This window comes from Strongylocentrotus purpuratus, unplaced genomic scaffold (genome assembly GCF_000002235.5).
Source record: "Strongylocentrotus purpuratus isolate Spur 01 unplaced genomic scaffold, Spur_5.0 spur5_scaffold_9, whole genome shotgun sequence".
NCBI classification, from domain to species: Eukaryota; Metazoa; Echinodermata; class Echinoidea; order Camarodonta; family Strongylocentrotidae; genus Strongylocentrotus; species Strongylocentrotus purpuratus.
In genome coordinates, this window is record NW_022145615.1 from 17,657,012 (window position 1) to 17,798,820 (window position 141,809).

The window sequence follows — 141,809 nt, forward strand, 5'->3', positions numbered from 1 at the left end:
CAGCGGAAGGTAAGCCTCGATTGTTTGGTGCCAAGCGTGACTCCTTGAGCTAGATCAGACCTGCCTACTTAATGCCGCCGTCACATCAGTGACGCCATCACGAATCCAACTAGAGACAGATTAACAAACAATGTGATGACTCGAAAGGCCAGGGTGGAGGATATCTTACTAAGCGGCGAATGCTTGCGAACGTAGCGAATATGGGGTTTCGCCAGGGTAGTAAAAGGTTGCAAAAGGTACGTAAAAGGTTGCAAAAAAGTTCGCCAACAGTTTTTCTCGTCGCAAAGAAATTTTGATACCCCACCTCACTAAGCGGCGAATGCTTACGAACGTTGGATTCGCCAACTTTGGCGAAAATCATGGGTTCGCCTTTGTGATATTTAACAACTTTAAGCGATGTTTAGTGACAATTAGCAGCATTAGTTTGAGCGAAAGTTTGTGAAAGTGTTTGCGAAAGGCAGTTAGCGAATAAAAAAAAGTTAGCGACCGTTTTTGCGAAGATTATTTGCTAATCCTTTGCAACTATTGTGAATGTTTGGACCTTTTGCTTATTCTGGTACTCAATGGGTGGTTGCTAGCATTGGCGAATCAAAAAGAACTTCAGCGACACCGTCTTACAACCGTCTGCAAAGGCTTACGACTGTTTTGCAAACGCTTGCAACTGTTTGCGGAAAATAAATTCGCAAAGAAATTTTGAACATGTTCAATGTTCAAAGTTTTTTTGCGACAAGATAAACAGTGTTCGACAATGAAAACCGTTCGCGAAATTTCTTGCAACCCTTTACGAACCTTTTGCAACCTTTTAAGAGCCCTGGCGAAACCCCAAATTTGCTACTTTCGCAAGCATTCACCGCTCAGTGAGATTCGCCCTTTATTGTTCGGTTTAGAGTCGGATCGGCGGTGTGACTGAGGTCCCTTATTCGAGGTGCAAATGTATGCCGACACTTGACAGGTTTATTCATAATACTGGAAGATGTTTGGTCGCTCTCTCGTGAAAGAAATGCCCATCAACTTGACTTGCTCTTCACGCAAAGAAATACAAACGGACGGGTAGAGGGTGGGCGGTAAATTGTGAAATTCAATCATCTCGATGCCAAGGATCGCTAGTCTCTCAAATAATCCAAGATCTAAGCCGAGGTGTATGCCGACACTCGACGAGGGACTTGATTGAAGGGGGTTGGGGCGCTCTCGAAGGAAAGGAAAGACCATCAACATGACAAACCAACAAGTTCAACTTCTCTTCGTGACATAATACGAACCGATACGGATGGGTGGGTGTGAGTAAAATGCCAAAACGCAATCTTGTTGATACTAAGGGATTTTCAGTCCTGCAACAACTCGAGAAACCTAAAAAATAAGCCCTGTTCTGTCTACCGAACTTTGCATACCCCTTCAACCAAGGTTTTGACCTGTCGGAGCTTTTTTGAATGTTGGTGAACATTTGCGTATTTTTGTTTTAATCATGCCCCTTCACATGTACACCTTAACACTGTGTTGTTTGATAGATCACGTGTTTCTTTATTGATGGTAAACGTGATCACATGTGCACGATGATAAGACAACCGCAGTTCTCGATTTCATCCTCTAAGGCTCTACACGCAACTATGAGCATTAAAGATAATACATAGCTTACAAATGATGCATGGCTGAAGATTTGACATGTATTCTTTTAACCTCAGGAGTAGTTTAATCAGCAACAGCGTTTTTAGTCATTATGTTAATGGGTTTCCAAATGCCTATATCATTGTCCAAACGCTTAACCACGGGGTCGTAGGCCCTTTTTGACAAAATGAGCACTATAATGAGCATTGATGTGATGTCATGACACTTCCTGACCACGATTGCCGCCGTTTTTTTCTTCTTCAGGTTTTTGGCAAATTTTGGACAGACCCATTTCAGTTTAATGTGTAGGCTTGCGCGCGAGGTTCTTCCGAAAAAAAATGGCGGCCACATGTTCTTCGTGATATAAATGGTGCCGTTACTGACAAACGTACGTCGGATTTATCACACAACACATCTCGCCTCTCCCACCCCACATTTTCAACGCATTCTAGAAGTGTCTATGTTTCCAAAGGTGTAATAAAGAGATGAGCAATACTACAAAATCCGAGAATGATAGCTTTTAAAGAAGTTATTTTGACGGAATTAGGTTTTAGGTCGTCGGAAAAGTCGTTTCGGTTCATTGTCGCGATAAATTCACTCACATTTTAATTCACTCACATTTTAATCGCAAGTCATAATTGATTGAAGATAAATCATTTTTCAATTATTTACAGATTTGATTCTGATAGAAATAGTCACCGGGGATTTTTCCAAGATATGTTTGCTTGCTTCTCAAATCATTTTTAACTCATTTATTTCATTAACCCTTTTACGATTTGCAAATGTCAGCACCTCTAACTTGAATAGTCATCTTCCAACATAACAAACGCAGATCGTTATAGCCTCCAAAAGAAACGCCAGTGACATCATCTGTGCCATAAAACATCCTTTGTGATGTTTTCAAGTCATACCGAATTAGGAATAATGTCAGTAAATTCATCAGTGATGAGCCTATCCGAAGTAATGACAATAAAATATGAAAATCTATTAGAACGAAATGCTATTATTACGAGAAAAAACATGATCTTTTGATTCATCAAGATACACTAGCACTTGTCAACATGATCATTGGCAAAGTACATTTGTAACATTTGCATTACTTGCAGTGGATGATCCCATGGCTACCCATGCGATCTTCAACTATTTAAACAAAAACGTCGTGAATAAGTCTTGAACTTGCCCTATTCAATAGTACAAGCATACTAAAAGCATGTATTGTCCATGTTAAAAGGGGAGTATAGGGAATAGAGACTTAGAGAGAGAGAGAGAGAGAGAGAGAGAGAGAGAGGAAAGTGAACAGAGAGAGAGAGGAGATGGAGGTGAGAACGAGAGAAAGAGGAAAACAGAAACGAAAAAAGAACATGGAAAAGAAGAAGAATGGATGTGGCAGAATTAGCAAAACAAAATATAATTTAGGAGTAACTATGCAGGACAAAATGTAAATCGTGTACAGTTTTTTAGACCAAAATTAATGTTACGAATGGAATGCAATATTTCTATTGAAAATAAATAGTGCACATTCATAACGAAATGACGCTTACTGCGAGTTATTAATCAGGTATAGGACTAATAAATATTTTGCGGTAGACTTTCAAATGCAATATACCTTGAGGAGGTAATAGCGGCATTGTTAATGAGTCTAAGCAAGATACTATCTTTCTATCCCGTTATAACCGGCCGAGTTTTGAAGCTCTGTTTGATTACTACGTATCAATTAAAGCGAAGCAGCTGAGGGATCCCACATTGGTTTACCAAGCTGTTCGACGTGATCGTTCTAGCGTCTCGTGTTAGCATGAAGTCAACAACGAGACGGTAGATGATAATTACCATCTCATTCAAGTCAACAACCTTCTGTTGAACGAACGTGGACTGCACGAATCAAGATGAATCTGAGAATCACGGGATATCGCTGTCCTGCGCACCAATGTTGTATATACCACACAAAACACACACAAGCAACACACACTCACACACACACAACCGCACACGCGCCCACAATACATGCTAACACACGCCTTTGCGCCCACACAGTATGTATTTTCAATGTTCTTCATCAGTACTTTTGATCCATATTAACATAAATATGAGTATTTTTCATATGGACAAAAATAAATTTATATCCAATGATCTAGAAATAAACTTCATCAAACATCTTAAATGCTCAGGGAATAGTTAAAAGAGCAGTGAATATAAATATCTTACTTCGCTTGATTTAGATTCTTCGACAAAGTGAAGCAAGTAGCAAAAATTCAGTTGCATTTCATAATTTATGCTGCTGTATTAATAAGTCGTACTACATATACACAGCTGTTGTTATTCGTTCATACTTTCGGCATCTGAAATGAAGGTTCTTGTTTTTTTAAATTATATTTTAGTACCCAAATATATACACGGATCAGCATTAATATAGGGAACTTGGTTTGAATGGCGTACAACTAGCCCAAAGCACAACATATATTTGGCAATATTAACATTTCTACCTGATATATTCCTGAACGACACATGTTTCGATTAATTGATTTCTTTATTAAATTTGTAGTGTTTTTCCCGGAAACAAGGGGATACAATGAACACTGGCCAACAAAATGTACTTATTCTTTAATAGCATGATATAAAGTATATTAATATCTCGAGCATAGAACATAGATGAAATCACACGAATAGCCCTCCACTGGACACCAGAAGGCAACAGAAAGAGGGAACGTTCTAAAACCACTTGACGAAGAACTATGGAAGGGGAGATTAAAGAGAAGGTTGAGTTCTGGGAAGAGGTGAAAAATAATTTGTGAGCGTTACTCATTCTTATTATGCAAGTGTGGAAGAACATCAGATAAGACATGTTCCCTGAAAAGCATGGCTCTTCAAATGCCTTCATATTCTAAATATGCATGTAACATCGTAAAAATCGGGGGCCGGCTTTTTACGCCACGTGTTCGTGTAATCCCATATACATCTTTCTGTGTACAGTGTTTGTAACTTTACCAAGACTTGGCCAAATTTCTTATCATTTTGATGATTCCAGAACCTTGCAATACACACAAATTCTTATATGCTAGATGATCAACCTGTTCTGGTCGGTTCCACACCGTTTCTTTCACAATGCAATCGCATGACCAGAACTCAACTTCAGCTTTAAAGACCTGAACCACACATGGGATACCATCCATAGACTGGCCCAGGATCGGAAGGAGTGGAAGACTTTTGTTGCTGCCCTATATGCCAGGAGGCATAATGGGCAGTAAGAAATGAAGTAATATCGCTAGTAAGAAACATAAAGTTGGTAACTGCAAAAGTACAGTCATTATCAGATTTGTGTTTTTATGATGGAACGTTGTAATGGTATAATTCCATGATAAAGCTGTAGTTGGGAGCTAGGTAGCTAATTTTCTTTAATTCAAAATAAAAATTAAACAATTTAACGGGGGATATACAAAAATACAAAATGAAATCACTCAGTGAATTCCAATTGTTTCCCTCCACACAGGTATATCAAAGAAAACTATGGAATTGCATTTCTGTGATGGTCGTGAACAAAGGCAAAACATTAAATTGACGAGAAATCTGGTTTTCGTTGCAATCCTGACCACCCCCTCTCTCTGATAGGCACATAAACAATTTGTATAGTTAATCATCGTGAAATCATTCTTCGTTGACTGAGAAATGACAGCCATGCCAGAAGCAACATGTAACAGTGTAATTCTAAATTATTCGCGCATAGGAAGGTGAGTGACAAAAGTTTGTTTTTTCAGAAACCTCTTGTGGTAGAATGTATTAGGAATAGAATTAATAAAACATAATATGCAGCTAGGTCAATCGGTACATGCATACTTACATGCGCACAAAGTTAAACATTTACGATCAATATTGGCACAACTATTATAGCGCGTTTAGGAATGAATATTTATGCAAAAAGTCGCATCGGGGTTCTTGAAGCTTGTAACTTTTGTCCCTTTCCCTGTTATTCATGAGAATAGATTCGTCTCTTGAGCATGAAGCTAATATCTCCAGCTGGAACCGTTATTCTCGATTAGCATACACAATGTTGATGGGTTTTCGCCAATCTTTTATACCCATTTGCTCAGAAAGAGAGAAAGAGAGAGAGAGAGATAGAGAGAGAGTGCAGGGATACTGTTCTAGCATGTCCCTGGATGAAGTGAGTGCATGCGTAAGAGTGTTTATGTGTGGGTGAGAAAGAAATAGAGAGAGAGAGAGAGAGAGAGAGAGAGAGAGAGGGAAGGAGAGTAAGTTATCTAGGTGAGATTGACAAGAGTGTTCTCTGTGAACGATCAGCAATTTTGATTGAAAAGGACATTTGCAAATAAATTCTACCAAAATGGTTGCAAGAGGAAGAATTGATAACAATCAGGATTTGGTGAATATACAAAAAGATCGATTTGGAAACCATCATCTGCAGTGATTTGAGTCCTAAGCTCGTCTATGACCAATTCCATAGAGACAGTGCAGCCAGCTCCTTAGAATCTGGGCACATCGATCCAGAATTCTACCAAAGTAGTTTTTTTACGTTGAGGTCAAATAAAAGGCGAAGATGAACAAGTTGTTGCAAGAAATTATGTAATTCGAGAGTGAATAGCATGCTATCAGGTTGCCACGCTTTCAGAACGACCGTTTTGTACTAAGTAGTTGTGATTCACACCCAAGAGTTTACGCGATATTATGAACGGATTCATTTTCTTCATTTCCTTCGTTAATCCACTGTATAAGATGATGACGTAGTCCTAATCAAATGATTGGTTAAAAGCGTACACGTGACCAGGCATTTATTTCGCCTAATGCATAATTTGGATAATGGTCTGTCATCATCCAATTCTAATGACCGGTCATTAGTAAAATCATGTTATAAATCATCATTTTATAAAACAAAATAAAACACAATTTTATAAAAAAAAATAATGCACATCATTTTGTTCAGGCATTAAATTACCCACACTCGGTACCTTCAAAACAGTCCAAACACCCTCGGGTGTGTTAGACTGTTCCAAAGGTATCTTGTGTGGGTAATTCTTAATAATGCCCTCACTGCTGTGTATTATTTGTATACTTGTCTTCATATTACAGTGGTGCGTGCGTGTGTGTATTTCTCTTTTTTCAATGTTTGAAGCCATTCGGCTTTGATTTAGATTTATCTAAAATATATGGATATAATCCAATCGAAAAATCTATCTTCGTAATTATTTACAAGCTATGAGATATCCTAAGAAATAATTATAATACCTCCGTTAATCCTCTATACAAAAGTTCATATGACAGGACTGCGTGCATATGTGTGTATTTTTTCTTTTCAATATTTGAGGCCATTCGGCTTTGATTTAGGTTTATCTTAATTAAATGGATAGAAACCAACTGAAATTCAGTCTTAATGGATAGAAACCAACTGAAATTCAGTCTTCGTAATCGTTTACATGCGATATAAGATATCATCAGAAATAATTCTAATAATGCCTCCGGAGTGCACGCAGTGGATGAATTAATACTCATAGGAAGATAGTCGATCAATTGACCTTAGCCTGTATTCCTTCGTCCATGTAATTGGATTAAATCGCAGAATAAATACGAGCAGTCTTTGAGAAGTATGCCTCGATCAATTCAAGCATCGGTTTATGAAGACTCTATATACGACCCGGTTAATAGACTGAAATGGTCAACGAGGACAACAGATCTGATAACACAATCGAATTGAAGATGGAAGGGCAGGGCGAGGAGGAGAGAGAGAGAGAGAGAGAGAGAACTACGATAAGTGTAAGAAAGAGGTAGACAGATAAAGGGTCATTGGAAAATGGTAGTAATGGGGGGGGGGGGGGGGGTGAGAGATGGGAGAGAGAGAGAGAGAGAGAGAGAGAGAGAGAGAGACGGGGGAAGAGAGACATGGATGGATAAGAATAGAGAAAGAAGACGAGCGAGAAATATACATTTTTTTTTATTGCGTGCAACGCACCTATTTTTCTTCATGGCATTCTTTCTCTCATGGAATGAAAGTATATTCACAATTTCACAAATTTGATACGGAATGTGACAGTAAAATTGTGTTTCATTCAATCATAACCACACGAAGGTGAAAGATGAATACACGAAGCAGCCCTCCTGTGGACAAAACATCTAGGCCAACATTTTAGATAACGTAACAGCTCCAATCAAATACCTCATAACGCAAAAATTGTGATTTCTATAGTTTACTTTTTGCATTTTGCTTTGGCATTTACATTGAATGTATTGATATTCGTACATGACAAAGCTACGATAAGATTTACAAAATAATTCGTTGCTAACAACCTCATGAGGATAATGCTGAATTATTTATTTAAAGAAAAAGTAGGGCAGAAGTACGGACGAAATAAAGATACAGAGGGGAGCGAGAGGAAGAAAGAAAGAAAGATACATTTTATACATATATATTGCAGAGAGAGAGAGAGAGGTGCTGATTTGGACAATTTTGGACAGGAAGTGTGGGTGTGTGCGTGTGTGTGTGTGTGTGTGTATGTGTGGGAGATATAGGTTCACGTTCTTGACTCCTATATCGTATTGAGTCGACAGCCAGACGATGGTGTAAATAACTAGGTGTGCCCTGTCCAAGCACTTACTTCAAAGTTCACAATTACGAATTACGCCACTAAAATCTTTCATCAATATATTTTTTATCTAGTCTGTGTAAGAGAATCATGCACTTTAACAGGTCTATAATGTATCTTATTATCGACATGCGATGTCAAATTACAGTCATCTACTTCGACATCTCGATCAATTAGCTTTAATTTTCAGTTCTTGGATGTTCAGTGAATGAGAAGTAACATGTTTGAAGGTTCTTTCCACTTAGTATATTTTGCTGATTGTTACCTTTCTAATATTGACTTTACGCCATCTCCCCAGCATCTTATCTTATAAGTTCTAAACAGTGACGTCCTCTGTTACTAAGGTAACATAGTTATCACATCTTAATCCTTCAAGATGCAAATATCATACTTGATTGGCCAGGAAAGTCTCAAAATGATAATGATAGATCAATTTTCCTGTTGATTTTAGGAATTGTACTAGGTATGACCTATATAATTTCGTTAAGAAAAACGCACTAGTTTTTGACGTAAAACAGCGTTGAAAAAAAAATATGTTAAGGTTCTATTCTTCAATGCTGAAAAGATTTTTTTTTGCCGGTATTTATGTTCACGCACTAATAATTCATTCTTTAAATTCTTATAATGTAATCAGAGTTTAAGGCCTACGAACTATTGAATTAACTTGTCATTAATGATAAATTTATTTACAAGCAATACTAACTGCTTATGACGGTTAAGTGTATTTTTTTCAATTCGTAACAGTCACTCGAGCGCTGTCTTGAGTAATAATAATAATAATAATAATATTCGGTTCTTGTATTTCGCATATCACATTAATATGTTAAACTTCCCTATGCGCTTTCAAAGAGCCTTGTAAATTAGTACCCTAGTCCCTAGCTTATTAGCTCCAGCAGCTATTATCAGCGTACTGCATTTCATGGAATAATCCTACCAGGTACCTAATAACCTCACCTAGGTTGAGTGTGACTATTAAGTTCATGTGCGTATTAATAATCACGTGATTTTAAACGATACGGATGAGAGGTGAGAGGACGTGTGCAAGTGTAGATTAATGTCTTGCCAAAGGGTGGGAAAAGGGATTATCTATACCCCTATAGGCCCTTCCTCCATACCTTGAAATTTAGTCAGGAAATAGCTTTGTTTTCTTCTGAAATACTTAGGTTGGAAATGCCTAGGATATTCTACCCTTCTCCCCAAACCCCTCCACCTCGAAGCCAATGTCCAGATACGCCTGTATTTTCTGAGAACAGAAAGACAAACAGGTTACACAAAAGAGACAAACTTCTATTGTACCTTTCATTACACAACAATGGTTCGATATATTCCCTATGAAGCATCCTTTTTTCATAGCTTAAATTAAAACACATTATGAATTCTATTTGTTCACTCAAGAAGAAAACCTTTAACAGATGGGCGTTGAAGTGCTTACGTCAGGCCGCTCCGGAAAGAGAGAGTTGATGAGCAGTCAAGAGTACGCCATTTGTTGAAGAAGAACACTTATTGTGTGGTTTGAGGCATGGCGAGATATAGACAAGAAACCACTTCAATTATACGACTCAAGATGTGACCAATACATTTTATCTCTCTTCTCCTTCTCCCTGGTTTAATATTAGACAATTAACACTTTCTTTTTCGTATATAGGTTAGGTAACATTTCTTCAACTGAGTAATAAGATTATCATAGCAAAGTCCAAAATAATACAAGAAAGTTTCATTTTTCTTTTATGAAATAGCTTTTCTTCTTGTCGTTTATGCATCTCGTTTTCGTTTTTTCCTGTATATATTTGTGTCGTTCTCTTAGTTATATTTTCCCTTTGCGGCCCTTTGCATCACACACTGTAGTTCTACATTATTTTGAGTAGTTTCCTCCCTCATTCTCCTCTTCATGGTCTCTTAAACGTTATCTCAACATATTTTGAACTTTGGATTCATTCATATTGTTAATAAAGTTTGTGTAAAACTAAAAATCAAATTGTAATCCTATTTTCTCTTCATAAATTATTGTACCTTATTTTATCTGTTTATATTGCTGTAATATATATTTCTTACAATTTAGTCTCTTTCACAATGATTTGGTATTTCTAATGTGACCGTCCTCCCACTCACTTTCCCTTCAAATTTTCTCCTTGCTTGAGCCTCACCGCTCACCTGAAGAAAATAGTTAGCAATATGGGGGAAAACAAACAAATATACATCTGTTGAAAGCAGACACGGTGAATGTCAAAGCCCGTAACCTATAATTAATGGAACTATTACTCGGAAAAAGTACCGAGATGACGTGAAAATAAAAAGAAGTCTCAATCTCAATCAAGAGCCCTTTTGAGCCCCATCTATTTCTAGCTGTCTTGCTTATGGCAGGTAATCAATATTTGGAATATTCCTTACATGAGTGGGTAAAATTCCGGTACGTGCGTGACATGTATTACATACATGCAAACTAAAAACAGGGCTGTAATTGAATGGTGATTGTATAAGAGGCTTCCGTTCCTATTCATCTTTTCACACGTAATACCCTCTGTTATATACAGAAAGCGTTATTCCGGTTGCGTTATTGCTTGCGTTAATCCGCCTTATGAACTATATCGAAGCACCAGCTTTTCAACACAATGTTGGCCATGTTCATTTCGCATCCACGTTTGTGCGATGCCATTCTCACGTGGCGCATCGAAGATCACGCCATTCTGTGACGTCAGCAGAATGACGCCTCATGTGTTACGGGAATTGAGTCATTCAGGTAATACACATGGTCTGTATAGCACAAATGAGGCGTCATTTCGATTGCGTCAGTAACTACGGTAATGGAGCCTACGAATGCAAAAAAGTGAATAGGCCAGTAATTCAACGCAACGCTTACTGTTTGCGTTAATTTGTGTCACCCTCACATTAGGTGTCAAACAACAGACGCAAACACAAGTCAGCAAATTATGATTCCTGTTGCGCAACGGATAACATTTTGATTGGTAGATGCTTTCTGCGACATGAAATGAATTATTTTATTTTTGGTTCATTGGTGCAGAGTAATGATATACTTTGGGCAGCCGACATCACATAATACAACACCTTGCATGCGTTATGGAACAAAGATACGTTATAGGCGCATTACTGCACATGCATTAAGCCCATGTTATAATAGTTTTTACAGACATAAGAGCATGCACGAGATTTTTTTTCTCACTTTGGGTACTGATAGGCAAAATAGAAGCATAAACATCTAGCTAGCAAAATAAAAATTGTATTTAGGATCGAAGGGTTATAGTGCCATTTTTATATCAATAGCACTGTTTGATGTTGGGGCTGTTTGGGAAGTCCAGAAATTGATTTCTTAGAGAAATAAATTTGCACAGGTTCGTTCGAACAATTTAAGATTTGCTAGATCATAATTTTCTACGATACTCTCATGTTTTATCAATCGATCGGGTTTCAAAAAAATAGTGTAATGTGATTTGTATATTTATGTTTTAAAATATTTTTTTTTTTACCCAGAATTGATTCTCGAAACCGGCACTCCACGCCAAAAACACCAATAATGAGGAAGGTTGAATAAACCCGGTAACTAAATATAAAATCACTTTCTTTCAATGAAAGTACGTTCAATGAATCTTAAACAGATAAGATCTCCCTGCAAAGCATCGTAACAAGATGCTCGATGATGTCTCTATTCCCTGCTTGGAGCTTACACGCAATCTAATCTAACATTATGGTTGTGCAATAAGCACGTCCAAGTAACACGTACTATGAAATAAATCATGCTCGAATCCAATAACTTGATTGGAATTCTGATTTGAGCAGTCTAGTGTAAATGAAGCAAGAATGCAAGAAGGGTAATAACATTGTTATTGGCAACACTCGAATCTCGGATTCTCGGTGACTAACAAAAAAGGTTGTCGTCGACATATTTTGTAAAATGACTTCCTGTTATCTTTTCTGATGATTGTCCCTGTTAGGTCTGCCAGGAACGGCTCGAGACAGTTTTTAAGGGGAGATTGCCAGCATAAATTATTGGCTCATCTCTGCTTACAACATCTTCTCCATGAGTATTATCCAATTAGGCAGCTTCGTTTTAGTTCAAGACAGGTGCTTGTACCTCGTAGTACGGGTATCTACAATATCATATGGACATAAAGCATTTCAACATGCAGTCCCTCAACTATGGAACAAACTACCTAGTAATATCATAGAATGTTCTTCCCTTGATCTATTTAAGCCTCTGTTAAAGTCTTAACTTTTTTTCAAACGTAATTTCGTACCAATCCTTATACAATACAATAGATACTTTCCAGTTTGGATATTTATCATCCTCATTATTTGTTCTTATTATTCCATTTCTTCTGTACTAGCTTCTCGATTTCCTTCTATTTCCATAGCGCTTAGAGACTTAAAGGGATAGTTGAGTTCTTGTTTAAGATCGCAAATGCCTTCAAAGTGCATGGTTATTGCTCTTATTCTTATTTATGACATTTCTAGTGCACTTTTAGAACCTAAAATTGCTATGAAGGTAATTTTAGACCCCAAAATGTGTAAATTTAGATTGAATACGATCATACCAATTCAGCTCCACTTAAAAAAAATACAGTGACCGTTAATTAATTAATTAATTAATAATAACAATAAACGGGTCGGCTGGTTGTGCGTATTATAAACAACACGAAAAAGTCAACAGAAATCCAATATCGGCATTGGCTAGAATAAAACGTACAAGGTGCTATCTCGTTTTTCAACGGTTGGTTCAAAATTACCAAATATTTTTGTGCACCACAAATATTAGAAAGTGTTATATTCATGGATTTTCAGCCGTCTCTGAACCAATTTGGATCAAACAAAGATAATTTGGCATATAATTTGTAAATTCTTTCAAATTTGACACTCAGTTTTTTATTATCTCACAACAAAATTATTTTGTGTAGCACCCTATGCAACAAAACTCAATTATCCCTTTAATTGTAATTTGCGTTGTATACAAACTAAATATTATTATTATCATTATTATCAAATATCTGGTAAGAATAATGATTAAAAACAAGGATACCGTGCATATTTATGCTTACATGCGTCCAAAACTTCTCGCAAGCAAGTTTGGCAAATAATAGATTATTGATTGAATCAAATTGACAAAGAGGGAATTGAAACTTGGTTCCATATACAGAGAGATATACTGACAAGAACTGCCCCAGGCCTTATTTTAGTATCACCCCCCCCCCACGGACAGCTGCTTTAGTGTATTGTCTGAAACATGTACACAGCAAGCTGGGAGGGGAGCAAGATTATCAATAATAGGTCATGTGGGGGATACCTCACTTGATCTAGAATTCGCGAGACCGTAGGCCCTGACGGCCTCAGACATACGAAAATGAAATCACACATCATGCGCATAATGTAATATCATGTATAATCTAATAGGAAGACAGGGGATGATCATATTATTAAACATGTTGGATGCGTCAGATTACAATCCTTATTTCCCCCATATTGATATCGATTTGACTGCTCTACGTTGCAATAAAAATGGATCAATTCTTAGCTTGAATCCTGTGCCTTTTAAACATACTTATGATACAGAAAAGAAAAAAAATCATAAGAAAGGCAAGAAGGCGTAGTCTCACGGTTAAATGTCAATGTCATAGAGGATACCAATGTTATTCATCGTTAGTACTTTCTACTCGCTCGTCTATTGATCAGGGTCTCAAAAGGGCTTTTGACCCATTAATCCTCGCTATCGCTCTTGATAGATACATGCACAGAAATCTTATTCATACGAGCACTTAAGAATGAATAATAATGTGGAAACCTGTAGATTCATTCTGGCTTCTTAAAGGTAAAGACCAGTTATGGTCATGCGATTGCATTGTGAAAGAAACGTTGTGGAATCGATCAGAAAAGGTTGATCATCTAGCATCTAGCATCTGCAAGGTTCTGGAATCATCAAAATGATAATAAATTTGGCCCATTCTTCGTAAAGTTACAAGCACTATACACAGAAAGATGTATATGGGACTACCCTATATCTCTCACAGACCAAGAGAGAAACAAATTTACCAAATATATGAATTAGTAGGCGGTTTCCCGGCAAATTTTTTATCATCATGTATTAGTCAAAACATATTCTTTCACATGATTGGTAATGAGAGCTTCCATTTCATTTTTTGAAATTAGGGCGTTTCCAATACTGGTCTTTACCTTTAAACGCTAGAATAAAACTTCACCCGCCGTGCATCGTCTGATTCCAGTCGCATAACATGTTAGTATCCGTCGAGTATCATTTCAAGTTCATGTGCGAATTAACATTTCAGGGAGGTGTTTCACAAAGCCTTTTTTCAATGACAAATGACAAAAATCAGTGACAAATCTGCTGATGACCAATCAGAAGCAAGGATTTCAGTAGCTTATAACAAAAAATGTCATTTGTCACTGGTGACAAGTTTTGTGAAACAACCCCCCCCCCCCAGCATGTGATTTTAGACGATACAGATGAGAGGTGAGAGGACGTATGCAATCGGTAAAATAATATTATTAAATTAAGAAAGATATTTATCTAAAATATGATGTCAAAGGAGATAGATCGCAATGAGATGTAAATAAATACCGACCTACACGAACCATTTTGAATGGCATGTTCGGCACTTTCATGGTCATTTATCCGTAGATTTTATCTCACGGTCGTGATCACGCTGACAGGCTAATGGATGCGGGGAACCTCAACTATATGCTCGGGAAGCGCTGATCGGTTTTATTTCTAAGAAGCAAGAACTTTCGTGGGGGTAATTGTGGTAAATAGAAAAGCACCTATGAATGAGTGGATACGAGAGCTCTTTTGCGTAGTACCTTTACCCAGGGTGCTATAGATATGATATAGAATCATCTGCTAAAAACGCAGCGATTATTTCTAGTTGTCTTAGCTTTCCCTTATCCAGCAGCGATCAGGAGAGCACAGGGAAGGATATTTCTGATTTATTTGGAGGGAGAGAATGGAATTGAGATTCGGATTGATACGTAAATTATTCATGAGTATGAAACTTGAATATTAGGTCACAAATAGGAAAAAACTGTTAATGCGTTTTTTTCCCCGAGAGATACTTAAATATAATATGTCTGATTAATAAAACAACCTTTCTTTCATCCCCAAAGGAAGCGATAATCGCCTAGAAACACTTTTTTCCCTTCGGTATTCGTATCATGAAATCCAGACTTTGACCTTTGTTTGGTATAGTATCGAAGAAGAGTAGAGATGCGATGGAACGATTCTGTGACGTAAAGTGATATGAGCCTTTGGGCTCGTTCTACTTTAAACGCACTATCTCACTATGCTCACCACGAGAAGTATTGTAACTCATCTACAATTCGATTTTGGAAGAATTCTTTTTATAGCACTCGATAGAAACATGAATAATCTTAACCAACGAGGTTCTGAACAGACACGTAGATGATAACATCAATATTTCTGGAAATTGCAAGCTTTGTTGTTAGAGTAAAGGCCAGATCGGCTGCGAATCGTAGTGATGTCAAGTCGGTCGCGCGATTGTCTACGATTTGAAGCCGATTTGCCATTTTCTTCTTCTAGCAGGCTTCCAATGCACTGAATTTTGATGTTGTGTATTTATATCATAATACTGAAACTCACTACGAAAGATTGTATTTATTTAATAACTATATCTAATACAATTGCCATTTCTTTTTAAATCAGATCGCTGTGTGACCGTGTAGTATGCGGTCGGCTTAATTCACCCTAGTCTTACTTTACTAAAAACATTACGGTCAAGTTATAGGTTCTGGTAGCCTCCAGGTGATAAATAATTTCTAATCTTTCTTACTTTTTGTCTCTGGTATGATGGAATATGACAATGTCAAACATAAATGATTGATGTTCAAACGCCAGTATATTCCAGGAATAACTGAACAATGTCATATTTAATGAGATTTGCATGCGTAATTAAATATTATTGCTTTCTATGCATGCTTTACCTTGATCTCAACACAATTTTCGCCGCCAGCTGTAACCGGGTAATAATATTGAAGCGCCAGGAGCGTCAACACGTGATGAACATGTGCGTTATATAAGAAGCCCCGTTATAACTGTACATTGTACGTGTAATTACCATATGCCCTATAAGTTAAATGTAGATCATAATAATCATAAGGAATGTTTGAAAGAAAGAAAAAATGTGTTTGGATTGTGCCATATAGATCTTCAACCATGACAATTGTTTGAAAAACATTATTTTAAAGATTGAGCCCCCAAGAAATTACCGTTTATTTACAGTGCTCAAGTACCAGCCTTTCTCTTGAACCTTTTTAATAGATCCGTAAACGTACTTTTTAAAATACAACGAATATATTTCTTTTTAAAAACAAATGTATAGCTACAACGATGTGTGATTTTATCGGTTGTTTAGAATCCCAAACGCTGAGAAGATATTTCGTAATAGAGAAACAACTTTAGACTGTTGTTTCCTTTTCCTTTGCCTTAAGGGATAGCTATCAGTATCAGTGAGATGAGACCCAACCTTCATTATGGATTAACGAATATAAGATTTCATCTAAGTAGATCGCAACTTCCGCTCACGATAAATTTTAGGAAGAAAGAAAACCCGTCCAACCACGCACCGATAATGCGCTTATGCATGCTGGATCAATGTAACAGACACGTGACCATATGTTTTTCCCCATGTAATCCGTGTGTATGCCAAACACTTCATAACCTCAGTTTCAAAAGAAGAAAATGATATTGTAGCGGCTGAAACAAATGGTAAAATTCAAAGGCAAATAACGAAAAATGGCAAAGCAAAGATTTGTTGATCAATCTAATAGACACTTGACCGGATTTCATGTAATCCGTGTATATGCAAAATACTCCAACCCCTCAGCTTTACAAAATAAAATGACATAGTAAGAGGCGGAAACGAATGGTAAAATTCGAAGTAAAAAACACACAATGACACAGCACAGATTTTAGATTGCAGTCAGAAGAATTTACGTTTAAATTTAATCACCCCCTTTGATATCTATGTCAGCGATTCCGGCCACGGTTGCTGCACAATTGATTTATTTATGGTCCGACTAGAGATTCGTGTTTTATTCGTACATCAAAACAAATTACCACGCGATATGGGTATCTGTCATTTTTAATGGAATATTCATACTATCAAACGTGCAAATAACAAAGAAATAGGTCACTAAATTCATTTATTCTGCTTTAAACAAGTCAATTCAGTATTACTTTTTAACTACACTTAATCCTCTCTTAAAGTACTGGCCTACACTCTATCAACAACAGACTAACAGATCACCAGCAATCTAAAATGGTTTTATCCATTATCCGTATAATTATCATATCTGTTTCGGTACTCCAACTCCTACTTTATGCAGGGATTAATTCGGAATATCAGAAGGAAAAAATGGGTCATTAATCTATAAATAGAGTTCTGTGCATAAATAAAAAAAATAAGTGATAAAAATAAACTATATTCGGAAACAAAGCCGCTTTAAGTCCACGTCTCTAAATAGCTTTTAATCGTCATCCTTGCAGACGAATATATAATTATGCACAAAATAATAAAATTAATGCTACCTGTATAATTCACAAACAAAGACTTTAAGCATCACATCAGGTTCAAATTGTTGTTTATTGATGTAAAGGGATTATGTCGAAATTGGATATCTACTTTAGATATCAAAATAGAACTTATAGAATACGGGCCTAAGATGTTTTTATGACAGAATTGCATAAAGGATAAAGGAATATTACTTTTCCTGAAATTATGAAATTCAAAGAAACAGAAAGACCGAGATAACTCACAGTCATCATATTTAAAGGTGTGTTTGTAGGTTATTTTGAGGATATTGCTTTCGAGAGCAAGAAGTAGAATAACTCCCATGGTTGGAAAGGAACAATTTTGTTTTGTAGAGGATGCAGGCACAAAAAACGCAATATATGTGGTTAGAAATATAATGGAGAGAGCAGTCGAAATGTAAAAGGATGTGTACATGTGTTTTATCGTTTATTCAAAGGCTTTCGATAGAGTAAAACATTCAGAGCTTTTTGAAGAGCTGAAAAAGCTTGATATCCAGGAAAGACATAAGACTATATTGCAATCAGCTTAAATGCATCAGGGTAGAAGGAGAGTGCAGTGAATATATTAACATCAGGCGGGGAGTCAGACAGGGTTGTGTTATGTCGCCGGACCAGTTCAATATGTATAGTGAAAACGTTCTAAGAGAATTGGAGAATGAAATGGGATACGAGTGGGTGGTCATTCAATCACAAGTATTAGATGCTGCTGACACTGTTTTATTATCTGAATCAGAGAAAGATCTCTAGAGACTCCTGAATGTAATTGTAAAAGAAAGTGAGAGAATGGGACTAGAGATCAACTATACCAAGACCAAGTGCCTGGTAGTCTCCAAGAAGAGCAGTTCAAATTGTAACCTGAAACTGAAAGAACAGGTTATTAAACACGTTTCCTCTTTTAACTACTTCAACAGCATGATCACCGATCAATTTAGCCTCTGATACTAAAAGGCGTTTAAAAATTTGCAAAATATGTTTTTAAGAAGAACAAGGAAATCCCTTGGGCTGACAAAGTTAGGAATGAGGAAGTTCTTAGAAGAGCTGGAGTGCAAAGGCAAATGATACGTGAGATGTTGATTAAGCCGTTGAAGTTCATTGGTCACATTACACGTAAAGAAGGGCTAGAGAGTCTTCCTTTGGCAGGGAAAATTGTTTGAAGGAGGATACTTTGGATGAACAGTCTGCATAAATTGTTAAAAGAGAGAGGAGTGAAAGAACTGGGAGTGGTGCTAATAGAGAAGGCTTGGAGCCGAGGGTCGGTGAACAGCATGATCACCAAAGTCAATCGATATGGTACTTAGAGAGAGAGAGATTTGTAGGTCATCGAAAACCCTTGATTTGGCATACAAGGGAATTAATTGCCTCAACAACTTGTGGGGAGTAAATGGGATTCAAACTATTCTCCTTCTTTTGGGTATTTTAAGTAGGTCCGACCATTCCTACACCCCCTCCCCGAAAGAGAGAAATATATATTTTTTTATCAGGAGAAGTGTTTCTTGAACACCCGCAATCAAAAAATTAAACTACACTCATATGCTTCTATAAATATTTTATTTAAAAAACAAATCAGAATTCTGGTACAAAAAGTACAAGTTAGTGTTTGCCTGATCATTCCTTGTTACTTAGATAAGAAGAAAACATGAGAAGTTGAATCTGATCGGAAAAGCCAGTAATCAGGCTACAAAAACAAGTCTCAGAGAACATTGTCCAATGCCCCGCAGACTTTAATCATGTAATTACTGCACAACGAAGCAATCACATCCATGTTAGTGCCTGGCCCTACACGCTACATAATGTGGATTGTGCATCGCATATGTTTCCAAACGCAGAAATATAAACGAGATTGAAAACTTGTTTTTATGTTTTATGTTTTTCTAAGATGAAATGTATTCATACAAGGGTTTTTAACCTTTATAGTTTCTTCGTATGGTTAACATCGTTGCGTTTGACGAAACATCAATTTTGATTATTCTCTTACCATAATTATATGGAACAGTAGTCACTAATGTATCACTATGAGTGTCCTCACGGTGCGCTATATAGCAGAGATGAGTAGGTGAATGCTATCTTCTAAGCTTATATGATCGGACGTGCTGTGACATGTACATCTTAAACGAATGCAGTGATTGGCATATTATAAATCCGAGAGGTTAAACTAAACTGCTGAAGCTACTTTTGGTATATATTTTTACTAAGAAGGACGTATGTGTGATTTCATTCTTTAAAATGTTGTAAAATAATAAGTAGACACTGACATCGTGGAGTCGGCTATGATGAAATGCGTTTATTTATCATATTGAAAATAATTGGCAGCATGAAAAAATACGGCAGAGTATTGTCGAGTGTGAAATAGTCATGACAATAAAGAAGGATTTAATCATTAAAATGCTACCAATCCATTTTAATTTTTCAAGTGAAAAGTGTTTTTGAAAATCTGAGATATACAGAAAAAAAAATACCAAGAAAGGAAATACGACTTAAACATAGTCGATATTAATAAAAGGAAACCTAACACCAATGAATAAATGCAGGTACGTTGAAAGATGAAATGTATTTGCGCTTTTTGATGTGGAATAATCCCTTACGAAATCGTATAAGAGATATGTAAAAGAAGATATTCTTCGCATGATGTAATGGCTTTTAGCAGTACAAAGGCTCAGCCATAACTTGATAATGGGACGTACATGTATATACTGGCGAACTTGTACATGAATCATGCACGAAGCTCTTGTTGGAAAGCCTTATTTATTTCAATAACAAAACCTTTACTCTTTAATGATGTAAATCATAGCTGAGAAGGTAAAAACATTAGATTTAATTAAAAAATTATAACAGGGGAACAATTGTAACTAATTTAATCAAAAATACTAAAATATAGCAGTTGACAATTTTCTTTCATTTATGAGAATCCTACGCTCCAGAAGAGCACCAAGTTATTTATGCAATTTGCGTTCTGACAATATTGTAGTACAAAGGATGATAGCAGGTGAATGAAATGCTTCATCACCACACACATCTGGGAATCAAGGACAAATCCGTAAATTTGAATACATTTACTTGATAAATGGCTTCGCATATTACGTCATGTTAGCAAGAAAATAGCAATGCCCATTTAGTCCCGAGAAGCTGTACATTATGCTAAGAATATCTTGCTTTACACCTCTCGCATACACTTTGGTGGGGAATCCTTTAGATTAATGGGCAAGAATACAACAAATCTCTAAAAATAACTGAAGTTATTTTCCGGGGTGAGGTTTGTCTTTGAAACGCATTCTAATATCTGTTTTTACCATTTTGTGAGAGCATTTTTTTTCATTGGTTTCTGGTCACATCAAATCTAAAATAGATTTGAGAAGCGTTGGATGGTATATTCACATTTGCTCTTAATTACATATTGATACGAAATAGCAGAGGTAGTGTGTGAATGGAATATCTTTTAAAATTGTCATTAACAAGATTACAACATGACATTGGAGCGTGAAATTGTTTGGTATATTCCTCATTTTATCGCTTCTCTTTTCCCTCTCATTTTTGTATAGTGATGTGCGGCTAATACTCGATTTGATCTCTTTTACAAAATGAACCTGCTTGAATTCTCTTTCCCTGAAATATATATCTTAACAAGACTTGATGCTCGTTCCTTTAAAAGTCATTGTCAGCATTTATTAACAAACACGACAAAATAAAAGCACCGAGTATGTTTCACGGCGAAACGCTGCATTAATATATGAGCTGTGCTTGATATTAGCTGTGGCTTTTTATGAGCTTTTGAAAACGATTTCGAGATTCAAAATAAAAGGCATGGGTTGGATGTGGTCAAATTATTAGCGGTAAAAGATACGATTGAGTTAAATGCCTGAAGAATATCGATATGCATTGAAATTGACTGCACGTATCCAACCGCTAAATAAGAATGAGAGAGAGAGAGAGAGAGAGAGAGGGACATAAAATGGGGTGGGGGGGGGGGGGGTCGTTGGGTGAAGAAGAAGAAGAAAGATGAGACAGCGGAAAACGTGCATTTATTTTACCATCGATGTCATATATTTTTTTGGATGTACAATACGCAAAAACAGTCGTAAATACCATATTTCATGTTCAACCCACGGCAGACCTACAACGACTACAGAAACTATTTTAGGAAAACAACTCTGTGTCAACTCAATTATTTGTTCGAACGATTGTAGTTTTACGAATTCTGCAAAATGACATCGTACTTAAATAAGGTCCACTTAATCGACTACAACAGCGTAGAACGTGATTACTTTCTAGCTTTGAATAAATCATAAAACAATCATCGTGATTTAATCCAATCATAGGTACAAATCGATAGACACAGTCCATACAAATAATGCTCGAATCACTATTTGATATTTGATGATATTCATTAGATTATAAGGGAGTCACCTGCCTTTAATACATATGCATGTCAATTTCTATAGTATCTAACTGGCCATAAGTCACGTCCATACAGTTCACAATGTAATCATAAAACGGTCACGTCTAGTTTTGAAGAGCGCTTGAATCGCTCGACTTCTATACGTGACCTTAATATTTAGCATCATGTGACGAAAGACTGCCTCTGTGTGATTGATTCAGTCTGTCTTCTCCAGCCATTATCTCGCGATTTTCTTGCTAAAATCGATTCTTAAATTCAATTTAATAATTTCTTGGAGAAAATCCGTTTGCGCCCTGCAGATAGGCGCTAAGAAATGCGCTGCCAATAAAAGAACGCTCAGAAGATAAGATGCTCTCCAAAGGTTGACTAGTCTGTGATCAGATCTTTGCATCCTATTTTGACCAGTCCATGGTCACATTTATACAACATGTTCGTTGTTGATTTTTTTTAGACACGGTAAAAACACTTTCAGCCAAAAAGGCTGGTTTTCAGTATGTCCGTGTGTTTGGTAATACACAACTGATTTTGACAATAGACTAGTCTATGATCAGATCTATGTCACGTGCTTTGACCAGTCTATGATCAGATCTATGTCACGTCTTTTGACCAGTCTGTGATCATATCTATGCAACGTGTTTGACCAGTCTATGATCAGATCTACGCAACGTATTTCGACCAGTCTATGATCAGATCTATGCAACATACTTTGACCAGTCTATGAACAGATCTATGCAACATACTTTGACCAGTCTGTGATCATATCTATGCAACGTGTTTGACCAGTCTATGATCAGATCTACGCAACGTATTTCGACCAATCTATGATCAGATCTACAGTATGCAACATACTTTGACCAGTCTATGAACAGATCTATGCAACATACTTTGACCAGTCTTTGATAAGTTCTATGCAACGTGTTTTGAAAAATCTATGCATTCCTCTTAATAATTCTTAAAGATATCATTTTAATTCATTATTCGTTACAATTGTAATGTGATTGGTTAAAAATATAGTGTTGGCTTAATTGCTATGATCATATGTTAAAATGATCTATATATTGCTGTGATAAATATTATGGCTGATAAATCGTTAAGATGTTATTGTGTCTGCTTATAGGTTTAGATGTCAACGCGAATGATTTTTCCTTTAGATTTTAGTTGGATTAATCTTAAGATGTATATATTTCCCAACTTCTTATTGTTTAGTTTTTCTTGTAAAATACGTTCAATTGCTCCATATACTATATTTAGAAATGTTTCGTTGTTGCTGATGTTGCTGTCAATTTTTAAAATATTCCTTGTTTTTGTTTTATTCTGTTGTTTGTATTTGTTATTATGACAGGGTTTCATGGAAGACCAATTTTAATGAATGACATTTCCCTTCATTGTTATATATGTGAAATGAATAATTTAATAAATACAGTGATTCTTCTTTAATTATCTGATTAAAATGAAGCCGTCTTTTTGCAGCGTGGTGGAAGATAAAGCTGGATAATTAAATGAAAGAAAATAGCTCTGAAATCGAGGATTCATGACGGGCTGTGAGGTGTTGTATTAAAGAGAGGGTGAGGAAGGAAGTAGAGAAAGAAAGAGAGATTTAGGAGAGAGAGAGAGAGAGAGAGAGAGAGAGAGAGAGAGATACACGGCCAAACAGACAGATAAACGTGATAAAACTAAAAACTAAAAAACAAGAAAATAATGATGATTACGAACACTGAGAAGTTTAATGTATGCGCCATTTGAAAGATTCATAAATAGGTCTGATGTTGTTTTTACAGCTACGGGATAATTGAGACATTAAGAGGTCACCATTAATGGCTGCGTCTACTGAACAACCTCTGACTAGCCAGAGAATCCATAAAAGCTGAACAGAGCAAACGGAAAGAGGACAGGGAGAAACACTTAAATTGCTAGAGTTCAAGAATTCAAGAAAATATAATGTGAATCTTAAAGAAGCTAAGTGAAAAGTTGCATTTTACCAATATTTTAAGGTGTTGGTCTGTCTTTCATTTCCATCCACTTTTCCTCTCTATCCGTCCATCCTACTGATATCATTACCTCTCCCTCCATTTCCTTTCACAGCTCTTCTCCTTCTCTCTCTCTCTCTCTCTCTCTCTCTCTCTCACTTCCCCTCATTCCCTCTCTCCCTCTCTCACTCTCTCAACCTCTCTCTGGAAAAAAAATGATGATATATATTGTATTCTTGGAAATTCGGTGTCAAAATGTCAGACATGATATCAATCTATTGAAATGATTGAACTTATGATAATTTGAAATGTTGGTGTATTCATTAATTTTTATATATTTGTTATCCCTTATCTGGGCGAAACATGACATTCTATGGGGAAAATAGCTACATTTCACTTTGCCCTACATCACATTTTCTGCCTTTAATACTTTGTTCTGTAAGACATCTTCGATGAAATGAAAGAAGATAAAACCACAAATAGGTACTAATTGCAATACTCCTGTATGTTTCCTCATGTTTAAAGGGATCCGGTAACTTTGTCTCAGATTCTAAAACAAAATCATGGATTTAGCTCATGATGCAATATAAATAAATATGACCATTATGAACCTTTAGGTCAGTCAGGAAGCCCATGACTTTGACAAGCCGATCGCCTGTCTGATTATCAAGATGTTTGCGTTTTCCTAACGGTTTTCATAAAACTACAGTCTATTGGGGCACATGAGTATGGCAAAACCGGTCACTCAAAGATTTTTTACTTTTTTGAGGCACTTCATGATTCATTTTCAAGCGCAATTTTGTTAGGGCTTCAATATTACACCATGTCACAGATCGGATACCATGTTGGGCCATGCATCTCAGATTTAACATTTGTTGAACGACGCCTTTAACTAAGACACCTTTTGACTCACCTGTCATAGCTAATGAGACCCAGTGTGGAGACTGATACTGCAGTAAAGAGGATCTCTAGAAATCCGGAGACCTGGCACCAGGTATCCCCGAACCTCCACCAACCTACGAGAGCCGCATCGATGATGAAGGGTAATGTCCACATGGCAACACACAGATCAGCTACAGCTAGATTCACCAGGAACACACCTATAGAAGAGGGGGACCAATGCTGGGAATAAGGTACCACCGAACAAAGGGGTACAGACTTATAAAATGAGTTTAAGAACCACCAAAGTATGTTTACTTTATATGGCAACACGATCGGGAAGACTTTCGACAACAATTAACGAAAGCGATTTCATTAGCTTTATCCATCATCCCCTGAAAATTTGAGGACATTACATCGACGTATTATGTAATCTGAACATGGTTTGTATGAGGTATTTTTCTTCCGTGTTAAAATTGTTACCTGGTTAAATTGCTTATGTCATAGAATGTTATGTTTTGGAAGAAGAATTCATTTATTACTTGAGTATTTTTTTTTTTGATGAAAAAAAAATGAAAGAAAAGAGTAATTTGGAATTGAATTGAATTTAGAAGGATATTGAAATTGCCAATGGGTAGATTTCTTGAAAGTTTTTTTGCGATCGTCTTATAAATATGCTTTACAACACGGCTATTCCAAAATGTCAGTATTTTACAGGAACAATAACGATGTTAATTAAATTAAATTTCCGTGTCATAAGGAAAACGCAAAATTATAAAAACATTCCTATTTAAGATTATTCATAGAGGAAGAAGTAACAAGAAATTTAAAAAGATGTCGAAGGAGGCTTTACCTATCAATCTGTTTCCTCTATCACAACTTTTTGGACAACGTGAATCTTGTCACGAAGCTTTACCCCACTTGTGTTACTACAGATTACCGGGGTCTTTAACATAAATTCCAAATGACCTGAATAAGTACGCCCTTTGCTTGTCAGCATTTCCGCGGGTGAATAATTTGATCACGTGTGAACATCCATCAGAAAAAAACAATCAACAGTAGTATCTATTGAGTACAAATTGTAATGCCAAAGCCGTTAATATTCAAGAAATAAGCTTAAACATTACAGCACACATTGTTCTGTACACTGTGAAAAGGTTGGGCAATATTTTCCAACACTTTGCCAATAGTCAACCCAACCATCTATTGGGCAACATTTTCGTATTTTGCCCAACAGTTGGTCAAAATTTTTCCCAACAAGTGGGCTACCGTAGTCGGGCAGTTGAAGGGTCATATCTTTGCCCACATTTTGGTCAAAATTCGAAACAATTATGCACGTGTGAAGTAGGGTACTTACGTTTACCAATACCACTGGGCAAAATATTGCCCAATAGATGGTTGGGTTGACTATTGGCACAACGTTGGGCAAAGTGTTGAAAAAATATTGCCCAACCTTTTCACAGTGTAATGTCCTAAAGAAATCATTATAATTTGATGAAGCGTGAAGATATTTAAATATTTAGATAAAGAGAGAAAAAATGTTTATGACAAAAAAAGAAGAAAAAACTTTGTGCAACCTGCTAAATTGAGTAACGCAAGAAACATCTGCCTGTGACAAATTGGTTGGAAGGATAGTATCTGATCAGTTTCAAAACCCCCAGTGACCACAATCTTCTTCATGTTTTGATATATACATGTGTATTTACTTTGTCATGTTATACAGCGGGAAGACTTAGGTAGGTGACTGAGTGTTATTCAGTAATTAAAGTCAGAGACATACTTCTGTTTGTATGGAAAGCGCCTTAGTGCTAAATCTTTTCGGTGTCTTTGTTCATGTATTGTCCAAGGGAATTGTAATAACGGCTAAAAGCACTTATCCAGTAAAATGAAAGGAGAGTAAGAAAAGGAAAGGGAGAGAGATTGAGAGAGGGGATAAGATGGAATCAGGGTAACGAGGGGGCGATTGAGAGAGGGGATGAGAGAAAAGCGGGTTGTGGGGGCGAGAGACGCGGGAAAAGAAAAGAAGAAGAAAGGGATGAGGTAGAAGTGTTTGGATATAGTGAGATGGGAAGCAAAAAATCATAATACCTGTGATGTTGCGAAGTGAACGCGTTCTCACTATAACAGCGATAATAGTCCCATTGCCCATCACGCCAAGCACCATGATCAGAATGGCTGCGGCGGCTCGTATTACAGCCGCCCCAATCGGCCCCGAGGAGGAAGAAGGCGAAGGAGTAGTAGTCACATTAAAGAGGTCGCCTCCGTTTGGGGAGTACATGGCCGCTTGCCCAGCGACGATCAATACACTGAGAAGATCTGTGGCTCACATGATAACATATTCACGGCGCAGGTGCGGGTCATGATGGAGAACCTGTACAAATTCATGAGATTCAGAAAGAGGCAAGGGATTTAGATGTTAATAAAGATGTGGCTTTCCTTGATCATTCTATCATTCGTAATGTACCTGCCCTGGATGATGTTAGCCCTCATCTTCAGAAGCGTGTTGCTACAGGCATACTCGAATACACAGCATAATAAAATGATAACATGCCAATGATGGATGGTTGAAGAAAAAAAAAATCACGGTAGATTTATATTAGATCTTAAAGGCATCGTTTAACAAGTTAAATCTGTGATGCACAGCCCTACGTGTTATCTGTGCCTGTGATATGGTTTGAAATTGCAGCCCGAAAAAAATTGCGCTTAAAAATAATCAAGAAGTGCCTCAAAAATGTAAACATCTTTGAGTGACCGATTTAACCATACTCGTTTTCCCCGATAGACTGTAGTGTTATGAAAACCATTAGGAAAACGCAAAATTTGGTTTCAATTTCCAATCATAAATATCTTGATATTCAGGCAGGCGATCAGCTTGTAAAAGTCGTGGGGTTCCTGACTGACCTAAATGTTTAAAATTATCATTGCAGCAAGAGCTTAAACCATGATTTTGTTTCAGAATCTGAGACAAAGTTACCCAATCTCTTTAACAAAAGACGTCGTGATATGTTCACATCTTCTAAAGATTTGAAAGTCATTAATGCTTTCATTTAAGTTTCATCGGCTAGTTATCATAAAGGTTAACTAATTTCAAACTGGTTTAACTTTATCAATGATTGACAGAGTGTTACAAAAATAATTGAAATTAATTCAGCCAACAAATAAAAAATTAAAATTTGATTTCATTTTGACATGACATTCAGGTACTTATTTAGTTAAATATGTACGGAAATTTCGACGGGATGAGGAGGTTGACATTTGACGCGTCAAACATTATTGGACTAAATAATAATAATGATATCAATCATTTGGGAGTGCTTCAAGGGCAGGTCCGATCCATTTGAAGTAGAATTGAATAAAAAGAGAAAAGATAAAATAAACAAAACGATGAATGTTTCATCAAAATCGTTATGAAATGTTTGGGTTTTCTTCTTATGTATTGGACACACATATTTAAATGTCTACCTTTACATTACAATAAGATACATTTATGGTGATTTTGCACATAATTATGTAATAAGGATTCAAGCCCAGAGCAGAAAAGTGATATCTTTGTAAATTTATGTACAAAACGGATAGCGAAAGTGACGGGATGACATCATCAACTCGCTTATCTGCATACAGCTAAGTATAAGATACATACTGTTTCATGAAATTATGCGAAACTTGAAATTCCGTAACTTTCTTATTTTTCATCCGATTATTTATGAAACTCTCACTGTTTTTTATGTTTAAGTTTTCTTTATTCAATGCAACTTGCAAACGGGCCGGACTTGCCCTTTAAAATATAAAGGTTCAATAGCGCTTAAATCTACCCACTCTATCCTAGAACGAAGTTGGCATGCATTATTGTATTAAGATGTGTAACTGGGATCAGATGAAACAGGTACATGGTGGTCACATAATCCTGATCAACTCAGAGTGAAGCAGGGTTTAGATTTCCCCCTCTATTCCAAAGGTTAAATAAAATGAGTTTTGTCTGGAGAATTAATTTCCTAGAAATAAATAATGAGAATTAACGAGGGTAAACAAACCATACGCAGCGTAAACGGATTGAAACTAATAAAGGATTGTTTGAAAATCTGTATTCATTTTGGCATTTTTATAGCGCTAAGGCTTTGGGAACAGAGTTAAAACGAACGTGAATGAAGGTCTTACTTGGGTAAAAAAAACATTTAAACATTTTTTTTAAAGGGTGAGATTATACGTCGACAATGCTCCGCATTATACCTTAGTCTCAAGCACATCACTCTTAAATCCACATCAAAAAAGTTATATAAAGAGGAGATAAGGAGACAATATGCATAAAAGTGTACTAAACTTTTGATGCAAACTTTGAATTACCGGTTCCCTATACTCAGTTTATCCCTGTTTTAAACATGATTAAAGCGATGTATACAATCATACATTAACCTCTAACAACCAAAAAAAAGTCACCAAAGGAAATACTCAAATTTTAGCAAAAATGTATTTGTACAAGAGAAAGACATTAAAAACAAAGTTCAATCGTTATTTTGTCATGAATTTGTTCCAAATTATATACTTATATTCAAATTGGTCTAAACTTGGAAAATTCAGTTATTTTCATTCAATGTATTGTATATTTCATATATTCCATTTTCATATATTTACAAATACTTTTAAAACTTTAGGTTTGCATAATTTATGTTGTACATTGAATTGTGAATATTGTATTTTGCACATTGTATGTTTTATGTTGTATATTTTGTATTGTATATTATATATCGTATGTGATATATCATAAACTGAATATGGATTTCATAGTATATAGAGTATTGTATAGATGTACATTGTACATCTTGTACGATCTTTAATGTATATATTTCAAATAAAAAAAATTATCTGGAAAGCCCATGTTATGTAGTCCTATGTTTACAGAAAGTGTCTAAAGCAAGCTCTAGAAACATTGCAAAGGAAACTAGGTTTATCGATCGGAACTACATGTACATGCTCTCAATCTAATTTATGCACTTTGAGAAGAAATTAGGTCGTTATTTTTAGACAAACAAACACCAAAACACGGCCAAAGTAAATTATAAAAAAGGTAGTGGTTGATATCCCGATGAAGTATGCATAAAGGGATCGATTAACGGTCATTTAGTATTTGCAATGTGTAAATATTGATGACAGAATTATTTTACTTTCATTTAGAAATCATGGGAAATTCGCAGCGATAAACAGGTGTGGAGTAATGAAAGTATAATTTGTCATGATCCGATATAGGAAACATGCTTTTGACGTTTGAAAGAAAGGAGTCGAGCTGTACTTAAATATCGCTAAATCAATATTCACCCTTTTCTCTGTTCAGGCATGTGCACTTTTTATGGTCCATCTAAAAATTGAATTTTACAGCTTATTAACTGCCCCTATCGATAGTTGAATAAAGGGAAAGGAGAGAAGAGAGTAAAATAAGGTGAACATAGGATAATGAGGAAATACCAAATTCTATTTGTTGCCAGGAAACCAAAATGTTTCAATATTTGATTGAAATGTCTTGAAATTTATCATATAACTTAATTAGTATCAGCTGTCTGTTCTTAATGCAAATGTTCATGAGGATTGAGTAAGGACAATTCTTTTTGCTTTTTCACGTAAGTTATGACACCATTTCTGCATCCCAGTTCTCAAATAATTACTCCAGGTAATATCATGTGACTTCTTAGAAAAAATTACAATTGCAATAAAGAGTTTGTAAGATGGTCAACGGTGTGAATGTGCTTATTGAACTTCATGATACATATTTTTACTAGAGCATACAACAAAAAATTACATTTCATGTGCGAATTGGATACTAAGATATTCCCCAAAACTATGAGATGAATTATTTGTTCTCAAATTTGAAATCGTAGGCACAAATATAAAATAGTAATGATATGGATTATATGATGCACTGAAATATAATATGTTTGAGTTGAGATGAGTTGAGTTTGAGTTTGAAGATATGTATCCATTATAATATCGGGAGAGTTAACTTTTAATTAACCAAACCTAATATGTTGAGATTTAACCACCCTCCCCCCAAAAAAAAAGTTGAAACGGATTTTCAGCTTATCTTAGCCCATACCTGGACTGTTTTTTGTTGTTTAGTGACTTGTGCAGTCAACTTTAAAGTGAACCAGTAACATTGTTGAAGGTTGATGAAAAAACGGCGTAATTTTTTAATGAAATGTTACTTATTATAATTCGTCTACTGTACTAACCCTCTTACATGAGAAAAAAATCCTGAAAACATTCTCAAACTACAAAGATATTAATGGCTTTCCTTGAAGGCGATACTGTGCGACACCCTCTAAAAGTAAAATTTTCCAACCAATTTTCTTGAATTTCCCCAACCGTTTTCCCATAAAAATAAGATATAAAACATAAAAAAAGATATAAAAATCTTTCAACACCTTATTTGGAATGGTATATAGAGCCAATGCATTGCTTTATGATAATTTACATTCACATAAAATTAAATCAAGTCATAATAATGTAGTTGGAAGAAGTAAGGAATCGATCAGATCAGTTTTTCCCAATTTTTATCATTTTAGCATTGAAGTCACTACCTTAGTATCCATTTCTTTCTTCTGAACGATGTTAACAAGTTCCTTTAAGGTTTTTGTTTAAAAAAAACCTGGTAAAATGGATTCGCGTATTCGACCCTGTACGAGGTACATGTAGCAATGAAAAGAGCTGACCAATATCTTGATTTGAAAACTTGTTTCTAACCTCTTTTATGATAGCTTTAAGGACGGACAAGACAAAGACAGAGAGTGAGGGGGTGGAGAGATAGAGATTGAGAGGGAGAGAGAGAAAAGGAAAGAGAGGGAGGGAGGGAAAGAAAAGGGAGATACTGAGAGAAAGAAAATGAAAACGAGGTAGAGGTAAGAAGGTAGAGCTAATTTCAAACCTCAAACTAGAAACGAAATCGGAATATCGAATTACTTTAATTAAAGAAGAGATGCATGTTACGAAGGAGTAATAAAACGCCACACCCAGACACTTGAAAGAAAGTGATGCTGAATGAAAAAGAAGCCACTTTTTTCTGATATTGCCATATCTGAATTTCCTTCTTTTTTGGTGGGGGAGGGGGCGGGGTGGGGTGAGTTCGATTACTTACAGCACCATTTTTTAAACCAATTTAGAATTCTCCAATTTTAAAACTTGTGTAGGTGACATTCGTCTGAATAAACGCTAACAATGTGCAATACAGTAGTATATCATCATAATCGAAAGGAAAAGTTATCACTACTTGTTCTCATTGTTCCTATACTTGTTTGTTGTTATATAAATATATTTAATGACAAAACATGTACAAACAAACAGTTTAACATTGTTTAATTTAGTCAAGTACCAAAAAACGTGCTGTGCGGGCAATCCTTTTAGAATAATTTACTGAAAAACGGAGAAAGTGAGAAATAAACCAATTTTTTTATTAGCTAACAGTATTATAAAAAGGATGCTTATGTACTTTTTACTGAATCCAGGTGAAATAATCTGAGGAAATGTGAAGGAAAATCCATGCCTCCATATTTATCGACATCCAATTAAGTGAATATTATTTGACTACATCTTTAATCACGGGACATAAGTACAAAAGATTGTAGGACGAGTCATTTCGCGTTTCTTGTATCTTTCGTTTCGAAAACAATTGTCGTTTAATAGTTATTTGATATCAGCTTATTTTCTCAATTTCTTCGAGTTTGCAAAATTAACCCAGCACAGAAATTTACCACAGAACATGGCAATATCGTGAATATCTGATATAAAGAACATCTCAAAGCTAAATTTTAAAAAAGGTACATATATGTATGCATTACATGGCTTTAAAAATGTAAATACATCAAGCAATGTCTTGGAAAATAAACCAAATATGCAATATAGTCTATTTAACATTTATAACAAATTTAAAACAAACAGTGTTCGTAGGCAAACAATTTTACGAAGTTACTGCAACTGCTACTGATACACATAATACAACTTTCTCCTGAATTTGCCCCTACTTTTATGTTAAGAAAACTTACCTATTTGTTTGAAAAGAGAATGAAATGCTGTTCATTTATTTCCTAATTTCTGTGATAATAATTCCCAGCTGAATGTTCCAGATTGAGCTCAGCTCTATAACGGTTTTCATCATCTCGTGCATAATCCAACTTGTTGAAAGTCAATCGGCAAGAACCGGCCTGCATCTTCTGCTTTCTGCGCATAGTGCTAAGAGTAACTGTCATCGTTCATCGTATTGAGCATGCATGCACGATGTTTCTCATCTCTCTCGTCAGTCCTATGCGCTTCGGTCTGCGTGATACACACACTCACACACACAGTCGCGCACACTCGTCTAGATGTACAATACCGACCTATCGCACACACGCACACACACAGTGAGCTTCGGGGCGTACGTGTGTGTGAGTGTTCAAGTGACTACCGCTCCCCGAGCCAGAAACCCATATTCTGTGTTGTTTTTTAACGATTCTAAAAGAGAAGCAGAAGCTAGGCGCCACGAAACAACATTGCCCTTCAATACGAACGCGTTTAGTAGGGATTTACCTTTAACCATATTGATTGTAGCCAAGATTGTTTACAAATTCAGAATGAGGACTTGTTTATTCCATATAATTGGCAAACCAATGTTTTAACCAACATTTGGGTGAGGAATGGTTTTCTGATCTTCAGAAGTTTTCAGTCAAAAAGCGCTAACCTGATTTTTCCACCAACACTGACAGACTGGCAATAAATAATTTACGACTTTTCACCGAACGCAGAAGGTTTTTATCACTGAATAATAATCAATGGAGGATAATTCAATTAAATCTGGTTCCCCTACTTAATATCACGGTTTGGGGATTTCCCCTTTGACTGGAGAGAAATACCAAGATGCGAGATGATTATTACGATCGCGATGCATTCATTCAATTGGTATGGTATAAATGATAAATAAGATTAACAAAGAAAATATTTGCAATGAATAGCTGTAGATGCTTTAATACGAAAGAAATGTATTGATCTTCTTACAATCCATACAAATTGATATACTTTTGTTTGGAATTGTTATTTTTATCAAGTGACTTGGCCTTTTCTGTCTGAGAAATAAAAAGTTAGAGATTTTACGTTTAGAACAATGAGAGTTAATCAGAATAAGGGTACAAATGAGATATATGAATGTAATATCGAATGGAACATGCATCCATCTTTATCATGGCATTTATCGTTATCTCTTAAAAGTAGTACACGAAAGAATAATTGTGAAATTCTGGCATTTTAGTTAGTAATAGCGTGTCAATTGTCATGGCACAGATTTCCGCGGGTTAGCACATTGAAGAGGAGAGCTCTTTTATTGTCGGCTTTTAATATTCACATAATCAACATGATGCTCTACTGAACAACAGGTTTTAGGCGTGAAAAATACCCAGTTTTTGTTTCTGTCTTGAGGTCTTTCCTACATACCATCCAACACCACAATTCTTTTCCTTCCCCTCGGCTCATTTCCTTCAATCATTCCCTCAATGTTATCTCTGAGAAATCGATGATGCCGTAGCATATGCCCAATCCATTTATTCTGTCTCTCCTTCCATGTTAACTTCCGCTTCTCCTCCACTCTCTGTAAAACTTCATCATTTGTCACTCTATCCATCCAACTTTTCTTTGCCATCTTCCCTCACAACCAACATTTTGATGTAAATTTTTTTTTCATAGTCCATGCCTCTGCATCATAGGTCAGCACACTCCGACCCATATTTTTTATGATTCTTTACCTTAGATACAGTTTGAGTTTCACACATAAATATATTCCCATGTAATTTGAAAAATGGTAAGAGACCGTTTTGTGATGAACTAGTTACACTCTTATATCTTTTATCATGGTCATCAACGTTGCAAAAAAAGTTCATCTGACTGATCTGAGCAATGGGCCCGACCAAATACACTTTAAAAAAGTACAATATGACGCTGTAATCATATCTGTAAATAATACAACAAGTTGATTTCCTTTAATTTCATGCTAACCAAAGATCGAGCAGTCACTGGATTGAGAAGGAAAAATGTCTTTTGTCTGTGATTCCCGATCAAGGATCTGTCTTAAATGTATCACCATGAAAATGCAGTTTAGCTAATTATATCTCAAGGCATATAAAAAAAACTATGTCATACCTGTGTGTTTGGTTTGTATTTATTTGGAAAACTTCATTCTCATGGTACATGAATATTTTGTTGTTCGAAAATTAAGTCTAATACCAATATGAAAAGTCACGTGAAGGATACGTGGAAACAATGAAAATAATTGAATTTGTACGTGACATACATGTATTATTTCAAAGAACGTGAATGAGAAGCCATTGCATAATAACCCGCTGCTTATCATAAAGAGGTAATTATGTATAGTGCAAATATTACTACAATAACATATTCTACGCTTTGGTGCAAATGCCATAGAAAATGTGTGCATTTTGGGCATATCAAACAATCTAGGCTTAATATGTTAAAATTAATACTTTGAATACACCCTTCAATATCTTCATCAATGTTCGTCTTTAATGAACGTATGTTAGATACAACGCCTAAGGCGTCAAAATATGCTTTACCTTTGAGTGTACTTTACCTATAGTGGGAGTCTACGGTATAATAGAAATATGTTACTTTCACTGCTATGATGACTCTTTCATAATAATCAATAATACTAATAAAACGGTGCTTATAAAGCGCTTTCAACCGAAGTCTCTAAGCGCTGTAACAGAAAATATACAACGACAAACAATGATATATTAAACCAAGAAATACAAATAAACCTACAAATTACAATACATTTGAACTATACATCGATGTGAACAAAGTAAGTTATTCATCAAAAGCAATTTTGAATAAATGTGTCTATAAAAGACAAGTTTTGATTTGGTTGACAGCCTGACAGTTTGTGACATGCGAAGGGGGTTTGTTCAGCAGAAGCTTTGCAAAAAGAGCGATGACTGTAAAGAAGATTTGACAACAAGTAGACACGAAATGTAATGAGGCTTGTATTCCTGGATTATATCTAAGCTTGTATTGTGTAGGTCCCAGTTAATAGGTTTTTATATAAATTAGGGTATGTGAATTAACATATTTACAAAAGCATATGACTACAAGGCATATGAAGCTGAGCGACAATTTAAAAAAAAAATAATCATCGATCATGGAGATACGAGGGGCCCTGATTCATTTGAAATCGTGAGCAATGCTTTAAGCCGACCCCGCCGGACTCTCATTACTTTCATATGGAAATGTGTCTCAAGTGGATGTAATGCCCCCCAGCTATCTATCCCGAATGGACTACGTTAATTCAAGAGTGGAATGAATAATCAAACTTCCATCAAATTGTCAGAAAGTCAATTTTAAACGTTGTCATCTCCCCTGGCCCCCCAGCATACTGTACTACCATCTTCAGGTTGTCTCTCAATGCATTTGTCCACGTGATGTACGTGTACCTAGCTTTCCTTGGGATTTGAATCATTTATCATGTTTGTGAAAGTGAAAGGTCAAGTTCGACTAATAATTATAATACTGAACAGAGAGAAGAAAAGAGAGTGAGAGAGATGAAGATTGAGAGAGAGAGAGAGAAAGAGAGGATGGAGGAGAAGGAGAGAGAGAGAGAGAGAGAGAGAGAGAGGTGAGGGTGGATGGGAATAATTTTGATTCTCCCGGATGAAAGACGATTAACGGATCATAGCATGGAGCAAGCGTGAATACTAACATAAGATAAACATAGAAATGGAAATATAGTATTAATTACAATAAAATATCATTTTCACGTCCCGGCTTTTATTTCGTGTAAGGACATTGCTTCAGATTCACTTTTTTTTCTGTTTGTTTTAATAATCCGTTCATCATAACTCACAAGTTTGCTATTTAAATATTTCGTCAGTTGTTCGAATACATGACAGGCACAAAATAATGGTTGAAGATTTTCTCTTGCAAGACTTATATTTCTTTAACAATGACAACAAAGAAAAATTGTATATATTATCAATGCATTTGCCTGCTTAATAAGATTAAGGAGATTATCCAAAGGTTCAGAGAAGAAACCTTGTGTAGACTTGACGACGTTGACCGACTATACCCCGCTGCTTTTCCTCCCTTCCTTGGGTCTGAGTAAGCTGCTATTCCATCAGATGTTCGTAAAATCCCCTGAACAACCCCGGAGCGAGACGAGTTTGCCACCACATGGCCCCGGTCCTGAAGGGCCGTCACTATGTTCTATCACATGGGAGAAATGGATCAAATGAATCAGTGGTATTCTAAATAGAATTAGGAAGTTACAAAAATGGTCTAATAGTTTATGACGTCATTCTGCTTTAGATTTGGTATCAAAGGGCAGTCAAGTTTTTGTTTGAAGATAAACTTGAGTTCTGGTAAAAAAAAGAAAATGAATTCTCACAGAATCTAACGAAACTTACACTGACTGTTCAAGATTACAAATAAATGTCATGTGCCAAACAATTTTGGAAGAAAATGTATACTGGCTGAGTAATGAGCATAGAAAGATAAGGAAATCAGGGTAGTACTAGCCCCGACACCATTTGTGTTGTCCCATATACATCTTTCTGTGTAAGTGATTGTTACTTTACCAAGACTCTGCCAAATTTATGATGATTTTGATGACTCCAGAACCTTGCATTACACACCATTACTTACATGCTATATGATCAACTTTTCTGATCCATTCCACACCTTTTCTTTCACAATGCAATCGCATTACCAGAACTCAAGTTTATCTTTAAATCCCTTATTTCCTTCATCTCTGAAAGCCCTTTTAAATCACCAGCTATTACAATACACATCGGTCTAAACGTCTCTAAAAAAAAGTTAGATTCCAGTATCATTTGTAAAAAGCAATATTACGTTTTCTGTGTTTTTGTTGTTAAAAGAGGTTAAGATTGGTTTTGCAATAATGTCCTCTTTTATTGATTTCTCTATGATTTTTTCTTGTACACTAACCTGAGAGAAACCACTTTCGATGAAGGCTTTGTTTGTTAGAAGATGATTGTGAATACGTGGCTCATCGATGGCTTCGTCCAGAGAGACATTCATTATCAAAGTTCGAAGGATGACCTGCAAGAAAAAAAGCGACATTGATTACCCTCTGCCTAAAAAGCAAAAGTGGTTCGGGTTATGGGAGTTTCATAACAATTTTCTTCCCTAACACATTTAGCCGTGCTTTCACACTGAACTTTATACCATTAAGTAGGATGATCGCTCTCATTTTGCTTGAAAATTAATGTATGGTCTAGTCGTGCTGAGCGCTTTGCTCATCTCGATATGTTCATGCGATCAGTACTCCGTAACCTACGATTAGTGTTAGACAACTTCATGAATCAGTACTGTATACTTTGGAAATCCATGACGATATGACGACTCTTATCAAACTAACCGCTGCATCCGAATAACTTAAAGCTTTATTTTAGCAAAAAAATATGAAAACTCCCCGACCGTGTTTAACTTTAGGTTTACATGTTCATGGTTTTTATTTCAGTTATTATAAAGCGGGAGGGTCTTACCCATGCGACGGAGGTTGCAATACGATAACCTCCCGACGCGCCGATGACCATCTTTACATCCCCTTCGGTACCGATGACGATGGTTGGTCCCATGGTCGATAGAGGGCGTTTGCCAGGTGATAACTGGTTAGCTGGTAGGGTCCAGGTTCGATACTTGGTGTCGAAGTAGAAGTTTCGTAGATGATTGTTGAGAATGATACCTGTCGACATAGATGCATCTTTGCATCCGAAACTGAAATAAAACCCGCATACCATACATTAACTTTCAAGCAAAATGAGAGCGATCATCATACTTAATGTTATAAAGTTCAGTGTGAAAGCACGGCTAAATGTGTTATGGAAGAACAATGAAACTCCCATAACCCGAACCACTTTTGCTTTTTAGGCGAAGCTTAGCCCGAAATGAACGTCTCGCAAGGGCAATTTTTTTTATTAGAAACAATATAAACATCATCTTTATCAGTCTTCCCCTTAAATGGAGGTGACCATCACAACCAACGTAGTCTACGTGGAACATATGTAGACATTATTATCCTGTAGAGACAAATCTTTTGGTTATTAAGACGGACTCCGACAATTTTCATTCGTTTACTTCATAATAATTTAAAATGTTGTGCTGTTTGTGCTATACTTACTAATAACCAATCGATGTCGTCACAGCTACCGCGTCACCATTGGATGCTAGAACACTGATGTGACTAGTATCACCTACATCCGGGTCTGTACCTATGCTGTTACCCCGTTGCACTGCTACATCCTGGTCAATGACGTAATCATATGATGATGTAGAGTACACGTACGGGAGGGCTTCTGTGATCAGTTCTCGGACGTATCTACTGAACTCAGGTGAGCGTATATCCTGCAGAGTCTAACAGATACACACACAACTCATTTTCATTCAATGCAGATTTTAAAGTATAAAGCTTGTCTGCCATAGTTTACAGGAGGGATTGGACTGCCCTGCAAGGTCACTGGACAGGTGGTTATCTCATCAACTCAGCTCTCAGTTAACATAAGAAAAAGAGGATCATCACCGATTAGGCATTGTTTTTTAGATAGAGGGTGCAAAAAGCTACAAGTAGTGCAGTTGGCCTTTAAAGAAGTTCTTCAGTGATAAAACGATTTTGATTATTATAAAGACTAGCAGGACCCGCGGAAATCCGCGGGATTCTAGAGGGGGGGGGGGGGGTGTAAATAGATATAGGTCTAGAGACTCTCTAAATTAGAACCACCAAGAACTTTATTTGCCATTTATATAAAAATAAAAAAACGATCCAACTGTACCGGTAGTTATTCTTTAAGCCACTGGAACTGCGTAGAGTTCCGTAGTGTGGCGTACCGACTACGCATAAATTAGGCTGCGTATTAATGGGAAAATAGTCCCTGCGTAGGTTATGCGTAAGCTGGCGTACAGGTTTGCTTATGGTTGCTTACTGTGTGGAAAGCTTTTACTGCTTTGTCGATCTGGCGTAGGGTAGCGTACTGTTGCGTAGGCATGTAGCGTAGTGTTGCGTAAAAAAGGCGTACTTTCTGCGTCAAGTTTCTACGCCGAAAGTACGCGAAAAAAATTAAACATGTTGAATTGTTTTCGTTCATCTTGCGTACCAGTTCCGTAGTGTGGCGTACCGACTACGCAGAAATTAGGCTGCGTATTAATGGGAAAATAGTCCCTGCGTAGGTTATGCGTAAGCTGGTGTACAGGTTTGCTTATGGTTGCTTACTGTGTGGAAAGCTTTTACTGCTTTGTCGATCTGGCGTAGGGTAGCGTACTGTTGCGTAAAAAGGCGTAAAAACAATAGAATACAAAGGCTGGCGGAGACGTCATGCCCCCCCCCCCCCCCGCGGAGCCTTAGCGTATTATTATTATAGAAACTGTTTTTTTGACAATTATCAAACTTTTGACAACCAATACAACCATTTGTCCTATATTTGAACTATTCTTTTCCCCATTTTATTTTCCTTTAAGATAGACAGAAGTCTTAAAGATGAATATTTACGGTTTATTACCCTTTATGTTTTGTGGACAAGTCTTACGAAACAGCATGGAATAGTTTTGTCGTGATGACAACGCTATTGTTAGCGGAAGGTCCTACAATCAGTGATTCCAAACTGTCTAAATTCAAAGTTATATACTCTATATCAATTTTATCTCAGACACTCTCTGAAACGTCCATTGTGCTTTTGCTTTTATCTAATGGTTTTTTAATGTATGAACGATTACATGCTAAGTGTGTCCTACCTTTGCAATTTCTTCAAACCACGTACCACCCAGCTTTATCCTGATATAAACATATTTAAACCAATACTATTTGTTCTCTATTCAAACTATCCCTATTCCCTATTTCCATTTTCTTTTCTTTCATGATAGACAAAAGTCTTAAAGATGGATACGTAAAGTTTGTCACCCTTAATGGTTTGTGGACAATTCTTACGAAACAGAATGGGATAGGATAACTACGACGCTATTGTTAGTAGAAGATCCTACAATGAGTGATGATCCCAAACTGTCTAAATTCAAACTCTCTTACTCTAGGCCTAAATCAATTTTATCTCCAACTTCCTCGAAAACGTTCATCATGCTTTTGTTTGTATCCAATGTGTTTTTCTTAAAAAAGATATGACGGAACGATTCCATGTTAAGTGTGTCTTACCTTTTCAACCTCTTCAGACGACGTATCACCCAGCTTTGTCCTGAGACCAAAGGCTACTTTACATACTTCAATAAACTGATGATACAAGAGGATCCTCTGGTCTGATGTCATATCATCGGAGGTAGGCAGACCGAAACCTGATAACCAAACAAAGCAAATACTAGTATTACCTTAACGACATGCCGTTAGCGGTTCTTTAGAGGGGCTTGGAGGGGGGAGGGGGTAGTGGCGGATACAGGGGGGGGGGGAAGCCGGGAAACACGTTGATGTTACTTTTATTTAGAGACGGGCCCCCTCCCCAGTCTGGTGCTCAAGGGGGGGGGGGGGGGGTGCGATTTTTAAATTTTCGAGGGAAAAAAATTAGTGCTCACTACCCCCCTGTGTGCTTGTAAAGCATGCGTACACTAGCACTATAAGCAACCATAGTACCGACCCATTAGGTCCTCTCCGAGGGACTTGGTAATGAGAATAAATGCCTTACCATAGGACACTAGCGCATCGCATTTGCTTCAAACCCGGGACCTCTTGATTTGAAATTAATGAATTGAGCTGAAATCACAGAACTGTAAATATGGTTAAAGCATTGCCCGTTACCAAAATGAATAACCATCCTTAACCTATGGGAAATTGAGAGGGCGCCCTTTATTTGGTCGTAAAAAGACACCACCAAAATAAAAGTTTGACCATTTGATGCTTACTTAAGATTTCCAAGACTTGGAAATCTATTCCCTTAGAGGTTTCTATTTAAGCTTAAAAGAACTCCGTAGGCCTATTCAGACAACGGGAAGCAAGAATGAAATAGCAAACTAGAGCTTGGTAAGAGAGGGGTCGAAACCTTGAAAGATTTCAACGTACCTAGCGAACATCTTTCGCCGAATATTAGCCGATGTGTCATGTGTGTTCGAGTCGGGTCATACAAAAAAGTTAATACCATAGCTAAATGAAATGGGGGAAGGGGTTGGTGGGAGATGGAGCACCGAAAGTAGAAATTGTTAAAAGTAGCATCAGATCTCGATTGAAAACAGCATCGCTTGGGCTTATCTTTAATTATAAGCTCTATCCATCGCATCACTCTGTGAATTATAATGTTGTCTATTATGGTTATATTTATTACATAATAATGTCAATGATCACAGTACTTTGGAATTGCTAATCGAGATCAACTATGAACGTAACATGTACCTTCCAGGGCCCTCAGGATAAACTGAAAATACGGGCCGCCCGATGTGAGCTCGGAGGAATAGATCGTGTAGTCTAGAGACTGAAAATCTTGTAGGGTTTCTACCCCTTTCCAGATAGCGGTGTAGTCTGCAAGATCGCCCAGGGTCACATTACCACCTGGATAGAGAAATAAGCGAGGAGTGCCATTAACCCCTTCCGTGTTACCTGGTTTGGGATTAATTTTAATGAACCTTTACATTATATTTTCCGCGTCTTTGGAAATGTTTTATTCCATGGGAAATTTGGGCATAGAGCGCCTTTTATTGATACGAACTTCACCATGAAGCATGGGCGTAGATCTGTAATTGATACCTATTGTTCAGGGGGATGATCTATTCATTCATCCCCCCTGAACAATAGGTATTACGTAAGGAAAAACATAAACCTTCTGACAGTGTCCTAGTCCGAACATGCTTTCAAAAATTACATTATTAGGCAAGAATTGCCGCGCGCGGCATTGATTCGGTTAATAGGTCATGCTACAAAACGTTTAGAGGCGTAGCAGTCGAGTGAAAAATACTTAAATCTCGCAGTAAAAAAATATGATTTACAAACCTGCAAAATTAAAAAAGAACAAAAATCGTAAAGAAATAAATCGAATCGAATGAAATCAATGTATAATGGATAATGAATCTTGGTTCATCACAAATTGTCGATGATAATGATTAGTCTTAAATAATAGAAAAACAAAACATCTTCACTCTTAATACCTACCGCCATCCTGTATGTCTTGGACGAGCTTAGAACCAGTAGGCCCTTTGTAGAATTCCTCCACCCCGTTTTCAGCAATCGCTTGAAGAGTGTCGGCTAGCTTAGGATTAGTGATGACGTCACCCTCGACAGCGACACGGTCCTCCTCCGTGTTGTAATATAATTCTCTGGGAAATAAATAGAATAAAAAGAGAAGGGAGGAATGTGTTGTTAGGTGATGAAACGACGTCATACCTGTCCTAGGTATCAGCAATTAATGCACGGAATTCGCATTCTGACTATTGAAATACAATTATACATAACGGGTAAATGAAATAATTTGTAACATGACACTTACAAAGATATGGTATATTGAATATATCCGAATATATGGGTATTCATCCCCTTGGTCTTTGATACTCCAAGAGCACGCTAAAGATGAGCTCTTATTGTAAATCCATTCCTTCATATGCCAAATTAAATCGAAACGAGAATTGAACTGGACTAAATTGATTTGAATTGAATTGAACTAAATTGGATCGATATGAGCAAACCTAATTATGTGGGTATTCAGCCCATTGGTCTTCCAATACTCCGTAGAGCATTATAAAGATGACAGGGACGGCGATTTCTTGTCATGACCGGGGGGGGGGGAAACAAAATGCGAGGAACGAGAGAGGAGTGACGTAAAGAGCAAAAACGTTTTTTTGGGGGGATAAAAAAAAAATCCGCATCCTCACCGCTCTTACATGTTACATGCAGGCCCCGCGGAACGTTTTTCAAAGTGGGAGTGGGGGGGGGGGGGGCTACAGTATTTGCGATCAGATAGAGCAAAGCAAGTGGGGCGTAAATTGGCCTGGGGTCCAGGGGGTAAAGCTCCGGCGGGGGTCAAGGGGCGGAGCCCCATGAAGCTCAGAGTTTTTAGGCATTAACTTACGATCAGATGAGCATCCAGGGGCCGCCTTAGGGCCCTTGATGGTGTCTAGGGGCGGAGCCCCCGTAAACTCAGTGTTTTATGCTTTTGAATATGGTCAGATGAGCATGCAGTGGCCCGCTTAGGGTCCTGGTGGGGTGCAGGGGCGGAGCCCCCGGAAGCTCATGTGTTTTAGGCATTTAATTATGGTCAGCTGAGCAACCAGGGGCTCGCCTTAGGGCCCTTGCTTGGGTACAGGGGGCAGAGCCCCCGGAAGCTCAGGTGTTTTAGGCATTTAATTATGGTCAGCTTAGCAACCATGGGCCCGCCTTAGGGCCTTTGGTTGGGTACAGGGGGCAGAGCCCCCGGAAGCTCAGGGAAATCATGCCATTTCAGCAATATTTGTAAATTAGTCACTGGTATCGAGTTAGAAATAAACCACGTTTGAATTTTATCGGGAGGGGGGGGGGGGGGGGAACTGCCCCAAGCCTGAGTGAGTGAGCATAGTGAATGAGAGGGGTAAAGGTGACGAAAGTGACTACCCCCTCACAGGTTTTGAAGTTTTGTTGTATTACAAAATTATATTCCTTAGCAAAACTATAGTATGAAAACCAACAATGTACTTTTTCACACTTCAGTTTTCTACAATATTTATTTGTACATTTAGAAGGATATTATGCGAGGGAGCATAGCTCCCGAGCAAGAAAATTTTTGCATTTTTATTTGTTTAAACGCTGCACTTTTGGGCCCTCCAAAGCCTAATAGTGTGTTGCAGTCTTTGGTCAGTATCTGCTGTACATTGTTTTATTGCACTTTTTCAAATTTTCCGGGGGGGGGACGATCCCTCCCCTAAAAAAACCGGGATCGCCGCCCCTGGAGGATGAGCTCCTACTATATATCAACTTCTTTTTATATGTTAAATTGAATTGAATCGAAATGAATGAACTAGACCGAATCGAACTGAATCGAATCTAATTGAACCGAGTTGAACTGAATTGAAATGAACAAACCTTATCTGAGGGAGTTCATCGTCGTCGATACTCCGTAGAGCACGATGGAGATGAGCTCCTACTGTAAATCAATTCTTTCATATCTTTAAATGAATCGAATTGAAATGAATTGAATTGAACTGGACTGAGTCGAAATTAATCGAATTTAATTGAACCGAGTAGAACTGAATTGAAATGAACAAACCTAACATTGAATTGAAATGAAATGAATTGAACTGGACTGAATCCAACTAAATAGAATTTAATTGAACCGAGTCGAACTGAATCGAAATGAACAAACCTGATATGAGGGTATTCATCCCATTGGTCATCGATACTCCGTTGAGCATTATGAAGATGAGCTCCTATACTGTAAATCAATTTCTTTTTGTTTAAATGGAGTGAATTGATTTGGACTGAATCAAAAAAGTTCATTTGAACTAAGTTGACCTAAGTTGAAATCAACAAACCTGATATGAGGGTATACATCCCATTGGTCGTCGATACTCCCTAGAGCTTTATGAAGATGAGCTCCTACTGTGAATCAATTCTGAATTGAATTAATTAAATTGAATACATATTCGTCATTATGTATTGTATTTTGTTGGAAATGAATAAAATAAATTGAACTGCGTTGAATTGAACAAACCTAATATGAGGGTATTCATCCCATTGGTCGTCGATATTCCGTAGAGCATTATGAAGATGAGCTCCTACTGTGAATCCATTCCTTGATATACTGATGACAGGTTGGAAGAGCTCAGACCAAGGCAGCTTACCGTATCTCTGATGAGCCTCCCACATACCCCTCACTTCACCCGGGATAGCAACACTCTCCATCCCTACGGGCAATACAAAAATGAAGGTACATTAAAGCGGCTGTAGTGCGCCAAATACTGGTTAACGCCATCTACGACTTCTTTTGGACAACTGCACGTAAACGAATAGGCTTGATTAACTGGTTCAGCGCGCTAGCGTTCGCGAAACAGACCGGAGTTCTCCTCTTTTTAATTTTTTAAATTTTAATTTAATTGAACTGAAATTGAACTTTCCGTTGTGCATGATAGAAAACAATATACTTTGCGCCAAACAAAAATCCGGTTTTAAAGGAAAGCATTCGACTATAACATATTTATTGAAAGTCACTGATTATTGACTGAAAACAATGGAAGACGGCCTTTATACTTGAGCTGTGTTTATTTGACCTGAAAAAGGCTTTCCACACTGTGGACGTTTATGTACTTGTAACTAAACTACCCAGAGTTGGTATTTCTTAATATCTTTTACCGTTGTTTGAGAGTTATTTATATAACCGACGGATGTGTACCTGTATTAATTTTGCTACATCAAGAATTGTAAATATATATTATGGAATTCCTCAAGGCTAAACACTTGGCCCAATATCATTTACTTAATGTATCTATTTCAACAATCATGTGAGAGGAGTTTAAAAAAACAGTAAATTGCATCAATATGCAGATGTACGGAAGCCCATTAGTGCCACCTACGAAATAAATTTAAGAGAAATTATCTGGCGGCCGCCAGATAATTATCTGGCGGCCGCCAGTTAATTATCTGGCGGCCGCCACTTAATTATCTGGCGGCCGCCAGTTAATTATCTGGCGGCCGCCAGATAATTATCCGTGTCTTCACGGTTGTTTCATCGCAAAGCATGCCGGGACATAATTCTAGTACATTTTTACCTTCGCCGTGATCAGCTGTCCCGTTGCAAACAACGGGATTCTTATCGAAGCAACATCTTAATCTTGTACATAATCCGCTATTCTGCAGTGATTTTCTTTCACTCCAGTATCGTTTGTACGGTAAGAAACCAAAGTTTGTGTTTATTCATTTTTATGACGAATAAAGCTGATAATACGACGTAATGCATGAGAGTGGGCCGGGTCAAGCTTTACTAAATGTAGGCCTAGACCTCTAGATCTAGTCCCGTATGTTTAAATGTGTGTGCATTTTAAGTAGACTGATTGCCTTGTGTCTATCTTGATCTGAATATAATAGTCTATGTATTGATGAGCTCTACTTGAGGATCTACATGACAGGGGCGTATGAAGGAATTTTTCGAGGGGGGGGGGTTAAAATTTGAAAATCGTGCCGAAAATTTCACATCGACTCAGCCAGCCGGAGAATGAGAGGGGGGGGGGGGGGGGGGGGGGGGTCGGTTAGAACATCTATTTTTTCCCGAAAATATGAATTTGGCAGACCGATATTTTGTTCAGTTGATGGTAAGGTCACCTTTTTGGGTCACCCTTTAGCACAAAAATATTTCCCCATGATCTAGTGTGATAAGGGTTCTTTTGTTACCGTTATTCTTCAGGTTACAAACTTAAATTTGATTGCCTTTTTCCTTTTATCTATCAGTTGCAGCATCATCAAACACTATATGGCCGATGAATCAGAAGATGACGTAGATGCTACGAGAGAGCTCATTTCACAATGGACAACAGAAGTGATACGTGACTTTCTACAAGGAGGGGACTCAAGCTTGGAGAAGTCATTATTTTATGGGTGTTCTCTGCCCTGACGCTGGGGGTACTGTTCAGCCATTCGAGGTAGAGAGGTAGAGAGGAACTGGACGATGGATGGATGGGGGGGGGGGGGGAAGAAAGGCATGTAGAGATGGCCGTCTACTATGTATAGAGACATTTGTGTGCTACTGGATAAGGACCCTCCATCACTAGAGGGAAGAATAATGAGAGACTACAAAGAGGGGAAGGCATTTAGTTATTTTGTCAGTTTCTGGTTAGGGAGACATTTGTTTCATCTCCTGGGAGAAAGCTGTCTGAAATTCAAAATGTATTTGATACTTGAATAAATTTAGTTCATTTTCTAGACTGGTTCATGTCAAACCATTGATTCTACTTTCTTGTGAGTATACACTGTAGTCAGAAAGAGAAGTAACACGAGTAAAGAATGAAAATTGAAAAAGAAGCCAATATTTGATCGAGGAGGAGAAAATGGAGATTACGTTGTTGCCCATCAAGTTGGAATAATTGTTCTTACTGTTTGTACATAATGGTCATATATTATAAGAACTGTATTGATCAATTTCAGGAGTCTTATACATGTAGATTGATTAATACAGTTTTGAGATGATGATGATGATCGTGATGATGAACGAGAAGGAGAAGAGGAGGAATATATCAAGAGTTGATGAAGAAAAGATTGATAGAGGGGTTATCATTACAGAGAGAGAGAAAGAGAGATAGACTAACATGAGGAAGGGAGAGCAAGAACAAGGCTATGACATAGGGGAAGAGATAGAAATCAAAATTATATTTATACAAACATTTACTAAATTAAAATAATAAATTAGAATACAAGGCGAGAGGAAAGAATGCAAACTAAAATTAAGCAAAGACCATCACTATATCGTTCCCATTATAATATAAATTAAGAAAAGGTACATGGAAACATGTACATTTGTAAAATTCAATCTTTCATTCTCTTGATCTTCCTCTTCACACCTAATTCTTGCTCTCCCTGTCTATCTCTCCCACCCCTCTCCGTCTCTCTCTCTCTCTCTCTCTCTCTCTTTCTCTCCCCTCTCTCTCTCCTCCTTATTATCACTCTTTCTCTTTCATTAAGTGTCGACATCTCTCTCAATGCCTCTCTCTGTTTCTATGTTTCTCTTGTTAAATATTTTAAACATCAGGTCTGTCTGACCTTCCTCTCTTGAATAAATCATGAATAACTTCAACTCAGTGTCCTACATACAGTAATGATTGCTTAGTAGTCATCTACAACCCTCGCTGTGTTGTTTGATTTTATTTATAAAATAAATATAACCATGAGATCAATATCAACAGGTTTAATGCAATGCATATAAGTTGACATCCTATGAAGAAGTAGTACCAATCTCTACCAATCTCTGGTTCGTAACAAAATTTTAAAAATTAAAATATAAAAAAAACGCTACTTTTAAAGAGCTTACCACCAAAATCTCTAAGCGCTATAACAAACAAAAATAGACTGATAAACAATTACATATTAAACAAAACAAAAAAGTGTGAATAAACCTACAAATTACAATACATATACTGTACATGTACATCAAAGTGAACAGAGCCTGGCAGCAGAGTTTTGGATTCTCTGGACTTTTGCAATGAAAAAGATCTGCCCGTATTGACTTAACACAGGGGACTTATGCTAAAAAAAAGGGAAGGGGGGGGGGTGCTGGGAACACGCATGTGCTTACCCTAAATAAAAACTGAGTTGGGGGGGGGGGGGGGTACCACCTTTAATGCAAACGCATTTAAAGGGATCCGGTAACTTTATCTCAGATTCTGAAACAAAATCCTGGATTTAGCTCATGCTGCAATGATAATTTTAGGTCAGTCAAGAACTCAATGACTTTTACAATCCAATCGCCTGTCTGATTATCAAGATATTTACGATTGGAAATCGAAATCAAATTTTGGGTTTGTCAAACGCTTTTCATAACACTACAAGGGTCATCCATGTCAAATCACCCAAAAAATCTGAAAATCTTAACCCGACCATTTTTGATTTTGATGAAACTTAGTGTACTTGTTGAGTGTGATCTCACAGCACCAAATCCAAAATTTTAGGTCAATTGGGTCAGGGGTTTGGGAGATACGGCCAACCACATTTTAAGATTTTTTCAAAAATGGGGGTGGCGGGCCTACCTTTGAACCCTTGTATCTCGGGATCTAATGGGTCAATCTTCACAAAATTTGTAGTGCTGGAAAGGGTATTCAATAAGGATTCCAAATCTGCCGCCATTTTGAAAATTTGTACATGTTGGGGTACTTTGACCTCTTGACCTAAGATTTGACCTTGAAATTGACCTTGTGGATCACGTGACCTTCAAAACATTTTTCATGAAATGTAATCTCTGACATGTTCACTTAAACATATAAAAGTTTCAGAGATATAATAATTTTTGTTTAGGAGCAATAAGGATTGAAAGTATCCATACTTACAGATATTCACAATAAACCCTATTATAATGTATACAATACATGCAATACGCACAGTACAACATACATCTTTCACATGCTTCTTTGTTCTAGTCATATCCATTCTAAATGTCAGCAGTACTTGAATAGAAATAAAATGACAAGTTCATATAGGCCTAAAGGGTTAACAGGATGTATGGATTTAGGCCTCTGAGTCGGTCTGGGATAATTACCCCCCTGGAAAAATAACCCCCAGGAAATGTTCACAAGTCTATTAGGGAAAACGAGTATGGTAAAAGGGGTCAATCAAAGATTTTTACTTTTTTGAGGCACTTCTTGATCATTTTGAAGCGCAGTTTTTTTAGGGCTTCAGTATTAATACACCATATCGCAGACACTGGTAGCACGTAGGGCCATACGTCAATCTCGAATTAAACATTGTTAAACCCCGGCCCCCCCCCCCCACTCAGTGTTATTTAGGGTACGCATATGCTTGTTCCCTCTTTTTGAAAGCACCCCCTATCTGAGGACTGCCAACATTTCCGAACCCCCCTTTCGCGGGCTTTTCCTGCCTTGGAGACTCCCCTAAATCATGAAAAATGCTCAATGTACCCCCCTAAATTCGGAATAATTTCTCAGGAGTCCAAAGAGATAAGAGAAATAAAGAAAAAATACCCCCTTTTTAAAGAAATCTCCGGGTGAAAAGTTAATACACCCCTTTTTGTACAATTCTCGGGCCGGACATTTTGGTAACACGCATGGGGTCCATCTGTTCTCGGAGTGGGGGGGGGGGCCTGGTGTTAAACAATGCCTTTTACAATACCTTTACAACATACACCATTGGCTGTCACATGGTTTGGAAATCACATTACAGATAATAATTCTACAATTGTAAGGTTTCACCTGTCATCATTTGATACCCGAAGGAATGCTTTTTTAGGGGCTAAATCTAATTTTTTTCACAAGGCAAAATTAACTATATGCCTTCCCCTCTTTGAAGTCTCTCATTATTTTTCCCTCTAGTGATGGAGGGTCCTTATCCAGTAGGTACATACATAGTAGGCCAGTTCTGCATTCCTACCCCCCCCCCCCCCCATCCTCCCTATCCATCCATTGTCCAGTTCCTCTCAGTCTTAAAGGGGAAGTCCACCCTGAAATTAAGTTAGTTTTAATAGGAGTAGAAAAATGAGAGAAACAAGTCAGTGAAAGTTTGAGCAAATTCCAATTAAAAATAAGGAAGTTAGGATTTTTGAAGTTGTGATCAATCAAACACAAATTGGCAACTCTATGACGTATCATGCGAGCTCAACTTCCATTTGCTCAGTACTAAAAAAATCTAAAATTTTCATTTTCCCTTAAGAAATATTTCAACCATACATGCACCCTAAATATAATAATTGCAAATATGTTTCTATACTCCCCCTGCAAGGAACAAATATATATTCCGTCATCAATAACGAAGAAAACATGATTTTATGGAATATTATGCACAAAGCAAATGAAGGAGAGCTCGTATAATAAGTCACAGAGTTGCCAATTTGTATTTGATTGATCACAACTTCAATAATTCATAACTTTCTTATTTTCATTCAGAATTTGCTCAAACTTTCACTCACCTGATTTTCTTATTATTCTGCCTCTATCGAAACAAACTTATTTTGGGGGTGGACTTCCCCTTTAACCTCGGATGGCTAAAAAGCTACCCCAGCGTCAAGGCAGCCGGCAGAGAACACCCATAAAATAATGACTCCTCGGTTTGCAAGCTTGAGTCTCCTCCTTGTAGAAAGTCACGTAGCACTTCTGTTGTCCATTGTGAAATGAGCTCTTTAGTAACATCTACGTCATCTTCTGATTCATTGGTCATCGTGTTCGATGATGCTGCAACTGATAAATAAAAGGAGAAAGGCATGTCAAATTTAAGTTTGTGACCACAAGAATAATTGTAACAAAAGAATCCTTATCACTTCTTTAACACAAGTTCATGTAGACCCATGTAGATGCTCAAGTTGAGGTCATCGATATCAGACTATTATATCCAGCAGGGGCGTACGCAGGATTTTTTCAAGGGGGGTTTTAAACAAAATAAAGTGGGGTTTTAGGGGGGTTTTCTTAAAAATACACACGTAAAAAATGCCAAAGGGGGGTTTAACCCCCAAAACACCCCCCCCCCCCTGCGTACGCGCCTGATATCCAGATCCAGATCGACAAATCTATCGTTTTTATGGCCTCTTTTTTACTTTTTTTTACATTTAGGGCCTAGAGTCTAGACTAATTCATTTGCCATCACCATCACTATCTAACTGTCGGCCATTCTAGTAGATCCTATTCCAATATCAATTATGTATAGTTTATAGGATCTAGACCTATTCATATTTCCTGAGACATAAGTCTCATTTTACTGTAAATTTGGTTAACTTCTACCTAAAACAAAAGGCAATCAGTCTACTTAAAATGCACACACATTTAAACATACGGGACTAAAGTTAGATCTAGGCCTACATTTACTTAAGTTGGACCCCTGCCCACTCTCATTACGTCGTATTATCAGCTTTATTCGTCATAAAAATGAATAAACACAAACTTTGGTTTCTTACCGTACAAATGATACTGGAGTGAAAGAAAATCACCGCAGAATAGCGGATTATGTACAAGATAAAGATGTTGCTTCGATAAGAATCTCGTTGTTTGCAACGGGACAGCTGATCACGGCGAAGTTAAAAATGTACTAGAATTATGTCCCGGCATGCTTTGCGATGAAACAACCGTGAAGACACGGATAATTATCTGGCGGCCGCCAGATAATTAACTGGCGGCCGCCAGATAAATAACTGGCGGCCGCCAGATAAATAACTGGCGGCCGCCAGATAATTAACTGGCGGCCGCCAGATAATTAACTGGCGGCCGCCAGATAATTAACTGGCGGCCGCCAGATAAATAACTGGCGGCCGCCAGATAATTAACTGGCGGCCGCCAGATAATTAACTGGCGGCCGCCAGATAATTATCCGTGTCTTCACGGTTGTTTCGTCGCAAAGCATGCCGGGACATAATTCTAGTACATTTTTTTTCCAATCGTAAATATCTTGATAATCAGACAGGCGATTGGATTGTAAAAGTCATTGAGTTCTTGACTGACCTAAAATTATCATTGCAGCATGAGCTAAATCCAGGATTTTGTTTCAGAATCTGAGATAAAGTTACCGGATCCCTTTAAATGCGTTTGCATTAAAGGTGGTACCCCCCCCCCCCAACTCAGTGTTATTTAGGGTAAGCACATGCGTGTTCCCAGCACCCCCCCCCCTTTTTTTTAGCATAAGTCCCCTGTGTTAAGTCAATACGGGCAGATCTTTTTCATTGCAAAACTCCAGAGAATCCAAAACTCTGCTGCCAGGCTGTGTTCACTTTGATGTACATGTACGGTATATGTATTGTAATTTGTAGGTTTATTCACACTTTTTTTGTTTTGTTTAATATGTAATTGTTTATCAGTCTATTTTTGTTTGTTATAGCGCTTAGAGATTTTGGTGGTAAGCGCTTTAAAAGTAGCGTTTTTTTTTATATTTTAATTTTTTAAATTTTGTTACGAGCCAGAGAATTTGGGAACACGCATGCGGTACCTCCGTTCCCGGAGTGGTGGGGGGGGGGGGGGGGGGGGGGGGGGGGTACTACTTCTTCATAGGATGTCAACTTATATGCATTGCATTAAACCTGTTGATATTGATCTCATGGTTATATTTATTTTATAAATAAAATCAAACAACACAGCGAGGGTTGTAGATGACTACTAAGCAATCATTACTGTATGTAGGACACTGAGTTGAAGTTATTCATGATTTATTCAAGAGAGGAAGGTCAGACAGACCTGATGTTTAAAATATTTAACAAGAGAAACATAGAAACAGAGAGAGGCATTGAGAGAGATGTCGACACTTAATGAAAGAGAAAGAGTGATAATAAGGAGAGAGAGAGGGGGAGAGAAAGAGAGAGAGAGAGAGAGACGGAGAGGGGTGGGAGAGATAGACAGGGAGAGCAAGAATTAGGTGTGAAGAGGAAGATCAAGAGAATGAAAGATTGAATTTTACAAATGTACATGTTTCCATGTACCTTTTCTTAATTTATATTATAATGTGAACGATATAGTGATGGTCTTTGCTTAATTTTAGTTTGCATTCTTTCCTCTCGCCTTGTATTCTAATTTATTATTTTAATTTAGTAAATGTTTGTATAAATATAATTTTGATTTCTATCTCTTCCCCTATGTCATAGCCTTGTTCTTGCTCTCCCTTCCTCATGTTAGTCTATCTCTCTTTCTCTCTCTCTGTAATGATAACCCCTCTATCAATCTTTTCTTCATCAACTCTTGATATATTCCTCCTCTTCTCCTTCTCGTTCATCATCACGATCATCATCATCATCTCAAAACTGTATTAATCAATCTACATGTATAAGACTCCTGAGATTGATCAATACAGTTCTTATAATATATGACCATTATGTACAAACAGTAAGAACAATTATTCCAACTTGATGGGCAACAACGTAATCTCCATTTTCTCCTCCTCGATCAAATATTGGCTTCTTTTTCAATTTTCATTCTTTACTCGTGTTACTTCTCTTTCTCTCTGACTACAGTGTATACTCACAAGAAAGTAGAATCAATGGTTTGACATGAACCAGTCTAGAAAATGAACTAAATTTATTCAAGTATCAAATACATTTTGAATTTCAGACAGCTTTCTCCCAGGAGATGAAACAAATGTCTCCCTAACCAGAAACTGACAAAATAACTAAATGCCTTCCCCTCTTTGTAGTCTCTCATTATTCTTCCCTCTAGTGATGGAGGGTCCTTATCCAGTAGCACACAAATGTCTCTATACATAGTAGACGGCCATCTCTACATGCCTTTCTTCCCCCCCCCCCCATCCATCCATCGTCCAGTTCCTCTCTACCTCTCTACCTCGAATGGCTGAACAGTACCCCCAGCGTCAGGGCAGAGAACACCCATAAAATAATGACTTCTCCAAGCTTGAGTCCCCTCCTTGTAGAAAGTCACGTATCACTTCTGTTGTCCATTGTGAAATGAGCTCTCTCGTAGCATCTACGTCATCTTCTGATTCATCGGCCATATAGTGTTTGATGATGCTGCAACTGATAAATAAAAGGAAAAAGACAATAAAATTTAAGTTTGTAACCTGAAGAATAACGGTAACAAAAGAACCCTTATCACACTAGATCATGGGGAAATATTTTTGTGCTAAAGGGTGGCCCCAAAAGGGTGACCCAAAAAGGTGACCTTACCATCAACTGAACAAAATATCGGTCTGCCAAATTCATATTTTCGGGAAAAAATAGATGCTCTAACAGTAACCGACCCCCCCCCCCCCCCCCCTCTCATTCTCTGGCTGGCTGAGTCGATGTGAAATTTTCGGCACGATTTTCAAATTTTAACCCCCCCCCCTCGAAAAATTCCTTCATACGCCCCTGTCATGTAGATCCTCAAGTAGAGCTCATCAATACATAGACTATTATATTCAGATCAAGATAGACACAAGGCAATCAGTCTACTTAAAATGCACACACATTTAAACATACGGGACTAGATCTAGAGGTCTAGGCCTACATTTACTAAAGCTTGACCCGGCCCACTCTCATGCATTACGTCGTATTATCAGCTTTATTCGTCATAAAAATGAATAAACACAAACTTTGGTTTCTTACCGTACAAACGATACTGGAGTGAAAGAAAATCACTGCAGAATAGCGGATTATGTACAAGATTAAGATGTTGCTTCGATAAGAATCCCGTTGTTTGCAACGGGACAGCTGATCACGGCGAAGGTGAAAATGTACTAGAATTATGTCCCGGCATGCTTTGCGATGAAACAACCGTGAAGACACGGATAATTATCTGGCGGCCGCCAGATAATTAACTGGCGGCCGCCAGATAATTAACTGGCGGCCGCCAGATAATTAAGTGGCGGCCGCCAGATAATTATCTGGCGGCCGCCAGATAATTTCTCTTAAATTTATTTCGTAGGTGGCACTAATGGGCTTCCGTAACTTAGCCTTAATGTTGACAAACCATTTTGTACGCTATTTTGGACTTGTGCTAATTCAATAGTCAGAATTTGAATTGCATACATTGAACGGAGTGTACCTGGTTAACGTCATCTACGTCTTCTTTTGGACAACTGCACCTGAACAAATGGACTTGATTAACGGTAGTCAGCAACTTAATCTCTACATGGTCAGCGCTCGCGAAACAGACCGAAGTTCTCCTCATGCTTCGGTTTCGTTGCACGCACGCACGTGATTGCTGCGGTTGCGTCGTCCATATGGCAATCCGTTTTAACATTTATTCCTTTTTCTTGACATCAAGAACTTATATTGCTTTTCAACAGAAAATCATTTCTTGATATCAAGAAATCGAATTCTCAATATCAAGAATTCAATTCTTGATATCAAGAAATAGGAATAAATGTTAAAACGGCTTGCCATACGTCCTGAGTCGTTATACCTGATTGGCCGCGAGGCCACGGGAAAGACACGTAGTCTCGTCCGGCTACACTCTAGCCTTTTGACAAGGCCTCGTGACTCTAAGCGGCTGAGATGAGTCTAGATACCCGGAGTGAACGCGCGACCGAGTGACGGAACGTCACGAGGCCTTTTGAAAAGTGGGTTTCACTGCTGCGCATGAATTATTCATAGATACATATTAACATGCCAATACGCCTACTTTGGATTTATTGACCAATCAGAACGGCGATCTCCCAGTTGGCTTCGTTCTTGATTCGTTCCATGTAGAGGTCAGTGGTCTTAGCACGTACGTAATAGTTCATAGCATGTAGGTCCATGTTCGCACTACGTAGAGTTTACTGTGTGTGTGTGTGTGCGTGTGTGTGTGTGTGTGTGTGATGGATACTATATGCTGACGTCGTGCGAGGATACGTTCGCTGATTGGACGCTCTATTTTCTGGAGCGAATTCCAGTCGGAAACAAGGGTTAACATAAGAAATCCAAATCAGATTGATAAAGGCCACTAGGATGGGCTCCTCGCTCTCGCGTTCACTTGGGTTTTCGCGATTAGTCTCGTTTTAGTCGCTCGGCGTCTATCAGACAAGTGGCCTTGTTTAAAGGCTAGCTACACTCCAGTTCATAAATACTATTTACGCATGATCATTCGTTCCCAAATTGTAAAAGCATCGAGACGAATACTGGTATCTTGCTCTTGAAAATTATGTAATCAGTCATTTTAAGCACCGACAGTACATTTATCTGATACACAAGTGGAAGTATTCTTCTCAAGAGGCAAACAAAAGGTATACATGAAGCACCTCCATCACCCACTTCGGCAGTGATTACGCTTAAATGCACAAGTGGGACGTATCCAACGTTTAAAAGATCTGTGGATATTTTGGGGTACCGAAGCTATTTACGAACTGGCTTATTGTTTGTAGGTAGGACAAACATTATGGCTTGTCCTGCTGAAGCTACAGTCCCATATACGTCCCGGACCGTCCCGGACCATCCCGGACCCCATCCGGGGTGATCCGGGATTCGGTCCGTGTTGACACCGTGTTGGCACCGGGGTGGTCCTGGATGGTCCTGGATGGTCCTGGATGGTCCTGGATGGTCCTGGGCGGTCCGGGAGTCGACCCCGGATGTTTTTGACGGTCAAAAACTGCCGGGGTGGTCCGGGACGGTCCGGGACAATAGTTTGATCCGGGGTGATCCGTGTAGCCACCGTGCTGGGTCCGGGGTCATCCGTAGTGGCGCCGGGGCGGTCCGTGTTGATCCGTGGCAGTCCGGGAGTGAGTTATTGACCGCCCAGGACCATCCAGGACCATCCAGGACCACCCCGGTGCCAACACGGTGTCAACACGGACCGAATCCCGGATCACCCCGGATGGGGTCCGGGATGGTCCGGGACGGTCCGGGACGTATATGGGACTGTAGCTAAAAAGCATCACACTTTTTTTGAACAAAACATCCCGGACCATCCCGGATCACCCCAGACCATGGTCCGGGATGGTCCGGAGTGGTCCGTGCTCGTCCGTGCTGGTCCGGCTTTATATGGGACTGGGGCTTTACCGTATTTAGCACCGTCGGAACCTTGGGCATCAAACATCTCTGGATAGGTAGCAGCATGTGATGTCTCCTGAGCATCCAGAAACTCTACCATGCCGCTAGCTCGGGTGTAGATCACCATGAAGAACCCGCCACCTATCCCAGAACTCTGACCATTGACCACACCTACACATAACATACTGGTAATGGCACTATCTACAGCAGAACCACCCCTCTCAAGAATATCTCTGGGGGAGGGGGGGGGGGGGGTAGGGGGAGAACAAATGGAAGAGTGAAAGGAAGGGACATTGGAAGAAAATAGAGATAGATAGAGAGGGAGAGAGAGAGAGAGAGAGAGAGAACGAATGGAAACGTGAAAGGAAAGTACATTGGGAGAAAACATAGAGAGGAAGAGAGAGAGAGAGAGGGAGAGAGAGAGAGAGAGAGAGAGAGAGACCGAATGGAAACGTGAAAGGAAGTGACATTGGTTGGAAGAAGGAGAATAATAATAATAATAATAATATGTAGCTTTTATATTGCGCTTAATACAAATGTCTCTAAGCGCTTTACAAATATAATATTACCGAAGAGAGAGAGAGAGAGAGAGAGAGAGAGAGAAAAGCGCACAAAGAGAGAAATGAAGGAAAGGAAAAGAACATTATTTGAAAACGACATGTAATTGAAGGAGAATGAACATTAAATAAGGTGAATAGAAACGTTCCTTGAGAATCGAAAGAAAAACAGAACAAAACAAGAAACCGTGAAATCGATGAAAAAAAATACGATGGAAGTATAGAACCTAAAATGATTTATGAAAGTAATTACAATTTCGGAGATTTGATCGACTGATCGTCGATGCTTGATGCCAATATTCGAAGTTTATTCTTCCATGCAGGTGTGTTCATTTTGTATAGGGGGGGGGGGGTGGATATAAAAAGAAAATAAGACTACTTTGCCTTTTGCCGTATAAGAACTTTGCATTCTAGCTTCAGTGAATTTGATTAGATCGATCGCCATACTTACCTTCCCATTTCTGAACATAATTGCACATCGGTCGCCACCGCACCACTTTGGTGAAACTCTAGTGTTCCTCCTGGAATTAAAAAAAAAGATTATTGACGGTGAAATCATTATTTTGGTAAGTATGTATTGAACGTGATCGACAGGCTTACAATAAAATAGTAAAATGAAATTGTAAAATAATCACATCATGAAGGAGTTGAATGAAATACATTACACAGATCATCAAATGCATGGCTACGAATTTTATTTTAAATTCAACAGACACCCTCCCTTTTCTTATAATGATCGTTTTGCGCTTTATTTTGTGTATTATATTCCGAACGAATGAAATATTTTGAATGCATTTTCTTTCAAGTAATGCAGGCACCTCTCGCCAATGCTCAATATGTGTGTATTTCTAGTTTTAATCTACTTGGGCGCTAATCATAACAAAGACGTGAACGTTTAAACTGATGGTCAGAGAAAAGGAAAACTTTATTTCTAGTATTGAGCATATCAATATGATAGTGGATCTACTTATATAACTTAGACTTTATTAATTAAATATCGCGGGTGATATCTGGCCGGTGTCTAGTATTATAAACAATACCCCTCCCCCCTCCACATAATGTTAATGTCAACACGTCATAAACGATACGGGCAAATGATTGTGTTCTATTTCCGATTTAACACATTATTAGTTTTGTAATAATAATAATAATAATAATAGCTCACATTTATAATGCGCCTAATACTAAGTAGATGATGACAGCATATCAGGAGTAGATGAAATCTTATTATGCAATTATTGTTTAAAGGCCGTGTAGTTAAGCAAATAATGGTTGAATGCCATTTACGTCTCCTTTTATGACAACTGCACGTAAACGAATGGACTTGATTAACGGTAGTCAGCGACTTAATCTCTACATAGTCAGCGTTGGCAAAACAGACCGAAGTTCTCCTCATGCTTCGGTTTCGCGTATGTTACACCCACATGATTGCTGCGGTCGCGTCGTCCGTAGTCGTATTCAAGCGCGGATTCATGGGGGAGGGGGGGGGGGGGGAAGGCCCGCCCCACTGGCAACAACAAAAACAGGTTTAAAAAAGAAGAAGATGGTAACGTTAATTTTACCATTTTTAGACAAAAAATGAAAATGGGCCCCTCCCCCTGCAAAAAAAAAGTATTTTGAGGTTGTTGTTTGTTTTGGTCAAGGGGTGGGTATGGGTGTTGAAAAAAGAGTGCTTACCCCCCCCCCCCCCCCCCCAAGATATGGCAGGTTTTCTGCGACACTTTTCCCAGCGGTTTCACGTAAACAACGTGTTTATTCAACAGAGAAGCAATTAGGTCAACACAAAACGAAGTCATGAGATAATTGCACCGCTCCTCACCGCCTGACTATTTTTCAATACAACACCCAAAATATCAAGACCCAGAGTCCCAGACCATGTCGGCTTAATCAAAACAGACGTACCATGGCCAGTCACGGACAAAAGTATATTGACTTTATTGAGTCCATGATATAGTTCAGATAAAGTTCAAACTGTAAGCATGCGTGACCACATGTTTGTTTACAGACACCCCATCAACAAGGTTTCTGAAGCCAAAATACACTCTAAATGAGGATTTCGCGTGTTTTTTCACAAGAAATCACACCCTAAACGGGTATTTCAATTTACAAAAAGGACACAATATTCAATGAACAGTTATTATTCTACTATGCAAAACAAAATATAAGGGACCAGCTATAGACGTGAGACTTCTTGGCCGGTAACGTGGGCATCCATCTTGATCTACTGAAGACCTAAAGACCGGTAAGCGCAGGCGGCGGCCGGTAGTCTCGCCAATGGAAATTATTATTCCCTTTTCCCTCCCCGGTCTAGCCCTGAGGGCTAGAAAAAATACCCCTAAATGCGTATACCGGCGCGTACAGCAGAATTTTGAACCATTTTGAAAAAGTACCCTTTTTCTTGAGAATGGCCCGAAAATGGAAGTATTTGAACCCCTTAATGCGGCACTACGCGGACCGCGTCCAATCTATAAAAAACACCCCTTTATTCGCGTTTTATTGTTCACGCATGCTTTAGTTATATTTGACTGGGACCAGCGCTCAAAATACACGGGGCGGTGGGCGATTCGCCCCCGTGAGCTACATAATCGCCCCCGTCAGGTTGCTCACGGGGGCGATTGCAAAGACGATTCGTTGTACCGTTCTCGACTCCTTTTCCCTTTTTCTTTCTACGTCCTCTTCCTTTTTTTCTTCTCTTTCTCTCTCTTTTTTTTTTTGGCCGGCGTTTTTTTTTTTTTTTGGGGGGGGGGGGGGCGACCGCCCCCACCGCCCCCCTGGCTACGCGCCTGGCCACTGTGTTGTAAGATCTCTTTCAGATTAGGAGAAGTGTATTCTTTAATGAGTATTTTACATTGAATGGAACGTCTCAACTCAGTAAGCATGGCTGAGATTTGTAAAAGTTGTTTTTACAAAGAAGATTCGGGTGAATAGCAGTGCTTATTCAAACAAATATTCGCATCAATTTGAATCACAATCATTATTTGTCGCTTAATCCCTTTTAATGACCTTGTTTTCTTTCTCGTTTGCAAGGGGAGAAGAAAATATGTCACGTTAAAGACATCATAAAGATCAGTGTTGTATGCGTATATATTGTATACACAAGCCAGTAACAGCTATGTAGCTTGTAAATTTGTAAGAGGGAAAATGCTGATTGAAATGATAATGATGAAATAGCAAATAATTGAGGAGTATCATAGGTACCAATTCAATGGATATTTGTATAAAAAAGAGCCTCCGTCAGTACTAAAAGAGCCCCCGTGAAAAGGCTCACGGGGGCTCTTTTTTTTTAGGGGAAGAGCCCCCGTGGACAAAAAATCAATTTGAGCCCTAACTGGGACCCCCGGAATCACAGTTTGTACAAAGTCTTCAGTAGGTTGACTGTGAGGCTATATCAACTGGAAAAGATTGTATTCTTCGGCAAATAAAAAAGGCTCTTGAAAATAAGTTCGCCAATATCTCGAGTGGTCTCCAGAACGAATGAACAACCTCGAATTTTATTTCTCTACTGCTAAATAGCCTACACACCATTAAATAATGGTATATCAGTTTCACAAAAAGTGTACAGTTAATAAACTCACCAGTGACAGATAGCGAACATCCTAGTAGGAGAAGGGTGACGAAGTGAGTCAAATGCCAAGCCATTTTAGATCCCGATTATCATAGCCTCACAGAGGACAACCAAACTTGTGCGAAATATGAGAACCGAACACTGCGGCCAACTTCGGCAGTGATAAATGGAACCGAATGCATGATGAAAGAAGCTCAGAATACTGTAAACAGACCAGTGACCTTCGTAGTAGGTCCAAAAACAGACATCGTAGTACTACGTGTACTACTTTTAAGAGATAACGATAAATGCCATGATAAAGATGGATGCATGTTCCATTCGATATTACATTCATATATCTCATTTGTACCCTTATTCTGATTAAATCTCATTGTTGCAAAAAAGTTCATCTGACTGATCTGAGCAATGCCGGGCCCGACCAAATAGATTTTTAATGTACAATATGACGCTGTAATCATATCCGTAAATATTATAACATGTTGATTTCTTTTAATTTAATGCTTACAAAAGCTCGAGCTGTCACCGAATTGAAAACTGTCTTTTGTCTGTGATTCCTGATCAAGGATCTGTCTTAAATGTATCACCATGAAAATGCAGTTTAGCTAATTATATCTCAAGGCATATAAAAAAAACCATGTCATATATACCTGTGTGTTTGGTTTGTATTTATTTGGAAAACTTCATTCTCATGGTACATGAATATTTAAGTTGTTCGAAAATTAAGTCTAATACCAATATGAAAAGTCACGTGAAGGATACGTGGAAACAATGAAAATAATTGAATTTGTACGTGACATACATGTATTATTTCAAAGAACGTGAATGAGAAGCCATTGCATAATAACCCGCTGCTTATCATAAAGAGGTAATTATGTATAGTGCAAATATTACTACAATAACATATTCTACGCTTTGGTGCAAATGCCATAGAAAATGTGTGCATTTCGGGCATACCAAACAATCTAGGCTTAATATGTTAAAATTAATACTTTGAATACACCCTTCAATATCTTCATCAATGTTCGTCTTCAATGAACGTATGTTAGATACAACGTCTAAGGCGTCAAAATATGCTTTACCTTTGAGTGTACTTTACCTATAGTGGGAGTCTACGGTATAACAGAAATATGTTACTTTCACTGCTATGATGTCTCTTTCATGATAATCAATAATACTAATAAAACGGTGCTTATAAAGCGCTTTCAACCGAAGTCTCTATAAGCGCTATAACAAAAAATATACAATGACAAACAATGATATATTAAACCAAAAAATACAAATAAACCTTCAAAATACAATACATTTGAACTATACATCGATGTGAACAAAGTAAGTTATTCATCAAAAGCAATTTTGAATAAATGTGTCTATAAAAGACAAGTTTTGATTTGGTTGACAGCCTGACAGTTTGTGACATGCGAAGGGGGTTTGTTCAGCAGAAGCTTTGCAAAAAGAGCGATGACTGTAAAGACGATTTGACAACAAGTAAACACGAAATGTAATGAGGCTTGTATTCCTGGATTATATCTAAACTTGTATTGTGTAGGTCCCAGTTAATAGGTTTTGAATATAAATTAGGGTATGTGAATTAAAATATTTACAAAAGCATATGACTACAAGGCATATGAAGCTGAGCGACAATTTAAAAAAAAATAATCATCGATCATGGAGATACGAGGGGCCCTGATTCGTTTGAAATCGTGAGCAATGCTTTAAGCCGACCCCGACTCTCATTACTTTCATATGGAAATGTGTCTCAAGTGGATGTAATGCCCCCAGCTATCTATCCCGAATGGAATACGTTAATTTAAAAGTGGAATGAATAATCTAACTTCCATCAAATTGTCAGAAAGTCAATTTTAAACGTTGTCATCTCCCTTGGCCCCTTAGCATACTACCATCTTCAGGTTGTCTCTCAATGCATTTTTCCACATGATGTACGTGTACCTAGCTTTCCTTGTATGGGATTTGAATCATTTATCATGTTTGTGAAAGTGAAAGGTCAAGTTCGACCGATAATGATAATAATGAAAAGAGGGAAAGGGGAGAGAAAAAAAACAGTCGGATAACAATTTTAAAAGACGGAGAGAGATAGAGTGAGGGAGATGAATATAGAGAGAGAGGGGGGAGAGGGGAGAGAGAGAGAGAGAGAGAGAGAGAAGGAGAGAGAGAGGAAGAAACGGGAAAGGAGAGAGAGAGAGAGAGGGGGAGGGAGGGAGAGAGAGAGAGAGAGAGAGAGAGAGAGAGAGAAAGAGAGAGAGAGAGAGAGAGAGAGAGAGAGAGAGAGAGAGAGAGTGAGAGAGAGGTGAGGGGGGATGGGAATAATTTTGATTCTCCCGGATGAAAGACGATTAACGGATCATAATTGCCACAGAGTTTAGCCAACTTGGTTTCAGATGGTCACAACATGGCATAATATTCTTTCGGATTAAGATGTTATCGCCCATAACAGCAATATATTCGCCATATTGTGTCCAACGTGAACCGGGTTGGCCAAACTCTCCCAAACTCGCCCAACTCTCCCAACCAATGGGGTCGTGGTCGAGTAGATATGTCACCGGACTGTGGATCACAAGGTCCGCGGATCAAGCCCCACCGCGGCACTAATGTCCTTTGGCAAGACAATGATCTACATTTGCAACTCTCCACCCAGGTGTCAAATGGGCACCGGCAGGATGCGAAAGTTAATGTGGTTGGATCAGCAAGTGGCGCTTATAAAATGGCGACTGACTGGAATGATCTCCGGGGAGTGGAAAATGTGCATATATTGTTTTGTGGGTAAGCCTGAATCCGATGACCGGGGTAATAATATGTGCTGCGCCTACAAACAAAGTATTAGGCGCATTATGAATGTGAGCTATAATTATTAATAATGGTTCTGTCAAGGTCAAGAGATTCGATCAGATGTAAACTATGCCCTGTAAAAAATAAAGCTGTACTAATATAGTCAGGGAGCAAGCATGAATACGAACTCAAGACAAACATAGAAAAGGAAATATTGTATAAATTACAATAAAAATAAAACAAAAATCACTTACAACATCATTCTATCAATGATCAGTGGCATATAGCTACTGGGACATTTGGCACCAGCCCGGCCCCCATTAAATAGCAGCAAAAATATTGAAAATATAAAAATGTCATTAATGATAGACAACATTACCAGCATTACCATGGATATTGTTCCTAACAAAATAAAACCTGGATGAGTTTTTGATATAGACTGAACTGGAGTTACATACAGATTCACTTTTCTGTTTATTTTAATAATCCGTTCATCATAACTAACGAGTGTGCTAAATGCAGATTTCGTCAGTTTTTCGTATACTTTACATTACAGGCACAAAGTTATGGTTGGAGAATTCCTCTCGCAAGACTTCTATTTCTTTAACAATGACAACAAAGAATGATTGCATATATTAATGCATTTGCCTGCTCAATAAGATCAAGGAGATTATCCAAAGGTTTAGAGAAGAAACCTTGTGTAGACTTGACGACGTTGACCGACTATACCCCGCTGCTTTTCCTCCCTTCCTTGGGTCCGAGTAAGCTGCTATTCCTTCAGGAGTTCGTAAAATCCCCTGAACAACCCCGAAGCTAGACGAGGTTGCCACCACATGGCCCCGGTCCTGAAGGGCCGTCACTATGTTCTGTCCCATGGAAGAAAGGATCAAATGAATCAGTGGTAATAGAATTAGGAAGTTTTAAAAGGGGAGTAACAGTTTATGACGTCATTCTGCCTCAGATTTAACAATTGAAAGGTAGTCGAATTTATTAAAAGAACACCCATTATTTCCTTCATCTCTGAAGGCCTTTTTAAATCATCATCTATTATAATACACATCGCCCCAAACGTCACTAAAGAAGTTAGATTTTTCCATGTATTATTTGTACAAATCAATATTAATTTTTCTGTGGTTTAAAAAAAAAGAGATTAAGATTTGTTTTGCAATAATGTTCTCTTTTATTAATTTCTCTACTATTTTCCCTTGGACACTTACCTGAGAGAAACCCCCTTCGATGTAGGCTATGTTTGTTAGAAGATGATTGTGAATACGTGGCTCATCGATGGCTTCGTCCAGGGAGACATTCATTATCAAAGTTCGGAGGATGACCTGCGAGAAAAAAGCGACATTGATTACCCTTGTCTTGTTCTGCATACGATTATTTGCCGCATTTGGGGAGGCATGGGGCATAGCAGTGCTCCGCCTAAAAAGCAAAAGTGGTTCGGGTTATGGGAGTTTCATAACATTTTCTTCCCTAACACAATTAGCCGTGCTTTCACACTAAACTTTATAACATTAAGTAGGATGATCGCTCTCATTTTGCTTGAAAATTAATGTATGGTCTTTGTGCTAAGCGCGTTGCACATCTCGATAGGTTCATGCGATCAGTACTCCGTAACCTACGATCAGTGTTAGACAACTTCATGAATCAGGACTGTATAATTTGGAAATCCATGACGATATGACGATTCCTATCAAACTAACCGCTACATCCAAATTACTTAAAGCTTATCTGTGCTATTTTATAGATGGGATTAGACCGCCTTGTAAGGTAACTGGACAGGTTGTTATCTCATTAACTCAGCTCGCAATTAACATAAGAAAAAGAGGATCATGAGGGACCAATGGTCACCGATTAGGCATTGTTGTCTATATAGAGGGAGCAAATAGCTACAAGTAGGACAATGTGGCTTAAAGCTCAGCAGAAGAATATGCAAGCTGCCCGGCCGTGTTTAACTTTTCTGTTATCATGGAAACTGTAATGTTTAAAATAATAGGTTTAAATTTTCTTCTTCCAGTTAATATAACGCGCGAGGATCTTACCCATGCGACGGAGGTAGGAATACGGAAACCTCCCGACGCGCCGATGACCATCTTTACATCCCCTTCGGTACCGATGACGATGGTTGGTCCCATGGTCGATAGAGGGCGTTTGCCAGGTGATAGCTGGTTAGCTGGCAGGGTCCAGGTTTGATACTTGGTGTCGAAGTAGAAGTTTCGTAGATGATTGTTGAGAATGATACCAGTCGACATGGATGCATCTTTGCATCCGAAACTGAAAGAAGACCCGCAAACCATACATTATTTTTCAAGCATAATGAGAGCGATCATCATACTTAATGTAATAAAGTTCAGTGTGAAAGCACGGCTAAATATGTTCAGGAAAAACAATGTTATAAAACTCCCAAAGCCCGAACCACTTTTGATTTGTAGGCGGAGCTTAGCCCAAAATGACCGTCTCGCAAGAGCAATGTTTTATCAGGACAAAAAATATATACATGAGTTTCATCAGTCTTCCCCTTAAATGGAGGCGACTATCAGAACCAAATGTAGTATACGTGGAACACCAGTATGTTATCTTGTGGAGAAAAATCTTTTGGTCAAGACGGAGTCTGAAATTTTTTTATTCGATTACTTCATAATACATTAACTTGTTGTGTTTGTTTGTTCTATACTTACTAATAACCAATCGATGTCGTCACAGCTACCGCGTCACCATTCGACGCTAGAACACTGATGTGACTCGTATCACCCACATCCGGGTCTGTACCAATGCTATTACCCGCCTGCACAGTTACATCCTGGTCAATGACGTAATCATGTGATGATGTAGAGTACACGTTAGGGAGTGCTTCTGTGATCAATTCTCGGACGTATCTACTGAACTCAGGTGAGCGTAGATCCTGCAGAGTCTAAAAGATATCCACACAACTTACTTTCTTTTTAATAATGCAGATTTTAAATTTTAAAGTTTAAAGAAGTTCTTCAATGATAAAGCGATTTTGACTGTAATGAAACTGTTTATTTCGGTACAATGAGGGCATGACAATTTCAAATATCTACACCAATACAATTTGTCCTATATTCAAAATATTCTTTTCCACATTTCTTTTCCTTCATGATAGAAAGAAGTCTTAGAGATCAATATGTCAGGTTTATTACCCTTTATGTTTTGTGGACAAGTCTTAAGATACAGAATTTGATAGTTTAGTCTTGAAAGACGACGCTATTGTTAGTGGAAGATCCTACAATCAGTGATCCCAAACTTTCTAAATTCAAACTTTCTTACTCTATATCAAATTTATCTCCATCTTTCTCAGACACGTTCATCATGCTTTCGTTTGTATCCAATGTTAAAAGATAATTATTATTATGTGGTGTTCTTTAAACAAATATAAAAGAACTATACCATGTGAAGCGTGTCCTACCTTTTCAACCTCTTCAGACCTCGTATCACCCAGCTTTGTCCTGAGACCAAAGGCTACTTTACATACTTCAATAAACTTATGATACAAGAGGATCCTCTGATCCGATGTCATATCATCCGAGGTAGGCAGACCGAAACCTGAAACCAAACAAAGCAAATGCATTATTATTTCAACGACATGCCATTAGCGGTTCTTGAAAGGGGCTTTGGGGAGGGGGGAAGGGAGCTCAAATTCTCGCCCACAACCCCACGCCCAAACACAAACAAAAAACTTCTAGGAAGTGTTTTACAAAGACTAAGATCGACTTTGAGTTGGACTTAACTACGGCAGGCCATTCATACCGCTGTTTGCTCTCACCATTGGTGTCTCAATTATGATCTTAATATAATATTTTTTCCTTCAATAATGAACTATAAATAAAAAATAAAAAAATGATTTGTACGGGTACTAGTGGCATAAATGGCCTGCCATAGTAAAGTCCAACTTAAAGTCGATCTTAGTCTTTGTGAAACACTCCCCTGTTCTCTCTCTCTAAATTTCCTTGATTAGGAATGCACTTAAAGGTACTATGTCCCATATGCAGGCCAAGCAAATAAAAGGTTAAATTCCAACGGCATTTGAAAGAAAATACTAATTTTGATCTTCCCTCAAAATGAAAGGGCTTGAATATATCTTTTAGTTGGAAAATAAAGACCATTTGTTGTCGAATCGACTTTAGTGACTGCAAGCACTAAAGCAATAGTCTGATTTTCAGACCATTGTACCGAATGGTATACGTGTTGTGCTGCGCAAAGATTCAATCAGTTTAATTTTTACCATTAAAAGAATTGAATTATTGATGTAGACAAATGCTCATGTACCCTTTACAGCTCATTTTATGTATGTTATTACCAAAACAAAAAAAAAGTCAGCCAGTCACTCAATAGTGTCTGACAGTGAAGTCCAGAAAGTAAAAGGGTTTCCCTGTATAATTTGAATATTAGGACAGATAGGACATACGAGAGATATTCATAATTCCTGCAAAGTTCTACAGAATATGATGCTGGCTGAAAAAGGGATACTACCTTCAAAGAGTGCCAATTAAGCTTAAAGAACTCCATAGGTATATTTAGACAATAGGAAACAAGAATGAAATAGCAAGGCATCTAGAGCTTGCTAAGAGAAGGGCCGAAACCTTGAATGATTTCAACGTTGCAAGTAGGCTAGCTATAGCTAGGGGGACATCTTTCGCCGACCCTGGCCGGTGTGTCATGTTTGTTCGAGCCGGACATGTACAAGGCCATTAAAAAATATACATGTTTAGCGTCCCCGCCCGCTTTCTTTTTGGGGGCCGCCTCCTATTTTTTTTTTGTTGTTGTTGAAATTTTTGATTTAAAAAAAAAAAAAAAAGAAAATCAACATGAAAAACACTGCTAAAAGGGATCTATATCTGATTAAAAAAATTTTTTTTTAAAAATGTCGGCCGCCATCTTGAAAAATAACCCGAATGTCGGGGAAAATGTACCGAGCGGCCATTTTGAGCGGCCATTTTGAAAAAAAGAAGAAGAAAAGGGCCTCCTCCTTCCTATTTTTCGAAAAAACAGGACGCTAAACATGTTTTTTTTTTATTTGGCCCAACAAGGTTAATATCATAGCTTAATGAAATGGGGGAGGGGGTTGATAGGGAGATTGAGCACCGACATTAGGACGTTTCAACAGTAGCATCAGATCTCGATTGAAAACAGCATTGCTTGGGCTTATCAGTATTAGAAGCTATATCCATCGCATCACTCTGTGAATTCTAATGTTATCTACTATGGTTATATTTATTATGTAATAATATCAATGAGCACAGTACTTTGGAATTGCTAATCAAGTTCCATTATGAACGTTACCTTCCAGTGCCCTCAGCATAAACTGGAAATAGGGGCCGCTAGATGTGAGCTCGGAGCTGTAGATCGTGTAGTCTGGAGACTGAACATCTTGTAGGGTTTCTACCCCTTTCCAGATGGCGGCGTAGTCAGCAAGATCGCCCATGGTCACATTACCACCTGGATAGAGAAATAAGAGAGGAGGACCATTAATCCCATTCTGCTCTGTGATAATTAATAAATGAGCCTTCACCAATACATCTTTCCCTCAACTTCATTAATAATGTTTATATCATGGGGAATGGGCATAAAGCGCCTTTTATTGATACGAACTGACCATAAAGGTACCCGTTCTGTTAAATGAAGAAAAACCTAGACTTCCGACAATGTCCTAGTCCGAACATGCTTTCAAAAATTACATTATTAGGCAAGAATTGCCGCGCGCGGCATTGATTTGGTTATGAGGTCATGCTACAAAACATTTAGAGGTGTACCAGTCGAGTGAAAAATACTTTAATCTCGCAGTAAAAAAATATGATTTACAAACCTGCAAAATTAAAAAAGAAGAAAATCGAAAAGAAATAAATCGAATCAAATCAAATCAATGTTTAATAGATAATGAATCTTGGTTCATCAAAAATTGTCTATGATAATGATGAGTCTTAAATGATAGAGAAAACAAAACATCTTCGCTTTTAATACTTACCGCCATCCTGTATGTCTTGGACGAGCTTAGAACCAGTCGGCCCTTGATAGAATTCATCCACCCCGTTTTCAGCAATCGCTTGAAGAGTGTCGGCTAGCTTTGGATTAGTGATGACGTCACCCTCGATAGCCACACGGTCCTCCTCCGTGTTGTAATATAATTCTCTGTGAAATAAATAGAATAAAAAGAGAAGGGAAGAATGTGTTGTTAGGTAATGAAACGACGTCATACTTGTCCTAGGTATCAGCAATTAATGCATGGAATTTGCATTCTGACTATTGAAATACAATTATACATAACAGGTGAATGAAATAATTTGTAGCACGGCACTTGACAAAGATATGGTATATTTAATATACCCCATCATGTGGGTGTTCATCCCCTTGGTCTTTGATACTCCGAGAGCACGCTAAAGATGAGCTCTTATTGTAAATCCATTCCTTCATATGCCAAATTAAATCGAAACGAGAATTGAACTGGACTATATTGAATTGAACTGAATTGAGCTGAATCGATATGAACAAACATAATATGAGGGTATTCATCCCGTTGGTTGTCAAAACTCCGTGGAGCTTTATGAAGATGAGCTCCTACTGTAAATCAATTCTTTCATATGCTTAAATGAATCCAACTGGAATGAATCGAATTTAATTGAACCAAGTTGAACTGAATTGAAATGAACAAACTTAATATTTAATTGAAATGAAATGAAATAAACTGGACTGAATCCAACTGAATAGAATTTAATTGAACCGAGTTGAACTGAATTGAAATGAACAAACCTGATATGAGGGTATTCATCACATTGGTCGTCAATACTCCGTAGAGCGTTATGAAGATGAGCTCCTACTGTAAAACAATTTTTTATTTTTTTTATTTTATTTATTTATTTATTCATGATTTCTTTCAATAGGGTAGTTTCTTTCTTTCATATGTTTAAATAAATTGAATTGAACTGAATCGAATTCAATTGAACCGAGTTGAACTGAATCGATATCAACAAACCTGATATGAGGGTAGTCATCCCATTGGTCGTCGATACTCCGTAGAGCATTATGAAGATGAGCTCCTACTGTAAATCAATTTTTTTATTTTTTTTATTTATTTATTTATTCATGATTTCTTTCAATAGGGTAGTTTCTTTCTTTCATATGTTTAAATAAATTGAATTGAACTGAATCGAATTCAATTGAACCGAGTTGAACTGAATCGATATCAACAAACCTGATATGAGGGTAGTCATCCCATTGGTCGTCGATACTCCGTAGAGCATTATGAAGATGAGCTCCTACTGTAAACCCATTCCTTGATATACTGATGACAGGTTGGAAGAGCTCAGACCAAGGTAGCTTACCGTATCTCTGATGAGCCTCCCACATACCCCTCACTTCACCCGGGATAGCAACACTCTCCATCCCTACGGGCAATACAAAAATGAAGGTACATTAAAGGGGCTGTAGTATGCCAAATACTGGTTAACGCCATCTACGACTTCTTTTGGACAACTGCACGTAAACGAATGGGCTTGATTAACTGGTTCAGCGCGCTAGCGTTCGCGAAACAGACCGAAGTTCTTCTCTTTTTATTTTTTTAAATTTTAATTTAATTGAACTGAAATTGAACTTTCCGTTGTGCATGATAGAAAACAATATACTTTGCGCCAAACAAAAATCCGGTTTTAAGCGAAAGCATTCGACTATAACATCTTTATTGAAAGTCACTGATTACTGGCTGAAAACAATGGAAGACGGCCTTTATACTTGAGCTGTGTTTATTTGACCTGAAAAGGGCTTTCGACACTGTGGACGTTTATGTACTTGTAACTAAACTACCCAGAGTTGGTATTTCTTAATATCTTTTACCGTTGTTTGAGAGTTATTTATGTAACCGACGGATGTGTACCTGTATTAATTTTGCTACATCAAGAATTGTAAATATATATTATGGAATTCCTCAAGGCTAAACACTTGGCCCAATATCGTTTACTTAATGTATCTATTTCAACAATCATGTGAGAGGAGTTTAAAAAAAAACAGTAAATTGCATCAATATGCAGATGACACCGTAGTGTTTTTTTTATGATAAAAGAGTTAATTATATTGAAGGATTACCAATTTTAATCTACGTAAAATTTACAATCTCGTAATAAACTTAGCATTAATGTTGACAAACCATTTGTATGCTATTTTGGACTGGTGCTAATTCAATAGTCAGAATTTGAATTGCATACATTGAACGGAGTGTAACTGGTTAACGCCATCTACGTCTTCTTTTGGACAACTGCACCTGAACAAATGGACTTGATTAACGGTAGTCAGCTACTTAGTCTCTACATGGTCAGCGCTCGCGAAACAGACCGAAGTTCTCCTCATGCTTCGGTTTCGCGTATGTTGCAGCAGGAAGCTGTAATGAATGGAGATCCCGTCCAAGAGGCCCCTTTGAAGCCATCCGTGGCACCGCGCGTCTTTTGTTTCCCCTGCCGTAATCCCCTTAATCCCTCTCCGAGACCATACAGCTCCCTAGTGGCTCTTAGTCCTCCCGTTCCACCCACAGCCCAGCCCAGCGAGCACGGCGGCTTTTGCTTTGCCGGCCCGTACTCTGGGTGAATAGTAGTGATAACTTGACAACTTCTAGCCCTAAATCAATAAATGCGCAAACATATAACACAATTTCATTTAGTTCTTTAGGAAGATAAACCTTTGGACTACCTTCCTAGCTATGTACAAATTTCGGAAATTTTCGGAAAATGTCAATAATTAGATGAGAAAATCATGATGATGAAAACCTTTCATTCGCTGTAACTCATGATTTCCTTGGTCGATTTCGCTGGTTGAAATGGCCATATCTTCAGTAGAGCTATCCGAGAACGGAAAACGCATTTGATGACTAATAGAAAGTTGCATTAGTGATATGCTGTGAATTCTGCATTTTATATGTTATAGCTAAATACATCTTCACTGAACATGACTTAATTTTTCGGTGCCTCGCATGGCTTCAAAGCTCGATGCTTGCATATATTTGCAAAAGAGTGAATAGAGAACTTAGGGAAGCAGATGGCGTTGCGTAACATTTCGTACTATTTGGAATGCCAGAGAGGAACTGTGCATTGATATGGACAGCTGTTGATGGAAATGATGGCGGGAGAAGGTTACATTTCTCTTTGTTAAGCCAGGTTAATCTTGAATATTTTACCCTCGGAAAATTCTTTCGAGACGGTATCTCCATTCATTACAGCTTCCTGGTTGCAGGCACGCACGTGATTGCTGCGGTTGCGTCGTCCATAATAATCCGTTTTAACATTTATTCCTTTTTCTTGATATCAAGAACTTCTATTGCTTTTCAACAGAAAATCATTTCTTGATATCAAGAAATCGAATTCTCGATATCAAGAATTGAATTCTTGATATCAAGAAATAGGAATAAATGTTAAAACGGCTTGCCATACGTCCTGAGTCGTTATACCTGATTGGCCGCGAGGCCACGGGAAAGACACGTAGTCTCGTCCGGATACACTCCAGTTCATAAATACTATTTACGCATGATCATTCGTTCCCAAATTGTAAAAAAATCGAGACGAATACTGGTATCTTGCTCTTGAAAATTATGTAATCAGTCATTTAAGCACCGACAGTACATTTATCTGATACACAAGTGGAAGTATTCTTCTCAAGAGGCAAACAAAAGGTATACATGAAGCACCTCCATCACCCACTTCGGCAGTGATTATGCTTAAATGCAAGAGTGGGACGTATCCAACGTTTAAAAGATCTGTGGATATTTTGGGGGTACCGAAGCTATTTACGAACTGGCTTATTGTTGCTAGGTAGGACACACATTATGACTTGTCCTGCTTAACAACACATAATGTATGCAATTCGCGTTTTGACTTTTGAAATGCAATTATTCGTAACAGGTGGATGAAATAATTTGTGTCATGGCACTTAACGAAGATTTGTTCTTTACATATTACATTACGAAAATGGCCTGTTACTTACAGGGCCTATCTCACTGAGCGGCGAATACTTGCGAACGTAGCGAATTTGGGGTTCCGCCAGAGTTTGTAAAATGTTGTAAAAGGTTGCAAGAAAGATCGCAAACAGTTTTCTTTGTTGTAAACAGTTTTTCTTGTCGCAAAGAAATTTTGAACATGTTCAAAATTTCTTTGCGAATTTATTTTTCCGCAAACAGTTGCAGGCGTTTGCAAAACAGTCGTTAGCGTTTGCAAAACAGTCGGAAGCCTTTGCAAACGGTTGTTAAACGGTTTTGCTCTTTGTTTTCGTCAGTTCTCTGTGTTTCGCCAAAGCTAGCGACCACGTTACCATATGGTTCCTTTATAAAATCGACCCATTGAGTACCAGTAGTTAGCAAAAGGTCTGAAACGTTCACAAATAGTGGCAAAGGATTGGCAAATAATTGCTAATCTTCGCAAAAGTTGTCGCTAACATTTGTTTACAGTCGTTAATAGTCGCCAACTGCCTTTCGCAAACACTTTCGGAGACATTCGCTCAAATGTTGCTAATTGTCGCTAAACGTCACTTAATGTCGCTGATTTTCGCCAACATTCGTCAGAAAAGTTGGCGAATCCAAATTCGCAACGTTCGCAAGCATTCGCTGCTCAGTGAGATAGGCCCTTATATAGCCCCATTAGGAAGCATTGCAATATTTGTGTGTATACTAATCGTATGTTTCGGCATGTTTACCTGTCGATTATAGATCAGTGCATATATTGTATTGTATAAGCCTTTGGCTTTGAACTGATGGCAAACATGTCCTTACACGTTGCGAGGTTTCTCGACATATAGCAGCAAGTCATATATTCAGACTGGATTCCGAGTGTTGTAGTTCATTCATTTATAACCGATTCATTTCATATTAGGATATGGGAAATGGAAGAAATAAAAAGAATCTTATATACATATCTGCTCCAAAACTAATTTCCGTTGTCAACGTGGCTAATGTCTCAATGCATGTGACACTTTATATTTGCTTACCGTATTTAGCACCGTCAGGACCTTGGTCATTAAACATCTCTGGATAGGTAGCAGCATGTGCTGTCTCCTGAGCATCCAGAAACTCTACCATGCCGCTAGCTCGGGTGTAGATCACCATGAAGAACCCGCCACTAATCCCGGAACTCTGACCATTGACCACACCTACACATAACATACTGGTAATGGCACTGTCTACAGCAGAACCACCCCTCTCAAGAATATCTCTGGGGGAGGGGGGGGGGGGGGGTAGGGGGAGAACAAATGGAAGAGTGAAAGGAAGGAACATTGGAAGAAAATAGAGAGAGAGAGAGAGAGAGAACGAATGGAAACGTGAAATGAGGTTACATTGGGAGAAAACATAGAGAGGAAGAGAGAGAGAGAGAGGGAGAGAGAGAGAGAGAAAGAGAGAGAAGGAGACCGAATGGAAACGTGAAAGGAAGGTACATTGGGAGAAAACATAGAGAGGGAGAGAGAAGAAGAATAGAGAGAGGGGGAGAGAGAGAGAGTGAGAGAGAGAGAGAGAGAGAGACCGAATGGAAACGTGAAAGGAAGTGACATTGGTTGGAAGAAGGAGAATAATAATAATAATAATAATAATAATATGTAGCTTTTATATTGCGCTTAATACAAATGTCTCTTAGCGCTTTACAAATATAATATTAGAGAGAGAGAGAGAAAGCGCACAAAGAGAGAAATGAAGGAAAGGAAAAGAACATTATTTAAAAACGACATGTAGGAGAATGAACATTAGATAAGGTGAATAGAAACGTTCCTTGAGAATCAAAAGAAAAACAGAACAAAACAAGAAACCGTGAAATCGATGAAAAAAAAAAATGATGGAAGTATAGAACCTAAAATGATTTATGAAAGTAATTACAATTTCGGAGATTTGATCGACTGATCGTCGCACAGTGGGCCAGGGAGGAACCAAAGTGCGCCAAAACTCATGTTTGGGGATTTATTTTTTATAAATCCAGAGGAAATGTTTGGATTTCCAGGGATTTTCGCTTAAAACTTATTACCAACATTTTCTCGGATGTCTAAGCTTTAAGTTGATACCAGATTCGGCTGCCCGATATTGCCCGTTATTATGTAAGAGCCGTTTTCCTAGCAATATTGCCCCGAAAAAATGTGTTTATTTTGGTCCGCGGTGTCAGAACAAGTGTCACACGCCCCCTCGCACCGTGGTTTATGACCACGAATCCTTCATGATTCAGCCGCGGACCAAAAAAAACCCCACATTTTGGGGGGCAATGTGGCAAGGGAAATAGGCTCTAACATAACAACGGGCAAGATCGGGCAGCCAAATTTCGTACTTGAAGCTTAGACATCAGAAAAAATGGTGGTATTAAAATTTAAGCGGTACACCGCGGAGATCTAAACATTTCTTCCGGATTTATAAAAAAACATGGATAATTAGTCTATTTTTCAGTGAATTACCCTATAATATATCATGAAGATTGTGTTTCTATTAATTTTAGCCCATTCATTCAACGAAATGAACTATCAGGAATATGTGAGGGCAATTTCATATCAATAACTTAAAAACTTCATGTTGAATTGAAAGATTTATAAAATAAGTCACTTTTGCACTAAAACTGTGAATATGTAGGATTTTGCTGTTTGAAGTAGTAAATTTATACCCTTATTGTGCATACCGGATATTTCACTGAGGTATTCCTCTATGTATTACCTCTCAACTGGGCAAGAAAAAAATTGAAAAAAAATCAATCACCCAAACTTAATTTTGGCGCACTTTGGTTCCTCCCTGGCCCACTGTGCGTCGGTGCTTGATGCCAATATTCGAAGTTTATTCTTCCATGCAGGTGTGTTCATTTTGAATTGGGGGGGGGGGGGGTGGAAATAAAAAGAAAATAAGAGTACTTTGCATTTTGCAGTATAAGAACTTTGCATTCTAGCTTCAGTGAATTTGATTAGATCGATCGCCAAACTTACCTTCCCATTTCTGAACATAATTGCACATCGGTCGCCACCGCACCACTTTGGTGAAACTCTAGCGTTCCTCCTGTTATTTAAAAAAAAAAAAAAAAATTGACGGTGAAATCATTATTTTGGAAAATATGTATTGAACGTGATCGACAGACTTACAATCATAATACTGAAGAAGAAAAAACTATAAACGGCAATAGTGGTACAATAATCACATCATGAAGGGGTTGTATGAAATACATTACACAGATCATCAAATGCATGGCTACGAATTTTATTTCAAATTCAACAGACACCCTCCCTTTTCTTATAATGATCTTTTTGCGCTTTATTTTGTGTATTATATTACGAACGAATGAAATTTTTTGAATGCATTTTATTTCAAGTAATGCAGGCACATCTCGCCAATACTCAATATTTGTGAATCTCTAGTTTTAATCTACTTGGGCGCTAATCGTCACAAAGACGTGAACGTTTGAACTGATGGCTAGAGAAAAGGAAAACTTTATTTCTAGTATTAAGCATAGAAATAAGATAGTGGATCTGCTTATATAACTTAGACTTTATTAATTAAACATCACGGGTGATATCTGGCCGGTGTCTAGTATTATAAACAATACCCCCCCCCCCCCCTCCACATAATGTTAATGTCAACACGTCATAAACGATACGGGCAAATGATTGTGTTCTATTTCAGATTTAACACATTATTAGTTATTAAAGACAGCATATCAGGAGTAGATGAAATCTTATTATGCAAGTATTGGTTTAAAGGCCGTGTAGTTAAGCAAATAATGGTTCATGCCATTTACGTCTCCTTTTATGACAACTGCACGTACACGAATGGATTTGATTAACGGTAGTCAGCGACTTAATCTCTACATAGTCAGCGTTGGCGAAACAGACCGAAGTTCTCCTCATGCTTCGGTTTCGCGTATGTTGCACCCACATGATTGCTGCGGTCGCGTCGTCTGTAGTCGTATTCAGGCGCGGATTCATGGGGGAGGGGGGGGGGGGGGGGGAAGGCCCGCCCCACTGGCAACAACAAAAACAGGTTTAAAAAAGAAGAAGATGGTAACGTTAATTTTACCATTTTTAGACAAAAAATGAAAATGGGGCCCTCCCTTGCAAAAAAAAAGTATTTTGAGGTTGTTGTTTGTTTTGGTCAAGGGGTGGGGATGGGTGTTGAAAAAAGAGTGCTTACCCCCCCCCCCCCCAATATATGGCAGGTTTTCTGCGACACTTTTCCCAGCGGTTTCACGTAAACAACGTGTTTATTCAACAGAGAAGCAATTAGGTCAACACAAAACGAAGTCATGAGATAATTGCACTGCTCCTCACCGCCTGACTATTTTCAATACAACACCCAAACTAGTATCAAGACCCAGAGTCCAAAACCAAAGTCGGCTTAATCGTGCAAAACAGACGTACCATGGCCAGTCATGGATAAAAGTATATTGACTTTATTGAGTCCATATAGTTCAGATAAAGTTCAAACTGTAAGCATGCGTGACCACATGTTTGTTTACAGACAAGTTCAAGTTCATTTTATTTCCATTTCTCGTATAAAAATACATTTAAAAATACATTATACATATAAGCAAATATATAAATATAAATAATACAAAGAATATGGAGGAGCCAGCAGAGGCCATTGGCCTTTCAAAGGCTGGGCTCCAGTGTCCTCAGATAATAATACAAAGTACAGAGAAAAAAAAAAAAACAAAACAATGGGTAGTAAGTAAATAAACAAATAAGTACAGGCTAATTGAATTAAACATACGATAGGAATTCCTTCATTAAATAGTTCTTGTATTTACGTTTAAATGAGGCAACAGATGGGCACATTTTTATATGGGTAGGTATTGCATTCCAACTAATTACTCCGGAATATTTAACTGATCTACGTGAAGTATGGTATTTTAACAATGGAATATATAAATCATTAGCATGTCTTGTGTAATGAGGATGAACATCCTTTGTTATTTTGAACATATTATCGAAAATAGAAGGTAACATATTCTTATTGTACATATACATAAATGATCGAACTTGCAATTCATGTATTTGAAATATGGTAAGTACATTTAACCCCTAAACGAGGCTTCTGAAGCCAAAATACACTCTAAATGAGGATTTCGCGTGTGTTTTTCTCAAGAAATCACCTTAACGGATATTTCAATTAACAAAAAGTACACAATGTTCAATGAACAGTCATTATTCTACTATGCAAAACAAAATATAAGGGACCAGCTATAGACGTGAGACTTCTTGGCCGGTAACGTGGGCATCCATCTTGATCTGAAGACCTAAAGACCGGCAAGCGCAGGCGGCGGCCGGTAGTCTCGCCAATGGGAATTATTATTCCCTTTTCCCTCCCCAGTCTAGCCCTGAGGGCTTGAAAAAATACCCCTAAATGCGTATACCGGCGCGTACAGCAGGATTTTGAACCATTTTGAAAAAGTACCCTTTTCTTGAGAATGGCCCGAAATGGACGTTTTTGAACACCTTAATTCGGCACTGCACGGGCCGCGCCCAATCTATAACAAAATACCCCCTATTCGCGTTTTATTATTCACGGATTTGACTGAGACCCCCGGAATCACAGTTTGTACAAAGTCTTCGGTAGGTTGACTGTTAGGCTATATCAACTGAAAAAGATTGTATTCTTCGGCAAATAAAAAAAGGCTATCGAAAATAAGTTAGCCAATATCTCGAGTGGTCTCCAGAACAAATGAACAACCTCGAATTTTATTTCTCTACTGCTAAATAGCCAACACACCATTAAATAATGGTATATCAGTTTCACAAAAAGTGTACAGTTAATAAACTCACCAGTGACAGATAGCGAACATCCTAGTATGAGAAGGGTGACGAAGTGAGACAAATGCCAAGCCATTTTAGATCCCGATTATCATACCCTCACAGAGGACAACCAAACTTGTGCGAAATATGAGAACCGAACACTGCAGTCAACTTCGGCAATGATAAATGGAACCGAATGCATGATGAAAGAAGCTCAGAATACTGTAAACAGACCAGTGACCTTCGTAGTAGGTCCATAAACAGACATCGTAGCGGATCCGATTAGAGGGAAGGGGGGGGGGGGTATGGGGGAGGGAAGGGTAACGACAACCTGCCCTCTCATTTTTTGGTGTGGATATGTTCATGTTAACAGCCGAGAGGTAGTCGTAATGATGAAATTTTTTCAGAACAGTTTGATACATTTTTCTTCTGTTGCCAGCAGACCGAGCAGCCCCCCCCCCCCCCCATTTCTGAAACCTAGATTCGGGTAGCCTTTATGATAGGTGTTACTGATCAACATGGAAAAACGATATGAGCTACAAATATTAAAAGCATGAAACAGTAGGCTTTTAATATTGTCAATAGTGTATCCGTGACAAGTTGTAAAGTTCGTGCCAATAAAGTAATTATGCAAATAAGCCCTGTACATGATAACCTTCATTTATACGCCTACTTAAAACAATGTAAATGATTATAGGCCAAAGACCAAACTTTGAAAGAAAACTGGGGTAACATACACGTATACCGAATAAGATATCTTTTCATCGTAACAGATTATACAATGGTGCTGTCACCTGTTTTATTTATTGATGCTTTGCATGACAAAACAATGGGGATGTTTTCTTTCTTCTTTTAGGTCAGTCTTTTTAACGTTGCCAAGACGACAAAACCATGGGATACAAACTAGTTTTCCCTTTTAATCACTCATCTAAAAAAGAAAAAAAAAAATCGATTACAAAGTCCAAAACACATTGCACATTCAAATATTAAAGATATTACAAAAATGAATCCTACCTTTATTCTATTTAAAAAAAACACGTTGAAAAGCTTTTGATGAAATAAAAACATTCGACATTTTACATAAAAAAGGCATGTTGCAATGATAGTTTGTTAAAAAAACATATTGTTCTTGTTTTAACTTTTCCCGCGTCCATAAAGCTTTCTTTTTTCGTGTCTACTTTAAAATCAGTTTATTACACTCAGCTTTCGATAATTACAAACAAAACAATCTTCTACTTGACACGTTTATTTCTAAATTAAAACCATCATAATGCCTTATGGGGGCTTAATGACATCAATGCAGCCTTCGTATGTTCATTGCTCTGTAGGGCCAAGGATTTTCCATTCCATACATGGCCATTTTGTGGAAAACAGTTTTGTAACTGACAATACTACCCTGTTAATATATAAACTACAAATAAATAGATAAGAAACTGAAGAAATGAATATATAGATAGATACATAAACAAACAAATAAAAACTTCTTTTTACTTCATGGGAAGTTACTGAACAAAGTTTTGGTGACAGCCTGAAAGGAGAGTTGTATATTGGTAAAAAATAAAATGTTCTCATATTCAAATATATAAAAACCAAAAATTAAATGACTTCAGCCAAGACAGGATTAGGGGCTAATCACTTTTGTATAAATATAATCTTATATATCAGTTTCTAGTTATACTAGCTAGCAAAAACTTGAAGTCTTTATCAAAATATACTAGAAAAGATACAGACATTGCAAAGAGATGATCTCACTGAACGAATAATATGAGTTTATGGCTGCCCGAATAGGCTTATTGATAATTTCAAAATTCTCGAAGGGAGGGGAGGGGAAGGGGTAGCCCCTTCCAAGCTCCTAATCCAGCTCGAATGCCTATGTGAGCAGATTGATATTAATTTGTTCACATCTGTGTTTATACATCCAAATCTGTGTATATATTTTCCCAGTGTTTGTGATATTCCGTATCCGGACACCTACCCCCTAGACATCCACCCCTGGATAACTACTCCCTAGGACAACTACCCTACGACAACTTCCCCCTAGGGAAACCACCCAGTAGGACGACCACCCCAGGACAAATACCCCCGGACAACTACCCACTAGGAGACCCCTAGGATAGTTGTCGTAGGGGTAGTTGTCCGGGGGTAGTTGTCCTAGGGGGGAGTTGTCCGGGGATAGTTGTCCGGGGTAGTTGTCCCGGGGGTGGGGTGGTCGTCCTAGTTGACTGGGGTGGTTATCTAGGGGGTGTATGTCCAGGGGGTAGGTGTCCTAGAACCCATAGTGATGCATCATGTCCAAGAAAAACGAGCCTTCAACTAAGTACACAATATCCATCGAACCTGCTCCTTTCATAGATTGTAAACTGTCTAGTTATTACTTTCAAGCATAGTTCCTGTCGTAAAAACCATACTGATTAGAGATAGTCAGTGGTTGATGTGACTCTCAAATGTGTTACAGACAGCGTCGTTTTCAAGTAAACTTGGTTTTATCTGTGTAGAGAGTTTATGATCAGGATTTCTGGGCCCCGTTGCCAGCTTAGCGGTAACCACGAGAACTTGTCAGATTTGATTGGAGATTTCTGAAATAAACAGTAACAAAATAACATCAATGTTAAACGAAGTGTTAACATAGGTGCGAGAGAGAAAGAGAGAAAGAGAGAGAGAGAGAGAGAGAGAGAGAGAGGGAGAGGGGAGGAGAGAGAGGGAGAGGGGGGGGGGGGGGAGAGGACAAAGAAGAAGACGAGAAAGAGGCAGAAAGGAAGGAAGAAAGACGATAAGAAAAGGGATAGCCGACTGAGAAGGTTAACTTTTCTATCATATCAATGAGGGGGAAATATGCTGTATTTTGTTAGTCTGCATTAATCGTAACAATCCAATCACATCTTACTTACATGTACACAATGAAACTGATATTTTTTAATAGATAATTAGGACAATTATGTAGTTTTTGTTATTTGTATTTATACTGGTCATGTGGAATTCTCCACTTATCATACATACCTGCCACATGGTTTAATTGTATTTATGTTTGTCATGGCCTAGGTTTAGATCATTCCTGTTTATCGTAATACATCAGATTTGAATTGTTGTTTTGTTGTATTCTGTATTTTTTGTATTATTATGCTATGTTTGTATTCTTTATTATGTATCATTATCATGATATGTAAATGTTATGTACGCTCATACCCCAGAAGGGGGTCACAAGAGTCAATAAATTCTATTCGTATTCTATTTGATTTACTTTCTTATCCGAGCAACACTGAACATTAATATCGTCTCCTAGCTCTATTTCCAGAGAATAAATATGCCATTCATGCTGACTTTGAAATGTTAGGGTGTCTCTTTCTCTACCTTTAGATAATATCTGACAGAGATAAGCCGACAGTGGTGTATGATTGGCAGTTGCTTCTTTGGAACGATCAGCTCAGTCCATGTGACGTCACCACCACTCTGTCTCCTGGTTCCGTTGCAGTTGATGACAGAGTATTTGGTGAATACGTTTACTTCGTTCACTCTGTAATCTATCCTCTGTGTGTACCAATTAAATGCAGAAACATGGAAAGAGATAACATTAGACATCTAAATGGAAAAATTTATTGATTCATAACTTTATTTCGATATGGTGCGTTAAAGCAAAAGATAACAAGCCATAGGTCAAGATACTCGTACATTGTATCATTTGTTTTACAAGAGAGAGGGCGACATTCTGATTATTTGAAGTTGGTATTATTTTGATCATCATTCACTCGGTTTGCAATAATCTGCACACACTGAGCCAAGGGCGGTGAATGAGTGGGGTTGGGAAAGAGGCGATTTTAAAGAAATATAATGCGAAAAAATCCCCTCTAATGTTTACTTTTCATACATTTTTGACACACTTAAACGCTTCAAAATTGCGAGAACACTTTTTTCTTCTTGTTTGTTTGTCAGATATATTTAGTCATGCACCACCCTAAAGCTATTGCACCGACCCTAATGCTGCAAAATCTAACGACAATTTAAGACCTTTGATTTTGAGGGATACTTTAATAGATGATTTCCTCTTTATAAAAGTGACAAAACTATTCATCTCATACATGTCTTACCTGGATCAAATCAATCTCATCTTTGCAATAACCAGGTGAGCACTCAAATCCTATCTTCACAACTGAACTATCGCCCTCACATGGCAAAATATGGGCAGGGAGACGTATTCGAGTCCAAGACTGAGTAGATGATCTAAATGATGACACCTGAGTGATAGAGAAAGAGAGAGAGAGGGAGGGAGGGAGGGAGAGAGATAGAGAGAGAGAGAGAAAGAGAAGAAAAAAAAAGAGAGAGATAGAGAGAGAGAGAGAGAGAGAAGAAAAACAGAGAGAGAGAGAGAGAGATAGGGAAAAGGTGGAAAATTTATGTCATGAATATTTAGATGTGAAAACCAAAAGCCATTGTTTCCAAGTTCTTTGTTTTTAAATTTGTGTGTAAAGTTTCGAAATTTTGAATTGAAGACGTATGACGATGAAGATTACTGGACCAGGTAATTCAGACTTAAAGTCAAACAGTCTGGCCAAAATACATTCATATCCCTATAATAAAAGAACGAACAGAAATGTCTAAATCGAGAGAAGAACGGCAATAGTTTTTTAAAACCCCAGACAGTGCCATGCGCCAACATAAAAACATTTATTTGGACGTTTGCTTGAATGGAAGAGCTGGTAGTGCCTAACACAGTCACTGAAAACCTCACTATTTAGCTTGGCAGTTATTTCGGAATGTTCCTGACATGATTGTCAAATCAAAATGACCTCTCTGCATAGATGGAAACCAAGATAGAGATTTCCGAGTGTCACACTTCCGACTGGCGTATCTAGGTTTGGTGACCTCGCTTATACTCTCTGGGAATTTTTGTTGTTTTCGGTTTCATAATCAATATCATTCGTTATTGTTCTCACTCCTGTGAATTTATCGTTGTTTGGGTTTGTGTCGTAAAGAAAGTGGGGTCAGAATTTACACCAAAACCCCCCCCCCCAAAAAAAAAAATCGAAAAAGCTTTTGAGAAAAAACCTTAGGCAATTTCAACAGCTTGTGTATCACATACGGAAATGTACTATCAATACTACGCAACACTACGCTACAGTACGCCATGACTACGTAATAGTACGTTACCCTACGCCAGTCCGACGAAGCAGTAAAAGCTTGCGCACACAGTTAGCAACCGAACGCAACCGTAAGCAAACCTGTACGCCTGACCTACGCAAACGTACGCAACCCTACGCTTGTTATACGCAAACGTACGCGTAGATACGCGGTTCCTATGCACAGGGTACGTAACCATACGCCATCGTACGCCAGCCTACGCATAACCTACGCAGGGACTACGCCGAAGCAACATTTTTTTCGTGAATACGCAGCCTAATTTCGGCGTAGTCGGTACGCCACACTATACGCAACTCTACGCAGATCCGGTGTGAAAGGGGCTTTAGCGTTAGTTGTCCGAAAGCTTATAGCCAGCAGCAGGTGTCCTAATGGTAGTTGTCCGGAGAAAGTTGTCCGGAATGTGATAGCCAGGAGCAGGTATAGTAGTGGTAGTTGTCCGGGAAAGTTGTCCGGGCGGTTATAGCAAGGAGCAGGTGTCCTAGTGATAGTTGTCCGAGGGGTAGTTGTCTGGGCAGTTATACACAGGAGGAGGTGTCCGGACCCAATCATGAGACCATACTGTTCGAATACAATTGTCTGTGGAATGTAATACATGTTCATATTGAATTTCTCTTTCACGGTTGAAAAAAGAAGAACAAAATGTTTTACCAACATACCTGACTACATGATCTCTGGCTATCTTCAAAGTGCGTTGCTAATGACGTCACATCAATGATTTTGAAAGGTCGTGATGTAACATGTTCTTTTCCGCCCTTCAATTTCAACGTCACTGTGACGTCATTACGAATGTACCCATGGTCGCTGTAAAAGTTCGGTGGGAAAGTGTCCTCGGGTACGTCCAACTCGAAATACTTCACCCACGGAACCCGTCGTGAAAGTTTCCTTTCCTTTCTAGCTGACGTCACATCTAAAAAGAAAAAAAACACCTTGATGATTCATCGCAGTCGGAAAAGGCATACCCTTAAATGAAAAACATCAAGGGCAACCGGATTAGGATAATGATGGATAAGCGTGTCTTAATCGCTTCAGGATGGTTAACATTCTGATGTAATAAGTGTTTCAAGCACAATATTTATATGCTTATGCCCGATTATCGAGGAACTGACATTTCAAGAATTATTAAATCAGTTCTATACCCTTTAACAAAAGGCAGGCAGGGTATTTTAAGCTTACATTATGTAAAAATCAGATTTGTTACCTTTAGATACATTACCTTAAAGCAGGTTTAGCACAGGCAAAATAATATTCAATATGAAAACAAGGACCAATTTATTTTAAAGATAATCACGGTTACAAATGAATGCGTTTTGCATTACTTTAGTCGAGCTTTACTTGGATCGAACGTTTGGATCGAGAGGGAGGGTGAGAGAAAGAGAAAGAAACGAAGAGGGAGAGAGAGAGAGAGAGAGAGAGGCGGGTTGTAGAGAGAGGGTTGTAAATAGAGAGGGAGAGAGAAAGAGAGAAAGAGAGAGAAAGAGAGAGAAAGAGAGAGAGAGAGAGAGAGAGAGAGAGAGAGAGAGAGAGAGAGAGAGAGAGAGAGAGAGAGAGAGAAAGAGAATGTTAAACCTGACCACGAGTATAAAATGGCTTGATACCTATCAGTGTCTTCTTCACGTTGTAATATGACTCCGTTTCCTGATACTTTGTAAAACATTTCTTCCACTCTACGTGAGCTATTCCACAGATCGAGACCACTAAATCTATAGATTAAAGGAATGAAGCAAACAAAATTAATAAAGATATAATATGGTCTACCCAGGATGACATAATCAATATATTAAATAACGCTCTTTCTGAGGGACCTGGTTTTTTTATTTAAAAAAAAAATAATTCTCACGCAAGCATTGCAATTAGGTACCCATGTATTCATGATAACACATCTGGAAAGAGAGGGGCAGATGTAGCAAACATACCTTGGTAACGGATGATAGCACCTACCGAGGCTCGAACTCGGAAAAGAGTCATAAGCCTTCATCAATATACCATGTTACAATTATATAGAGAAGTTTTTAAAACTACTCACACCGACTGGCAGTAACTCTAAATGCATTATTTAAATAGGCTGAATGATTTGGTATCTAAAGCTTTCGCGCATATACTTGCCAGAGTTTCTTTGAAAATTCTGAGAGTAAATGATGTTTGTTGTGTCATTGTCATTAACAGTTTTTTTCCGACGAATAGTGCGTGTAATGGTATAGATGGATCCTCTTGGCGTTACAAAAAACGAAACAAGAAGAGGTATACTGCATCGATGGGTAATAACAAGAAGATAGCCGGCGTGTGTGAATGCTAACTAATACCATGACTAATCAGAAACGAGATCAAGAATCATTTCACTAAGTGCTGCTGTCCTACTCCGACCATTAATATTATTAGCTTGGTGTTAGCAAGAGCGGAAGAGAGTTCGTGGCATCAATAACTTTGAATAATTATGGTAACTACAAGCGTCAATTAACTAATACTGTGTAATCAGGGGTGTGATTGGAGAAAGCAAGTTGGGAGAGGGGTAGTGGGGGGGGGGGGGGGTATTGGTGTCGGTAGAGTGCGTGTCATCGAACCCCTTGAAGAATAGCACACTGCAACACAATAAGAAAATGGTCAACAAAATAGACGATGATATATATATATATTTTATGATTTTACTTCTGCGGTCCAATTCAGGCAAAATATTATTGTAAGTAATGTTGTGAAGGTTTGGCAATGCGAGAAAAACAGATCTAACCCTGTATGTTTAAAAAAAGTGCGTTTATCAATATACACATATTTCATAACATGAAATAGCATCAGAAAACCGCCATATAGTACCGTATTAAAATCAGGACAGTCTTAACATGCAGGACAGTCTTAACATGCAGGACAAAGAAAAACTTTCGATTTTCTAACCATTTTATAATTTACTTTAGTTATTATGCTATATAATATACTACGGGGTCACTGTGTTTGAGGAAATACAGTGACTTGAATCCCAGTAATATCTACATTCAGAAGATTTATAAAAGGGGGGGGGTGGACAATCAGAAGATTGAGGTATTTCTGTTTGATTTATCTAATAGGGGTCCTATTCGGGTTTTGATATGATTGATTTTCATTTTTGCTTATACCCTCAACCAAAGTAAAATTAATGTCAATTATATTTGTATCACAATCAAGGTAAATAATATAACTTCATAGTTTAATGCGAGCAACATTCAGGCACAGTACTGTAATGTAATTTTAGAGAAAGGAAGTTTTAAAAATCAAACAGAATATCACTATATTTAGCTATTTAATCACCTTGTAATCTGATAATTTCAAGTCATCGCATTCACCTAACATATCGCAAGTAATTATATGCAGATTACGATATCGGAAAGCTTTTGTTATTACTAAGGATTAATGTCAATTCCCTTCGACGAGGCTTTCCTGTTTATGTAAAAATTCTATGAAATGTATCACAATACAGATCTTTTATTCCTTTTCAAACTTTTGTTTTAGAATTAGTCTATTAAGACTTTTTTCCATCGCATTAATCACACGAAACCAATATGGTCATATAAAAGTACACGTTTCTTTAATAACCGATTTCAATATGAGAGGATATTTTTCTCAGTAAAGAAGCATAGTCGGTTTAGAAGCATGATATGAGAGTGTAATACATGTCAACGAGACGTGCCTTGTAACAATAAAGGTTCGTATAGGGCTTTTACCATAGTATGTGCTACACTAGACATCATGCATACTCCATGATATCAAATTGCTATCTTGTCAATAAAGATATTGATTTTCTTAAATTTCCATCGTAAATGCCCAACCCTTTAGATAATATTGAAAATAAGTGAGCTCCAAAATAGAGGGAAATGAACGATGGATGGAAATCTTATGGCTGCATGTTATAAAGAATATTTTTAAAAATCCTTCCGAACGTACCAAAAGATAATTATGACAGCACTGTTTGTTACAGTTTCAACAGCACAACATCCTCAATACAGCTATTACGCATGTTAAGCAGAAAACTGTATAGTTCATGAAGATAAATAAGTATCGGGGATTTCCCGAGAGGCCTATAGTTACAGTTGATCTGTGCAATCTGCATTCTGACCATTACATTCAATTAAAAGAAAGAATGAAAAAATGATTGTAATATAATATATAAATGTAAGAACGTGTCCTCACGCACTTTGAGAATAACGTTATCAGTACAAGGTCTATACAGTTCTTGGCAAGATGTTGATCATGAAATTGCATAGAACTGTCGCCGAGATTAAAGGAAAAGTTGTGAGGATTAAAGAAAAAGGCACTATGAACATGACTGACAAAGCAAGCGGACAAAATATACAGCTCCTCAGGTAGACAAAAGAAGATCCCTTCACTGCTATTATGTAAAAATGTGTAGAACAGGTGTCACATGCATATTCACCTTTTTACATAATGGCAGTGAAGGGATGTTCCTTTGTCTACCTGACGAACTGTATATTTTGTCCGCTTTCTTTGTCTGTCATGTTCATAGTGAGGATAACACATGTTATGCACGACTCTTTTGATGGTCCGAAAGCTTGCCTGACATAACAACATTTAATCCATGCATATTGCTTTCTTCACCTTTAGCATACTTAGCTATAGTGGATGGAATAGTCAGGTATACAGATGCATTCGTGTCACTAGGTGAATTACATAATGTTGTTAGGTAGGACAAGCCATAATGCTTGCCCTACCTAGCAACAAATAATGTATGCAATTTGAAGTCTGACTATTGAGATACATTTATTCGTAACAAGTGAATTAAAGAATTCATAACGAGGCGCTTCACAAAGGCATAATGAATACATTTGGTTACATTAAGAAAATAGGCCTCTTCATTTGTAAACTGGCATCACTTCATTGACCAAGATGGATGCTTGGCACTTATTTGAAAACTGTTTGTACAGTGATGTAGTCTTCATCATACCTTCGATGACTTCATCCTTGCTAGATTGTATGATCACCTCTCCGCTGATGACATCGCCTACGACGTAGGTCTCTCGACCAGCCGTCAAATTTATTCCAAATAATTCCATCTTAACGTTTCACAATTCAGCAATCAACGTCTGCTAGTGGCAAAAAGAACACGTGTGCGCTCGGTGAAGATCAAATCAAGTCGTTTTTTAGCGCAGACGATTGAGTGGTTGATGATCGAGGCATTGTGTATAATTACAAATTCCAAGCTAATGAAAGATGTTAGTAACTTCAATCTCAAAGAGCGTTCCAGGTGCCTGGTAGCTCAAGTCACGTAATATTTTAGAATAAGTAGCATTTCAGTCTTTTCAGATGTGAAATGATTGCAATAGTGAAGAGACTGCACGGTGGTAATGAGTTCACAAATCGTATAAACAATCTCGCTCAAAGATCATCACAAAACAATGGCGGTGAATTATGATGGTGGTTCCAGTAATTTATAGAGGAATTAATATGTTTATGGCCGATAATATCTCACCAACTCTGACAAAAGCAGAGGCGGATTAAGGATTCTTAGGCAAGGTGGGGGGGGGGGGGGGGCTCTTAGAAATTGTCCGACTAGCAAGCAAACAAGGAGTGTGATCCGGAGAGAGAGGCACGTGGAGCCGTACGTAGAGGGGTGTATCTTAAAGCCCATCCCAACAAAGTGCGCCACAATGTGTTACGAAGTGCACTATATTGGAAAGGGGCGTATCCTCATGCCCCCTCCCAGCTTAGCGCTCTTTGTGCAATGGCCAATGTATAATGAATTGCATGAATTACACTGCATTGTGAAGGGCGTATTAGTGCCATTGATTAGGAGAGTTTGTCTAACCCAGTTGGAGTTGGGCACAATATGGCGAATACTGCTTTGTTGGGCCAGCATAAAAAACAAACGAATATACGCCATGTTGTGACCAACTGAAACCCAAGTCGGCTAAATTCGGCGTATAGATTGCTCAGATCCCCCTCCCCCCTTCCCCTCCCAGCGTAGCGCAACATAATGTTTTATGAAGTGATGATAGTTACTGGTATATCAACCGTGTATACCGTACAGTTGATATCCTTCATCTAGCATGTAACGTGAGATGTATAATGCATGAGCTGAGAGAGAGAGAGAGAGAGAGAGAGCCATGTACATTACTTCGATTGGATAGAGATGATTATCTTGTAATAATCTGTTGATGGCCGTGTTCACATGCTCTAATGACTTCCATATGTTAGCGGCGTTAGTAGATGGTAAATATTATTATATGTATAAGTCTCCCTTGATTAGGGTACATGAATGTCTTATTATTAGTTGATGTGATATTTAAAGGGTCGTTATACACTCAGGTAAAAGAAAAGTGGACACTGTTTTCAAACCGTCAATAGAATATAATAAAATATAAAATAATCAAAATTAAAGAAAATGTAATACTCTATCAATATTAAACTTTCACGCTACTGTTCGTAACTCTGTAAAAAATGAATGTTTACTTTGATGAAAGACAAGGTCATATTATTATTTTTTCGGGGGGGGGGGGGGGGAGGGGAATCTTACCTATAAAAAATAGTGTCCACTTTTTTCCTGAGGGAATGTGGTAAATACCCGTATATTAGGCCTATAGAAATGTATGCCCTAACACTTGTAATATAACCCCCCCCCCTTCCCCCAAAACACAAAAAACAAAAAACAAAAAAACAAACAAATAACATAAAGAGTTGTAATCGATTGCATCTGCCCGATGAAGAGCATTTCCTTCAATCAATCGTACATGGGCGTAAATCCTTACGTAATACCTATTGTTCAGGGGGATGAATGAATAGATCACCCCCTGAAAAATAGGTATTACGTAAGGATTTACGCCCATGCAATCGTATCTTTACAATAGATTCTAATTTAAAATATCCATTTCATATTAATATACAATCAAAAATTGTAGCAAGATTGGAGATACAATTTATTTATTTAGATAATTGATTGTAAGTCGATTTTTGTTACAATGCCCTAACAACAACAAAAAAACATTACAATCCACCTCGCCATACTTAATGCGGCTTCCTGTGGAAAATGTCATTAAAGTTCATATAGTGTCATTTCCTTTTATGTTTATACATCAAAGTCCTATCTGTACAATGGGCCATTTTCGTAATGTAACCAAATTTAATGCATAAGTCTTTGTGAAGTGCCTCAATACAAGTTATTTCATTCACCTGGTAAGAATAATAGTATTTCAATAGACATAATCCGAACTGCATACAGAGAGAGAGAGATTTTATATAATTACAGAGAGAGAGAATAATGTGTGAGAAAGAGAGAGAGAGAGAGAGAGAGAAAGAGAGAGAGAAAGAGTTACCGAAAGAGAGAGAGAATACAGAGAGAGGGAGAGAGAGATATATAATTACAGAGAGAAAGAGAGAGAGGGAGAATAATGTTTGAGAGAGAGAGAGAGAAAGAGAGAGAAAGAGTTACACAGAGAGAGAATACAGAGAGAGGGAGAGGGAGAGAGAGAGAGTTATACATACAGTGCTCGTAATATTTGGAAGATGAAATTTAAAAAAAACTTGAAATTAATTCACGGAATAATAGACTTGATTTATTTACATATCTAATGAGCCCCTAGCAGTGAAAATATTCCATGTAGTCGAATGTGAAATATCGATTGGAAAAACATTGAAATTCAGGTGCACTGTGATATAACTTACATGTATATCAAATTGGTGCTGGATGTAATTTGGTAAACATGACAGAAAAAGGAGTTGTTTCGTAATTAAAATGACACGGATATTTTCGGAGAAATTCTTCTGTAACAGCTCCTTTGAAATCATTGATAGATTAGGGACTGTTTCCTATTGGTTGGTTGAACTTCGGTCACTTACGTCATAATCAATTTAATATCAGGGAATATAATCCATGTTATTTGGTCGAATGTGAAATTGGCTTTTCTCAAACTTCAAGCTTCATAATTACGGTCTTTAAGCACAAAAATTTAAAGGCTACAGCCCATCAATGCTAGTCTCACGGACCTTCTACTTTTCATAAGCTTCACTAAGCTGGCGGCCCCAGGACCAAAATGTGACCAACATTTTTTTCATACACCATTTTGTATTTTGTTCCTGTTCGGTCTCTTGATCCGTCGGTCTCGTAGGCCGTCAGTTTCATGGACCTTTTGGAACTTTCTTATATTCTATTATTATTTGTTCTATGTAATTTCTTGTTGGTTTCTTGGTCTCATGAACTATTGGCCTCTTATAAACTGCCGGTCCACTGCGATGACCCCGACATTAAACCCACACATATTCACCAGCCAATAATCAATCAATAACAAATTGAATAAGGAATAATGAAATCAACCACATATCTTTAAAAGTTCATCATTCACACAAACGTACAAAAAACTCTGATCTGAACAAATCTGGCTCATTAATGGTTACGATTCAATCGTTTAATTGCATGAATAAGTTTACCCAGTAGGTCAAACACGAGAAAACCAGTTGTTCATTTTTACAATGATAACGCATACATTGATTCATCCTATAATATTTACTGACATAATATCAAATCAATCAGCATTGACAAAATTGAATCAGATTTCATTCAATTTTCCACCAAAATAACTGATCATCGCTCCTCTGATGATTAGCATAAAAACATGACAAATATGATTTTATGTACATACAAACATAATTGCCTCTTTTCTAGATATGATAGACGGTACAGTTAAATGCACCACCGAAAATCACATGCAAATTGACCTTCAACCAATCAGAATACGTTTACAGCAAGCATAATTTCGTAATTTTGCGTTTAATTGCAACTGTGTTTATTAAAGTTATTTATGTTGATAATAAAAAGAGAGGCCGCGTATGTGCTAGAAGTGATGACAGTTACCATATTTAGCATGAATATTCACAAAGAAATACACTTGCCCACTCCATTGTTACACTAAACAATGACATATAAATGTTGATTGCCATTGCATTATTGTTTGTGTAAAATATGCCAAGTTTCTACCAGGTAAGGGTGATGATACATGCCTGGGAAGTGAGTGACCAATATCTTCTTTCCTATCAGATAGTTGTCTCTTCAATCCGGTTCGTTTACCATTCTTTATTATGACATAGAAACCACAACGGAAACACACGACCGACTGAAATCTTCAGTATTATCACTTATCTGAAGGTAGTGTGTGATTAATTAGTACAACGATACAATTCAATTTAAGTACACTGCACTGAGGGTCCTCTTCAAATGATTTTTGGTGTTTACATGAGCGGATTCATACAAATCCGTTTTTGACCATCCAGAAACAGATTTCATGGAAAAAAGCAATGAAATAACAAAGATAATCTGCAAAAATGTGTACTTCTAATACAATAAACAGGAATGATGTATGTTAAGAAGGCTGATATCGACTGTGAATTGAGGAATTTAATTATTTCATCATGAACAATGACCCCGTCAAGTTTCCTAATGTTACCCTGCTTACTGGTTTGACAGAACGGAGGAAGGGAGGGGGGTGGGGGGCGGGGCGGGGCTGCCCCAATTGGTTCGTCGGATGCAAAGATTAAATGCATCCGTTATTGTAAGTACAAGTTGAGAAATTCATTATCTTATGAAATTTATAGAGAAATTAATTTACGAGTGTCACTGGTGATTTCATCTGTTTTAAACTTTATACCATAATACCAAGCGGAATCATTTCGAAAAAATTCATGAAATGCAGGTGGACGCTTGCTTGAAATCAGACCAAATATTATACTTGTCTCCCCACCCGCATTGTCATGGTAAAATGCTACAATCTAAAATAGTTTAACCACTGTACATTTGCAGAAAATGCCATGTTATCATGTCCATGAGCGACGGATACGTGCAGGTGAAGCAATATTGCATTGTCATTAAAACTACCCGTGGGAAATGCCAACTCAAAGTTCAAAAGTTGTTGTAAGTTGAAATAGATTGCAAGTGACTAAGCATGTTAAACGGTATTTGAAACAAGCTTACACGTTTAATATATTTGGTATTTGACAGCCCCTTTGATCTGGCTACTTTTGATACTAGTCATATCCTAATCCTTTTTATTTCTAGTCTTAGTTTGACATGATACCATCTTTTGAAATTCTTTTATCCATCAAACATACAAAATGTGCGTCTATTGAATGTTAATCTACAATTGAATGCGACTGAAATATTCTGAACTAATTCTTAACTATATAAGAAAAGAAAAACAAGCACAAATAATGACAGAGATTCCTAGATTCATATAAAATTCTATAACGTCACATTACATATAATAAATACATATCTTATATACATACAAAGGCCTAATATTTATATATACCTTCCCAATCACAAAATATAGAGATAAAACAATGAATTTTGAAAGTTTCTCATGATAGAAATCAAACCATTCAGCGTGTCCATAAAGAAAATAAGACGTCTTCACTGCAGTATAATAATTAGTGGATGCACGGCATGGAAACACGAATAATATAATTTCAAATATTATATGCTATTTTATGATCCTATATCAATATGAATGCGAATTGTAAGACGATTAATGTCACTTTTTCACTTTAGCATAGAGGTGACTTGGATCGAAAGCTCGATCCACCGGCGCGTTTGTCTGTATATTAGCCGTAACGTCCAACTCGGCGTATATCACAGGAGGGACTTGCTCTGGACCCTCAACCGAGGCATACCCTACATCTCCCCCTACCCCAGGGTACACCAACTGCTTCTGTCGAGGCTTACTATACCCGATCACATCTGGAGGTTCTGCTCTGACCACCTCGTAGTTATGTGACGAATCTCCCCGAATCTTTTGCTGTGCAGAGTACATCGAGTGCAGTGAGTTGTTTGACCCACTCCTGGGAAGGTTCACATAATCAGGTATATCGGGTTGAGGAGGGAGATGTCTTACAACTCCTGTAGGCTTCTGCACTGAAGAACTGTTGGAGCGATTCTTTTTCTTGCTACTTTTCCTGAAGTAGAGGGGTTTCCTGGAGCTAGATCGGCTTTTCCTGCCGAACCGCCTGGGCCGTTCAGAAACCTCCTCGGTCGTGGTGATCTCTGGAGTCGACATCACCCATCTGGTGTTTACGTTATGTCTGTCGACGTCCTTGCTAGCACTGTGTCTTCGGAAGATCTTTACGAACAGAACGACTACTGCAATCATGATCAAGAAAACTATCAGTCCACCCAAGACAATTAAAGATATGACTGTTATGGGGAGAGGCAAAGATGTCCGTCGTCCTGGTGTGGCCACATCGGTGGAGTTACTCGTCAGTGCAGTGGTGTCATAGACAAAGGTGGTTGTACCCTTCGGCAACTCGAGTGGAGTCCGTCTACTTGGATTGAGAGTTGGGTTGAGGGTTGGGTTAAGGGTTGGATCGAGGGTTGGATTGAGGGTTGGATTGAGGGTTGGATTGAGGGTTGAGTGGAGGGTTGGTGATATTGTCGTTGATTGATGAGGTGGAGGAGCGATTATGATTTTCACTGCAGACATGGAAAGAACACTCGTTCCATCTTGAGCCTCTGCTGAACATTTCACCCACAACCTATCATCAACCAGCTCTAAGTTGAACAGTGAAAGGCTACGGGAATTATCATCAGTCCTAAATCTCCCCGGCTGGCTCAGAAACCGAATGACTGCATCGGCTTTCAAACTCCACACGTAGCTCTCAATAGGTTCATTGGCTTCTGCAGTGCAACTAAACTGGACATCACCTCCCAACTCAACGGTAGCCACTAAAGGGTCCGATCGAACCTTTAACCCGGATGCTGTCAGGGGTATCACCGTGCATGCTTTCCTCTCTGTCTCTAAAGGAGAAACTAATTGGCAAGTAAACGCATCTCCATCATTCAGCAGAGTTCGTAGGACTACGTGATCATCCATGGTAACATCTGGATCCATTTCTACCCCGTTCTTATGTATAATGGCATGGCCCATAGGTAAGGAGCTGGGCCAAGCACATTTAATATCCACTTCATTCCCTTGAACAGTGCCTAGGGTTGGCAGCATCCTTATGTGACACGAAGGGGTCGTATCTGGATCAACAACAGCAACACGTGTTTCACCGATCTTCTCAAACACCCTTGGACTCGCCTCATAGCCGCATTGATACGTTCCAGCATCGCTCGGGTGTACATAGAATATACGAAGTCGACTTTGAGATCGATCGACGTCCACGCTCACACGGTTGTACATCGACCCGATGTTCTCATAGACGAATTCCCCTTGGGCCAGCCACACATCGTTGTCGACGAACCTCCATATGGTGTTGCTGTTCGGAGAGTCACTGATGTCACACACGAGCTCAATGTTCTCATTTCTGAATGTTGATACGAACTCTGTAGAACTTTGACAAAAACACAAGCTGTAAGCACTAAAGAGTACTGCTAGTAACGTATTCATGTTGTTTTCCATCGTGTTCGAATAATCCAAGTCTTTAGCTGATGACTCCCACAGCGTAATCTCTAAGGTTTTAAACAAAGTAGACCTGGTCTACACAAATCGCAAGTTTTCAAATCGGTTCAGTCAAGCTAAAACCAATGAGAAGCAACGGTCGGTCTTCAAAAGGACGTTTTTTTTTTCATCACTGAATTCTGTCATTATAAGGCTGAAACATCAACAGGAGGACTATACAATTCCCGAAATGTACTTCATCCGACTGGATTTGGCCAGTATGATCTCTGCAATTAATTTTGTACCAGTTCATGAAACGCAGTTAGAATATAAACATTATTTATGAGCGAAGAAGCACGTATCCAAAACCACAGCTAGAAGAGCAGAAGATCCAAGAGCCATTGATTTGTTCAGCTGTCATCAATCCCACTGGCCTATTCTGGTTTCGGATGTCTAACTAAAGGGGTGTTTTATTCGATCACTGTTGGTAGTTATTCGTGATTCATAACTATGATAACAGTACCAGCGAAACCATAGCGGAAATGTGAGCAGAAAAAGTTGTCATCAGAGCGAGGCACCACCGCCGCTCTTCTTTATTTGGGATCAAACGTTGAGGTGTGTTCTGCCATGAGTTGAACTTTATCAAGTTTATGGCGTTGAAGTGTACAGGATGTCTAATAGATCGGTCACATTAAACTCCAAACATAAAGGCCCTTGCTTGTCGAAACTTTATAATTAGTCATGCATTATTCTCAAAGTCACTATGTGAGGTTACGTTGCGGAAAGGGGATGGGGACTCCCCTCTCCTAATAATTAAACATAACCAACATTAGGGCAACCTGCCAACTCATGTTTTAGCGACAGGGTAGTCTCTTTTGTTCAGTGTTTTCATGTAGTGGTAGCAGGTATGAAAATCAACCAAATATGTACAATAAAATCGCATCGTTCCAACCATTACAATGTTTGTGCGGATTATATATTTTACAAAATCATTATTCAAGAATAGAAATGCTCGATTTAGTTTTTTTTCTCAATTCGTAAAAGGGGACGAGAAGTACAAGTCTACTTAATATTTACCAAATCAAGCCATTCCTTTCCACTTTTTCCACTTTTTTTTTTATTGTGCACTGTGTTTTGTGAAAAGCTTCCTAAAGTTGAGCATGCGCAGAACGAATTTCCTCACCTTTCGAAATATTCCAGCTAATCGGAGCACTGTCGTTTAGCGCAATGTCAGAATGATGTGTTTCCCCTTTTTGCTGATAAGCCATGATTACTCTCAGACCAAATGGTTGTTATCAAACATTGCAAACACGTCAGGTTAAACCAATAATTGTTGAACCTTCGATTCTTTTCAATGCATAGTGTGTTAAATGCATGTTGTTTTAGTCAGTAAGTTGTAGTTTTTTCTCTGCGGGGGTCTCTTTGTGACTTCTTTCTTTATGACGTCATTACTCTTACCCTTTCACACCACTTTACAAATATAGATGAATGCTGATATCATTAGGACCATGTATCCATTTCATTTCATCAAACTTAGATTACTTATTAGCATGACATGGAAAGTCGTTGTATTTTCATTCAAAATATTACTGCTTTTTGTAATGTCATTACAAAAGATTTCGCAATGTGTTTTTGCTAACGTCGAGAGACCTTTATAATCTATATTAGCTGTATTATCCAAACCCCGATTTGGTTCATATTTATGGGCCATGATTAAATCAGTATTGTTTTTCTTGGTAAAACGAGTGTTGTTATAAGGTGAGTCGCGGCCAAATTTGTTTGTCCGACATACCGAATAAAAATAGTTTAGTCATCAGAACCAACTAAATTCCAAATGCGACCACAAATATGCAACGTAATTAATCAGTGAATTTTTATATAAACATTTGTCTGAATTGTTCAATCCAGACACGATTCGCTCAATTGAAATCGGTCAAGGAAAAATATCATGGATAATGTATAAAAACGCCCTAGCCGCGTAATTATGCCAATACAAAAAAAATTACGGTTATTCGCACACATTTTCAACAGTAATCGTTAATGGAGTACTACGTCCAGGGGCGGCGATTTCTTTTCATGACCGGGGGGGGGGGGGTACGAAATGCTAGGGACGGGGAGCAGTGTAGTAATGAGCAAAAACGTGTTTTTTTTTGGGGGGGGGAGAAAAAAAAATCTGCATCACCCCCACTTTCACATGGTGCATGCAGGCCCCGCGGAACGTCTTTCAAAGGGGTGGGCGCTTCGGTCAGGTAGAGCAAAGCGTAAGTGGAGCGTAAATTGGCTTGAGGTCAAGGGGCAAAGCCCCGGCGGGTCATGGGGCGGGGTTTTAGGCATTTAATAACGGATGGATGAGCATCCGGGGCCCGCCTTAGGGCCTCTGTAGGGGTCCAGGGGGCAGAGCCCCTGAAGCTCAGGGTTTTCAGGCATATATAAAAAAAAATACGGTCAGATAAGCAACCAGGGGCTCGCCTCAGGGCCCATGGTGGGGTCCAGGGGGCGGAGCCCCCAGAAGCTCAGGGTTTTTAGGCATTTAATTACGGTCAGATGAGCAACCAGGGCCACGCCTTAGGGCCCTTGGTGGGGTTCAAGGGGCAGAGCCCCCGGAAGTTCAGGAAAAAACCATGCCATTTCAGCAACATTTGTAAATCACTGGTATCGAATTAGAAATAAACCACGTTTGGATTTTTTTTTTGATTTATTTATTTATTTTTTTTTTTTTGGGGGGGGGTGCAACTGCCCCCAAGCCCCCCCCCCCCCCATCATAATGCCGGCGCGAGGGAGCATAGTGAAGAAGAGTGGTGACGGTGACGGAATTGACTATCCCCGCACAGGTTTTTGAAGCTTTGTTGTATTAACAAATTACATTCCTTAACAAAACAATAGTATAAAAACAAGCAATATACCTTTCACACACTTCACTTTTCTACAATATTTACTTGTACACTCTAAAGAATATTGTGCAAGGGAGCGTAGCATTTTTATTTGTCTAAACGCTGCACTCTTTGGCCTTCCAGAGCCTTAAAGTTTGTTGCAGTCTTTAGTCAGTATTTCCTATACACTTATTTTTTTGCATTTTTTCAAATTTTCAGGGGGGGGGGGGACGATCCCCCCTAAAAATTGAGGGAGGACGTGTCCCCCTCGTCCCCCACGGGATCGCCGCCCCTGACCACGTCATATTCATTTTTGTACTTTTGATCAGAACAAAAGTGATACTAACGCACAATTGTCAATGATTGTTTAAAAATAGAGGGACTGGTATCAAGCAACGCTCCCTTTCCCGTTATTTTTTTAATCATGCCAAAGTTGCAGCTCTATAGATTTTAAAACACAGAAATGAACACATATTATTAGGCTACAAACAACGTTGTCATCATTTAATAGCATCACCAGTTTAGAAAAGGAGTTTGAAATAGATGTAAGCACAAAATATTCTGTTTACGGTTATGACTCTCACTCCCGGGCAAATTAATTTTGTTATCTGTCCTATTTTTCTCCCTCTTTTGTTTCTTTTCCTGTTCTTTTCTATCCTTTCTCTCCTCTTCTTCGTCTTGTTCTTCTTCTTCTTATTTATTTATTTATTCAGTCTTCTTAAACAAAAAACAGGGTAGCCCCATTCAGTGCCACAATGCCTGCTTTGCAAGGGGGCTCTGTAACAAATGGATATTACAATGTATAAAGTTAAAACACAACATAAAAACAGATAAATACAAAAACTACATAACATTTAAAGCATAAATGTACGTCAGAGTAATGACAAATACAAATTTGTTATATGAAACAAAACCAATTGGCATTAGTTATTGCGATATCATATTATAGACTGGTGTTGCCGTATAGGCAGTTTTATTATGTAGGCTAATTTGTGTGAAATTCCGACATGCAATTGGAAGCGAATTAAAAAGTTTGCTTGCAGGGTATGAAAAGGATAATTTTTTATATTCTTCTTCTTCTTGCAATTAGTATACTTCTCAATCCCCTCGTCCTCCTCCTCGTCCTCCTCCTCCTCCTCCTCCTCCTCCTCCTCCTCATTATCTTTTTTCTTCTTCTTCTTCTCCCTGTTTTTCTGCTTATAATAACTAATCGGCTCCCTTTTTCAGCTAGGTGTTGGTGTTGTTGTCGTTGTTGTTCTTCTTCTTCTATTTCTTCTTCATTTTTTTCTTTTCTTATTCTCAACGATTTTGTACTTCTTATAACAAAACGTCTTTTTTGTTTCTTCTTGTTCTTCTTCATTACCTTCTTCTTCTTTCTCTCCACGATTTTCTGCTTAACATTGCTGACCGTCTTTTCTTTTTATTTTTGTCTTTCTTTCTTTCTTTGTTTTGTTTTCTTCTTCTTCTTCTTCGTATACTTTACGTCTTCTTCGTTTTTTAGTCTTTCTTCATATCCTTTACTTCCCGACACCTTCAGCATGAAATCAGCTGAGTCACGTCTTTATTTTGAAATAACGAAGCTGACCCGAACAATCTGTGTATTGCTTAGAGGTTTCAGTGGTAGATTGCGCATCGATTCTTTCCAAATATAACCCCCGTCTCTATCCTTCATCGCCAATAATCTAAGAAATATCCTGAAACTTAATGTACCGTCTGTGGTTTTTAACGACATCGTTATTTCAAAGTTATATATGTAAACCTCTTCCTCATCGTTACCGATGGACATGAATATGAACATAAGACTCATGAGGATAATTTGGATGTATTTGAGGTGTTATTCGGAGGATGAGAGAAAATAATAAAATTAGAATACAAAGGAGGGTGGGGGAAGCGAGAGAGCTTTCCACGAAATTTATTAAAAAAATACAATGGAAAATATTGAAAAATTATCAGGATCTATGCAACATATTTTCAACACAAGTTCAGTTTATTCAATCTAATCTTAATTGATTATACTCGTACTACGTGACTTCTGTCTTTATCAATCAATTTTCTGTATCTCTATTTTAAATCGCTAACATCTCTTTTCGCTCTCTCTTTCTTCTCTCTCTCCCTCTTTCGCTACCTTTCTTTGTTTCTGTTCGTTGTATCTGTCTGAGTCCTATTCTATATATATCTTTCTCTTTTTCTCTCCTCTCTATCTCCTTTTTTACTCTCTCTTTCTCCGTCTTTCTGTATCACGCTCTCTCTCTCTATTTAACTATTTATCTATCTCTCAAGTTCTCTCTACTATTTTTCTGTCTTTAGTTATCTATCTATGTCTTTAACTATCGTTATATCTCTCTTTCTCTCTCTCCTCTTACTTTGTCTATACATATCCATCTCTCCCTATCTTTCTCTCTCTTGTCCTCCTCTCTTTCCATCTTTCTCCATCACACACACCCTCTCTCTCTAAAATATATCCATGTATATATATATGCCCCTTGTGTATCACATAGCCATAGGGATACGATTTTTTAAATTGTAAAAAGGAAATATAATCTTTATTTATTAAAATAAGTTTTGTTTATACATAACATTACAGCAGTTTACATTATCATGTTCTTATCTGACCAGCAATAAACCGTTTGAAGTTACGATATTCTTTAAGTTTCTATTATTTAACTTATATTGCAAGAAGTGTGGTGAACTCATTTTGCCATATTGCAACTATCTATGTCAGTATGTAATTACTTACGGTTCAAAATTAGTTTACTTTGGCCCAGGCATGTGCTATTGACTTTGCTGGGTATCCTACCGGAAAGACATGTTTAAATTGACCCCTACATCAGAATCTTTGTCGAATGAAAACTAATTTATACTTAGTGAATTTAATTAGCAGATGTTAACAACAGTGCATTTAAACTTTCACCTCACTGTCTGTATTAGGACACACTGTGTAGCAATTAAATGGGTAAACTATTATAGTATAATGACATTTACTGTGTTGGCATTTTTTCCCCTAAATTATATAACCTTGATTTATAATGCGTAAATGTAGTGGGCGTGAGGGGTGAAATGTAATGGTATGCCTGGATGAAAGTTCATGTAAGTGTAAGCTAGTACAGCAAAGTTATGTGCTTAAAATACATTACATTACTTGTTATTTACAATTTTATATTTGATACACAATCATGACAATATTTAAGGGTTGTTAAATACTTTTTGCTAGAAACAAATCAAGATTGATCAGTCAGTATCGACCTACATCAAAGCATGTTTATGAGGTAAAGAAATAGACTTGTCCTCTACACAGTCCTGCAAAATAATAAAGAAAGCAGTAAAAATAAAAAATTCACATGACTTACATTATTCAGTACATAATTTCATTTCGAATCATGACATGACACAAATTGAGAATAACTACACAAAATAATATATAAAGTCTTTAATACAAGATTTACAATCTTTAAAAAAAAAATAATAACACATTATTTAGTAAAAGATGCGGAAGACTAAACTTTGGTGACACTGACATAATTCACAATTATATTTAAAGCTATAAAGGATAGTACTTCTACGATTAGTTAAGCAAGTTGAGTTCCTGCTGTAGAAACTGGCATTTTAAAGTGTCTTTAGCTTCGATAGCATATTCATATCATGCATTTACAAGCAGACTTCTAGACACTTTCGTCATATACCTCACGATAAAGGAGTTGTTATCATTAAGGATTTCTCATGTTTATATACGTTAACATATTTTCCTTCCATTCCTGGTTGATACAAGTGAGAGGGAAAAAAAACACGAGCCATGTCTTCAAAATAAATTTCAAATAAAAATTCGAGATTTACATAAAAGAATCTCAATTATATCAACACCATTAGATTGAGTCGTAAAAGGTGCATTCTTCTTGTGAAATGGCTCCGTATCTGTACGTCTTTTGATTGGTGGGGCAGCGGTCACATGATCTCTGGCCGGCCTGTGATTGGAAGGATTGACGATCACATGGTAGACAGGGAACCAATCCAGAAGGCGAGAAGGAACCTGGGCTACATTGGTCTGTCAGAAGATACGAAGATAGAAAGCTGGTGAAAATCAGTGATGTACGTTACAAACAATGCAATGCAAATTGTAAAGACATGATACCGGTTCTAGTTCATCTTCGGCTACGACAAATATCGCGTCCACGGTGTTAAGAATACTAAAATTAGCAATAACATGAATCCACAAAAAACTTTCTTAGGTATTGTACATCGAGACAACTTAGTTACCTACAATTCCATCACTTTTATATCTTATTACTCAACATGTAACTTCATGATGTAAATCGAAAACATAAAAGCTACAAGATTAATATTTGTTCCTTTTTCTTACCCCATTTGAAGGGTATGATTATCATACTCAGAAACATTGTATTCAGCGTCATTCAAATCTAAATTATGATTCGAATGTATTTTTCTCATCATTACCTCGACATTCGTTGATGTTCTTGGCACCCTCTCTGGGGGTGGTTTGTCCAGCTGGACAGGGTTTACACGCAGACTGAGCTGATTGGTCTTGGTACGACCCAGTGGTACAGGGCATACACATCTCAGCGTCTCCACCAGAGATATACCCTCGCGGACAGGCAACTAGAAGATAGAAATATTCATCATTAGTGGCAATTCTTTTATGCCACGTTTACAAAATGACTATTACAATTGTTCATGTTATGTATGGAAATGAGACCTAAGGGTAAATCAGTATAATATTTGCAAAAGGTTTGTCACAATGCTTTCGAGTAATCATCATTTAGATTACTGGAACTCATATCGTAGGTGGATTTTTACTAAAACGTCTATGGGACCAAGTCTTACAATGGCGGTATATCATACTTCTATCGTTTTTTGTGTAGATCATAATTTTCTCCTCATATATATTTTGTATATATCGATGGGGGGGGGGGGGGGGCTGTTATTCATTAATATTTAGTAATTATAGGTTGTATTTTTTTTTAATAATCCCGAAGGATTTGTTTAACAATATCTACTACATACATTAGCAGTGCAAATGCCATTTAGCTTTGATTTACCACATCGGTTTGGCGATCCTGTTTGTGGAACATATCCTTGATCGCAGGCCGACTTGATGTCACCAAGAACCAATGAGGCATCATCTAGAGGTAGCTGGGCGATCTTCTCCATCATGTCACCTTCCATACCGTCCGCAGTCCCTGTCAGGATAATCTCGTGGACCAGTCGAGAAAGGTTCTCCTCAATTTCGGCCAAGCGATCATCAGCATCGCTAGTTGGCTCATCATCCACGGCATCGTTGTCGATGTCGTGTCTCGTTGAGATGTCGAAGGAGACCATAGTCACGTTGGTAGCCCAGGACGCCCTTGGTAGGTTACGACGCTCTGCACCCGATGGTATGGACGCAGACATCGCATCGCGTCTGGCCCTCCTTCGACGTCTCTGAGCAGGTGGAGGTTCGGGCAAGTGGTCCAGGGGTCCGCATGTGACGGTCACATCGGTGACTGAACATTGTTTGTCGTTACACAGATCCCCGAACGTCGATGCTTGAATCAGGGTGGTCAGGGCTGAAGCAATGTTCTGCTGGGTAACCAACTGACCGCAATCACCCTCGTAATATATCAGCCCGGCCGGTAGATAAGATAGCCTGCCCTTGAGTCCTTCAAAGTGAGTGATTAATGAGAAAAAAAATGAATTATCAAGTTTTGAGAGCATTTATTAATCTGCTGGTAGTACAATCATGTACTAAAGGTAAGGACACAGAAACATGAGAGCAATAGCCTGGATAAGGAGGTATGTGATGTGAGGGTTTGAGGGACGGAGAGAGCCGGAGAGAGGGAGAGATGGGGGAAGAGAGACAGATATAAAGTGAGAAAGAGAAAAGGATAGAGATGAAAACGGAGAAAGTAAGAGAGAGAGTGAGATAGAAACACGCAGAGAGTGACAGAGAGAGTGATAAAGAGAGAGAAAGACAGAAAGAGAGAGAGAGAGAGAGAGAAGGGGAGGATGAAGGAGAGAGGAGTTGACCTTTGAAGTGTTATGAAGCGAAAGGAAAGGCTAGCAAGAGAGAGAGAGCAACAACAACAAAATCACCACACCGCCACAAATACATTCGATCGCGATCTACAGCTGATATAAAGACTGTGATGTACACAGTACTCTGAAAGCTGTATTGAACTCTTTTGTGCGCCAGGAAACTACTAATACTAGGTCGAGCGTACTTGCACTGATTTGACAAGCTTTTACCATTCAGTTCTATCCTCAATGATCTTTTGGAGTTCCTGCCTTGGTAGACAGGTGTCTTTTTCTAACTGGTCTATGTATTACTAAGTCAATGCTGGGCCCCCTCCGGTGCGTTTGCCCCTTGAGCCAGGGAAATATTGAAATAAGTATGCTCAGCTTCGTACCTGAGCAATCGACGACATTGTCATTCGGTTTCCATTCCCTGGATGAACCCTGTGATGCAGAACACGTGTAGAGCGTTGGCGGTTGTTGTCTGGAGGGCAAGCGAGGGATATCATAGCCTTCCTTACATGACATGCTGCAGATCTCAATGGTCTCCCATTTACGGCATGATAAGGCGCCGTTTAGAGGTGTGTCGAGAGGAGGACACGGTAGTGCTATAGAGGGAGATACCGCGTGAAAACAAGTAGAACATATTATATCATAGCAAAATTATGCTCAGATTTAACCAAATTGATCTGAAGATCTATCTTTAATCCATGTTGTAATATTTGTCTTGTCTTATACTACGTACATTTCTAGGACATGTAATGCTTTGGGATTCCAAAGAAGGTCATGAAACTGTTCCCTGCGGTACTGACCAGTATAGCCATGATATCATGCGTTTTACATTCGAAAAATTCTGTATGGATTCATTTGAACAGTTGACACACCATTTGGAAAGAACCACTTAATTATCCAATCTTGCAAGAAAGAATGAATACTCACGTTTAACAGTGATATTAAATCGACAAACAGACTCTTTCCCAGTGAATTTATTAACTGCAGTGTACTCAATGGAGTGGAAACCAATCTGTAGCATTGCCGAGGTACCATTGACGGAGCCGGTTACTTGTATATTCGACGCGTTCTCTCCACGAAACACTGGTCGAGACCACGTCACATTAGCTTCCTTCTCCGTTTCAACTGTGATGTCATCAGGACAATACAGGATATCCACACCAAATTCCTCTGATCAATAAAGATAAAAAATGATCTTTTTAGCAGGTTTCCCCACTTTTTTACGATTTAAGTTTAACTATACAATGAAAAGCAAAGTTTTCACCATAAATACCAGCCTTGCGCAAAATTCGAACGTTTCCCCCTCCTCCTTCTCCTTCTCCTCCTTCTTCTCCTTCTCCTCTTCCTCCTCCTCCTCCTTCTGCAATATTGATTGCCAATCTTTGGTATGCCGTGGTAACTTTATAATTACCAACTTGCTCATTTCCACCGAGGAAAATGCCCACTAAATGCAAATACAATTCTAACACTGATTATTCCGAGGAACAATTTTACAATGTGCTGAATTGATAAGCGTCACACTCACCTTTGACCTGCACATCAAAAGTACATTTGATGCTATTATTAGTGTCATCAAAGAATTCAAAGGAGAGCACTGAATCCTGGAAAATGAAATGAGGTGACGTCAAGTTCTCTGGTGACGTCACTATTCGTAGGCTGCTGTTACTGTTATCACGCGCGGTTGGTATGTCAAAGGTCACTTCTACTCCGTCAGGGTTAGTTTTATCAACGATGAATGATTCTGGACAGGTTAAGAGCTCGGGTGGTTCAATATCTTTGGTGTAAGTGTGAATGTGAATAAAATGAAAAACAGAGGAAAACGAGTTGACAAACATTACTTATAATCAGAGATCAATAAACTGATAAATTCCATTTTCGAATTTTCAAAACGTTTAGTTATGATGATGTAATTAGATAGTTATCTAGTTAATAATGCCATCTCCGTTACGCAGAATGCTCAAGGCGCTCTAGAATATAGTTCAATGTGTTATGTTACAGAGTGTTATTCTAATTACCAAATAAAATCAAAAAGTTATCAAAAATAATACCAAAAGACGTTAAAAGACGGGAATTGCTGCTACCTTGTTTGGCGTTCAACAATAAGGGATAGAGCAATGTCGATCTGGCGCTGCTCAGTGGCTGCCGGGCTCACGATCAATTGGGCAAAAAGAATTTCCATTTTCGTTTTAACTTAATAAAATTTGGAGTGGACTTTAAAAGATTATTATTATTATTATTATTATTATTATTATTATTATTATTATTATTATTATTATTATGAATAACATTATTTTGATTAATTGCATTAATGTTATATGGGAGACTTTTAACAGATGAAAGAGGATTATTTACATTTAAAAAAATGTTTCTTCATATTTTTCATATTTTGCTTACCAAGGCAGGTGAAGTCATCCAATGCTTGGTCCCATGTCCCATTTTGCATGCATTGGAACTCAGCCGAACCAGGCCCACGAAGCTGATAGCCCGGGAGAAGACATGCGACTACACAAACGTCTTCGTATTCAGGAAAGCCCATGCATTGGTGTGGGATTGAAGTAAAGATACCGTTGCCACCGAGTCCGACGCAGTGTCGTTCTAGTGGAATTGATAAAGAAAAAGATTTTATGATGAAAGAAGGTGTTCATCCCATAATTTGTTTAAAGAAGCAAAACGGAGAGAGAAGAATCCTATTTGGGGGTTGTCTATTAGTCAATGATTTGTTGATGTTCATCAGTACAACCAAGAGTCAGATTTTGTAGAATACCGAAATGGCCAATTGACCAAACCAGTGTCTTCCTCATTTTACTGGAAATGACAACTGTGGGGGTAGGTTGCCTACTGAAACGCATGACCGCCTCCCGAATCGCTTTAGAATTTTAAAACTAGTTTCAACTTAAACTACTTTTCAGTTTGACATAACATACTGCAGTGCCACAAATCTGATGTAAAATATTTCTGATTACAAACCTTTGGCGGGCAGTATTATTGTCACAGAGTGGAAACATATCTGACCCACTTGACAACTCATCCAGATCAGGAGATTCAAGAAAGAGTCTAAAAACGATGACCCAGTCTGTTCTACACCATGCTTATCGTCAAGGCTGTACAATATCGTCAAAATATAACATGTCTAGCAGGTAGCAGCAGTAACTCCATTAAATATTATAGCATTATTATTATCGCTGTATAATACTCTAAAAACAGTCGAACCATTAACACAAATTGTAAAATTCATCATCCCTCGCCAAGTTATGTCATAGTTAGGTAATAGATGAATGCCTGAATTCGATTACCTCCAATACCTTACAGATTAATCAAAAATAAAGTTTAAATATATGATTATTACTAACAAAGCCTACACAGGTTTTACCATGTTGATGTAATTATAATAGTTATATGGATATTTAAATAACTCCGGTATCCGCTAGGCTCTGACGCTCATGGCGCTTCACACATTACCCTGGCACTACAACAATTTGGCAGTTCAAAAATGATGGAACTTCTCGAGTCAGCAGGGGCATTTAGACATTGTTAAACAGTGCGTCCCAGAAAAAACGTAACGAAAGGGGAGACTCTAAGCTTTCCAAATATGTATCATTCATTAATTATAGTTGTGATTAAGTTATGATAGAACATCGATACTTCTCGGTTTCGTTTTTTCTGGGACGCACTGTATAAACAAATGAGTATCTTACTCTGGCACGCGAAACCCGTAGTCGACCAAGTCCCATCAGCCTGGCAGAATTTCACTGCTTCACCTACACCGAAATACCCGGCCGGACAGGTAAAAGTACAGTTTGTACCATAGGTTGAAGAGTTTCCCAGATCGGTTACACATCCAGATACAATCGCTGCAGGAGGGGTAGCAAGTGAAGGGCAGCTACGAGCTGTGTGATTTCAAAAAGTTAAAGGGGGAAAAATAGATCGAGGGAAAAGAAGGGAAAGGCATGAATGTACATCATAGTATACAAAAATCGGATGTTTTTATAGAGGAACATAGCATTACCAACACAAAAAAAAGAAGAAGAAGAAGAAGAAAAGATGAGAGTATATAAACAAGGATTTGTTATTTGACAAATATTCCTGCTCGTTAATGAATCCTATAGTTGAATATTTTCATCAAATACGCACTCTTAAAATCGCATTAATGTATTTGAAATTAATTTCAGCACTTGCTCTCCTTTGAAAAATAACTCTCACGCAATGTTATTGGAGAACCATCACAATTTGTTGACATTTACACACGAGCAACATGTATGCGTAAGAACCTAGTACTAAAAACCAAGTGTATAGCACCTGGATCTGCTCTCATCATTGTTATAGTTTCTTAGGTTCTAATGGCTGTACGTTACCTTGACAACTCGGTGTTGTTGTTGTGTTCCATCTTCCCATTGTACTATCATCGTCCATCATTACACACGTGGTACTCTGAGAACCAATCAAATCATAGCCCACAGGACAGGAATATACACAAGTAGACCCAAGCAAGTTACCACGGTTACAAATGACCCCGACATCCTCATTGACTTCCGGTTCTGGGTCGCTACACTGTACCACTGAACGAGAGAACACAAATATTGAAGGATTGTGTTAGGATAGACTAGATGGAACTTCGACTGCGCGCAGTCGAAATGATGCCTCCGTCATAGAGCAATTTTACAAACCAAAACAGAAGAAATTGTTCAAATTCAAGTTCAATTGTAATCCATTAACAGGTTCTCAGAATATCGTGATTACAAGCAATTTCTCATATACATATATGACCCTTTGATCTTTGACCACATGACCCTAACATCTACTCAGTTCATTGGCTCTGCAAGATGTCCCGAGTTAAATAGTAATCCATCTGTCAGTTCTAATGAGAATGCGTTCACAAGCTATTTTTGCATACATAATGAGCCCATGACCTTTGACCTCATGACCCAAGAATCTACTCAGTTCATTGGCTCTGCAAGATACATACATGACCTAAGTTTGGCAGGAATCCATCAATCAGTTCTTGAGATAACGCGATCACGAGCTGTTTCAGCATACATAATGAGCCCTGTGACCTTTGACCTTTGACCTCGTGACCCCAAAATCTAATCAGTTCATCGTCTCTGCAAGATACATACATGATCTAAGATTGGGAGGAATCCATCAATCTGTTCTAATGATAATGCGATCACAAGCTATTTTTGCATGCATAATGAGCCGCATGACCTTTGACCTTGACCTCATGACCCCAAAATTTAATCAGTTCATCGGCTCTGCAAGTAACATACATGACCTAAGTTTGGCAGGAATCCATCAATCAGTTCTTGAGATAACGCGATCACGAGCTGTTTCAGCATACATAATGAGCCCTGTGACCTTTGACCTTTGACCTCATGACCCCAAAATCTAATCAGTTCATCGTCTCTGCAAGATACATACATGACCAAAGTTTGGCAGGAATCCATCAATCGGTTCTTCAGATAACGCGATCACGAGCTGTTTTTGCATACATAATGAGCCCTGTGACCTTTGACTTTTGACCTCGTGACCCCAAAATCTAATCAGTTCATCGGCTCTGCAAGATACATACATGACCAAAGTTCGGCAGGAATCCATCAATCGGTTCTTCAGATAACGCGATCACGAGAACGGGACGTACGGACGGACGGACGTACGTACGTACGGACGTACGTACGGACGGACGGACAACCCGAAAACATAATGCCTCCGGCTACTTCGTAACGGAGGCATAAAAATGGAAAGGTGATAAAGAGGCATTATTATGTTCTTTGTATAATAAACTCTCGATTATAATAATTAAACATCTGATATTTAAAGCCTGATAATGTTCCATCAAGTTTTACGCAAATCACTTTCTATCTGTTTCCTTTCCAAAGTTCATTGGAAGCATTATCATGGCGTCCATATTGGCGCGAAAAAAAAGAAGGAAGACATAACATATAACTATAATCTGGTTTTCGAGTTGTATTTTTTCCTCGCATTACTGCAAACTAGCATTGAGACACGAATTACGTTATAACACTGATTTGCAATCACATATTCTTTCGAGAATTTAGCATATACACTGAAGAAAATACACTCTTACTAAAGAGAAATTATTTTCGCTATAAAGATGAAGTCCGTCCTCCCCATATGTAGTAAATTAGAAAGGAAGGGGAAACTGGGAAATCATCTTACCCTTGACTGTGATGTTGAAGGTGTAGACTGCTTCATTCCCTGCACTGTCCATTGCCATGTACCTCACCAAATAGAAACCCTCGGGTAGTTCCGTGTCTGGAGCTGGTCCTGCTATCTGGAATACTAGAACATTCGGGTCCTGGTCCTCTGCCTCAGGTACCTCCCAGCTTACAAATGCACTCATCTCTAGAGGTGGTGCAGTGATTTCTATCGGTTCTGGACGACGTGTGAATACTGGAGCTTGGCTATCTATGATATTAAAAAAAGGTCATCATGGATTATATTCAATCGATTTTATCGACAATGCTAATTGATCGCTGAAGTGTCACGCCACATCGACTTAATGAGGGTCAGGAGTTTCAGAAGAAAGGTGGAAAGAAAGTGCTTGGTACCTGGCTAGAGCTACATCTGGCGACCATAACTTTGGGCTTTGAAAATGGGAGGGGGGGGGGGGGGGGTTACCCCATGTTTAGCAACTGTAAAATAATTGCTCCATGTTGCTACCCCAGTAAATCTATCAGTTCTATTCAGTTGTTTATAATATAAACATTTTTTTTTAGACCGGCCTTGCCTTTCTGATCACTGAAAAAACCTACTAATTCATTCATAGAACTAATCTGAGGGTGGATGCAAGAACGACCTTGTTCAATTTGAAAGAATTATGTTGGGTAATCATAATACCTAAGCAGAATGATAGCTGATTAGACCAGATTCCATCAAAACCATTTCTCTGGCAGCTCTTGGAGGAATGACCTTGAAGCAGGTAACCTTCAGGACAGGAGAAGTGACAGACAGAACCCAAGACCGTACCCGAACAAGCGGAAATGAAGTCACTATCAAGCTGAGCGCAGCGAATCACTGTCGGGGAAACAAAGAGAGAGAGAGAGAGAGAGAGAGAGAGAGAGAGAGAGAGTAAGAGAGATGGAGGAAAAAGGAGAGAGAGAGCGAGAAAGAGAGAATAAGAGAAATATATACAAAGAGACACAGAAAGACAGAAAGAGTAAAGGGAGAGAGAGAAATAATTTGGCAATGTATGCTAAACTTCTCCTACAATGAAATGAGAATGCAGTGTCTAGCTCTAGCAAATAACAATCGTACACTAAACAAAATTTGTGACAGCTGTCGTATTTGCCTCAAAAGTGATCAATGCACAATTATGTTCATGCAAGGAAACGGATATATGAGATGTATATACGAAACATTTTGTGACAGGAATTCCTTTGCCATTAATAACTCGGTGTGGTACCTTTGCAAGTATGATTTCCAAAGCACATTCATAATCTGAACATAAAAAATATTTTTGTTATTATGATGGAAAAGGCAAGAAGTACATTAATCAGTCTGTAAAGTCTGTAATGTTCCAGGTGAAATCATTAATTCAATTTCCTTAGAAACAGTTCCATGACTTAAGAAAGTGCCTGCATTAAAACTTAAATTACCTTTCACAGTTACGTTGAAACTGCATTCTGCTCGATTACCACTTTCATCTACTGCTTCATAGGCTTCTAAGATCGTTCCCTCAGGTCTCATGACTCCGGAACCGTTTCCAGCAGTCATTACAACATGCAGAGCATTGTTTGAGTTGTCGGTAGCACGTGGTTCAGGCCATCTTACACTAGATGTAGTCTGGTTGATCTCGGCAAAGACTACTTGAGATGATGGACAGTTGGTAAATACTGGTGCTGAGTAATCTGCATCAAAATGAACAGAGTAAAAAGTAAAAATGAATGGTATTCGTTTGCGTATCCGGACACCTACCCCCTGGACATCCACCCATAGTCAACTACTCCCTAGGACAACTACCCTATAGGACAACTATCCTCGGACAACTACCCCCTAGGACAACTAACCTCTAGGACAACTACCCCTGTACAACGGCCCCCAGGACAACTACCCCATAGGATAGTTGACCGGGGGGGGGGAATTGTCATAGAGGATGGTTGTCCTAGGGGGTAGTTGTCGTGGGGGTAGTTGTCCGGGGGTAGTTGTCCCGGGGGGTAATCATCCTAGAGGGTGGTTGCCCTAGGGGGTAGTTATCCTAGGGGGTAGTTGACTGGGGGTTGTTATCCGGGGGTGGATGTCCAGGGGGGAGGTGTCCTAGAACCCTGCGTTTGATGTTTGTAATGATTAAAATACACATACACACAAACACACACACATTTTCACGCAAATAAGTACACACACGCGCACTTAAGAAAACCCCCCACACATTTATATAGCAAGTGTAAAATATTATCATATACACACAAAAACACACACACATACGCACACCCACTTTCACGCAAACACGTACACATTTGCGCACGCACACACACCCCACACACACATTCACATAATAAGTACTATCTGTAGGGGAGAATTGAGTAACCAAGAGGCGACTGGATTTTTTGTAAACAACTAACTACACCAAGAGTATCACTTTACTCCAATAGCCTTTGTTCTGTTTAGAGATTACTAAGAATAGATGGCCCTTTTTTCATGAAATTTGTTAGTGTATGTTATCATAAGTGGTAAACATAAGTTCAACAATAAAACATGTTGAGCTGTATATTTGCCAAGTTGTTCAATGAGGCATAGAAAACAATTTAGCCAGTCGTCACTGGAAAAACGAACCTGTACATGATGGTCTAGCACTACTCCAGCTGGCCTCATCTCTATCCATGACACACTGGGTCATGTCAGGTCCTACCACTTCATAGCCAGCCGCAGAGCAAGAGAACCGACAGATGGAATCTCGGAGATATCCATGAGAACAGTTCACCTTGACCAGATCCTCATCAGACAACTCGGGACAACGAATGACTACGGATTTGACAAAGTGAGAAACACAAGACACGTATCTCTTAAAACGCGGTGTACTAAAGTACAACATATCATCATAATAATGCATCTCTACATATGATATTTTTTAAAAGGATCAGGCATATTGGCGCTGGATCTCCTAACGTCTCCGCTTACAATTTCCAATAAACTTTGGAATATGGAATTTATTGTTATAGTCCATTTTATGTTTCCTCAGTGGCTCTAGACCTGCGTTCATCTTATAGAGCATTTTTGTTCTGATATGTTCTATCCATGTGTTTATAAAAGTAGAACAACATAAAGGAACCTATATTATTTGTAGGAAGCAAAGTCAAAGCGTTACCACTGACGACGACGGTGAATCTACAGTTAGCAGTGTTTCCACTTGCATCCTCAGCCACATAAACCACTGGATAGGAGCCTCCTTCCAAAGATGCACCTGGGGCGGGTCCAGAGACGTACACACCCACGATCTTGTTATTCGAATGGTCCAACGCGGAGGGCGCCAGCCAGTTGACCGTAGCAGTTTCTTGCATAGGATCACTGATGAAAGTCATTGCGTCTTCAGGGCAAGTCTGGAAGACAGGTGCTCTCCTGTCTGTGATATGGTATGGGCGTAAACAGAACACAATTAATAATGTAGCCCTGATCATTTTTGATTTTCTTGTATATATGCCTTTACAGATTGATTGTGGAAGTATCGGTATTGAAAACTACATGGTAGGCATGTGTCAACTTGTCACCAAACACTATTATTAAAAAAGAAAGATTTGGGGGTATTGATATTCCGCAATCGAATTTTGAATGAAAATCAAAACAAGAATGGTCGTTCACAAATATGATCTTAGTTCAGTTGCTCTTAAACGTTCAGGTCATGCTTATAGAACACTGCTCCACCCCGCAACTTAAAACAGTTGAACCAAAGAAAGTATACCAAATGACCGATCAGTCACATCATCAACCGATCGTTTTAGAACCACATTTTCTGACGGTAACAAAATTTGACTCTAACACCTCTTTTATCTAGTACACATATGATACATTCAGTCTCTCTCTAACACTTAAGTAATTTTAGAAACATTAATAAGATCATCTCAATTGACTGTTGTACCTAGGCAGGTAGGTGCCGCTTTTGACCATCCGTGGGCTTCGCATGTTCGTACCACACTGGTGAGTGGAGTTAGATCGAAACCATTATTGCAGCTGTAGATACAGACCCGACCCGAAATGAAACATGCAACGCTCCCGTTCAGAGGTGCTTCTACTTCTGGACCGCACGTAATCACTGGAAGAACGAAAAATGGAGAATAAATTCTGAATAGCAACAGGCTTAAATATCATCATTGATATCCTAGGGCAAAGAAGTCGAGTGTATATGCTCATTTATGACCCATAATCATTATTGTTCATAGAAGAATAAGCAGTGTTCTCGTGGAAAGTATACATGTCTTTGGTCTGATCCCAGCTAAGGTATAGGATTACAAATAATAATAATAATAATAACGTTTTATTTACCCAGGGTATAGCCACTTCACTTATGAAACTGCTCTTCCAGCGGGCCCTAGATGAAAGATGCAACCATCAAGAGCACCTATACTCAAATCGGAAATGTACTCGGTAACAAAGAGGAATTCATATTTTGGACATGCCCTCATGTAAAATAATTAATTAGAATTACGTCCTTCCCCCTGAATTAAATAATTACGATTTTGATAAGAGAGTCTTACATTCGCACGTGGGTATGTCTTGAGTCCAAGTACCATCTGGATTGCACTTTGTGGCTGTGCTCCCGATGACTCTATACCCTACTCCGCAAGTAGATGTACAGACAGATCCATGCCTTGAGCCTTGTGTACAGGCGAGTGATCCAAAATGAGGAGACGTCAGAGTTGGACAACGAATATCTGAGAACGAACATAACACATATCTTACTAACAACCTATATTTTTATTTTTACAGTTATGGAATTATATGGGAGATGTTTCGAACCTAGCAGCTAAAGAGTTAGTATCACATCTTTTAAATAAATCTTAATCAAAATGTTGACAAAAACTTGACATAGTATTAAATTTAGAATGATTAAATTAGTTTTTAATCTGGAAAAATACAGTGTGTACAAAAAAAAAATGTACCCACTTTTGGTAGCTCATAAAAATCATAATCAATATGACTTTGAAATCTATTTCATGATGAAGAATAACTTATTCTCAGTCCAATGATACTATATTCAAAATATTTCTGTTACGGGCGACTGCACCAGGGTGTAAACAAATTGTTAAAAATCGCTAGTACCAAGTTTGGACTGATGGAACAAAAGTGAGTCAGGCCATATGCATCTTTGCATGTTTTAAATCCTTTCAAAAATTAAATTTCGCCTCATTAATTCATTGATTGTTAAAAATTGTTAAAAATGATGCTTTAATAGAATATTATTTCAATCCATAGAATAACATATAATTATTTTGAACAGCCAAATATCTTCTTGTCTCATGATCTTTAAGTTCTCTCTCCTCACTCGTCCGCTGAGCCATTTCACACGCGTAATGAGCATAAAGTGTTTATCTCGAATAGCTAATGAAAAATAAAAGATTACTAAACCCAAATGCAAGAAAGAACGATATCCTAAATAAGATGTATCCTTTTTGTATCACTCAATGAGGAGGGATTTATAAAACAAGGGAAGCGAATGAAGTCAATATTGTAACCATCATAACAAGGAAAATATTATAAATTTTGCAAGTAATAAGCATTTCCTTGAATCTGGGTGAATATTAACACAAATTCTTTTCAACAGCCTAATATTCAGAGTAAATAAGTGAGCAATTTTTTTGGGGGAATGAGCTAAAAACATACATAAGGGCTTTTGACCCAAATTAATTGCTGCCTTCAGCCCAAACTTGGTACAAGATGATTTTGACAATACCTTTGAAGAGCCTGCTGCTCAGTCATCCGTGACAGCATAATTATGAATATGGCATCATTAGACACCCTTTACCATGACATATGATTGAAGGTCACATGATTATATATATTTTCTAATTAGAAGCTATATACCAAAGTCGGGGAAACATTTGTATACGCCCTGTTTAGGATTTACGGAGTCACGTATTTAAATATGAAATGCGCGTTTTAATAAACAGTTTCCCCGTTTTGGGTTGAGCTGTTCCGAACCCATTGTCTTATTTATTTCATCCATGTTATTCATGTTTACTGCTGATTCATAAATTTAGTTCTAGATAAATTTATTTATCTCTTATCATGCCACAGGGCTAATTCCCATTGTGCCAAGCCTTTATTTTATTTTGAGCTAATCTGATTAATGCTACGGTCACAAAGGTTCGTACGAACGATAATTTCGTACGAATCTCCCTGTTTTTCCATTGTCTTCCCGAATTTTCATTGTCTGAGAATCATTCGTACGGCGTTCGTAGCAGTTCGTAATGGCATTTGTGACCGAGTCTTAACGCGACGGTTCTATGAATAGCGCATGCGAAACACACATCACAGTCCAATGAGCATGAACAATAACTGCCATGACGAATGCGTGCAAAGGCGCACATGGTAGTGAAACAGTGGTTTGCTTGCATGCAGCCTTATGGAAGGCTATGAGTTAATAAAGAAGAGATGATTCTACCTTGACAGACGGGCTGGTATCTGGACCAGGATCCTCTTCCTTCACACTTTCTGGATACGGGTCCTACTAATCTGAAGCCATCTGCACACGTGACATTGCAGGTGGATCCTAAGTGTGTGTCATTTGTGCATGTCTTTACACCATTTGCTACGATGGGAAGCTCAGGACACTTTGATACTGTGGAGTTACCAATCAAGTGATTGGCCAAGCAACAGCGGAATTATCATCAACAGAGTATGACTAGATCGTGAAATATAGATCAAACATTATTATTTCCAGATGAGATCTAAATAATATTGATGTCTTGTCCCTTTGCATAGTGAGAATCTGCAGTGAAAGATTAGAACTTGTTAAACAATAAATAATGCCTAAAATACCCTGCCGTTGATCAAATAAAATCAACTTCCATTTTCATCTGGATCTGTCACAAATCGAAATAGTATCTATTTAAATATACACTATCTGATTAATGCAAGAAAGATAAGTTTACTTTATATAAATAATGAGTTTGAAGGCCGTGAGCGACTAATATCCTCCTAAGACCAAGAAGGGAAAGTACACAGACATACTCAGAACAGTGAGCACAGAAAATTATTATCATACGCATATATTCATGTATTTTGTGTCTCCTTACATTGACAAGTGGGTAGTTCTTCTGTCCAATTTCCTGACGAGATGCACTGTAGAGCCCGATGACGATCTATTTCATATCCTATGTCACAGACTGGCATACAAGCTGACAGATACATCCAATCATTAGTGCATAGGGTTGTGCCATGCTCTAATGCTAGTGGTGGACAACTGACACCTGAATTATAGGACAAATAAAAGAGAATGCTAATTTCTATTAATGAATCAATTTACACCTCATATCCACCGGTTTCAAAACGTAAACTCTGTACTTCCATAAAATATTATTAACGTGGTATATTACAGGCATTTCAGCGAAGAAGTTAACGGCATTTCAACAATAAGAAAACAAAACTAATTTGTAATTTGAATATTAAGTTCATTATACCACTCTTTCAGCATGTGTGCAACTATCGTACAATACCAAATGATAGGGGTAAACACAAACTCGTTGAAAGTCTTAAGATATATGTCACGTGTGACTTTATGAGTCCGACCAATCATTTAATTAGAATCAAGAAATTCGTAGTAATACGATTATAATTTTATGGTCGGGTGTCCGCACGACGGTAGTTAGTGCCATCGACCAATAAATGGGTCTTAATTATGTCCTTCTTGCGAGTGCAGGGAGATCGGGACAATATGGAGGAGTATAGTAAGACCTATCACATTCTGGTTACCTTTGCAGATTGGAGTTATTTCTAGACTTGGACTCCATGAACCTGATGCCTGACATACTCTGTCAGGGCTCCCTTCCAGACTGAAGCCATCGACGCATGCGTAGGTACACATAGAACCCTCTTGAGTATTGTTAGAGCACGATACAGCCAATGGATACGTGGGTCTACCAATTGCCGGGCACTCAACAACAGGGGCAACCGTCACCACCTCAGCTGAAAAAGGGGATATTCCAAGAAGTAGAAAGTAGATACGATTCTTAATGCGATGAGATTACCGTTCAAGAATTATATAGAATTAGCAATGATTATCATCTTGATGTAACAGCCAAACCAACATCGAATCCGGATATTTTTATCATATGAAGAGATAAGGGCTGATTTACGAATGAAGTATAATGTAGGTCTATATTACGTGAGATATTTATAAAGTGTTTCTTTGTCAATATTGTAGCTAAATTAATCAAAGGCGGGAGTGGGGGAGGGCAAGAGGAACACAGTGCCTCTCTCCACAGCACACATTTTCAATTACCCTAAAGGTGCTCCTTTTAACTTAGGAGAAGTGCCCCTTATCCATCTCAAAAGTGCCCCTTTTCACCTCTGATAATTACCCATATTCAATATAATAGGTGCCCCTTTTACTTTGACAAGTGCCCTTCTCCCTTTTGATTGGTGCCCCTAACCGAATCGGATAGGTGGCCCTTTTGCTTCGACAAGTACAGTGCATCTTTCCCTTCCTAATTAGTGCCCATTTTCACTTCTGATGACTGCCCCTTTAACTTTGACGCGTGTCCCTTTTCCTTTTTTAAATGCCTTTTCCCCTTTTTACTAGTGCCCCTTTTTTCTTTCTAATATTAAAGTGCTCTTCTTAAATACTTGTGATAAGTGTCACGTTCCCTCGTTATATAACTGCCCTTTGATAAGTGCTCCTTGCTTTATTCATATTTCCCATTGTCACTTACAAAGTGTGTGTTTTGGGTGTCAAATAAAAGAGCCATATCTAGTTTCAAAGAATCGAAGCAGCTGTGTGTAGTAACTGCTTATTTAATGACAACGAACTGTACCCCTATTGGAATATTATCGTGCTCGTTATCAACCATATTAACTGTCCCTCCTCTGTATAGGTTATTTAGTGTTTATTAAAGAAATGTGCCCTTTTTACACTAAACGTTTACCCCTTCAAATAAGCATGGCATATTCTACTCAACTGCTTAAATAAGCATCTTGCAACCTCTCATCTTTTAAATCCCATGCCCTTTAGAATTTCATAGAATACCAAGCTAATTCTATTGCTTATACTTTCAAGAACATAAAGATAAAACAATTTCAAATCAAGGCAACTGCATTTACATTACCAAAGGCCATTAACGTTACATATAAAATACCATAAGCGCTATGGCAGTATGTTTCTACAGAAACTACAATAGATATCCCACAGATTCCTTAACACGTGCCACTCATCTAAAGCGACCGAGTGAATTTGTTTCTCGAATTTCTCTTTAAAGGGTGTATCAGTCAGATCAAAGAACCGAACTTTTTTTTAGAAATCCCCATCCGTGGGACTTTATTACATCCGTAGGACACCATTACCTTGACTGCATAGCATACATAAACCAGATAAATTTAGACTAGGTGAGTAAAGACACGTGACCTGTATGGTTTGGTATAGAACTCTAGATATATAGGCTACCTTCACAGACAGGAATTCCTTCTCCGTTAGGATGCCATGAACCAGATGTTTGACATGTTCTTTCGGAGCTTCCCTGCAGGATGAAGCCATCGTCACAGGAGTAGGTGCATAGAGAACCCACGATGGTACCGTTAGTACAGGATACCCTCAAAGGATGGTTCGTATGGCTGAGTATAGGACATTCAACAGCAGGTGCAGCTGTCAACACCGCATCTGTTTAATAGATGGAAATCACGAATGAGATTATGAATAGGAAATATATCTTGACGAAATTGTTCGCGGTATCTAACGAAAAAAGCGGCTTTGTATATAGCACACATGTCCGTCATGTCGTTACGCTCATGGTGCTCCAACATTACCCCATTCAAAGCCGAGCCGCCAAATATAGAGCACTGTAGTATATCAGAAACCCATTTACACCTGGGTTGGGAATTTATGTGGATTTAGGATTAGCCAAATGACGTAAGTGCCGGGCTGGAATTCGGAACCTCCAACCCATGGATTTAAAGAGAACCATTAACCGCAACACCTCCAAAATTCTTATCCTTAGCGCGTGATGTCAATTTGTGGATAAATGGTGTATTTCTAATCGCAACTACTCTACCATTTATTATGCACTATTGATTGAAAAAGAGGGGAGAAAATAGCTTTATGAAGATACTGATCTAGGACTACTCTCTGCTACTATACCTACGGACACTTCTCCCTTGTCTACTATCCCCTAGGATAACCATTCTCAAATTGGTTACCCCTAAGTGGATGTCTGGGTAAATTGGGCACTTTTTCTTTGAGGGGGTAGTTAATCTCTAGGATGGTGTCCTAGGAGGCACTTTTCCGAGGGGTGATAGTGTAGGGGTATCCGTGCTGTGAAAGAAACTATTACGAGCCACGGTGGTATATGGACGCCAAACTAGCGTTTCCAAAACTGTATTTGATCTTGAATCATTGGTTAAAGGTAAATGACCTTGCCTTCAACAAAATTTAGATGTACGCGAGTCGAATTAAGTTAGAGATGTTAGAGTCCTGGTATGTTAAAGTCTACTTATCCGCCTTTTGTGGAGGACCTGCCAATCAGGTAGAACCTACGGGGGACAGGCCATGTCATCAGGATGCCATGTGAGAGGTTACCAAAGCAACTACTATTCTCGCAACTTCCCGTTTGCGAAAGAGGGATTGGTCGACCACGGCTTCGCTACAAGGACACGGTACTACTATATCATCATCATCATCCCAAACCAAGCATCTTAAAATATTCTGAAGATATCGGCACTGGGCTCTATGGGCAATTAGTCCAAAACATGGGCCTCTGTTATTGACGTTGAGTACTGTCAGATGCATGAAAGTTGAACGAAAAATAAAAGGGAAAATTTCAGACTCAGTCAAAAGTAGGATTTGAGTAAGGCAAATTAGACACACCTTGTGGTTGGCATACGATACCGACATCCTCTTGATGTTGGCAATTGTGGGAACCCAAATGGGTGCATGAGAGCAGTGACGTTTCTGTTCCATCACATTCCACGTTGTCCATGGAGATCGGACCTGATCCTAGGCCAAAGGAGGATAAGGCTCTGAAGGCCACTCCGAACCCAAGTTGGCGACAGACAACGTTTGCATCAGTCATATCCCACATATCATCACAAACAGTTCCCCACTCGCCATTGATGAGGATTTCCACACGACCTTCATTAGGTGATGATCCTCCAACGAGTCGCACGTCGTCTGTCTGGGCTCCCTCTATATTGGAAGAAACGAGGAAAGCTTGACCAATATAGAAGCTCAAGGACTACTCGCTAAATATAAAATGTTCGATCATTGTGAATACAATTTTCACATTCAGAAGCGTCGTGACTGTCAAAAGACTTAAAATGGACATTGTCATCCATTTTACAATGGATTGGGTTATTTTATTGACCTGATTATGTTTCAAACGAAAGGCCATGAAGCATTACGAGCGCCTTCCCCAGGATTGACATAAGTTAAAAACATGTTCATCCTAAACATATTATTTCTAATGCAGTACAACTGGAATCCGAATATTGATCTAGAATTCTCACCGAAAAGCTGTTATACAATTGTGATTGTTGCGAACTTGCGATTAATAATTCTGTCAAAGACTATCATCATATTATATACCCAACACCTATATACATTTTGTTTCATTCTAGCTAGATAAAAAAAAAGTATAGTTTCAGCAATTATCCGTTTACATGCTATCTTGTGAAATTCACCTGGTTGATTGCAAATGATTCCCACATCTTCGGCATGTCTACAGTTATGAGTCGTTGAATACTGGCAAGAGATGAGAGTTGTTTCAGTCCCAGTGCATTCAACATCGTCCATGAGTATACGACCCGATCCTTCACCATAGGTAGAGCCCCTGACTGATAAAGCTGATCCAAACCCGAGTTGTCTGCATGCAACATCGGCATCCGTCAAAGACCACATATCATCGCATACTGTTCCCCATTTGCCGTTCATGTAGACTTCCAGTCGACCCTCAAATGGCGAGAAGCCATCAACAAGACGGAGAGAGACGGCTGGTTCGGTTGGGGGTTCTACTCCATCTTAATTTTGGTGAGACAAATGGACAATAAAAATTGCATATTATATTGAAGTGTCAGTGTGTCTGGGGTCTACATTGTTGGCAATATACCTTGACAATAAGAGTAGGCCTGAGTGTCCTAGAATTTGTAAACACCGTGAACATGTGTGAACGTTGAAAGATGGTATACTTACATCGGACACTATACACAACAATATTTTCCGCGAATTCAGAGTGAAATCGTTTACATATCGTCAACATTCGATGTGGATAAGGTGTGAAAACATTAGAATGGTATCATTTTTGTTGTTGACAGTGTCAACATTCTCTGTGGATGTGTTATAAAGACAGGATGACGATGTATTCCAGTAACGAACATCCTTTGTTAATATCCACAGGGAGTAGTTTCATTCACGTCAGCAACACTCTGGCCATCCTCGGTACTTACCAGGGGGTGAACATGTCAAGCCTGCATCTTCGCCATGGTTGCAGTTGTGGGTGTTCCCGGCATGGCGACACGAGACCAACATACTCTCACCACCAGCGCATCGCAAGTCATCGAGGTGTATAGGTCCACTACCTGGACCATACCGCGCTGAGCTTGTGGCTGCAATGACCTGTCCGTACCCGAGTTGTCTGCAGGCCACCATACCATCTTTTCTATCCCACATATCATCACAAACTGTTCCCCACACACCAGCGATGAGTAATTCTACTCGACCTTCATAGGGCGAAGAACTTCCGACTAGACGGATGGAACGTATGTTTGAACTCTCGCCTGTGTACAAAGTCAAAGATTTCGAATTGATGTTCTCTTTAAAAAAAAAAACCCAGGAGACTACAGTTTCAAGCACTTTCGAAAGGTTATTTATCCATAGTTTGCAAGTTTACTAACAGGTTCTTCAATAGTTTACCCTAGGAATAAATCATTAAGTTTAGAGGAGCAATTTTTTTCTTGATCAGGGTTGTAAAGTTGTTTACACCAGGTTTACACAAGCTGGCAATACCGCTTCTCGACATTCCGGATCAGCATGTTTTGACTCTGATTGGTGTACTTTTCTACGTCATATCGACACATGTCCCCGTTTCATTGTTCCTATTATTATTACTATTTCATCCTAATAAAAGTGTGATACGAACCATTTCGAGGTGAACAGACTACCCCAGCATCTTCCTGATGACCGCAGTTATGACTAGTATGATGCTGGCAGAATGCGAGAGCTGATTCATCCCCTCTGCACTCTACGTTGTCCATGAGAATAGAACCTACCCCTCGTCCGAACCTAGATGCACCGGGAGCTGATGTTGCTGGACCCAAGCCCAGTTGTTTGCATGCAACATTCGCATCCGTCAACGTCCACAGATCATCGCAAACTGTTCCCCATTGACCGTTAACGTGAACTTCTACCCGACCCTCTAGTTCTGTAGATCCCCCCACGAGGCGAATGTTTAGATTCTCTTTTGCTACCGAAGACGCTATAGAAATATGAAGGATTGTAAGAAGTATATGCATCTGTCACAAACTGCCAATTTGACAAGCTATCTAGTATTGAGCTTTTCATGTGAAAAAAATGCTTTTAGATATAAATTAGACTACAGATTCTTAGTAATGAGCAAGACTGTTCAGGTGGCCCACATTCTGAATGTATTTGAACAGGTGCAGGACCTTCGGAATATCGAAACTACGGAACAGTCTATTATAGGACTATCAATTCAACTGTGCAACTAATGTAGTACTCACCCTAACTCAATCCTACCTTTCAATTTTGGGAATGGGTGTCGAATGTTGATGATGGGCGAACTTCTAAACTTAAATTTATTTCCTGACCATTAAGGCAATTTAGTTGTGAGGTCTCTGGCTTCTAGGTAAACTTAAAACACAAGGGCTAGGAGTTTATGAAAAGTTAACGTTACTCAAAATATACTCCAAAACATTTATAAAGGGCAATATGACACAAGGTAAGACCCATTTTATATTTGTAGAGTAATCAAACCTGATGATCTGCATACAACCCCAGCATCTTCAGAATGACCACAGTTGTGGTTGCGGGAATATTCACAGGAAATCAGAGATGTTTCGTGTCCATTACAATCTACGTCGTCCATCAAAATGAGACCGGATCCTTCTCCAAACGAAGCAACGCCAGGGGCTGAAACAGCCGGACCAAAGCCCAGTTCTCTGCATGCAATATTCGCATCTGCCAAGGTCCATACATCATCACATACCGTTCCCCATTGACCTCCGATATAGACTTCTACTCGACCCTCGTGCTCTGTAGTCCCTCCGACTAGACGAATGGTCGACTGATTCACATATGCTTCCAAAATATCTGCAAGATAAGATCGAAACTCATAAGAAATATGCATAACTTTCCTATTGTTGCCTTCAGAGCATGCACACTTTCTAGGGATACAGGTAAAATAGAAGATATTGTAGGTAAGGAAGGCCGTGGCAGAACCGGGAAGAACAAGGACAGAAATATCCACCCTTTTCATGATCGGAATTTACCTTCCAATGTAACTTGCACATACGTGTCGACTAGGATCTTGTCCCAAAGAAATGTATTTAATATTCATTTGAATTGAAATTGAAAGTCTGATTGAACTCCAACGGAATGGTTTACCGGCACGATATTGCTATGAGGGCTGACGTCTCTTGCCCGAAGACAAATAAAAAGAATCTATTTAACCGGGGTAATAGTAGTTCAAATGTAAATACACTTTTCAATTTCCATTTTTTGTTTTCTTTCAACATTTCTCATTGTTCTATAGAATCATAGCCTACCTGGCGAAGCACACACGATCCCAGCGTCCTCCACATGAGCGCAGTTATGACTACTTTGGAAAGGGCACGAATCAAGTGACGTCTCACGCCCAGTGCACTCTACATTGTCCATAAAAATGGGACCTGTTCCTCCACCAAACACCGAGGAATCTTTAACTGCAATGGCCGATCCATAGCCGAGTTGTCTGCATGCAACATTAGCATCGATCAAAGACCACATATCATCACATACCGTTCCCCATCGATCACCGAAGGAGACTTCTACTCGACCCTCATATTCTGTAGAACCTCCAACTAGACGAATCGTCGATTGTACTTTTGTAGAATCTATATCAAGTACAAAAAGATAAGACCGAAGCTTGTAAGAAATATGTGTAATGGTCGCAGCGTTGCCAATCATTGCTAATAACTCTCTGACTGACGGTGATCTGAAACATCCACTAAATGACAATGCGAGGGGAGTAGACAGTGTGGAAACCTGTCATTTTGCTGTTACCTCTGGCAGGACCAGACCATTTTCATCTTTTCGAGTCACATTTGGTGCTACAACTTGAAGATACCTCATCGGATCAGAAAGATCCAACGTATTGGGAAGATATGCGTTCGAAAAGGATCACTGGTAAAAAAAAATAAAAAAATTATAAGTTTCATTTTGATGAAATTAAGCAATTTGATTATAAATTTGAAACAGACTTTGATTGTTCAAATAAATACCTTCTATTGATTTACCAAAAACCATTCTAGTTTTTAGAGTGTAGGGCATTATTGATGCCCGTGACATAATCGACAAATTTTGTATATACATGTATAGCTCTTTCAAAATATTGGCTTTTAACTAAAACAAAATCAGTATTCAGTTCTCTTACATTCCAATCCTTATTTACATTAATTTTTCGTATTTCTCATGAAACGTACTTGATATAGCACACACGACGCCGGCGTCTTCGGCATGACCGCAGTTATGAATGCTTTGGTATGGGCAGGCAAGTAGTGACGTTTCATCGCCATGACACTCTACATTATCCATCATAATCGAACCAGATCCTTGTCCAAATGCAGTCGCACCGGGTGTTGAAATGGCTCGTCCGAAGCCCATGTGTCTGCATGCTACATTTGCATCGGTCAAAGACCACAGATCATCACATACCGTGCCCCACTTGTCGTTGATGTAGACTTCTACCCGACCCTCGTACTCTGAAGACCCTCCGACTAAGCGAATTCCTTGGTGAACACTTTCTGCTCCTGTAGAACCTACAATTGGAAGCACGATTAAAGTATCCGTGATAGGAATAATGTAATAATCTCTGAAAGACTGTAGCTTAGTACATCTTAAATCTTATCCTCTCCCTTAAGATCCATGATTTTGCAATAAAAAAGATCGGGTCTAAAACCTATTGAGTCCTGTAGGATCGTCACAAAAAAGGAACTCCGAACCTTCTGTGTTCCTTCAGTAACCATAATTAATTAATTGGCGGTAGTGAGGCATTAGTTGAGTTTTGAAACTCGAAATTTGCAATATTCTTGAAACTGAAATTACTTTATGATAAATCAACGACTTAGCATCATTATTATACCCCAATATACTTGCCTATTGGAAGGGTATTTGTAAATTTATTTCCCCAACCTATCACAGATCCTAAATGTTTTTCCTAACATAGGTTGGTTTCGAAATAATTCAGAATTATATACCTGAACACACGGCCCCTGCATCCTCATTGTGATTACAGTTGAGCCGGTCGGTATAGCTGCACGAGGTCAACGAACTTTCAGTTCCTGTACATGCAAGGTCATCCAGTAATATAGGTCCACTTCCCGGTCCGAAGGAACGCACTTCCAGCGCCGAACCTAAACCGAGTTGTTGACAAACCACTGAGGCATCCGCCAGATCCCAGCGATCGTCGCAAACTGTCCCCCATTCCCCTCCGATCTTAATCCGTATCCTGCCTTCCAGAAGGGAGCCACCAGCATCTAGTCTGATGTCTGCATTGCCAGATGTTGCTGCGTGTATAGGAATTTATTTTCATTATCATGACTGGTAGTATAAGATCCGTAGTTACATACAAATGTAGGTCACATCTAATAATCCTAAGATAATCTTAAACATCGTCGGGGCTCATAGGGCACTGTTTTTTCATGGGTGAAGGCTCTTGACTCTAATGCGATAGTTCATAATATAGGTTTAATTCATCTCCGTTGCTTACATCCATATGGACACGCTGATTCGTTGTCCCTCTCAACCCATTTCCATTAAACATGTACCTGGTTATCCTGGGATAACACGGATTACAGGGACCTCAGGAAGAGCAGTGGGCTATCAATAACCCCCCATCCCACCCCCTAATCGAATGTACAACAAAAAGAGGTTAGAGCGAGGAAAAAGATGAAGGAAAATGGAAAAGAACGTAAGATAATATGAGAAGATAGATTGCCCGCTCTTAAACGCTCTTCAAAAAATACAATGTTAAGTGAATCAGTAACGTGAGGGACAACAATCATGATAAGTCTTAAATTAAATCCGTTGTAAGAGGTGTTTGAAACAATTATCGAAAAATGCTTTGGGGTAATCCGATCTACATCCTTGATGTAGCGTATAGCAGAGAAGAGAAGAAATGGAGGTAAGAATGAAAGAAGACATATAGGTAAAGAGAGAGTGAGAGAGGGAGAGAGAGAGAGAGAGAGAGAGAGAAAGAGAAGGGGATAGAGAGAAAGAGAGAGAGAGTATGTATGTGTGTCCGTTTAAATAAAAATGCAAAATTGTCCCACTCTGAAGAGGCAAGGGGGGTATATCCCCTTTCCGGCCTAGTCAATATGCCTCCTCAAATGTTGGCTATCTACATACAAGGGTGTAGCTATCTAGAGTACTTCAGTCATTAAAACTGTTTTTTGGAATAACGTCATTTTTATGGAAACAATGAAGCGGAAACCGCAAGATGCGTAAATGATATATAACTTGGGGAATTTGGATGAGGAAATAACATTACAGACATACATGTATGTGATACCTTATTTGTGACATTAATTGGCGTGGGCTCCAGGGGGGGGGGGAGGGGCGGAGCACGAGAAGCTGAGGGGTTTAAGGCATTATATTACGGTTAGATGAGAATCCAGGGGCCCGATCTCGGGCTCTTGGTGATAGGGGCAGAGCCCCCAGCAAGCTCAGAGGTCTTAGGCATGTAATTACCGAAAGATAAGCATATTTTGATACCTCATTTGTGACACTGGCCACTATTCTTTCCTTCTTTCTTTCTTCCTTTTTCTCTATGACATACTTTTTCAACAACAAAAAATGAGACGGAAGGGGGGGGGGGGGGGGAGTGGGGCTCGATCTCCGCCGCTTCGCTGACACGTATGCTTCTAAATAAGCATATTTTTTGCCTGACTGTAAATTTGGGAATTTGTCATTTTCCAACCAACGCAAAAAAAAGTATAATTTACAAAAAAAGTGAGAAAAACTCCCGGAAAATCATGTAATGACAGCAACATTTGTAAATCACTGGTATCGAACTAGAAATAAACCACGTTTGAATTCTATTTGGGGGGGAACTGCCCCAAAACCCCCACCAGTATAAGCTAGTGCAAAGTAATATTGTACTGTGGAGCAGAGCCATGAATAAAAGCAAAATAATTTTGAAATGAAAGCTTTACCACAAAAAAGTATTTTTCTTTCCTCGTTCACTCCACTTTTTCGCAAGATTGATAAATCAAGATGATTCGTAACAACGAGATGACCAATTATTCAATGTTATATTTTGTATAGTGTTTATTGATGATCGAATACCACTTTTACCACAATAAAAGTGCTTTTATTTTTCGCCCACTCACAATACTTGAGATCTGGGAAGTACACTGTCGCTCTTAAAGGTGGAATATTTTAGTTTTACCCCAATTTATGGAATTATTTTTAAAATAATTTAAAAATAATAGATCTAGATAATAGTATACATTCTCAGATTTTATTGAATAATAATTTGCCAATGTGTGTTTTTCGGGACTGCTAAAGCATTTATATGCTACTATGCTTATTAACTAGGGGACTTACTAAATAAAAAAATCCTCTGGACGGCCATGCATTATGGTTCAAGGCATGGGCACACATAAGATTTGTTTATGTTGGGGACCGGGGTAACATGCAATAAATTATTGAAAATTTATTGCATTTTCTGTTTTTTATTTTATTTATGGAAACTGCCCCCTACCCTAGCCCCCGCTGCGTACAGTCACGGTTCAGTGACAAAGCAATGGCCTCGTAACTGTGAGGCCCCAGGATCAAAACCGTGTCGATGTGCTCTATTAGTGCCCTTTTGTGGGGCATTAATCCTCATCATTGTCATTTATGACTTAAGGGCATAGGTCCCCTAGTTGATAAGCATAGTAGCATACACATGCTTTAGCAGTCACGCAAAACACACATTGGCAAATTATTATGCAATAAAATCTGAGAATGTATACTATTATCTAGATCTATTATTTTTAAATTATTTTTTAAATAATTCCATTAATTTGGACGAAAAAAAAGGATTCCACCTTTATGAGCGACAGTGTATATTTTCCGGCAAGATCTCCTTATACGAAGAATAGAAAACAAATCATCTGTGATGAATTTGGTTTTGGATGACGAGAAACTTTTTTCCTAAAAGGTTGGAAAACGCTGATCTTGTAATCTAATGACTGAGCCCACGTTACGCCACTTACTATTAGGCTACGTACCTGGGTAAGATTAGTATTAGGCATACCATTGTTTTCAGTCATATTCCGATGATGTACATAAACATAATAAATATATGACTATTATATCGAGCATTTTTAGCTCGTTTTCCAATGAGGATTATCAAAGGAAGCGACTTACGTGGTGACGTGGAGCATCTGACACCTGCGTCTTCGGCGTGATTACAGTTATTCTTTCCCAATCCTCTATGGATGCACGCAACCAATGACGCCTCGTCACCATAGCAACCAAGATCATCCAGATGGATAGGGCCAGTACCTTCCCCGAATTCATCCGCGTCTGTTATTATATCGGTGGCTGGTCCAAACCCGAGCTGACGACAGGCGACGTGAGCATCCGTCAAACCCCAGCCGTCGTCACATACCGTCCCCCACTCGCCATCGATTCGGACTTCAACACGACCTTCATGGTTGTTGACCCCACCGACGAGACGAATGTCGCTCCGTTCACTCCTAACTACATACATTTTGATGATAAAAGCAATATAAAAATAACGATTTAAGAATTGTGAAAATATTTCTTTTTAACTATAAAGCAAGTACTATTAGACGTACACTTTGACTAATACTACCACAATAATGCTGCTGCCACTACTACTGCAACTTCTACTACTTCTTTTACTACTACTACTACTACTACTACTACTACTACTACTACTATTACTACTACTACTACTACTATGGGCGTAAATCATTACGTAATACCTATTGTTCAGGGGGGGGGTGAATGAATAGATCATCCCCCTGAACAAGGTATCAATTGCAGATTTACGCCCATGACTACTACTACTTGTACTACTACTATTTATACTGCTACTACAACTACAACAACTACTACTACTCCTACTATATTTCTATTATTATTACAGATACTACTACTACTGCTGCTGCTGCTACTAATACCACTACTTCTACTGATGCTACTACTAATACTACTAATACTACTACTACTACTACTACTACTACTACTACTACTACTACTACTGCTATACTTCTACTACTACTACTACTACTACTACTACTACTACTACTAATACTAATACCACCACCACTACTATTACTACAGCTAATATTTCTACTTCTACTATTATTACAGATACTACTACCACTACTATTGCTGCTGTAGCTGCTGCTACTATTACTGCTAATACTACTACTACTACTATTAATACAGCATTCAAAACAGGCCGATGCCGCCCCATGTCTCTTTCAGATCGTCCGGAGGGCCGTAAAAGGGGGTGATGAAAAACCTTTTCTTGTCTAAAATTATACTATTGAGGCATACATAATCATTTTAGTACTTTTACATTATAGCTTTCCCTGATCCTTATATATACACTGTACTTCCTGTTTTATTTTTATTTTGTTTAAAATCTTTAAAAAGTATGCAACTTTATAAACCTTTGTAGATTTATAGTGTTTTTCCTTATAAATGTAGTACTCGCAAAGTGATTGTAAGTTGATCACTTTCCAATCATTGGACCTAAATTTCATTATGATTATGTCACTTAGCCCATATCGATTTCAAGTGCAGTTCTTTGTCTTTCTTTTTTGTCGACAATTTGTCCGGATATGCAAATGATAGATCATATCACACTCTATTATATGATTATTATGACTCTCTACATGTCAGGAAATGGGATTTAACCAAACTTTAGTTGATGCTATCTTTATAATATATATACTATACCAACATCATTGAATCGGGAAATTCCGAAGTGTATAAGCAGCAAGTTCCGGAAAGGATATGAGCGAATTGAAACAATAGCAACCTATGAAGGACGATCTCATCAGGCAATAAAAGTGTTCTGGTTAATAACACATTGAGGTCAAGAAAACTCTTTCACTTTACAGGTTATAGCCGACAAGATAACGTTTTGCAGAATTGAGATGTCATTTTCATATATCTTTAATCTTTCTTCTGGCCTATAGCTTCATTACCATACAATACTTTTCCCTTCTCGCTAATCTTCGTACGATCTTAGCATTAGTTACAGGTGTTGTACTTTCTTCTATTTCTCCATACATAAAACAACTTTTTAGAATAAATATGCACATGCCTCCCGAAGGAGAGAATAATTGTAACCAAAAGAATCGGGGATAACTCGATGGTCGGTGACTTACCTAAAGTTCCAACGAAAAGAAGAGACATCAACAAGGTTCCTATAACTCCCTGCATTGTCATGTTGCAATGAAGTTGACCCCCACCGGCCGATGCTATGGGGATACTGGCCTCTGCCGACTTGGTGTCCTTGTTAACTCTCAAGCTGCCACCCATACAATGCACCCAGTGCCACAGTGCTAATCCCTTGTGCCAGCCACAAATTTCCTGTGTGCCAAGTTAATTTTAGGGTTGGTTCAAGCGCGTGTTATTTAAATCTTTACAAAAAACAAATCGCTAAATTACTCGAGAAAATCCAATCTGACTGTTGTATACAAAGACGTGTAATCCAAAGCCGATAATCTGATGCACGCGATGGTACTTTCAATAGCGCTGCAAAAGCACTCAGCACGGTGCAATGGGCATGAGCAATCACTGTTATTACATATATGCTTGCTAGCGTGCACAAAGCAGACGAGCGGTAGCTCGCTAGCATGAACGTAGCAATCAATCGATAGCACGCTCGCGTGCACAGAGCACTATAACAATAGCGCGCTAGCAGTCTCATGGCAGGATATGAGTTAAACCAGTATCTATTGTATTTAGATATACCTCTCTGACTGACTGCTCTCATGTAAGCACTATATCTACAGGAACAAAGCCTAACGAAAATTGAGCAAAATAACAAAATAGAAGGGATATCAAGAGAAATACGATAAAATTGATGAATTCGTGAAACTATGGTTACTAGCATTTCATATTTTCAAGGAAACGACATGCATCCTGAAAATGAACCGTTGTGAATATCAGACATAAATAAATGAATAAACTTCTTTCGCGTTTATTGGGCGAATGCACCTAGCTAGCATTAACTTTTCGCTTTAGAGAACAAATTCATTAAATGTGTAAAGGTATACAGGTGATATAGAATAATTAGAGGGTCGGACACGGAAATGGAGTGTAAAATAGAAAGAAGAGTGCATGGACAGAGAGAGAGTTATAGAAAGAGAGGAAGAGGAAGTGAGAAGAAAGATTTATATAGTATAACTGTTACGAACCATTTTGTAAAGTTATCACTGTCTTTCTCTCAGTCTACATAGAAAAATATAAGTCGCCTACGAATTCTCAGAAAATTTGAAAACAAATATCTCAAAATTCCTTTCTGATGTCCTTAAAATCATATCAATTTGTGTATAAACCTGAATGTGTACATCCCAATTTTTTTCCGATTCCCCCTTTCTCTCTCTCTCTCTCTCTCTCCCCTCTCTTTCTCTCCCTCCTCTCTCTCTATCTCTTGCTGTCACACACACACACACACACACACCCACACGCCAACACACCCACCTATTGATATCCACCAACTAATCTTTAACTCTTGTGTCCATTTAAAAGCATTCAATTTTAAACTAAATGATTTGAAAATCTCAGCACATATCTCGATTTTTTCATGTTTTCAACGATGAAACAATAAATTGTGCATGTGAAAGTCATAAAAATGTTGTAAAGGAAATAATCAGAGAATTCGGCATATGTTGTGTTTCAACTTGCAACGAAACATTCTTTGTAAATTATTAATATTTAAACCAATATCAGTTCAAGCGAAATTTCTATTCCGCTCTTTTTTTAATCAAAACACTTTTTTGCACCGTAGGACGGCTAACTTTGACGTGAGGTGAGCCCCCGCCTCCCCCCCCCCCCGCTCAGTGTTATTTAGGGTACGCATATGCATGTTCCCTCCCTTTTCAGCACCCCCCTATAAGTCTGGTGTGTAAAGTCAATACAGGCAGATCTTTTTCTTTGTTACGAGCCGGAGATTTTGGGAACATGAATGCGGTCCCTCCGTTCCCGGAGTGGTGGGGGGGGGGGGGTAGGGGTGAGCCCAAATACATGTACATTACATTAAAGAATGACTTGTCTCATGTGGCTGGCATTGTCCAATGTCCGTGAAGTATCGAGTTGAAATAAAATGTCCCACCATGAAGAAAATATATTGGACTCATTCACGGTCCATGGAGGATAAAATTGAGCAAAATGTAACTTCCCCAAATTAATCAAACACAATCATAGTTACTTTCATTTTGATGGGGGTAACGATCACTCAACATTTAACAGTATTTAAACACGAAAGTAGTGAGAAAAAAAAACAATATATTATCTTGCACTCACCCTTAATGAGCAGCTATAACGACGACCAATGCTGCTGGAATCATCCAAAAACTGCATGTACAAATCAACTATACCGCACGTGTAATATCGAATGTAAAACCACAATAATTGATCTGGCCTAATTCAGCTCCACTGTGTATATTGGGTCAGTTCGTTAACCTCTGTCGTCAAAGGAAATACCAGTATCCTGAATAGTTGGAGTGAATATCCAGAAATGAGGAAATAACGAAAGTATTTTGTTCCAAACTTCTCTCAAAAAGCGGCCTATACCATAAAACATAACATCTAAATGAATTTTAATTTATTCAATAAAAAACCCAAATGTAACATTTGGCACACCCCCACTACCCATTTTTAAATATTAAAAGTGTCCCCTTCACCGATGCTGGTTGCCCCTATTCAAACCTGAGAGGTGCCCATTTTACACTAACAAGTGCCCTTTTCTTTTGTAATAAGTGCGCTTTCCCCTTCTGATAAGTGCCCCTTTCCATCTTTGATGACTTTCCCTTTTCACCTCTCACAAGTGCATTATTTAATTTTTACACGTGCCCCCTTGTATTTCTAATAAGTGCCCTTTTCCTTCTGATAAATGCCCCCCTTTTTTTTATAAGAGCCAGTAACCTTTCTCATAAATGGCCCTTATCAAACGTCAGATAAATGCATCTACTAAAATCCCATAGGTACCCCTTTTCAGGTACAAGAAATGCACCTGACCAGCTTTGATAAGTGTCCCTTCATCTCTTATAATTGCCTTTTTTCAAATCTAAGAGGTGTCCCTTTTCATCTCCGGTGAGTGCCCTTATTAAAATTCGAGAGGTGCCCTCTTTAACTTTGTAATAAGTGTCACTTTTATTTTGAAACGTTCTTTATCCTTTCTAACTAGTGCCATTTTCTTTCTGATAATTGCCCATTTTCCTTTGTAATAAGTGCCCTTTTCCCGTTCTCATAAGTGCATTTTTTAAATCTCTGGTGAGTGCCCTTTATCAGGTGTGAGTTTTACCTCATTTTCACCTCTAGCAATTCCGATTTTTACTTTGAAAAGTTCTCCTTTTCCTTTCTAATAAGTGTCTCTTTGACTTTGGATATGTGCCCCCTTTTCCTTTCACCGTAAAATGTGCTCCAAATTTTGAGCAACTAACAGCAACTTTTACTTTAATTTCACCTAAGGCTCGCTCGCAATTTATGTTCATATGATTTTGTTTCTTATTAAAGATCTTGTCAGTCTTTCATGATTAGGATTGTTTTTTCCTCTTTATAAGATGTAATTTTTCGTACTGCGACCTCACAAATCGTAAATTTTTTTCTCGCTCTCTTCGCTCGCTCGCAAATAAATATTCAGACCATCACACCCAACTGTAAAGTACAGTGCTTCATCCGCATCTTGGACCATGTAAAGAGAGAAACAAACAATGAAATCATCTCTGATAATCTAATCACAATGTAGGGGTATATAGGCCTACCAATGTTTAAAATGTGTATATTTTCGCTTTTAGGTTTCCCTTTGTAGATGTTCCTTTTCCCCTTTTGTGTAGGTGCCACCCACCCCCCCCCCCCATTTGAAAGGCGCTCCGCCGCCCCGGATGAGTCCAGTGAGTGGGGGGGGTGGGGGTAGTGAGCACTATTTTCTTTTAATTTGCCCCCTAGATCTGCCCCTGGCAATGAAGCGCTGAAGTTAATGGTGGTTTCCTATTTCACGATAATGCCCCTAACGCTATAACCCTACCTATAGAGCTGTATGCAAATGGTGCACATGACATATTTTAGCTAACATTACGTTGTGGCTTTTTTTTAGAAACATGCCTCAACAACTGATGCATACCATCTAAATATGGCCAGTATGCGCATATCTTGTCTAAGGGACACTAATCTTGTCTCTGCAAGGACGCCCTCAAGAGATACATGTACATTAAGAGACTTGCCTTTTTATAGAAGATGAAACGATGCATTTAGAAGGGTTGTAAATAAGAAGAAAAGTGTCCCTCTTGAATGCTGCTCTCCGATGCAATATGATATTTTTTTTATCTACGTTTGGAGTACTTGCTATAAATGAAAGTGGAACTTGTGAGAAAACTAAAGCTTACGATTCAATAAAGTCTTAATCAAAATTAATCGAAAATTAGTCGAAAATTAGTCGAACCCCCGCCCCCCCCCCCCCCCCACTCAGTGTTATTTAGGGTACGCATTATGCTTGTTCCCTCTTTGGAAAGCACCTCCTATAATCTGAGGACTGCCAACATTTCCGAACCCCCCTTTCGCGGGCTTTTCCTGCCTTGGAGACCCCCCTAAATCATGAAAAATGCTCAATGTACCCCCCTAAATTCGGAATAATTTCTCAGGAGTCCAAAGAGATGAGAGAAAAAAAAGAAAAAACACCCCCTTTATAAAGAAATCTCCGGGTGAATAGTTAATACACCCCCTTTTTTTTTTACAATTCTCGGGCCGGACTTTGTCGCACGAAAAGTATCCCTTACCGGACATTTTGGTAACACGCATGGGGTCCGTCCGTTCTCGGAGTGGGGTGGGGGGGGGGGGGGAGGGGGCGGGGTCGAACCTAACTAAACTCCTCTAAAAAGGAAAGCGTAAATATCAGAGAAGCAGATTAGTGAAAGTTTGCAAGAAATTGGACAAAAGATGAGAAAGTTGTCAATATTTGAAAGTTTTAATCACTATAGGTGTGGGCAGAGGCGGCGCTGTCGGGGGGCAGGGGGCACAGTTCCTTCCGCCCCCACCCTTTTCAAGTTCCCCAAAAGTGCCCCCTTTTACCGATAAGAAGGGTGTCCTTTTTGGTTCAGATAGGTGCCGCTTTTTCTTTCTAATAGACGCCCATTCCACCAGGCGCGGATCCAGGATTTCTTAGGGGGGGGGGGCCCACTTTTTTTTATTTGTCTGAAAAAAAAATCGCAACGACTCAGCCAGCCGCTAAATAAGCGGGGGGGGGGGGGGGGGGGGGGGGGGGGGGAGAGGACACTTTTTTTTTTTGGTCTCGAAATTTGAAAATTTGACATTTTGTTCCGTTGGGGGGGGGGGTTGAGGTCATCTTTTTAGGTCAGCCATTGGCATATTTCGTTATATATTTTTTTTAATTAAAAAAAATAAATAAAATAACTGAAAAGGGGGGGGGTTGCTCCAAAATACACACATAAAAAACCGAAGGGGGGGAGGGTCAACCCCCTAACCCCCTCCCCCCTTCCGTACGTGCCTACTCGTCTGAAAATAGTTTTTCCCCTCCCGCGCGAAGCGCGGAAGCAAAAGAAGACGATTCGTTGTACAGTTTTTAATTCTTAATCCTCGTCTTAATTCATCCCCCTCTCCCGCGCAAAGCTCGGAAGCTTTTACGTTTCATTTAATCATTAGAGAAAGAAGACGATTCGTTGTACCGTTCTCGGCTCTTAATCCTCATCTGAATTCAGTTTTCCCCTCCTCCCTCCCGCGCGAAGCGCGGAAGCTTGTACGTTTCATTAAATCATTAGAAAAAGAAGACGATTCGTTGTACCGTTCTCGAACATAATCCTCGTCTGAATACAGCTTTTACGTTTCATTAAATCATTAGCGAAATAAGACGATTCGTTGTACCGTTATGACTTCTACTCCTTGTCTAAATTCAGTTTCCCCCCTCCCACGCGAAGCGCGGAAGCTTTTACGTCTCATTAAATCATTAAAGAAAGAAGACGATTCGTTGTACCATTCTCGACTCTTAATCCTTGTCTAAATTCAGTTTTCCCCCCGCTTCGACGTTTCATTAAATTTTTAGAGAATGAAGACGATTCGTTGTTCCGCTCTCGAAAATAATTTAGCTTCCCCCACCCGTGCGAAGCGCGGAAGCTTTTAGTTTTCATTAAATCATTAGAGAAAGAGGAAGATTCGTCATACCGTTCTCGACTCATAATCCTTGTCTAAATCAATTTCCCCCCCCCCTTCCGCGCGAAGCGCGGAAGCTTCGACGTTTTATTAAATTATTATAGAAAGAAGACGAATCGTTGTACCGTTCCCGAAAATTATTCTCGTCTGAATTAAGATCCCCCTGCCCTCCCCGCGCGTAGCGCGGAAGCTTTGACGTTTCATTAATTCATTAGAGAAAGAAGACGATTCATTGTACCGTTCTCGAATCTTAATCCTTGTCTGAATTTTAAATATGTTCTTTGTCTATTCCCTTTTCTTCCTACGTCCTCTTCCTTTACACTCCTCTCTTTCTTGGCCGGCGTTTATTGGGGGACCACCCCACCGCCCCCTGGCTACGCGCCAGCTGTCAGACGAACATATGTTGATACCTTGTCCGCCCCGGAAGCTCAGGGGTTTAAGGTTTTAATTTACGGTCAGATTAGCATTCAGGGGGTCCGCCTTAGCGCCCTAGACGGGGTCCAGGAGTTTGGCTAACTTTGTTTCAGTTGGTCACATAATATACATGCCGTAAATATTATATTGTGATTAGTTGCCTAACATAGCAATACATTTGCTGACTTAAATTTGATCTGATGTATGTCGGAGGCTTGGCAAATAAAATCAATCAATCAATCAAATGATCAATGAATATTGTGCCCAATTTGAACCGCCAACCAGGTTTGCCAAACTTTTCTAATTTGTCCATTCTCCGAGCATCCGAATAAACCAACGAACTCAAACTTGGATTTCGATGGAATAAACTACAATTTTAGTCTCGTACACCATACATTAACATATTGTATATACAAATATTGTGCATAATAAAATTTTATTATTAAAAATCATTATAAATAATTATTATATCAAATATCATTTATTAAATTATTAAATAACTTTTGTAATTCAAGAAATCATTTAAAATATTTAATTTCAACAGAAAAAATATGTACTATAACTTCATATGTAACATAGCTAAAGACAGCTGATTACATTAGACTATTTTCCA

The 141,809-nt window shown here is 38.5% G+C and overlaps 4 protein-coding genes and 2 long non-coding RNA genes across 6 annotated transcripts; 1 reads left to right on the plus strand and 5 right to left on the minus strand.

The window, feature by feature from the left end:
• Nucleotides 1–36,567: 36,567 nt before the first annotated feature.
• On the minus strand, nt 36,568–62,369 carry LOC585707 (glutathione hydrolase 1 proenzyme). The gene is made up of 11 exons (XM_030976649.1): nt 62,134–62,369; nt 59,010–59,079; nt 58,011–58,234; nt 45,630–45,822; nt 43,103–43,266; nt 42,350–42,505; nt 41,168–41,304; nt 39,152–39,384; nt 38,517–38,748; nt 37,957–38,070; nt 36,568–37,215 (listed from the first exon to the last, which is right to left on the minus strand). The coding sequence occupies exons 1-11, from the start codon at nt 62,195–62,197 to the stop codon at nt 36,985–36,987; spliced, it is 1,818 nt and encodes a 605-aa protein (XP_030832509.1). The 5' UTR covers nt 62,198–62,369; the 3' UTR covers nt 36,568–36,984.
• Nucleotides 46,753–47,854, plus strand: LOC115920593. The gene is made up of 2 exons (XR_004062418.1): nt 46,753–46,803; nt 47,360–47,854. It is a non-coding gene; the product is annotated as an uncharacterized LOC115920593 (long non-coding RNA).
• Nucleotides 54,575–55,688, minus strand: LOC115920594. Its single transcript, XR_004062419.1, has 2 exons — nt 55,638–55,688; nt 54,575–55,067 (listed from the first exon to the last, which is right to left on the minus strand). It is a non-coding gene; the product is annotated as an uncharacterized LOC115920594 (long non-coding RNA).
• Nucleotides 62,370–64,383: 2,014 nt separating the features above from the next.
• Nucleotides 64,384–80,930, minus strand: LOC583278 (glutathione hydrolase 1 proenzyme). Its single transcript, XM_783196.5, has 11 exons — nt 80,670–80,930; nt 77,841–77,910; nt 75,885–76,108; nt 72,118–72,310; nt 70,894–71,057; nt 70,212–70,367; nt 68,338–68,474; nt 67,589–67,821; nt 66,953–67,184; nt 66,125–66,238; nt 64,384–65,773 (listed from the first exon to the last, which is right to left on the minus strand). Exons 1-11 carry the CDS (start codon nt 80,731–80,733, stop codon nt 65,543–65,545), a joined length of 1,818 nt encoding a protein of 605 aa, XP_788289.4. The 5' UTR covers nt 80,734–80,930; the 3' UTR covers nt 64,384–65,542.
• Nucleotides 80,931–83,088: 2,158 nt separating this feature from the next.
• Nucleotides 83,089–91,203, minus strand: LOC100889094 (thioredoxin-interacting protein). Its single transcript, XM_030977338.1, has 6 exons — nt 90,697–91,203; nt 87,368–87,472; nt 86,429–86,679; nt 84,722–84,868; nt 83,988–84,164; nt 83,089–83,215 (listed from the first exon to the last, which is right to left on the minus strand). The coding sequence occupies exons 1-6, from the start codon at nt 90,803–90,805 to the stop codon at nt 83,123–83,125; spliced, it is 882 nt and encodes a 293-aa protein (XP_030833198.1). The 5' UTR covers nt 90,806–91,203; the 3' UTR covers nt 83,089–83,122.
• Nucleotides 91,204–103,505: 12,302 nt separating this feature from the next.
• Nucleotides 103,506–137,053, minus strand: LOC593709 (sushi, von Willebrand factor type A, EGF and pentraxin domain-containing protein 1). Its single transcript, XM_011679287.2, has 31 exons — nt 136,925–137,053; nt 134,782–134,986; nt 132,779–133,114; nt 129,622–129,930; nt 128,848–129,183; nt 127,933–128,259; nt 127,142–127,477; nt 126,288–126,623; nt 125,596–125,925; nt 124,834–125,169; nt 124,022–124,339; nt 122,606–122,818; nt 120,919–121,131; nt 120,243–120,416; nt 119,609–119,785; nt 117,702–117,878; nt 117,086–117,259; nt 116,318–116,572; nt 115,786–115,974; nt 114,612–114,863; nt 113,854–114,030; nt 113,173–113,421; nt 111,351–111,554; nt 110,694–110,885; nt 109,393–109,593; nt 108,524–108,772; nt 107,926–108,168; nt 107,382–107,594; nt 106,035–106,634; nt 105,433–105,594; nt 103,506–105,022 (listed from the first exon to the last, which is right to left on the minus strand). The coding sequence occupies exons 1-31, from the start codon at nt 136,979–136,981 to the stop codon at nt 104,844–104,846; spliced, it is 7,719 nt and encodes a 2,572-aa protein (XP_011677589.2). The 5' UTR covers nt 136,982–137,053; the 3' UTR covers nt 103,506–104,843.
• Between the last annotated feature and the right edge of the window lie 4,756 nt (nt 137,054–141,809).

What these genes read in the sequence shown, in the direction of transcription:
- LOC585707 (XM_030976649.1), bottom strand. Translation starts at nt 62,197, where the DNA reads ATGGCTTGGCATTTGACTCACTTCGTCACCCTTCTCCTACTAGGATGT. An exon ending in ATGTTCGCTATCTGTCACTG is followed by an intron (nt 59,080 to 62,133) that starts GTGAGTTTATTA and finishes TTTTAATTCCAG; the next exon opens with GAGGAACACTAGAGTTTCAC. An exon ending in TTCCGACGGTGCTAAATACG is followed by an intron (nt 45,823 to 58,010) that starts GTAAAGCCCCAG and finishes TATTGCCCGTAG; the next exon opens with GGATGGAGAGTGTTGCTATC.
- LOC583278 (XM_783196.5), bottom strand. Translation starts at nt 80,733, where the DNA reads ATGGCTTGGCATTTGTCTCACTTCGTCACCCTTCTCATACTAGGATGT. An exon ending in ATGTTCGCTATCTGTCACTG is followed by an intron (nt 77,911 to 80,669) that starts GTGAGTTTATTA and finishes TTTAAATAACAG; the next exon opens with GAGGAACGCTAGAGTTTCAC. An exon ending in TCGAAGGGGGTTTCTCTCAG is followed by an intron (nt 65,774 to 66,124) that starts GTAAGTGTCCAA and finishes TCCATGGGACAG; the next exon opens with AACATAGTGACGGCCCTTCA.
- LOC100889094 (XM_030977338.1), bottom strand. Translation starts at nt 90,805, where the DNA reads ATGGAATTATTTGGAATAAATTTGACGGCTGGTCGAGAGACCTACGTC. An exon ending in CAAGGATGAAGTCATCGAAG is followed by an intron (nt 87,473 to 90,696) that starts GTATGATGAAGA and finishes TTTAATCTATAG; the next exon opens with ATTTAGTGGTCTCGATCTGT. An exon ending in GCCAGAGATCATGTAGTCAG is followed by an intron (nt 84,869 to 86,428) that starts GTATGTTGGTAA and finishes TCTATCACTCAG; the next exon opens with GTGTCATCATTTAGATCATC.
- LOC593709 (XM_011679287.2), bottom strand. Translation starts at nt 136,981, where the DNA reads ATGCAGTTTTTGGATGATTCCAGCAGCATTGGTCGTCGTTATAGCTGC. An exon ending in AGGAATTCCTGTCTGTGAAG is followed by an intron (nt 121,132 to 122,605) that starts GTAGCCTATATA and finishes CCCCTTTTTCAG; the next exon opens with CTGAGGTGGTGACGGTTGCC. An exon ending in TCAGCTATCATTCTGCTTAG is followed by an intron (nt 113,422 to 113,853) that starts GTATTATGATTA and finishes TTAATATCATAG; the next exon opens with ATAGCCAAGCTCCAGTATTC.